The sequence below is a fragment of the Peromyscus californicus genome, unplaced genomic scaffold (assembly GCF_007827085.1).
Source record: "Peromyscus californicus insignis strain IS unplaced genomic scaffold, ASM782708v3 Scaffold_2__1_contigs__length_46816999, whole genome shotgun sequence".
NCBI classification, from domain to species: Eukaryota; Metazoa; Chordata; class Mammalia; order Rodentia; family Cricetidae; genus Peromyscus; species Peromyscus californicus.
The window spans coordinates 3,282,377-3,424,627 of record NW_026294540.1 but is presented as its reverse complement, the minus strand read 5'-3'; the positions used below and the strand labels follow the sequence as shown (position 1 = coordinate 3,424,627).

The window sequence follows — 142,251 nt, the reverse complement described above, 5'->3', positions numbered from 1 at the left end:
CCTCCACTCTAGCCCGCTCTTGGTCCCCATGGCCACCTCATCAACACGACTTCTCCTGAAACTCAGAAGATCACTTGGCAACGGTGAAGACTCAGAAAGGACCTGTCTGGGTGTCACCTTCCTCGGCCCTACCTGTCATCATCTTAAGACAGTCGTTCCCACATCTAGTCCCTTCCATGTTCCTCTTTCTCACATTGATGACTCTCATCATGAAGGATCTGGTGCATCCCGACACTTGACATCCTAGGAATGCAGTGAGTTCAATGCCACCGCAGAGTCCCTCAGATGCCTGCTAAGCGACACCCTGGTTTCTGAAGTCAGGCTACAACCTGGAGTAGGAGCAACCCTTCAGGGCCAGGCGGGGGTTCTTTGTGGGGGACAGGGGCAGGACCATTTCTGTAAAGGTTCTGGAGAAGGCCTGGGGCACTGGGTGCTCTGGATATGAGCAAGTGTGTTCTGCCTCCCAGAGGTAGGAAGTTACTTCCATAATGTGCTTCTCAGCGGCCTCTGACACTGAACACACAATCAGGAATGGATGAAGCACAGGAGGAGGGAACGGCAGAGTCTGCAGAGGTGGAGTAAGCAGAGGCAAAGGAATCCCACGCGCCCCTCTGCTTCCTTGGCTTTCCATTTTAGGAAACCAGGATCAAGGAAAGAGCCACGGGTGTGGCTGCTTTGTGTGTGGCCAGGCGAGAAAGCTAAGATCATGGGGAAATTCATGAAATGTATGCATGTCCTGAGAAATCCTCCTCCAGCATAGGGACTTGCTTCTAGTTAAAGGCCCAAGCGAGCTGGGTGGGGCTATCAGAAATAAAATAATTCGAGAACCATGAAGGGCTAGCCCATATGAAATGGAGGCTTCAACATGGCCCCTATAGAGGGTAGGCGTGGAGGGGCACGGCATGGCTGTGCCCAGTTATCATCAGGCCTCAGACTCTGCCAGTCCACATGGACTTGAGACTCGGCTTCTCCACCCCAGGGTCCTAGAGATGCCCTTTCCTCTACTTCAGGTCCCTGTCAGAGCCGCCCCTGAAGCCTGCCCACTGAGAGCCCAGGCAACCTCACTGTTGGAGGACGGTCCTACTCTTCCCATACACGACATCCTTAGCTAATGTCCCAAGAGAGGACTCGGTGGCTGCTGGATGTGAGTAACAGGATATGTGAGGAGCCTTCTGGAACTACACAGCAGCCTCCCGGCCAGCCTCCTCCTCCCTGGTCACTGAATCTCCCCTGGGACATTGCACACCTTTCCGTGCTGCTGCTAATTCCCAGGAGATAACGACACCTGGGAGGTCAATGACCTGCATCCCTGGCTCACGGCCACCTGGCTGCATGTCCTCTCCTCTCTGTAAAGCGGGGCTTGGATTGGTTAGATTGCCTGGACAGTTTAGGGTATTAATGTTGGGTTTGATTCTTCCATTTTGAATGTTGCTCATGTGTCTCTTTTATATCGAGTGTAAATTTCTAGGAGGCTGACCTCAGGCCCAGGGAGCCTCCTCTGGGTTCTACCAAACATCCAGGAAGAAACTGTGCCAACCTCGTAACATTCCTTCTGAGTGTAGATCTGAAGGGAAGCCCGCTCATTTTTTTCCCCCTGGGACAGGACACTCTTGATGCCCCCTCAGCAACCAACACCACAGGAAAGCTGAATTAGAGCCCTCCCACAGCTCAAGAAACTTGTCAAAACCTGACATCACTAAGAGCAGTTTAGACTCCGATACGTTCAGACAGGAGAGACTGGGATTTCAGAGTGGGGCACCCATGGGGCGGGTGAGGACAGAATCCCTGCTTTGGGGTGCTGCCGGACTACACTAAAGGGACATTGCCATCAAGTTAGTAGGGGGCATTTGATGGCAGAGGGATGTGGCAATAGCAGGGCCTGGATGGTTCAGAAGAAACCTAGAGTGAGGGAACCCATGGTTATGGAGGGACCTTCCCAGAGGAGGTGGTACTCTACCCCTGGCTGTGCAGGCTGGAGGCAGGATAAGTTCCCAAGTGAACTCAGGTGTGCAGGAGGAAGCAGGAAGAAACATCCCCCAAGCAGGTGCAGATGCTGCCTGGTCTCAGCCAGGCCTTCTTCTCATACTAGGTGAAGTGTCCAGTCAGTAGAGACCACACAGATACATGACAGCTTCATCTACTACCACGGAACCACCAGCCACAGAGCTACTTTGTCCCCAGTAATCAACATTAACAGATCTTCCAAGCAGAGTCACCGTGGTGGGGCCATGGACTGTTTTAGAAAGTTTGAGCCACACAGGAGCCAAGGAGACCAATGATCCTCAAGAGGCTCACCCTTGCCTCTGATGAGGGAACTTCTTAGGAAGTGGAACCTGGTATAGACAAAACTTCTCTCCTTCAAGTGGCTCCCTTTGGGGAGCACGCCCTGACTTTTGGGGCAGGACTGCAATGCAAAGGGAGGAGTCTGGGTCAGCTACACGCCATTCTCTTGGTCAAGCACTTCTTCGGGGTGCCTGCTCTCTCTCCACAGCCTCTATAGGGTGAGACACTCTGGGAAAAGGAGTGAGGGAAGCCCTTGGGAGGGAGTCCACAGCATCATCATGGACTCTGGTTGATGCTCTATGTCTCCAAGGAGCCAAGTACATTTCTTCTATCTGGTCTACGAGACCTGTGTGACTCTGGGCAAGTCACTTCATGGACTGTCAAATACATAACGTTCCCCTCACTCCACAGGGCTTATGGGACCACAGGGATGACAACAGCTCCTCCTGGGGAACTTCGCAATACCCTGCTCACAATACCATGCTGAACCTAACCAACGGCCACCCGAGTTTTCTGGCTAGAGGCAGCAGCCTCACACATCAGGCTCTCTCCAGACCGGTAGTACTGGCTGCTTAGGCATAGCCAGGAAGCCCTAGTCCTTTTCCCTCAGGCTTCATATGCATTCAATATATTAAACTTTATACCCTGAGACTAGTAGATAACCAAAGGGACGTTCCAGTAAATAAGCAGGGAACCATCTGAGAAGAGAACATGAAGTCCCTTTCCCATGCCCCGTGGCTTCTAATTGAGACCTGAACACAGCCCAGGAGGCACCTGCCTGGACTTTGGGCCACTATATTGCCTTTTCTCTCTAAAATAATCCCGGAGTCTGACCCTTGAGCAATTTAAGTTTGTGCCACACTGTAAGACCCTCTCCCCAATCTGGCTGTGGTTCAGCTGGCCCCCGAGGGCAGCTGGGGGACAACAGAAGAAAAGAGCACCTGGACACCTGGAGAAGCACGGTGATGCTTTCCCTGGGCACCAGTGTTCCTCATTTGAATATGCTTTCTAAGCTTGTGGCTGAAGGGCACATGAGACGAAGATGCTAAGACATTCAAACAGGATAACCCAGAAAGACTGCAGTGCCTGCAAGAGATCCTTGTCATGGGGATCCGAGACAGGCGGGGAGGCAGCCACCAAGGGCATCCTGCTATCTACCCCAGTGCAGGGTCGGCTGGGCTCCTCTCGGCAACGCCACCGTGGTGGCACAGTAGCGGCTGAGTGCCAGTGAGCCAGGATGTGAGCAGGAGGGTGCACGCTCACAGTGCTGCAGCTGCAGCCATTTCTCAGCCTCACGCGTGTCCAGGCTGCTTCAGTGGTTTGGTCAGATCTAGTCCACATGACCCTGGGAGCCCGTAGGCGTCCCTGAACCATCCAGCCCCAACCCAGCAGCTCCTCCCAGCCCCTTCAGCGTAACTCTCCTCCAGGTTTGGCTGGTTCAGACAGATCTAATTATTTATGCAACTGTCACACAGGCAGTTGGTCGGAATGCCCTGAGTTCCGAGCCAGTTGGGCATCAAACAGACTACTGGTCTTTGGGGGTGGCCAGTTGCAGGAGAGAGAAGGAAGGGACTTGGGTCCCTACCTTCTGCAGGGCTTCATTTGAGGGTAAGGCATTGCCTGTCAAGTTTGAGGTGGAAATGGAGAGCCCCAAGAGTGAGCAGTTTTTTGTTCATTCACTAGAGATGGCCTCTTCCTCTGGGAAAGCAACCATTCCCTGCCACCACGATGGGGCAGGAGATTTGGGGAAGGGGCATGAACACTTCTTGGGTTTTCCATCCAGGCAATGGCGTGTAGGTGCCAGGGGTTGGGGGGAATCTCTATCCTGAGGGAATCCACCATGTTCTCAGCTTTAGAGACTTTTCAGGACTGCTCAGGGAAGTAATTCTGGACAAGTCGCTTTATCTGCATTTCATGTCCAGCCCCACCCTAAGTCACAAGAGGAAGCAGGTATCCAGGAGCTGGTGACAGATACGTGTGGCTAAGAGAACCAAAAGCTGAGGTCTTGGAGAATCAGACCACACCTCCCTACAGCCCATCCCTCCCCAAGCGAAGAGCTGCACACCTGCCGAGTAATCGTACTCTTTTATTTAGCGCCTTCCTCCCTCATACCTGGCACATGGTCTGGTGCGTGTGAAACCTCCCCCTCCACCCCTAGAAACATTTAAGGCCAAGAAATTATCTTTGTTTCCAGCACTGAAGGTTCTCTCTCTCTCTCTCTCTCTCTCTCTCTCTCTCTCTCTCTCTCTCTCTCTCTCTCTCTCTCTCTCTCCCTCCCTCTCCCTCCCTCTCCAGGACCCTTAAGCACACTGGCTATAGCAGGGTGCTCTATCCCTCCTCTGATGAAGCTCTTTGTGGGGTTAGCTCACCCTAGCCCCTGTGCATCAAGCCTGTGTTTTCTTCCTTAGCTTTGCTCAAACAATCCTCATACAGGGTTAGAAAAACAGAGCCCTAACCTGAGCTATGGCCCTCTCTGGAGGCCACCATCACAACAGGTCCTCCTAATTCTTCCAGATACAAACACTGACCCCTCTAGGCAGTGCTTATGACGTGCTTGGGGCTGTGTAAGGAACGAGCAGGCCCTGTGAACACATCTCCATCACAGACTAGGGAATAGACTGAGCTTTTCCAGATACAGGTAGCTTTTGATTTCAGGCCATTGGAGACCAGAAATCACGTTCTCCTCCCCCTCACTACGTCATGCTCGCCCTCTGCAGCTACCCCAAGGAAATGGGATGACTTTCTGCACAGCTCTCCGAACACTTCAAAGGCCCCAAGATATAAGGTCAACGTAGGGCTTTGATTCAGGTGGCTTCCACAGGAAGCGTGACCCAATGTTTCACCTTGGAATTAACAACTGTGTAGCTATTTCCTCTGAATTCAAACCTTCTCTCCTGGAGGGAGGAGAAAGGAAGGTTGATAAGATTCAAGAAGTTAATGAATCTTAGAGACTCGAGTAACTCAGGAAAGTTGGGGGATTCATAAGGGGCCTCCCACCCCTGCAGTTATATTAGCAGTCGCTGGAGAGAGGAGGCCCCAGGGACCCATGGCAGCCACACCAGCTGTGCGGCAGCTGAGTTCCAGAGCTTTCCTGACTTGTGACCCATACTGGCGTGCGCTTTTCAGTGAGGTGTGGCATCCTTTGGGACACCCCTGCTCCTTTACATGACCACGACAAGCCCATTGGTTCACAAAGCTACACTTGGGTGGAATCCTCTTTGAGCCTCCATCCGTGTCCTGCTTAAGACGAACAGAGTCCGCCCACATCTCCCCAGGAAAAGTCAGGCAACAGTTATCTCCACTTTTACAAGGAAGACATCAACGGCTCACCCCCAACCATCCCTCTCTTCCCCAAGTCTCTGAACTGCAGCTTTCAGTGCCTTGCTGGTGGGGGGGTGGGGGTGGGGGAAGCAAAGGATAGTGAGATCCAAACCATGGGGTTCACATGAGGTGACCCTTGGTGACCAAATACACTGACTGTCCAGGAATTGTTCAGCAGTGTCAAAATGCGCAAGCCGGGACAGCTCAGTCAGCAAAGACACCGACCTCCATACCTGCCTCCCTGAGTTTGATTCCCAGGACCCACAGGGCGAAAGGGGAGAGAGCCAACTCCTGCAAGCTGTTCTCCTGTCTCTATACCACACACACACACACACACACACACACACACACACACACACACACACACACGCGCGCGCGCGCGCGCACACACACGCACGCACACACACGCGCACACACACGCACGCACGCACACACACAGTACCTAAAATGTTACACCATTTTAAAAGCAAGTTTCAGTTAACAGGCAGTAGCTCCAACACCACCCCACACAAATGGCTCCATCATGGTCTCTGTAGAATCCGGTTGTCCCCCCATTAAAAACTGCTAGGGAAATGGCTCAGTGGTTAGGAGTACGTCCTGCTCTCCCTATGATTTCTTCCTTGGCAAAGCCTTGCCCTGCCCTAAGTTGTTGCCTCCTCTGGTTCCCAGCACCCATATATAGGACAGCTCACAACTGCCTGTAACTCCAGCTGGCCTCTGAGGGTATCTATGCACACATGGCCTACAATTTTTTTTAAAAAAGGAAAAAGGGTAATAGAGTCTCTCATGTGGGGCGGGGGTGCACGTGTTATACCCATTCTCTTACATAAAACTCACATTCCATAAACTTCCTATCTCAAAGGTTCGCGGTTGGGTGGATTTTCAAACACACACACAGCTTCTACAGCTAACAATCTTTCACCAGCCTGAGACACCAGTTTACCCCTGCCACCTCCCACCCCTGGGCTTAGGAACCTACCCCGTCCTGTTATATAATTTTCCTAATATAACACTATATAAATAGGATTATAAGGTTTGGGGGGGATGTGTGAGTGTGGGTGTGTGCATGCCACGGCAAGTATGTGGAGGTCAAGGGATGACTTTGAGGGAGCTGCTCCTCTCCCTTCTGTCTTTATGTTGGAGGCAGGGTCTCTGTCTCTGCCTCACAGTGTGCTCCAGCCTCGGCTAGCTTAAGAGCTTGCTGCTGATTCCTCGGCCTCTGCATCTCACCACGAAGTCTGTGTGACACCTGAGCGTCACCCCAGCTGGTTTTATGGGTGGCTTCTGGGGAGAGTTCAGGTTGTCCGTGTTACCAGCAATTGTTTTCTGCTGTGGGATGGTCTGTATGTCAAATGTGTTGCTGATTGGTCAATGAATAAATCACTGATTGGCAGTGGCCAGGCAGGAAGTATAGGCCGGACTAACAGAGAGGAAAATTGAGAGAACAGGAAGCTGGGGGGAGAGACACTGCCAGCCGCGATCAGGACAAGGAAGATGTAAAGTACCGGTAAGCCACAAGCCACGTGGCAAGGTATAGATTAATAGAAATGGATTAATTTAAGCTGTAAGAACAGTTAGCAAGAAGCCTGCCACGGCCATACAGTTTGTAACCAAAATAAGTCTCTGTGTTTACTTGATCGGGTTTGAGCGGCTTGGGACTGGCGGGTGAGAGAGATTTGCCCTGACTGTGGGCCAGGCAGAAAAACTCAAGCTACAGTTTTCCATGAGCTGAGCCGCATTCCCAGCCCTGGCTTCTTTAAATATGAGAGGCACTTCCAAGCCTCACCCACATTGAGAAGGTATTATCCACAGCTGAAGAGCATCCAGTACACGATACATTCTTCCACTTACTGCCTGGTAAACAGTTGGAGGGGTTGTTGCTCCCCTCCAACATGACGTTGGGGATGCGTCCGCCATGAAGATCCACGTGTCAACCCTTGTATGAACACCTAATGAATTTCTCCCGGGGAACAGACTGGGCAGTGGGATTCCTGGGTCAATTGTCTAGCTTTCTGAGGAACTTTTCAAACTTGTGTCTCGTTTTCTTTTGCATATAGCCCAGTCTGGCTTCAAGCTCCCAATCCCCCTGCCTCAGCCTCCTGAGTATGACACTCTTTGATCCCTATTAACTCATTCTCAGAACTGAGGACTGGACCCGGGGTCTCATGCTTACTAGGTGTTTTCTTACCGAACTAAATCTCCAACTCCTGACTCTGGAGGAGGGGGGTCATCAACTTCAGTGTTTGGTGTGAGGTAGAGGTCCAGCTTCATCCTTTGTACACAGGTATTCCATTGCCATGACAACCTATGATGGTTAAATCTTGGCAGTCAACTTGCCTGGCTTAGAATTATTGCAGAAGTCCATCTTGGGCCACATCTGTGAGGGATTACCTAGATCAGGCCACCTGTGGTATCCACGGGCTGGGGTCCCAGACTGAACCCACAGGAGAAACGTCAGCTGAGCACAAGCAATCATCTGCTCCCTGATTGTGGATGTGATGTGGTCCAGCACTGTGCCTTCCCACCATGATGGACTGTACCCCTCAGAACTGTGATGCTGGGGATATCGCTCTGTATAAATAAAATGCTGAGGCAGAGTAAACCAGCTTAAATTGCATTGGTGTCACAGCAACAAGACACTAAAGCAACACCATCTCTCAAAAAGGCTATGAGATGACTTTGTTTGCCTTGCTGAGGTCTTAGACCTCTCAGACATACTCCGTTACCTATGCAAGTCTATCTATCCTAAGGCTAACATTTAAAACTGGGAAGGGCGAGTCTCCGAACTTGTTAATTTTTTTTTTCCCCTACATTTGATGCATGAGTTTCTGCAACCGAGACGTTGCCCACCTGCTGGCAGGGGTCCCTTTGTTTGATCTGGATGGAAACTGTGGGTAGGCTGGAGAGCAAGGAGCAGCAACAGGGGGTGGGGGTGGGGGGTTGTTGTGCCCTGTAAGTGTTCCTAAGCTCTTTCAAGCCGTGGGTATTGAAGCAAGCTTCCCCACACTGGCTAGTTCTATCAACCTGGCTTAGCCTAGTCTTGCCGGGGAAGCAATAATCTACATCAGGCTGGCCTGTGGGCATGTCTGTGCAGTATTGTCTTGTTAATAAATAATCCTTGATATGAGAAGATCAAGTGCCCTGTGAGTGGCACTATTCCCTAGGCAGGGGCCCCTGGACTATATAAGACAGAAGAATGCTAAACAGGCAGGCAGGCAGGCAGGCAGGCAGCATGGCGCACGCAGCCCTCTCCTCTTAAATTGCAGTGGGCGCCATGCTTTAAGTTGATTGCTTTACTTCTCCCTCGGCGATGGACTAAATAAACCCCTTTTCTCTCCTCCGTTGCTCTTGGCCAGGCTGTTTTATCACGGAAACAGAAGGGAAACCAGGACCCCTCATAAGACAGGATTACCCAGTTCTTGGGAGCAGCCTGAGTTACAGCTCCCAGCGACAGAACCTTGGGACTCTTTCTTGGTACTTGACGCTTGACGGCTTTCTCTGGGCCTTTTCCGGTGACCTGGGGCTGTGGTTTCTCCTTAAGTGGCTCTCAAGGCCTCCTGCCCTTTTTCGGGTTTCAGTTGTCTGACCCTCGGGTGCGTCCCGTCCATCCCGTACAGCTTTTTTTCCTGCCCTCGTAGGAAACTGCCAAAGCATTCGGCTACCCCCTTGCGGCTGGGGCGGGGGGGGGCGCTCACCGACAGGGCCACGGTCTCTTTTCCAGAGGTGCCACGCCACTGAGTTCATCCCATGGGATGGAGAACTGTGCATCCTGGGAAGAAAGACCCTACTCAGAGAATGCAAAGGCGACAGACAGCCCGTCCTGGGGACAATGGAAGTGCCACACTGGAGACTTTGAAAAGCCTCCGGATGCGGGGGGTGGGGGTGGGGGTGGGGTTTGGGGGGGTGGGTGTTAGGGAAGCAGATGAGGGGACGGGGATGGAGGGGGGTGGGGGTGCGGATGGAGGGGGATGCGTGAAAGCGAAGCAGACAGAGAAAGTGAAAGCTGCAGCCACGGAGAAGGAAGTTCAGACACAGAGAGAGGGAAAAATGAAAACCACAGCCTCTATTAGAAAAGACCAACAGCTCCTGGGTGGCGCGGGAGGTGACCCTGAGCTGGGAGTCTGCCCAGAGACTCTGGGTCAGATGTTTTCTGGCCCCCTGGGTCCTTCCCTTTCTGGACTCCTTCCTCTTCTCCCTCGTTGGTTGCTCCGAGGGCGGCGGCCTCCCTTGGGCAGACACTTTGCTTCCTTAAGTGTTTTTTTTTTTTTTTCTTTCAGCCTGTTAGAACTTTGCAGTGGTTACAAAGTTGGGGTGGGAGGCAACCGGGGAGCAGGAAGCCCCTCCTCCGAAGGGCCTATTCCTGCTTTTCGAATCTGGCTAAGTTCCCTCTGACCACCACTGCAGTGGCACTCTCAACCCGCCTCCGCGGCCAGCTTCCCTCTCAACTGAGGCAGCACGGCCTCTCTGTCGGAGACCCCTCCTGTTCCGACTCAGCCGCTTCTGCTGTCATGTTATCAGCTCAACCCAAGGACCGCCCTCAAAAATAAGCAAGGGGCCAGGAAACGGATGGGTCAGCCGGTAATGTCCATGGGGACCTGAGTTCGATCCCCAGGATCCACATTTAAAAAAAAAAAAAGTGGGCATGGTGGCAGGTGCTTGTAACCCCAGCACTGGGGGAACGGGGCAGGCAAATGCTTGGGCTTACCAGCCCACGTCTGCTGAGTGAGTCCCAGGCCAACCAGAAACGCTATCTCAAAACACAAAGTGAATGGCACCCGGGGAACCACACCCCCAGGGCTGTCGTCAGGCCTCCACACGCACAGAGCACATATGTGCACCATTGCACACAAATGTACACAGAGGAAAAGGGTCACTGGGCTTCCACCGTGGGTGGATCCAACGCATGTCCACCAGTGGTGTGCCAGGACCCCCTTTCTCCTCCTCCTTCCTAGCATTAAAAGTAAAAATAGGACTACTGCGTGGCATAGCTTTACCTGACAAGAATACCCCAGAGTGGGCAGGCCCTGCACATCCCTGCTTGCCGTTCACTATTCATGACCAGGCTCACAGAATTGGCCTGGGGGATCTCGTCAACACATGGGCAGACATAAGAATGTGACACAGAGCTGCAGAATATGCACAGGGCCCTGGGTTCTCCCCTCAGGACCACGTGCACATAAACCAGGTGTGGTGATGGCTGCCCATCATCACAGCTTCCAGGAAGTGGAGGCAGGAGGATCAGAAATTCAAGGTCATCCTCAAGCATGTAGGGAGTTCGAGACCAGCCTGGGCTGGGCGAGACCTTGCCTCGCAAAGGAAAGAAACGTGGTGCACACACGCGATTGTGTTTCAATCAGCATCCAAGCAATATTTAATGATGATGGGATTGGATGGGTGTGACTCACCGTGTTATGTGAAATTAGCCAGACTTGGAAATACAAACGGCGACCGTTTGTTTGTGAGTCCTACACTTCTTTATAGACGCGCATACTTATACTATGACAGCAGAAGAGAGGTGGGGATTCCAGGGAGTGGACGGAAGTGTGAATGGGGGTGGGAGGGGGAGGGTGACTCCGAGGAGCAGGTGGGGAGGGAGTGAATGCTGTCAAGGTACAGGACGACTTGAAAGTTATTTTCTTGTATGAGACCCAGAACTGTGCACAGTGCACATACACTAATAAAGGGAAAAAAGACCCCTGAGGAGAGAGGCCTTTTATTGGGCTCAGCAAGGCGAGGTGGGTGGGCACAGTACGGAACTGTTTCTCCCCACCTGCTCACTGTGAGCCCAACTTCTTGTTCGGGGTGGGAAGGGGGGTGGGGTCGAAGTTCACTGAGACTTGATGGGAAAAAGTCAGGTGCAGCACACACAGCTGGAGGGAGGTCTGAACTGCGCCCGCCCGCCCACCACCGCCGCCGTCAGGAGCCAGGGTTGCAGCTCAGCAGCAGCCCGGGTACCACTTTGCACTTTACCGAGAGGTCTGCAGGCACTCCAGCAGCAGTACAGGCAGGAAAGGCGTCTGGCCGCCTGCTCGCCCGACAGTCCTTTGCTCCAGGTTGCTGGGGCACCAGAGAAAAGTCTAGAAGCTATCAACTGGGGAGTCGGATTACCCCATCTCTCTCACTTCTGTTTACTGTGGGTGAACGGACAGCAGGGGTTGCTCACAGGACTCTCCGCATGGTGCTTTGGGCATTGGCTTGGTGTCCAGTCCAACGGGGAGCGGTGGCTGCCTGGTGAGTCTCCAGGGGCCGATGGGAGATTTACAGAAATCTGTTGAAACTGTGGATCAATTTAGGTCTAAACAAATGTATTTAAAAAAACAAACAAACAAACAAACAAAAAAAAACCCGGGGCTGGAGAGATGACTCAGAGGTTAAGAGCACCAGCTGCTCTTCCAGAGGCCCTGAGTTCAATTCCCAGCAACCACATGGTGGCTCACAACCATCTGTAATGAGATCTGGTGCCCTCTTCTGGCCTGCAGGCATACTGTATACATAATAAATAAATAAATCTAAAAAAAAAACAACCCAAACATTTCATCTGTGACTCTAAGCATTCATACACAGAAAACTGCACACACTTAATGTGTACGTATTGCTGAGTTTGGACATATGGATATCCTGTCACACTGTTACCACAGCTGGGATAACTCACCACATCTACTGTCTTTTGGTCACTGTTATTGCTGTCAAGAGACAACATGACCAAGGCAACTCTTAGAAAAGAAAGCATTGAATTGGGGGCTTACAGTTTCAGAGGGTTAATCTGTGATGGTCATGGCTGCATGCAGACAGGCGTGGCGCTAAAGCGGTAGATGAGAACTTTGCATTCTGATCTACAGGTGCCAGGCAGAGAGAGACTGGAGCTGGCATGAGTTTTTGAAACCTCAAAGCCCACCCCCAGTGACGTACTGACTCCAACAAAGCCACACCTCCCAATCCTTCCCAAACAGTTCCACTAACTTGGGACCAACCATTCAAACATATGAGCCTGTGGGGGCCGTTATTCAAGCCACCACACCCAACAAACCAAACTTCCCTGTTTTCTTAAAGTTGACAGGCAATCTACCCCCTATCTCTGTGTGTGTAACTAGACTTTAAACCTGGGGCCTTGTGGGTACTAAGCAATCACCTCCCGATGAGCTCCATGCCTGCCCCTCCCCTCGTTATTTTGAGGCAGGCGCTAAGTTGCTCAAGCTGGCTTGAACTTACCATACAACCCTGGGCAAACCTTGATCTTCGTGTAGCTATCACCATACACCATATATAACTGAGTGAGAAGACTCTGCCCAGTGGGCCCACTCGTCACTGTCCTGGGAATGGCACTGATGGGTTGACAGATTACAGGCCTACAATGGCTATTTCTTCAGGACTTCAGGGTTTTTTTTTTTTTCTTTTTAAGTACTTCACCCATCCATATGAACAGTTCAGGGGAAGAGTTCAGTCTGACAGTAAGACAAAAACCCAAAGATGTGTGTCTGTTTGGGCCAGCATCTACTAGCTGTTCACGGAGTATTTTCACACACATGTGCACACTCATAAAAGTCGAAGGGAGAATATGGGGGGGGGCATCTAGGACGGCCATGGGGGAATAAATGAGGGCCATTGGGGAAAAGAAAGACAAATGCTGTGTTCTCTCACATGGGGTCCGGATCAGAGCGTATTCATGAACAGAAGCAGAGCTCTGGACGGAAGGGGCAGGACCAGAGGGAGAGGGTGACAGGAGGAGACTGGGGTAAATATGCACAACCACAAGGAGGGTATATATAGTATGGAAATACCATCATTAAACTCATGATCTTGCATGCTAACTGCAAAAAAAATTAACATAAAAAAGCGTTTTCCTTACATATTTATGTGTGTGTGTGGGGGGGGGTTGGCATTCCACAGCACAAGCGTGGAGGTCAGAGGTAACTTGCAGGAATCGGTTCTGTCCTTCCACCAAGAGGGATCCCAGGAATGAACTCGGGTTTTCAGGTTTAGTCACAAATACCTTAACTGCTGAACCATCTTGCCAGCCCACAGAAAGCATTTTTGAATGAAAAATGAATGAAGAAGAATGTGTAAATGAACAGCAGGCCTACCTATGAGAAAAAATGTGTCTGGAAATCTGATTGCAGTGTCATGGTTGGGTTTTCTGAACCCTGGTCATCCATCCGTGTTCTCAGTCATTAAATAAGGAGGGTGATCCTAGAAATCCCAGCACGCCTCACCAGAAATGCACAGGAAATCTCACCGTCCCCGTATCCCCATTTCCAATGGTCTTCCCAGACCGTGTACCCAGGCACTGACAGAAATAACCCAAGGCAGGGTTGTAGTGATGAAGCTGTCTATATTTTTGTTTTACCAAGAAATTTATTGCTGGGGCTAGAGGGATGGCTGCTCTTGAGGGGTTCAATGCCCAGCACCCACCTGTGACTCCAGTTCCAATTGATCTAATGACCTCTACTGGCCTCTGTAGGTACTGCACTCACATGGCGCACAGACACAAGCAAAGTACTCGTACACGTAAGACTTAAAGATATTTTATATTTGATACTTATTTTTACCCAAGTTCCTCTCGTCTTGTCTCTTGTTTTGTTTTCAGATATTTTGAATTTATTTTTGCTCAGAATTGAGATGACATTGTCAATAAATTATAATTAAGTACAAATTCAATTCCAGAGGAACTTAACCAATTAGGCTCTGTGGTGAGATTTCTCTGTTTAAAAATTATCAGACATAGTCGAGGTATAGATTTTTTAAAAAAAACATACACAGAAAAGTAATTACTATGGAAAATAATCCACATACCCACCATTTCCACCTTCCTCTCTCTTCAAACGACCAGCATGCTTTATGTAAAATGTGTAGATTTTTTTCCTATGATGCCATACTTAATAAACGGCAAAATTAGGGCTACAAAAAATATCTACCTGTGCTTCCTTCTGAGAGTTTCCTAATTTTCAGGATTATATTTAAATCTTCAATCTTTCTAATTCCATTTTTATCTATGGTGTGAAGTATAGGTTCCACTCAATTCTATTATGTGTGTGAATCTCCATGGAGCCTAGCGTTACCTGTTGGAAACTATTGCTTCTCCTAATGAATAGTCAAAATCTCTCTCTCTCTCTCTCTCTCTCTCTCTCTCTCTCTCTCTCTCTCTCTCTCACACACACACACACACACACACACACACACACAGACACAGAGCAAATTGATTGTGGGTAGGTAAGTTTACTGCTGGGCTCTCTGATACCCCAACTGGTCTGTGTACCCACGTGCAACACACCTGCTGGTGCCTGTTGATGTGGCTCTGTGCAGCATTTAAACTGGCTCGTCTACCGCCTGCCTTCTGTCTCTGTAACGAAGTACCTGGGAAAGAGGGAAGATCGATTTTGGCTCTTCGTTTTGGAGCTGTCAGCCAGCTGGCCCACTTGTTTGGGGGTTGCCTGAAAGCATGGTCACGTGATGGTTGGGTGAAAGAGGAGAAGACACTGGGGTATCACAATTGACTGTGAGAGCGTATTTTTTAACGCCCCCGCCCCCGGCCTCACCCAAATACAGACTTCCTCCACAGTCCGCCCCTCGAGATGTGGGCCAAACCTTTAACACTTGGGTGCGTCATCAGATCCAGATGATACCTCCCCGCAACTTGGATTGCTTTGCGTGCGTGCGTGCACACGTTTGCAAGTCCTGCTTGCACTTACTGTGTGCGCACACGTGGAGGCAACACGTTGGCGTGAGGGGGTCTTCCTCGGTGGCTCTCTCCACCACGGTTTTGAGGCAGGGGCTCACCACTCCCTCACTGGATTGGCTGGCAGCGAGTTCCAGGGCCCCCTCCTGCCTCTGCCTCCTCGGTGTTGGGATTTGAGGTGCCGACCACCGAGCCCCGCTTTGAAGCTGGGTCCCCACACTTGCACGGCAAGCTCTTCGCAGACTAGGCTGCCTCTGCAGATGTCCCTCCCCAACTTGATTTTTTGTCAGATTCCTTTTATTGTTTTGGTTTGCCATGACAGGATTTCTTTATCAAGACTGAATAGCATTCTGCTGTGTACATGTGGCATGGCATCTGTTTGGTTCGTCTATTGGCAAACGGTCCATTGTTTAGAATCCAGAGCCTCGCGCACACTAGGCAGATGTTCTACTAATAAACTATTCAGCATCCCCGTCACAGAGGAAGATGAAACATTGTATTTGGTCTTTAGAGCAGTAGGGAAAGTTTCTAGCCCATGACTACTCAGTACCTTCCCATTTACTCAGAACTTTTAACTTCAGCAAAAGTTGGTAGCGTGTTAGACCTCCTTGGCTGGGGTCCTTCTTAAGTCCTTTGCTGTTTGGGACGCTACTGGGGAATGGAACTTGCTTTTTTGAATCGCCCATTGCCAACATAGACACACAGCCAAGTGTCACTTAAGGATGGGGGCACGTTCTAGGGAACACATTGCTAGGTGAGTGCATCAGTGAGTGGGTGAATCACACACACACACACTCACACCAAGAAGGCCATAGCATCCCTGGGTAATGTGATCTTGGGGAGGGGGGAGGGGCATCACTGTCGACACAGCAGGCTGTGACCAGAGTATCACATGACCAGGGTGGCATGCCGCCATGCTTGCTGTCGTCGGTCAGGTCTGAGCGAGCGTAGACGGGGTCCATAGCAAGGATCCAAGAAAACACGTGTTCACTCGGCAGCTGATGTCAGAGACAATGTGGGCCCACAAGTGTCACCCCAGAGGAGCTGACCCTGGGCTCGGCTGCCTAGAGCAGATCGCTCTCGAGGGTTCCGGGCCTCCAGGAGCTGACTGCCATGATACTTCAGCTACCTGTGCACAAGCACATCCCCTCCATTCTCATTGTCACGGACCCTGGAAAGACTCACTCCCAACATGCACTATCTGTCTTCACAGAGATGGCCAGGAGAGAGCACGATGTTCATGATGACTGAGCCTAGAGACCTTTCTGTAGAAGTTTACAGATTGGAAAACTCCCAAGATCCTCAGTGACAATGGCAGAAGAGAGTCAGGGCAGGGCAATGGTAGACGGGACATTGGTGCCCGTGTGGAGAGACCTTGCTGATGTCCCATGAGAAGCAGTCACAGGCAGGCAATGGCCCTGGGTACTCAGAGGCCCTGCTGACAGATCAGGCTAGAATACTGATGTACTTCAAGAGCAGACGCCACCCACCATAATGGTTTTGTGTGTTCTTGTTGAAGGATGCCATTTCCAGGCGACACAATAACACTCCCCATGGGAGCTGCCACTGAAAGTTACTTACAGTAGAACGCCCTGGGAAGCATGATTGGCTAACTCACCCCATGCCAGGGCAGCAGAGGAGCAAAGGGTGGTCATGAAGGCCTTTGAGTCTATTTTCCATTATTCAAGGCTAGGTAACTTTACAGAGAAAAAAAGTTTTAGCCCACAGATCTGGAGGCTGAAGGGCCCACATCTGTTGGTCCTTTCTTGCTGGCAGAATCCTGAACTGACATGGGGTATCACAACGCAAAGGGGCAAGGATCACACATCTGTGCCTTCAGATGCCACTCCCTTTTCTTAAAAGTCCCCAGGACCGAAATGATGACTGCGCCATCCTGACGAGCCATATCTACTCCTAATCTGACCTCAAAGGCCCTGGCCTACCCACCATTCTCAGGTGGGTTTCCACTCTCTTAAGGCCTTGTAGTGAGAGTTAAATGTTGAGATAGTAGCCCCAGAAGGCACACTCCTAGTACCCTGTACACAGACAGAGTCTCTTCAGGCCTTCGCCAGCCACATGCTACCTTAGAAAACAACGGTCAAGATTGGCTGGCACTCGGCACAGTACAGTGGCCCCTGCAATGACCCCCTCCAGGTACCAGAGCAGATCATTTAGGTCAGTCTTTGCAGCCAGGCCTTGACAAGGATTCCCTCGGGAGGGGAAGCAGGAGAAGACTGGAATCAGCTACTGCTGGAAGGGTTCCCTGCCCAGGCTGACACTGGGCAACAGGACACCTGACTTTAGAGAATCTTGGGTGTGAAAACTGCTGGATCGCAATGAACCTGCCTGCCCACTACTCTGGAGTGCTCGATGGCTCCCCGGCTGGCCTACCTGATCTTTGGGGGTCCTCTCACAACTAATTCCATGGCACCTCTGGTGGACCCAGGACCACACCAGTCGCTCTGATGAGTCTCCAAGGTGTCCTTCTCCCCTAGAGTCACCCTGAGAACCAAAGCCCCGTTGGAGGCCACCGTTCACTGTACTCTATATGAAAACGCCACAAGCTGATTGGAGAGAAGTAGGCAAATACTAGTGTCTCAGGGGGATCTGAGCTCACTGATTCTGCACAAATACTTGAAAATGTTGTGAAGTGCTGATAACTCAAAACTACCAAACAAAGCTGTGCTACACATTGCGCACAATTAACCACCGTGCAGAGGTCCCTTCCCCTCATATCCACTGGCAGCAAGGGGGCTCTACTGTAGAGCACTTGTCCAGTCCAGCATGCACAGGGTCCTGGGACTGATGCCCAGCACCGGAAAAAAAGAGACAAAAAACAACACTTTTATATAGTTTGACTGTGGGGTGTCCCATACTTGTGTATCCCCAGCTGGTGACACTTGTTTTTGTTTTTGTTTTGTTTTGTTTTGTTTTTTGTTTGTTTTTGGAGGTTGTGAAAACTTTGGGATGAGGCCCTCACTGGAAGGCCTAAGACATCAGGAGTGGGAACCCTTGAAGGCTTTAGCCCCGCTCTGCTTCCAGTCCAGTCCCTGGTTCCAGATCAGCCACGGTGTGAGAAGTATCGCCTGTAAGCGCCTGCTTCCGGGGACCAATCCACTTAGCCTTGCCTCCCCGAGACACAGTAAACCCCTCCTCCCATTGGCTTGTCAGGGCCAAGCAGCAGGCAGCCCGGTGGCCCGGTGGCCCGGTGGCCCGGTGGCCCTGTGGGAGAGGTGTTCCTGAGCTGTGATGCCATGCAGCTCTAGACTCATACAGGCTGAGCACCCCCAGGAGCCTGTGCAGGAGAGGGTCACGCTACTCAAGGGATTCTGGAGGCAATGGCAGAACCAGAAGGACGGTGGGAATCTATATAAAAACAAGTCTCTACCTGACACTTTCAAATAAGGAAGAAATGACAGAGACGTTTTCATTAGGGAGCCCAGAAGGGGAACTCCGGGGGTGGGGAGACGGCTCGGTGGGAAAGGGCTTGGTGCACAAGTGCAGGCACCAGAGTTTGAGGCCCGGCACCCACATACACTGCACACATCTGCAGTCCCTGGTAGCCAGGTCAGACTCTTATCTCAGAAGATGAGGTACATAGCAACTGAGAAAAACACCTACCATCGTCTGACCACTTCACGTATGTGCACAGCCTGAGGGGACAAACACCTAGCATTGTCTGAGGGGTGAGGTGAATTGTTTCGTTTTGACGATGGTCAGGAAGCAGAGAGCGATGAATGCAGGTACTGAGCTTGCTTCCCCACCCCCTTTTAAAATTATTGTTTTATGTGTATGGGTCTTTTGTCTGCATGCATATCTGTGCATCACAGGCATGCAGTGCCCATAGGGGCCAGAAAGGGAGTTGGATCTCCTAGGACTGGAGTTACAGATGGTTGTGAGCTGCCACGTGGGTGCTGGGGATCAAGCTCAGGTCTTCTGGAAGATCAGCCAATGCTCTTAACTGCTGAGTCATCTCGACAGCCCCGCTCCCGCCTCTTCCTCATTTTATTCATCCTGGGACCTGCTACACTAGCCCATGAGGCCCACAGGGAAACTTATCCAGAAACACCCTCACAGACCCAACCAAAGGTGTGTCTCCCAGGTGATTCCAACTCCCAGCGAGCTAACGATGATTAGCCATCACAGAACACAGTACAGATCAACCCAGAAGAGTGGTCATCAACACATGCAGCAACATGAGATTCCTCCAACAGGTGTTTTCTGAATGTTTACAGGGCTAAAGGAATACAGAACTCCTACAGAGGTGCATTCTCAAGCGAGAAACGCTAAGGTGGACCATGATGACCACCAACCTGGCCAGAATGGAAATTTAAGTGATGCTGGGACTTGACCTAGGTCAGAGTTCAACCTGGGCAGCCACCGAAGCAATCCATGGACAGAGCTTCAGGGCACTGGTTCTGACGATCCTGCCCAGGACACCAAATCCAGCAGCTTCAACAGACTATCTTTCCTCCCCACAAGGCAGCTGTGGTGAGGAGGTGGAGCAGGGAAATTACAGGTTTTCTAGAATGTGCAACCATGTCGCCCCTCCCCAGTCTGCCTGGCCTGACCCTTTGTGTATTACCCAGTAGGGACAGCAACAGCTTCCCGCTGTACCACCCAGGCGTCAGCCAACAGGCATCTTCCAGGTACCCTCATGGCTTCCCAGGCCTGTGACCTTGGCTAGCCTTCTCCACAAAGGAGTCTTGGACACAAAGGTTCTAGAGAAGCCATTGGCCGACCTTCCGCTCTGCTCCGGGCCCCTCAGTGGGCTAGCTTCGTCACAGCTTCTATAGGCTAGCCCCTCCCTAGTTCTCCCACCGCCATGTATTGCTTCTTCATTACCCTAGGGCTGTGTGCACCCGCAGCTTCCCCTTGGAGACACAGGTCTCTTAGTATCACCCAGAGAGCATCTCAGCTCCAGCCAGTAATCACTCTCCCTACCCCAACTCTATCTCCAAAGTGACCAAGAGCTGCCTCAAGTAGCTCATCACCCTTGCAATAGGCCAGGATGGCTTACAAAGTGCCACCAACATCCATCAGCACCGCCAAACAAGGCCTGCTGAGTCATCAGAACAGCTGCATGGTGGCTGGGCAGAGGGGCAGGTGCCAGGCATGGTATCCAGTGCCCCTTCAAGTGCCAAGGGGGTGATGACTTGGAACCTCCACTCACTGCCTTTGCAGCAGCCTGGCCTGGTCCCTGCAGCCGGCCTGTGCCATGAGGTCTCTCGGTGTGGTGCTCTAGATCACTGGCCCAGCTGAGGGGTCCCAAGTCCTCCTGTGAGGGTTCCGAAGCCTCCTGACCTGAGCAGCACCAGATGCCACAGCCATCTCCTTCAAATCCAGCTGCTTGGGAGTGTCACCTTCTGTAGCAGGTGTGGTGGAGATGTAGCTTCGTGTCTCCAGTGGGCCATAACCTTCCCGTAATCCAATCCCCAGCCCACTGGGATCCCAGCATCGAACAGTGGGGCCAAAAGACAAACTCAACTGGTGCAGCACCAATGTCTTGTCAGCCACAAGTATCAGCAGGACGCAGCCTTCTCCTGTCCCCTGACCTGTGTGTGTGTGTGTGTGTGTGTGAAGCAAACTCTCCCAAATCAAAAGCTCCAGTCATGGTATCCATGGTAGTAGTTATATATTCAAAAACCAAAACCCAGCATAATTATGACCGCAGGCTAATGCTACCATAAAGATATCCAGGACCACATCCTAATCCTTGAAACTTGCCAGAATGTCACATTATATGGGCAAGGAAGATCAGCGGCCACGGCGAGACTATCTTTATGATGAACTGTCCTGGATTATTTAAGTAGCTCTAGTGTTTGAGTCATAGAAAGGGAAAGTGGGGGGCTGGAGAGGTGGCTCAGCTCTTAAGAGCATCTGTAAGTCTGGCTCTAGGGGATCTGATGCCCTCTTCGGGCCTCCACAGGCATCAGGTGTGCATGTGCTGCACAGACATACAGGCAGGCAAATGCCACCCATAAAAAAGAAAAATGATAAAAGGGGGGGGTGGGAAGCCGGGGAAGAGGCCATGAGGAGTGATAACGTGTGAGACTGGCCTGTTCATAGGTCACCCCTTGCTTGAGAGAGGAAAGAGGGGCTTGAGGCAAAGAATACAGCCGCCACGTGAAGCCAGAGAGAACAAGGAGGAGGGCGTTCTATTAGAACCTCTGTGAAGAAACATTACCTTCTGTAGGCTAGAGGTCAGGCATGGGCCCCCAAAAAAGGCAAACAGTCTGTGGTAATGGGAAGCCAACAGCCATCCTACCAATGGGCTATGGAAGTAACACCACCGTCATTTCAACAGATGCAGAAAAAAGCATTTGATGAAATTCAACAACTACTCATGAATTAAAAAAAAAAATCCCTCCATAGTAGCAGCATGTGGTGGGACATTCCCCAGCTGCTCGGGAAGCTGAGGCCTTCCTGCGCTACAGAACAAGTTCAGCCAAGTCCACTAGAGGAACTTAGTGACATCCTGCCTCAAAATTTTAAAAGGTCTTGGGTTGTAGCTCAGTGGTAGACTGTTTGCATAGCAAGGTCCTTAAGAAAGGACCTAGATTTGACCTCCAGGGATGGAAAAAAAAAATTAGGCATGGATGCTGTCTTGGAGAGTGGGTCTCAGATCTAATCAGGGAACAGCTGGCTACCCCCATAAATGGTGGTGCTGCTATTACACAGATGGGCATATCGTTCGTGCCTGGAGATTGGCATTATGACTCATTCACAGATGGGCAGGACCAGCGATGCCTTTGCTTCCTGTACCCAGTGGCCTGTGTAGCAGCACCCGGTGCTTAAAGAGGTAGCCAGTGGAAAGGAAGCTCCTGGATCAGTTCCAGCTTGATTTCTTTATATCTTGCACCCAAGTTGTATGGTGACTTCAGCAACAGAGTCTTATCGATGAGTTCTGATGAGTATCAAGAGAAATGGCAAGAGCCTGTAAAGTTTTGGGGGCCTCCCTCACCTGGCCTCAGGTGTTTTGTTAGTGACTCGTTGCCTCTAGGTCTGTCATTGTCCAGTCTCATATTTTTTTTTCAATTGGTTTAGCAGATAGTAAGTGTGCTGGCTGCCTTTATGTCAACTCAACACAAACTGGAATCATTTGGGAGGAGGAAAGCCCAACTGAGAAAATGCCTGTAAGATCAGGCTGTAGGCAAGCTTGAAGGGATGGATCCGGGCACCGTGGGGTGCTCCCTCCCTGGGTTGGAAAGGATGTAAGTGCCAAAAAACAGAGAGAGGAGCTGTGAAATGTCTTCTAAGCATATGACTGTGGCAATCAGGAGCTCACAGTGTGCTAGGAGCCTTTAGAGTCGAGGAGTCAAGGTGGCGGGGGGGGGTGGGGGGGGGGGAGCAGGAAATAGCTGTACAGGTTGGTCCGTTAGTGTCCCTGGGTATCTGCGCCACATCTCTCCTGCAGACTCCCCCATCCCCAATCCCATTCCAGCCATTTAAAAATTAATGCCCAGTAGTTTAAAGCATCCAATCAAAACTACATGTAAATGTATATGGGAAACAAGCTAAAATGTATGAAAGCCTTAACCTCCATAGCCTTTGAAAGTCTAGGAGCTGGCACCGTAAACTTCCTGGACGCTAAGCCTCGAGGTGTCCTGTCCCTCTGTCCAAGTGACCCACGACAACAGCAGCTCTACCCACACATTGTCCCCCTGAAAACCTACTGTGGGTGGGGCAGGGCTTCCTAGGGCCCTACCGCACAGAACTGATCCTTCGGGTAACAGACTCTAGAAGAGAAGAGGGCCACAGCATCTGGTCGTATGACTGCTGGGGAGCTTCTCGGGGTTTGATGGTTATTTCCAAATCCAGGATCACCCAGATGGCCCTAGAAAAACTCTATGGCACACTAACAAACAGCTAGCAAATAGAGAAAAGAGGTAAGGAAGCATGGAGGGCAAGTAACCAGAATGCATTATGTATATATAAAATAAAATTATATATATATATGAAAATCATCAGAGAAAAATTAAGAAACTCAAAAAGGACTTTGTCAACCCAATGAAGGGTACTTAAAAAAAGCCTATAGTTAACACTATTTTTAACACCATATTTGATGAAAAACTCTTTTAATTCAGCATTGAGCAGAGGAGTGGGTAACCACCACCAATGTGTGGGGCAAGAATGGTCTGCGGTAGAGTTGGTGTAGAAAAGTGAACCATCTCTTCCCACGGTTGTTCATTCATCAAAGGGAAATGCTAATCATTCAAAGGAGACTTGAATTTGTCGGGATCAGAGCAGCTGAAACCGTGAGTCTAACATAACGAAGTCAGCATGGCTCCCGTCCCAAACACAGAGCATGAGTTTAATCATGTGATACCAGCTCTACAATTCCTTTCATTTTGAGGTTTTTTGTTTGTTTGTTTGTTTGTTTTGTTTTTTTAAGACAGGGGCTCACTATATGGCCCTTGCTGTCCTGGAACTCACTCTGTTGACCAGGCTGGCCTCAAACTCACAGATCCACCTGGCTCTGCCTCCCAAGTGCTGGGATTAAAGGTGTGCGCCATGATGCCCAGCTTTATGATTTCTTCTGAAAATGTCAGTTTCAGCCAGTTCTTTACACCCACTGTTTCAGTGGGAGCAACTGTCTCTAGTGACTTCATAGGCACAAAAAGAAGAACCCCATCTCCTAGTCTCTGCTTTGGCCTAGCTCTTCCCTTGCATTTTCCCTTTCTCTGGTTCTCTCTTTTGCTGTGTCAATGCATCTAACTCCCCCACCCCCCACCCCGAAATACGGCTTTCCAGTTGGCATTCCCACGTCAATGGCTGGAGAGGCGGCGCGGAAGAGGGCTTGCTCCGTGGCAGGAGGACTGAAGCCCGAAGGCCAGCGTCCATATGACAGGGTGGACGTGGCCTCACACAGTCCCGGGACTCCAGGATCCTGAGGCTTGATGGCCACAAGCCTAAGTGAAAGAAGGGAGCTCCACCTTCAGCAAGAGACATAGCCTCAAAAAGGATGAGTAGACAGAGTGATGGAGGAAGAGATTCAATGCTACCCTCTGGCTTCCACATGCGTACACACACACACACGCACCCACACCACAAAAATAAGATGAACATAGAATTCCAAAGTTAGTCCTTTTCTTCCATTTTCCCTTGCAATTCTTTTGAACTTTGCCCTTGCTAACTCACAGTTTTAGCCCGCCTCCCTCTGCCCTGTCTGCTGTCCCGCTCCTATCTGGTTGGTTTGGGTTAAGTACTGGGTAGTGTTTTTGACAGATGTAGAGGGGATCGCTGTCACAGATGGCATTACCTTGCAGGGACACTTGGGCTGGCAACAGGGGTATTAATCTGGCCACTCCGGTCTACCTTACACTCCTTACAAGATGCGATTCAAGGGCTCCACCTAGAGGGTAAGTCACCCTCGCCCCAGTAGAGACAATGGGCCCCAGATTTCCTTGATGTAGATTGTTCCCATAGGTGCATGGGCCCAATTTCTCAGTTATTCAATTGCCTCCTGAGGCATTTGCAGCCTCCAAAAGCAAGCCCAAGCACCAAGGTCATTTTCCTGGAACTCTTTTTCCACCACATATGGGTCCGGTCATCTCCAACTGTGCTTCTCACACTCAGTGTTATTTTGTTGTATCTTGTCTAGCATGTGAAGCTACACTCGATAGGAGAGTTACGAAAAAGGTATCATATTCAAGGCCTCATCATCATCTATGAACCTCCCCCTCCGCCTTACGGCTTAACGTAACACCCACTGCCACATAAAATAGGTGTTATCCTGACTGCTCAGGGAGTGGTGAGTTTGTATTCGTTCAGGACATACACAACCCTTTTTAACAGTTGTGTGCACATGCGTGTGTGTGTGCCACAGTGCGTGTGTGGAGGCTGAAGGACAGCTTGAGGAGTCGGTTCTGTCCTTCTACCAAACTCAGGTTGTCGGTCTTGGCGGCAAGTCCCTTCACCCACAGAGCCACTGTGCTGGGCTTAGACACAGACATGTTTACATTTCCGATCTGAGGTGGGGTGAGCCACTGATACAGACCCCACAGGTCTGGTGAGCCAACCAAATGTATCCAGAACCGTGTCCAGACCCAGAGAACCCACGTTGCTCAAGTTACTGTCGGATCATGTTATAGTACAAATAGACTCCTGACAGACCTAGAAATGGCACCCTGGGTACCTGCTCCATAAACCCAGGGAGTGAAGCCAAGGTGCCACAGAGGGCTGTGTCCATAAGCCCTGGGGACCGTGAAGCTGTCTTGGGAAAACTGAATGCTAGTCATCACCCATGAAGACAAATGTGCCAATGCTGAGAGGCAGCCCCTTCCGTACGACGGTATCCTCTCTCATCCCGGAAAGGCAAGGGTTCCTCTCATCGGGTCCACAGAGCTGACAATCAACTATGTTAATTTTTGCATTTTTGCATGCAAGGATTTGCTGGGTACATCAGTTGGAGGGTTAGGAACAAACGACATGGGTACATTTGTGTTTGTGGGAAACAGGAAGTTCTAAACATGACTTTCTGTCCTCCAAGCAATTTTTCTCTAGAAAGATATTGAACCAAAATCAGTCTTGAGAAAGCAAACTTTGTCCCGAGTCTATTTTAGCCTAAGTCCCTCTTCTCTGGAGACAGTGTCACATGTATGTGTGTATGTATGTGTGTATACATATAGATATAAAGGTTCTGGAACCAAGGGTCACCAGCTGCCCGTGTACCCAAAAGTCTCTGGTTCTGATTCTATATACAGAGCAATCTCGTGTGCCACTTGGGACAGAAAAGCCCCTCTCTCACAATATAATTTTGCAAATGATTAATTAGCTTTATTTCATACAAGACAGGTTTCAGATTGAAAAGCTACACCCAGAACCCCGAGATTTCCAATCCACCCTTTTCTGGTATATTCAAAGTTAACCCCTGCTCCCGAACTGCCCCAAACAAACAAAAACAAAAACTCTGCAAAAAACCAAAAGTTGACACAGAGAAACATTTGAAGCCACTTGGAGACAGTGTGACTGGGAAGACTGCCTCCAGGAGACACACCATTGCACCACAGCCTCACACAGGCAATACGTCCTGGTCTCTCATGGCCTCAGAGCAGGGACCGAGAACTGAACAGAAAGGCTAAGAGTGTTCTCGACTTTCCTTATGGGAAAAGTGGGGAAATGCTTACGTGTCCCCAAGCTGCTGGCTTTTGAATCAGTCAGAATCTTTTTATGACTCCCCCCCCCCCCCACGCCAAATGCTCTTCGGTCCTCAAAGTGCTAGAAACAAAATCTTCCATACCTGACTCACAAGGTTATTTCTATCCAATTACCAAATGTCACATGCCAACACATCCCTACACTAATTTTGCTATCTTATGCCTCTCCTTCCAGTCAGGGACACCCAGCTTGGAAAGGAGAAATATAAGGAAAAATGAGTCAGTTGTGGGTCTCGATGTCACCGCTTCCTGTATAGAGAGATTCTGACAGAGATGACGCTGGCTTTGGTGGATGCTCTTCCCCACGAAGTAAGCCAGCTTGTGTACATAGTGGCATGGAGCAGGGGACTCGGATGACACCCTTTGGGAGGAAGGAAGCAGAAAAGACTTTGGCTAAACCTTCCTACAACTCACACGTAGCAGGGGCTTTCCCAAGTTTACATTTCCATAGGTGTCAATCTGGAGGTTCAAAATTGCTCAGTTGTAAAGAACAATTTTTAAACACACGCACACACGCACACACACACACACACACACATACACACACACACACACACACACATACACACACAGGGCTTACCGGCAAATTGTAGTCCATGTGTTCGAGTCTGTAGGTTAAGCAGTGGACCTGGTTTGGAGTCAGGCCCTTCGTTTCATAGATGACATTATAATGAGTGGGCGTGACGGTCCCACTGTTTGAAGACTGACTCACAATATAAAAGTCATAACCTGAGAGGACAGAGTGCGTGGAAGTGAGCTTACTTTAGAAGTAAAGGAGAAGTCTGGAATCGGAAACCCAAGCATTCAGCAGGAGTCCACTTATGGGTGAGCTGCCTATAAGCTTAGAAACCAAAGTATCTAGTGAAACACAATTTGATAAAGAAAATTCATAAGGAGGATGGGCAAGCTGTTGCTCATGGGATTAAGTCTCAAATCAGTTGATAAAATGCTTGCTTTGAAAGGATTTGGACTAAGTGCAGGTCCATGACACACACATTGAAAGAACACACACACACACACACACACACACACACACACACACACACACACATACATGTTGGAGACCGACTCCGGACAGCTGTGTCTTGAATTTTGTGTGACCTTCCTTACTTTATCAAACCTTGCAAAAACAGGTTCCTGGCCTAACCGCGGGCTGTACAACTTCCTGGAGTAGGTGCTAATCAGCCAGCTGCAGGGGCCTGGGACCAAAGCGACCTCACCCTTCCTTAGGAATTTTCCATTCTTCTCTCCTTTTGCTTCCCCTGCTCCCCCTCCCTGCCTGAAGCCCTGCTTATAAGCCTCAATACCCAGTCAATAAATGAGACCTTGATGCGACTCAGACTGACTCTGTCTTCCCTTATGCGCCTGGTCTCCTTTCTCTCTCGCCCCCATTGATCTTTCAGGAGGTGCTTCCTCGGGTCTCCCCAATAACCTGGCCCGCGGGACGGGTCACATACACACACATACACACATACACACACACACACACACACACACACTAGGTGTCACAGTATGCATCTGTAACCCTGGCACTGAGGAAATGGAGACAGGAGGATCCCTGGGGGCTTTCTGGCCAGCCAGGTTCAGTGAGGGACTCTGTCTCCAATAATCAGGTGGAAATTGATGGAGGAAGATTGGGGAAGACACCTGAGCTGGCAAGACTTTATGTCAGTCTAACCATTTGGGAAGAGAGACTATCAATTGAGAAAATTTCTTCACCAAATTATGGCCTCTGCATCAGCTCCTGCCCCCAGATTCCTGGTGTGCTTGGACACAGACACACACACACACTTAGAGAGACATATAGACAGATAGACACACACACACAGATGCACCACCTGCCGGTGCCTCAAAACAAAACTAGCACATTTTAAATGGTCATGAGTCTTATGAAACACAGGTTCCATTTCATCTGTAATTTGGTGCAGATCTGGAGACCAAGGATTTGCACCTTTCCCTAAGACTGTTCAGAACACCCTTAAACTCTCCAAATGACAGACACAGATGGCTACTTTGAGTAGAATTATAATTTATAATTATTGTAATATTTATGAATATTAGTTTATTTGCACATGCCATGGCCAACTTGTGAGGCCATATTCTCCTACCACTTGGATCCTGGGACCAAACTCAGATCACCAGGCTTGGTGGCCCTTACCCATTGAGCCGCCTGTCTGGCCCTCAATGCCACTATCGCTTTGGTGGCACATCCTTTATCCATGACTCTGAACTGCCCATACATACACAATTGTTATTTCTGCATTCACAATTAAAAGGACTCTGGGTTAGCATTAAAAACTAACCATATTTGGTAACAGACACAAAAATTTGATTAAGAAACTTGAGCAGCCCCAGACCAAACATGATTTCTCAGTCCAAAGGAAGATTCCCCTGGCAAAGACTCCTGAAAAGACTGTGTATGTCCTGGCTGGTTTTGTGTTAATTTGACACACGCTAGAGTCATCAGGAGGGAGCCTCAATTGAGAGCCTCCACAAGATGGGGCTGTATACAGCCTGTAAGGCATTTTCTTAATTAGTACTCAATGAGGGAGGTCCCAGTCCACTGTGGGTGGGGCCATCCCTGGGCTGGGTGGTCCTGGGTTCTGTAAGAAAGCAGGCTGAGCAAGCCATGAGGAACAAGCCAGTGAGCAGCACCCCTCCATGGCCTCTGCATCAGCTCCTGCCTCCAGGTTCCTGCCCTGTTTGAGTTCCTGTCCTAACTTCCCTGGATGATGGACTACAGGCTATAAGGTGAGATAAAGGCTTTGCTCCCACATTGCGTTTGGTCCTGGTGTTTAATCACAGCAATAGAAATCTAACTAAGATATGGTAGGATCCAGGCCCTCATCCATGCTGGACAAGCCCTCCACTAAGTCTACACAGCATGAGTTAATAAACAATAGCTTCTGGGCCAGCAAGATGGCTCAGCAGAGAAAGGAGCTTGCTGCCAAGCTAAAGGACCTTAAGTTTGATCCCAGGGACCCACACAGTAGGAGAGAACCTTAGGTCGTCCTCTGCCCTCTTTAAACACACATTTAAATAATGTGATAAAAATTAAAAAATAGCCTCTTCTATGGACAATATTAAGTCTCTGACTTGTGAACACAGAGAGCAAACCTTTATTCACCGGGTGTGTGCTGTGTGACTCCAAGCAGGTTACCATACCTCTCTGAGACTTGGCTTTCTCCTGTGCGTCATGAGACCGCTATCACCAGGACCTCCGGGGTTACAGGAGCTCGTCTAGGGGCAGAGCCGGGTACACACTGAGGCCTTGGCTGCGGCTGCCCATGGACATGCTGCTATAGTTACAGTAACGACAGAACCCTGGCAAACTCTCCAGGCTTCCTGCGGTACCTGGCTGGGAAACTTGACATCCCTGTTTCCTCAGGAAATGCGCAGTGGTGCTGTCCATGAACACAGGGCACCATCTAGTGGCAGAGAAGGAGAACTGACTCGGGGCCACAGTGGCATCTGGAAGAGACTGTCTAAGGGCTGGGACAAAGGTCGGCTGGGAGGCAGGAGCGAGGCTGGCCCATGCTTGCTGTCCCAGCAGCAAGGATCGGTGGGGGCGGAACCTGTCGACCCAGCTCCCCATCTAACGAGGAGGAGCCCCTCCTTTCCCTCCAGCCCCCCTGGGTTCAGGGCCTCAGGGTCAGCCACAGTTGAAGGTGAACACATGGTGGATGGGTGGAGCCAGGTTCCTCACTCCTGAGTGAGGAAGGGCAGGACAGAAAGGTCATGTGATAAAGGGTGGGTGACACCGGCATTGGTCCCCTTCCCGTGGGTCACCATGGTGACCCCTCTCATTTTTGTAGAAATGGAGAAATGGAGCCTAAAGTGCATAGGGGACACTAAGGAATCTCCACAAGACAAAATAATCTTGAAAAAGAAGACAAAGACTGGGTATCACAGTTTCACAGTTTCCAAGTAAAGTTGAGGCCTGGGGAGATGGCTGGGGGGCTAAAGTGACTGCGTGCAAAGCCTGACATGGGAGTGAGTGTACATCGATCCCAGCACACCTAGAAGACAGAGGCCAGAGATGGGTCAGTTAGGATGGTGCACAGGCATCGAACAAGAGAGGCCTTGTCCAACAGGACGGAAGGCCAAGATTGACATCTGAAGCTGTCCCCAGACCTCCACGTGCCTTCTGTGACATGTACACACACACCCCACACAAACACACACATCACTCACACACACACACACACACACACACACACACACACACACACACACACACTAAAAAGAATGAAAACAACCAAAACAGTGCTGCCCCAGCATAAAGATGGTCCCATGAGTGGTGACGCTGACCTGAGAGTCCAGAAACAAACCATCTGGGTCCTGTGAGTGGAGAGACGGGGCCAAGATGCTCAGCGGGAGCCAATGGGCTCCACAGCAACCACCGAAGATCAACACGAAAATGCACCCAGACTCCTCATGTCGCCCCAGATGTAAAATTAGCTCAAAACTGATTGGATAAATGCAAAAACTATAAAACCCGAGCAAGAAAATAGAGGACCAAATAGTAGCCATGGTTTGGAGATGGTTTTCTTAGTTGTCAGTAAAAGTGAAGAAAGAGAAAAAAAATGAGTAAATCAGACTCCCCCAAAACTTAAGATATGTGCATTTTAACGGGCTAGTGTGAAATAGAGGAAATAATCCACGGTGGGAGGATAGCCCGGAGCACCCTATGTATGGTAACAGCGGTGTCCAGTACACATAAAGAGTTCATGCAACTGAAGAAAAAGACCAACAATCCAATTTTAAGGAATGGCCAAAAGCAGGGGGTGGGAGAGATGGCTCAGTGGTTAGGAGCACTGGCTGCTCTTTCAGAGGACCTGAGTTCAATTCCCACACGATGGCTCACAAGCATCTGTCATGAGATCTGGCGCCCTCTTCTGACCTGCAGGCAGACATGCGAGCAGAACACTGTATACATACATACCAGATAAATCTTTTTTAAAAAAGGAAAAGAAGAAATGGCCAACAACAGCATGGATAGACAGGGACAGACAGACAGCATCTGAAGCAGCGTTCAGTCTCCTGAGTCACCGGGAAATGAAAACCGGAAGCTGTGCCTTTCTGTTTCATTCCCACTGGGATAACTGAAAGATAAAAACAAGCTTGGGGGCGGCCGAGCTCGACTCAGTGGATAGGAGGACTTGCTGCACAGCCGTAGGGACCCGAGTTCAAATCCCCAGGACACGGCCCCACACTTGCCTGTGTGTCCAGCACCATGGAGGGTGGAGACAGTAGGATCTTCAAGAGAGCTTGCTACCTGTCAGCCTAGCTCCATTGTCTGTTTTAAGGAACAAGACAAAGAGCACAGGAGCAGGAGACCCAATGTCCTTCTTTGGCCTCTGCCTGTCCAGTTGGGTGTGCATCCCATGCATACATCATATGTGCACACAGATGCACACTCACAGTAAGTTTGGGCAAAGATGTAGAGAAGTGGAATCTCGGTGAACAGCTAGCCGGAGTGCAGCTAGACACAGACCCTGGTCTGCACCGGAGAGCTGTGCCAGGTGAGCCAACGTGACATCATCTGCTCAGCAGCGCCTCCTGCAGCCTGAACTTGGCACTGACTTTTCCAGTCTGCCATGGGAACGCTTGTGGAATTGATACACACTAGCAATTTCTGTAACCATTCTAAATTTTTTTCAGGATGCAAAACAGGTTAAGTATTTCATTCTAGAACATGGCAGATATGTCAGTAAGCATCCAGGACATAGTACACAGCACAGCATCCTTTTGCAAGAATGAGCTTACGTGCTCTACAGTGCTGTGGGATGGTCTGTATGTCAAATGTGTTGCTGATTGGTCAATAAGTAAATCACTGATTGGCCCGTGGCCAGGCAGGAAGTATAGGCAGGACAAGGAGGAGAATAGAGCTGGGAAGTGGAAGGCTGAGTGAGGGAGACACTGCCAGCCACCATGATGAGAAACAGCATGTGAAGATGCCGGTAAGCCACGAGCCATGTGGCAAGGTATAGATTAATGGAAATGGATTAATTTAAGCTGTAAGAACAGTTAGCAAGAAGCCTGCCACGGCCATACAGTTTGTAAGCAATATAAGTCTCTGTGTTTACTTGGTCGGGTCTGAGCTGCTGTGGGACTGGCGGGTGAGAGAGATTTGTCCTGACTGTGGGCCAGGCAGGAAAACTTTAGCTACACTACAGCGATCAGCATTTATCGACCTAGAGGTTGAGCTTTAGCAGAGCAAAGCAAGTCTGTTGGGGAATATTATTTTCACGTGTGTTACTTTTGTGTATGTTGCATTTGTTCAACTCTGTGAAGCTGTGTTACTGTGCCTGTCTAGAACACCTGGTGGTCTAATAAAGATGTGAATGGTCAATAGCCAGGCAGGAGAAAGGATAGGCAGGGCTGGCAGGCAGAGGGAATATATAGAAGGAGAACTCTGGGAAGAGAAGAGATCAAGGAAAAAGTAGCAGCCAGAGGAAGAGGAAGACCCAGGGGCCAGCCACCCAGCTACACAGCCAGCTAGGGAGAAAAAAAGTAAGATTTACAGAAGTAAGAGAACAGGAAAAAGCCCAGAGGAAAAAGTTAGACAGGCTAATTTAAAGTTAAGGAAAGCTGGCTAGAAACAAGTCAAGATAAAGCCGGGTGTTTATAAGCAATAAGTCTCTCCATGTGCGATTTATTTGGGAGCTGGGTGGTGGGCCCCCAAAAGAGCCAACATACAAACAACAACAGAAGTCGAACTGTTGTTTGTGAAAACAGAGGGGTCTCCCATGGCTCGTTTGTATCGCTGGGATTATTTCAACTGCTAGTAAGAGAAAGCCGGACTCTATGACTTCACCAGAAGGTGGTGTGTTTTCTAAAACATCAGCAAATCCAGAGGTGGATGCTGCAGCATCTCTGATATTCCTGGAACGTGGGGCCAGATGTGCCCTCTGACTGCCAGAGAACCAGTGGACAGAAGGGACCAGCACCCTGAAGCAGGGATATGTGATCTGCAGGGCCTCTCTGCAAGAACAAGGAGGCACCCCCAGAAGGCACACAAAGGGAGAGGGGGCGGGGTGACTTCCCCTGAATCTCATTGGACAGAACTGTGTCACATGCTCTTGTTTAAACCAATCAATGGGGGCTGGGCAGGTGGCTTCTTATCAAGATAAGGCCCTCAGCATTCACCTAAAAGTCAGGTGAGGCCCCGGGAGCCTTTGATCTGGGTGCTGGCCAGGAGGAGACAGAAGGATCCCTGGGGCTTGCTGGCCAGTCAGTGAGAGACCCTGCCTCAAAAATGAGGGAAGGGACCTGGAAAGATGGTTCAATGGTTAAGAGCACTGGCTGCTTTTCCATCGGACCGGGGTTTGATTCTGAGCACACACATGGCAGCTCATGGCTGGCTGTCACTCCAGCTCCTGGGGACCTGACACCCTCCCCTGGCCTCCAGGGTCACTTCATATGGACACACATAGAGGCCCATATACATAAACTAAAAATAAATATATCTTTTTAATTAAAAATAAGGTAAATAAGATATATATATATATATATATATATATATATATATATATATATATATATATAAGTTGAGAACATCTAACATCAATCTCTGGCTTTTTCAGGCAGTCATACACATGAAAACACAAACAATGAATAGATAGGTAAATTAATGAAGAGACTAATTACTAACAGAGGAAACAGGACGTGGTGGTGATTGACTTAGGCCGATCAGGACCTGCCTGGGGTGGGAAGTGGTACCTCTGAAGCAGGTGTCCAAGACAGAGGACACCACCAGGACAAATGGCTTTTTTTTTTTTTTTTTTTTTAGAATGAGGGAGAAGGGAATTAATATTGAGTGACAACTGTATTAATCTGTCTTCTCTAGAGAAACAGAATAGATGAGGTGCACACAGCTCCATGTATGTATGTGCAATGTATACATGTAATATATACTCGTACAGATAGACAGCCATCCTTCGGGATCCGTAGCGAATGGGTTCCAGGTGTGTTTACAAATACCAAATCCTCGGCGCTCCTGTCCCTTGTATGGCTGGCATCATACCTGTGTAGGTTCTGTGCACACACTCTCTTGTCATCTCTATATGATCTAGAACACTTAAAGCAGTGTAAATGGCATGTGGTAGACGCTGGACAGTACCAGGTAAGACATACTAATGAGAAAACAGCTCGTGCGTGTTCCGCACAGAAGCGGCCGTGGTCAGTTCTCTCCTATCCATAGTTGGTTAAATTCACAGGTGGGGCGACCTGCAGAGGCAGAGGCAGACCTCACATACATGGACATGACGAGAGACTGGTAAACATCAGTTCACACCCCAGTGGAAGCTGAGGTGTCCAAGCTCTGTGCCTAGCGACCTGGAGTTCCGGGAAGGCTGGTGGTGGCTCAGCTCCACTCCGTGTTTGTTTGACAAGCTGGCACCCATGAAGGCCCAAAATTCTGATTCAAATCCAATGACAAAAAAAAAAATTCAATTGTCCTTGTCCGCGTCATCGCAGAGAGGCAGCCCCCTTCCTCTGCCATGTTCTCCCCTCCAGGTCTCCAGCTGCTTGCACAAGGCTCGCCCACACGATGGAAGGCGGTCAGCTGCCCTGCCCTGTGGAGTCTAGTATCCATCCATCTTACGCAGCACGCTCCGAGGAATGCCCGACCTGCTCCTGTCTGGGTGCACCTTTAGAGTACCCACCCCGGCAGCGAGGCAAGCTAACTGGGGTTCCTCAGCACCGAGAACTCCTGCCTCGCCCCGCAGTCGGCCTCCCGTGCTCTCTGCCATGTGTCTTACAGGCTTTCTCTGGAGGACCCCGCGTGGAGCTGATTGGCAGTTTGTATGAGACAACGTGCGTGGCATTCGCGGCACGGCGTTGGTCTCATCAGCAAGTCGCAGCTGTTGTGAATTGTGAGCACATGCTCTCTGCGACCGGACCCAGACAGCAAAGGAGCTCCTTCCTGTTCGGTTGAAGCGCCTCTCGTTAGTGCAGAACGCAATGCCCATGTTCCTCTCTAGAGGGCGCTGCGGACGTGGACTCCTGACGCCAACTGCTCCGTGGGAGCCTGGGAGAAGTCTCTAGGCTTCCTAAAGGTTCTCCAGCTTCGGGGAAGGTGTGAGCTGCGTACTGTTATGTCAACGATGCAAGCCACAGTCATCAGAGAGGAGGGAGCCTCAATTAAGAAAACGCCTTTTATCCCAGCACTTGGGAGGCAGAGCCAGGTGGATCTCTGTGAGTTCGAGGCCAGCCTGGGCTACCAAGCGAGTCCCAGGAAAGGCGCAAAGCTACAGAGAAACCCTGTCTCAAAAAATGGAAAAAAAAAAAAAAAAAACCAAAAAAAAAAAAAAAAGAAAAAGAAAACGCCTCCATAAGATCACGCCATAGGGCATTTTCTTAATTGGTCAATGGGGGAGGGCCCAGCCCATGGTGGGTGGTGCCATCCCTCGGCTGTTGGTCCTGGGTTCTGTAAGAAAGCAAGCTGAGCAAGCCATGAGGAACAAGACAGTAAGCAGCACTCCTCCATGGCCTCTGCATCAGCTCCTGCCTCCAGGTTCCTGCCCTGCCTGAGTTCCTGTCCTGACTCATTTCCATGAAGAACAGCAATATGGAAGTGTAAGCCAAATAAGCCCTTTCCTCCCCAGATTGTGTTGGTCATGGTGTTTATCGCAGCAGAAACTAAAACAGTTAGTACCAGCATAGTGGGTATTACTGCGACAGACTTGACCATGTTTGTGGGGGATTGTGGAAGGACTTTGGAACTCTGGGCTAGAAAAGCCATTGATTGTTGAGAACTCAGTGAGTTGTTCTGAGGAGCTCGGAAGATAAGAATGTTGAGAGCAGTGGGGATGATGGAGGCCTGGCTCGTGAAGTTTCAGAGGGAAGTAAAGACTCTGTCAGGGCCAGCTGTTATTTTGAATTAAGATCCTGTGGTTCTGGTCAGAGGGGCTGAAGAATCAGCTGTGATTGAGACCAGTATCACCGAGATGAAGTCTTTTCCAGGGAGGGTTTCCTCAGGATCAGCACACAGAATCTGTGTTCAGAGGCAACCAAGATTGCATCTCATGCTGGCAGCTGAACTTGGTAGTGTAAGAGTCACCCAGGTGTTCCTGGTTTTGAAGGCATGAAGGGGTCATGGAGAGCAGCTGAGGTTTGGCACTGTGTGTGTCCAAGCTGGAGTCCCTGAAGAGAGCCCAGGAGAGGCTATTGGTGAAAGTGCAGCCCAGTTGCAGCAGAGACCCCCAGCATTTTGGAGATGCCAGTACCAAGGGATGACCACCAAGGACAGCAGCAGCTGTGGAGTGGAGCCAGCCAGAGCCTAGAAGACAAGCTGTGTGTGCTGCAGAGGGTGGAGCCGGAGAAGTGACCCAGGCCCTTGGGAGGAGCCCAGAAGATGGTGAGTGAATCCCAGACACTAGACAGTGAATTATTGGCACAGTTAGAGTTTGGTTCTACTTTGTTCGGGTTGTGACTGTGCCCTGGCTCTTCCCTCTTGAAGTGAGAAACTTTATTTTTGATTTTATAGGAGCCTACAGTTGAAAGCCTGAATTTTAAAAGAGATTTTAGGTTCTAAAAGAGGCTGTGGGTTCTTAAATAGACTGAATTTTAAATGCTTGCATTTGTAAAGACTGTGGGACTTGGGAGACTTGTAATATTTAACACTGTGATGTTCATGTTAATGTGTGCTCTTGGGGATGAACAAGAAAGGAAAGGTTGTGGCCTCACAGTGATGTGTTTGTGTGTCACGTTGACAAGGGGTCAGTTGTGCTGGCTAATTTTATGTCAGTTTGACACAAGGTATAAACACCAGAGACGGGGAGACTCAATTGAGAAAATGTCTCCGTAAGATGGAGCTGCACACAGCCTGTAGGGCATTTTCTTAATTAGTGATTGATGGGGGAGGGTCCAGCCCACTATAGGTGAGGCCACCCCTGGGCTGGTGGTCCTGGGTTCTATCAGAAACCAGGCCGAGCAAGCCATGAGGAGCAAGCCAGTAAGCAGCACCCCTCCATGGCCTCTGCATCAGCTCCTGCCTCCAGGTTCCTGCCCTGACTTCTTTCAGTGATTGAACAGTGATGTGGAAGCGTAAGCCAAATAAATCCTTTCCTCCCCAATTTGCTTTTGGTCATGGTGTTTCATCACAGTGATAGTAACCCTAAGTAGGACAGGAGGTAAGTCTCCAGATTCAGACCCAAGGCCATGCTCAGTTTCCTCCATGCCTATGCTATGGAGCTAGATAACCGTTTATACTAGAAAATTCTACATCCTCAAGGGTCAGCCCAAGAAGCTTTGCAGGGCTTGGTAAAGAAAAGAGAAACATCTGATTTGATGTTTTTAGATTGAGGGTTAAGCACCCACTTCTCACTCACCCTGGTCTTCTTAGCATGCCCTAGTGAGGAGAACCACCTGGTCCATGACTTTCCGCTGTTGCTTGCTTGCCGTATGGACCTAAAGAAAGCTCTCCCAAGGTTTGGGCTTGACTTTCTGGGTGTAAGGATCTTGGAGAGTGGGGGCAGGGAATCAGTGAGCTTATGCAATCAGAGCTCGGCACATAGTAAGTCCTCAGTTAAACTTATTTTTTTTGTCAGGGTCTTTTTTCCCATTCTCTGGCATCCTGGAGGCACCAAGCACACCTCACTGGAGAGGGTGAGGGGAGCCTTGTGACTGAAACCTTACCACCACACATAAGAGGAGCTCTTGGGGCCATTACTACAAGCCCTGGGCTTTCCCCTGGTTCTTCTGGGTGAAGGGCTGGGGGTGGAGACATTTCTGATTCAGTACATGGCCTCCAAGAGCCTACAGGGTCTTGGCCCATTTTTACCACGGTCCATCTTGCTTTGCCACCCCGTGCCACTGACCTCCTTCTGGGCTGTCATCCAGGCAGGCACACCCCAACTTAAGGGCCTGTAATCTTGCTGTTCCTTCACCTCAAGGGCTCTTCTTCACCCAGCCTCCCCAGCCTCCTCCTTTTCCTCTTTGCTCAGTGAGAAAGCACAGCTTCCCTGCTTCATGTGGCAGCCCCCCTCACTGGCACCTCTCCTGTGTCTACTCCACTCCTCTCCAGAACCTTCCGGCTCACTGTCGCTCACTCAGATATTTGACTGTCTACCGCCTGAGTGCCACAGCAATGTGTCCGGCTCCTTTGCTTCAAACTCCCCAACCGTGTGACCTGGCGCGTTGTAGGTGCTCGGTGAATATTTGTGGACCTGATTGGCATTCTGGAGGCCGCCGTCGGGGATTTAGGAGGTAGCTGGTGAAGGTCTGGTGTGGAACAAACCTTTGTCCTACCCAGAGCTAGAGATCCTGGCTGACAGGAGCTTTGTGCAGGAGTGGAAATCTAAAGGACTGAACCCTAGTTCCCGGTACAGGGGAGGGGGCCACTCAAGAGGCCTGCCTCTTCCAGTGGAGAGCCAGTGTATCTCAGCAGAGTCTAAAAAAAGAAGGGGGCGAAGGAGCCTATGAAGCCGCAGCAGTAGCTACCCTTTATGGCCGCCACACTTTTTTCTCCGGTCTGTGTTGAAAACTACATATCAAATATCTTGCTTGATTATCAGATCACTCTAGAGCGTATACCCACTTTATACAGGATGAATTATCATGGAGGCAGGACCATGTAGCCCAGGCTGAGCCCCCTGCCTCAGTCTCCCCATTGACGAGATGATAGGTGCGGGCCCCCACGTCTGGCTTTGCCCCGTTTTAAATATGCATGGATGGAGACACAGGGTGTGGACCACGGCGCCACATCTTAGGTTACCCTTGGCAGCTTGGCACGGGATGATGCCGATGCCCCGGAGGAGGCCTGTGAGGATGGTGTGTGTCTTGGAGGAGGCTGGGGGATGGTGCGGATGCTGTCCTGGAGGAGACCTGCAAGGAAGCTATCTGCTGTAGTTTGTCCAGGAGGCGGCGCTGAGCTCTCGCGCGGGCGGGGCGGACGGGTGGGAGGGTTCTGACGTCCACGTCCTGGGCTGTCATTCATCTCCCGCCGGCCCCGCCCCTCGCGGTTGCAGCAGGGCGCGGAGCCAGGACGCACCGGCCACCGACCAGCACGAGCCATGGCTTCTGTCCCTGCGGGTAAGCACGGGCGGGCGGCGGGAGGGCGGCCAGGCCCCATGGCCTCGGCGCCGCTCACCGCGCTTCCCTGCTTGTCCCGCAGAGGCCGAGACCCGCCAGAGGCTGCTGCGCACCGTGAAGAAGGAGGTAAGGGCAGCCACCCCAGGGTGACAGGGCCATCGCGGGCCCCCGGCTGGCTGGCGGTAGCTGTGCATGGCTGGTCAGGGGAAGGGGGGTGGGGGCCCGGGAGGGCTGGGGTGTTTCAAGGTGTGAGGCTCTCCAGGTGTGGGGAACTAAGGAGTCTAGGTGGGACCTTCCCTTGTGGAGGAGCAGGTGGGTGGTTCTCACGCCTGGGGTGGGGTAGGTGATGTGGGGCTCCTCGTTAGTGATGCAGATTCTTCCCAGGTTTGGGGCAGGGGAGAGGTTCAATTTTGGACCGTGAAGCTGTCGCTGTACCTCACCCCAGATGCTCAGTCCTTGGAGCCACCTCTAGGTACCAGGGCCTCTGTCTGGGAGAACCTGTGGGGGTCACAGGGCAGGTGCCCTCCACTTGAATGACTACCATGCCCACACAGGAGTGGCTGTCTGCCTCCCCTAGGGGAGCTGGGAGCCCAGGCGTGACCTCCCAGGGCCCTGGGACTAGAAGAGTTTGGAAGGCTGCGGTGGCATTTTAGATGTCTACGGGCCTGTAGGTGTAGATGAGTGAGTGTGGCCCAGGACACGACGTGGCTGTGCATATGTGTATGGGAAACACATGTGCATTTACCTGGAGAGACCAAGGAGGGTCTTTATATTGTGTTTGTGTGAGTCTACATATGTGTGTGTGTGAGAGCGGGTAAGATTGAATGTGTGTGCGTGTGGTGTGGTGTCGCCCTCCTCATTTTGTCTCCGCCCTATCCTTCGGCCCCCCCACCACCACACACACACAGCCTCATCTTCATCTTGGGGTTCTTCTCCCAAGACATTGCTTGGCTGAGAATCTAAGAGCCAGGCTGGAGTCTGTCCCTTGCTTCCTGAGCATGGGTGTGTGTGTGTGTGTGTGTGTGTGTGTGTGTGTGTGTGTACGAACGATAGGGGTGCCACCCAGGAGGCCCTCCCTTCCTGGTGGCAGCCACCTGGGCAGCTGGAGGCTGGGACCTGTTGCTGGAGCCTTCTTCCTCTTGGGGATCGTGGGTGTGTCTCTGTGTGTGGCATATTCCTTTTTTTTTTTTTTTTTAAAGAACCAGCTCCAGGGCTGGTTGCAGATTCTAGAATTATCAGATGAGGTGATGTGTTAGATAGATGGTGGGGGAGGTCCCTCAGAAAGACTTGGAGGTTTTTAGCTCAGTCTTTGTAAAGACCTGTTTGAAGATGTGAGGCGCGTACTATCCAGACCCCAACCCCACAAACTCACACTCCTGCCCTTCAGAGGAAAGGTCTTAGAGCCCTTAGGTTGAATGTGGGAAGACGGTAGCTCATTTTAACTCAGACCTGATAGAAAGCATGCTCCTTGGCTGTTACAGCCTGGCGTGACCCTCTTTGTTAGTCAAACGGTTGACCAAAGAGGATGCCACTGTAGAAGAGAGGGTGAGCCAGGCCTCTGGGGAAATTAGGAGACACCCTAGTCCAGCTGTGCCACCAGCTCTCCCAAAGTCATTCATAACTCACCCCTTCCCTCACTCAGATTCCGTTTCCCCCCCCCTCTGCAGAAGAACACGCGGGCGCCCCACATCCCAGGTCTGCCCTCATCAGTCCAGCGCATGCTCCTAGAAAGTCTCTGGGGATGTTGCCCCCTGTCCTGTGACCACAAGTCTGCTTGATTTCCTCGATTCTGGGGACCCCTGGGTTTGGAGTGAGTCACCTTCTTGACTTGAGCCTGAGTGGAGTGGGGCCCTTTTTGCCCCGAGACAGGCAAGGACAGTCCATTGCCGGATGCAGCATATTATTGAACAGGATTCACAGTCGTAAACTGCTCAGTTTCTAAATCTTACTTATGGAGGACGGCCACTCTGGGGACGGTCACTCGGCGGATCTGATCTTCCGTCGGGGGCTTTTACGTGCCGTGCCCTGCAGACAGAGCAACCCTGTGAAAATGGCAGCTGCAGAACTGGGGCTCACAGTAGGGACGTGGCTTCTTCAGCACCCAGTCAAGAAGGGCCAGAATTAGGTTACTCTCCCCGCTCCCACCCCGGTCATCCAAGCTCTTTACATGGGTGACATGATTCCCATTACTCTGCTGGGTATAGCGTGGCCGGAAGCAGGAGGCCGTGTTTGAAGGATGCAGACCCAGTGCAGGGGAACAGGAGGAAGGCTGCCACCTTCGGGCTCTCCACTTAGCCCCCTACGTTTATCCCTCTGTCCACAGCTTCCTTTGCCCAGCTCCCAGCTCTAGAGGGATAGGGAGAAGTTTACCTAAGAATCTGATCATCAGGTCTTCTCTGCCCCTACTCTCCCGGGTTCCGATGAGCCACACCCCTATGTGCCACAGCCTCCCTCTTCCTCCTGGAAGAGGTGACAGAGGACTTTCCTAGACAGCCAAGCAGCTGTACAAGACTGCCCGAGCTGTGCCCCACCTTCCAGCCGCCCACAGAGCCTGTGTGGCTCGGAGTTCTGTCCAGAGCCAGCCTTGGGAGCTGTCAGGACTCAACACCCATCACGTGGGCCAGGAAGGAGCCCCGAGTTCAACCAGAGCTGGAGTCCAGTCCTGGGTTCATTCACTACAGAGGGGCTATAGGCACTGCAGTGACCAGGACAAAGGTCCTCTGGCCTCCTGGGGAGACATTCTTCTGGAGGAGACAGACCCTGGCAGACCCAGCAGGGAGGCGCGTGAGGTCTTGGCATAGCAAGACCATAGCACAGGCCCCCGCATCAAACAAAACCATCTGCCAGCTTGCAGGATATGTCACTGCGATGGCTTGTCAATCACACGGTCTCCCAGAAGCATCTGTCTTTATCTTTGCCAGTGTCTAGGTGACCATTTTGTCGTAATAGGGATGAAAATGGCCCAGTGGGCAGAATAAACTATGTGTGAGCATCCACCATGTTCACCTGCTCTCCTCCAGGGGCTGAGTCAATGTCAAAGGGATGCTGCTTTCTCCAGTGAAGGCCCACCAGCTCTGAGCTGACTCCTTCCCGGCTTGCCTTCCCCTCCCTGCCGCCACCCCTTAATTTTGTTTTGGTTCCCAGAGCAAGCAGGGACTGGCTTCCCGTTGTCATGACAACAGCCATTAAAAGAGCCAGCCATGTGATCCAGGTTGATAACGGAAGCTAAGTGACTAACTGCCTTGTTTTCCTGCCTCTGGCTGCTGCCAGGAGGCCTCTTAATTGGAGAGGAGAAAGCAGGGGCTTGTGGGCGGCAGATGAGACCCCTGGAAAGACACGGGTCCTTCGGGGGAAGCTGCAGCTAGCTGTGGTGGGGCCTGGGGGGCTGTCCTGTTGAGCCATCCTCACAGCTGCTCAGCTGTGTCTAGGGGAGCACACCCCACCCCCAGCTCTGAAGTGGAAGATGGGATGAAAGAAAACGGGGATGTGCTAAAGGAAAATGAGGGACCGGAGTGACGTTGCCATGGAGACGCCTGGGTTTCATTCTAACCTGGCAGTTCTGATGAAGGATCGAGGACAGCTTGGCCACCTCAAAACAGTTGCCAGATAGCGCGCGTGCGTGCGTGCGGGTCACCGTGCAAGCCTTGAAGGTCACCGTACAATCCTTGAACCAAACCCAGGAGTTAATATGTTTTAGTGTCAGTGCGCAGCTCTGCCCCAGGGGACATCCGGCAGTGTCTGGAAATGTTTTGGTTGTAACAGCTGTGGGAGCTCCCGGCATCTGCAGGAAGAGGCTACGGGTGATGCTAACATCCTGCGGTACACGAGACACCCCTGTGTGCCAGCATCATCATCATCATCATCATCATCACCACTATGATCATCTCCATCACTCCACCCCCACCATCTACACTAACCTACCACCACCATCATCACCTCCACCCCCAACATCACCATGATCATCTCCATCACTCCACCACCCCCACCATCATCTACACCGTCATCTACACCACCCCACCACCGTCAGCAGCAGCAGCACCATCTCCATCCACCTACCATCATCAATCACTGTGATCATCTCCACCACCCATCCCCACCATCACCCCATCACCATATCACCACCAATAAATACCACCGCCCATGCCGCCATCCTCACTACCACCATCTACACCACCCCATCACTATCATTACCCGCATCACCACAGCCCTCTACCATCTCCACCCCCACTGTCATCGTCACTGTCACTGTCCTCTCCACCAAGCCCTTACCATGGCCGCCATCATCTCCACCAAGCCCTTACCATGGCCGCCATCATCTCCATCAAGCCCTTACCATGGCCGCCATCATCTCCATCAAGCCCTTACCATGGCTGCCATCATCTCCATCAAGCCCTTACCATGGCCGCCATCATCTCCATCAAGCCCTTACCATGGCCGCCATCAACACCACCCACACCCCACTTAACCACCACGTCTATCACCTCTCACTGTCACTCCCACACCACCATCATCACCATCACTACCACTTCCACCCCCACGCCTCCACCACCACCCAACACCACCATTACCACCGGAAGACTCCTGCTTAGAACAGATGGCAGTGGTTATAGCTATGATCTTCAGTCTCTGGAAGCATGGCTCAGGGGTAGATGTGTGTGAAGGAAGGAGATGATGGGGAAAAGTGCATTTGTCTCGACTTGTACTGGGCTGGGGTTGCCAGTGTGCCGGCTACCAGGCAGGTAACCGGGAGCTACCAGGAATGTAAGAGCAGGGGAGGGCTGGCTCCAAGAAAGTTGCATCTAATAACGATCAAGATGGACGCCTCCCGGGCTCCTAGAAAGGACGACGTCTTCTCCTTTCTCTTTTCCATGTTTCCTTTCACAATCCACAAATGTTTGTTGAGCATCCCTGGACCATAACCTTGTTCAGGAAGGTGCAGCTTGGGAAATGAGGGAAAAAAACCGGAGCCGCTGCACGCCGATCAGATGAGAACATGGATGGCGGGGCTGGGGAGACGGCTCTGTGGTAAACTGCCTGCTGTGCAAGCCTGGGGGCCTGGGTTTGAATCCTCAGCACCCATGTCAGATTTGCTGGGCACAGCAGAACGAAGGTGTAACCCCAGCACTGTCCCCAGAGCTCACTGGCAAGACACTCTAGCCAATCGGTGAGCTCTAGGTCCTGTGAAAGATCCTGTTTCAGAGAAAGATGGAAAATGACTGAGGAGGACTCCAGACCTCCACTTCTGGCCTCTCCATGTGCATGTGAACCTGAACACACACACACACACACACACACACACACACACACACACACACACACACACACACACACACACACACACTGGGTGGTGCCAAGTGCTATGAGGAAAATAAGGCAGGGGAGAGATGGAAGGAAGGACTAGCCAGAGTGGTCAAGGATGGCCTCTGTGATGGGATGATCTTTGGGTGGAGGGGGGAAAGAAGGGAGGGGGGAAGGAGGAGCGAGGAAGGGAGGGAGGGGCATTGATGGCTACAGGTCAAGCAACCAGCATGTTCAGAGTCCTTGAGCTGGAAGCAAAGGATAGTGAAGGGGTCAATAGAGCTGAAGCAGTGAACAAGAGTGGGAACAAGGTCCAGACAGACTCTGGGGGCTTGCCACGCCTGTGGACAAGTGAGGCTTGATATTTAACCTGATTTACGTGAGAGCCGTGGTGGAGTTTTGAGCCAGAGAAAAACATGAAGGTATTGCAGGAGACCCTTGTGGGGGAGGCAGCAAGGACGCCATACCTCTGGCTTTTCTTTCTTTCAACAGGGTCTCACTGTGCAGCCCTGGCAATTCTGGATCTCGGTCTGTAGACCAGGCTGGCCTCAAACTCACAGAACTCCACCTGCCTCTGCCTCCTGAGTGCTGGGATTAAAGGAGTGCATCTCTGTGTCCAGCTTTCTGGCTTGTTCTTTGTGAGCTATGGTTCATGAGTGAGAAGCCGCTGTCAGTCATCCTTCCTGCTCCTGCTACATGAAGTAGAGACTCTGAAACTGTTTGCCATTGTGCGTGTGTGTGCATGCATGTGCGTGCATATGTGTGTATGTGTGTGTGTGTGTGTGTGTGTGAGAGAGAGAGAGAGAGAGAGAGAGAGCATGCACATGAATGTATGTGTGTGTGCAGGTGTGTGCATGCACGTGAGTGTGTATGCCCTCTTTGGGCTTCAGAGGGCAAAACTCCTCTTGGACAATGCCGTCTTATCGGCCCACCTGTCATGTCTGATGGGCTTTCAAAGTTCTGACGAAGTGGCTTCTGGGAGCTGTGAATAGCATTGGGCACCTGCGTCAGCCTCTGGTACCTGTGGTCCCTTCAGGGAGGTGGCAGGAGGGATGGCTTCGGCACCTCCTGGGCTGTCCCCCCAGGGTTCCCCCTGCAGCCACTCAGGAAGGGCTCCAGGAGCTGCCTAGAGTGTTTTGACACAGACTAGCAGATACGGCAGGGACATTTCGTCACCAGTGCCAGCAGCACTTGCTGGCTACAGAACCCGGTAAAAGGAGTGGGGGGAGGCTAAAAATGAATTTCTTGGTTCAAGGGTTTGGGAAGTTTGAGGTGATCAGGTTCAGGTACAGTTGTAGTTTGGGGTCAAAAATGTCATCGGGACCCTGTGTCTTCCTGGGGAGGCGTGAGGAAGCCCGAGTCCTTGTCCCGCCTCTGTAGCTGGCATTCCGTGAAGAGCTGGCTGGTCCACTCCCATCACCTCTTCCAGCTTTCCAGGCGAGTGAGGTTGGCCAGCCGGAGACCTCAGAGCATCCATTTGGCTGGCACCCCACTCAGAAAGCCCACTCGTCCTTGTTTATGCTCCTCTGAATTTGCCAAGTCTGTGTTTAAGATGTAATACGAGCTGCAGATTAGACGTTGTGGGAACAAGCCGCTCAGGCGGGGCTCAGCTGAGGCCATCCCCCAGGTCCCCTGAGGTTGATGAAATGACACAGGCATGGCAGGACACTCCCCTTCTTCGGTCATAGAAATGTCCATGCTGCAGCCTGGGGCCTGGCTTCAAACCCCTTTTTCTGAAGCTGTAACTGACAATTCACGAGTCCTTACGAAGTGTGCTCTGCCCTCGGGTAGTGTGTGACCCCCTCCAATGACAGACCACCCTGACAGCCTTGTTCCCATATAGTGACATTGCCGTCTCTGCTGTCCCAAAGCCCGCTGCCCTCTCTTAGGAGTTGAGTTGGAATAGCTGAGTCTTTGGCTGGCTGTGTCCCTGGCCTGGGGTGGACATCATGGGGGTCTCCCCTCCACTCTGTTTTCTTATCAGCCCACAGGAGATGGTGTTCAGCCTGAGGAAGCCAAGCTCCCTGGGCGTCACCCTGTCGCTATTATGTGTTCCTGGGCCATAGTGCCCTGAGAGTTCTGAGTGCTGACAGTGGTATCTCTTTCTTTCAATAGTTGAGAAGCTCAGAGAATAAATCTGGTTCCTCCTTCTCAGGGACAGACTGTGGGCATTTATAGAAGGGCCAGAGAAAGACCACAGTAAAAACACCAGATGGGGCTGGGTGTTGTGGCACACACCTTTAATCCCAGCATACTCAGAAGCAGAAGCAGGCGAATTTCTGTGAGTTCAAGGCCAGCCTGGTCTGCATAGTGAGTTCCATGGCAGCCAGAGCTATGCAGAGAGACCCTGTCTCAAAAACAAAACACAACAAAAATAAAACAGATGGGGACCCAGGCATGGATGCTGGTGATTCCAGCACTGGGGAGGTAGAGGCAGGAGGATCAGGAGTTCAAGGTCATCTGCAGCTGCCTAGTGAATTTGAGGCCAGCCTGGGCTACATGACTTGTCTGAAAAAATAATGAAACAAAATAAAAAACAGATCCTTGGAGCCGTGGTAATTTAGAGACCCAGTGATACTGAAGCATAGAACGTATTCCCTTCTGATTATCACTGTTGAGTAATTTATGCTTAATTAGGATCCATGCTCAGCAAATGGAAACTGCTAGAATTTTACTAAGTGTTTTCCTTCTTTAATCACAAAGCTGTCGTCCTGTGGACTAAGCAGCTGCTCCCCATCACGGACAAGACAACTGAAGCCCAGAGAGGTTAATAAACACAGACAAGGTCACACAGCCAAAATGCAGTGGAGCAAGGTCCGTCTTCCGTCCATTTCAGCTTCAGTAAACCCCCATAAAACTAGCTAGAAAACCAAGTCTACAAAGCAAAGGGGCTAAAAGCAGATGTTTTGAGTCAAGCGTTTGGGAAGTTTGGGGTGAGCAGGTTCAGGGACAGCTGTATCGGGGTTTCCAGAGCTGTCATCCAAACCTTGTGCTTCCATCTCTGTGTGTTGCTGTCAAGGTGTTTTTTGGTTCTTCCAGGAGGCATCCCCAGGGGCCCTGTCTGCCCACAACATTGACATCACAGCGGGAAAGAGATCTTCCTTGCCTTTCTTTGAGTCTGGTCCAGCCTGGGTCCCATGATGCTTTTGTGCCCTCCACAGTGGGGCATGTTGCTGTGATTGGTCAAGCCTGCAGGGGCAGAGCAGAGGAGCGTGGGTAGGAAATGGTAGGCAGGGAGCCGGGCACAGGGCCGGAACCACAGCTGCCCACAGCCAGAAGGGAGCTTGGTCCCTGGGTAGAGGAACATCCTGCCTACACCTGCTTCATCTGGACAGCAGGACTCTGGAGGTCAGGGCAGCCCAGCTCTCGTGAGGCCGACTGACATCCACTTCCTTCGGGTGAGCACGGTGATGGGAGGGAAAGGGCTCTGCTCCGCCTTCAGAAGATGCAAACCCCATCACACACCCCAGCCAGACGGCATAACACACATGAACACCCTAATAGTACCAATTCCTCCCGGTGCTCCAGGCCCTGCCTGGATAGTGCACAGTTAGGCCAGGATCCCTAATGGAATTTTCCCAAGGGCCTGCCCTGAGAAAATCCCTCCCAGGGTCCTGGGGAAGACACTTCATCCAGCTCAGTGTGTGTGTGTGTGTGGGGGGCTGTTATCTGAGAGAAAAAAATCTATGTACACCATGCTCTTTCCTCCATTACTTTATTTCTCTTAAGACAAAACTCTATCTATGCAACTTCAGTTCCGTCCTCACATACAGCTCCTCTCTGTACCTACTGGGCCTGCCTGTCATAGTCCTAACTAAGCTCCTGTGCTTTTGATCTCATCTCCGTCCTCTGTTTCTTCATCCTCCATCTTTCCTTCCTTGCTCCTTACCCCTGGTTCTGAGAAACTCTGCTCCTTCTCTTCTCCCTGGCCACACAGCTCTGCCTGGGCCAGGAGTTCCACTCCAGTCTTTACTGCACCTGGTTCTGCAAAAAGCCCTGTTGTCCTCAGTCAGTAGCTCTGCAATGCTACTAGGCCTGAAGGAAGGGGATGGTCTGAGCTTCATCTGCACAAAAAACAAAGCTATGCATCTACAGCCTGCCTGTTTCCTAGGCTCTGCAGGCGTGTTAGTTACCTAGTGGATCAGCAACAGGTCTGAGAAGCATAACTGTTTGCCATATGGCCTAGCAGTATATGGGCACACAAGAATTTCATAGCAGAAGGCAGCTGATACATATCAAAAACTGAACAACACCAAATATTCCTTGATAAATGGCTTCCTCTAGAAACATTCCTTGACTTTTCTAGGTATAGCTTTGGTATACAGCTGAATCTCTATAATATGTTCTTGCGGCCCGTTGCAGATCCCCACGTCCTGGTCCACTGTTAAGTTTAAAATACGGCTCCTGGACTGAAGAGAGGGCTCACTAACGTACTGAGTGTGAATTCCCTTTAAAATGCATCTCCTGGACTGAGGAGAGGGCTCACTGCTGGCCTGAGTGTGAATTCCCAGAACCCGCGTGAGTGCCTCAGGGGCTGTAATCCCAGCGCACCTGCAGGAGGTGGGAGGTGGATGACAGGCAGATCTTCAAACTCGCAGCACAGCTGACCTGCCCAAGAAACCGGAAAAACAGCCAGGGGATTGTCCCGGTGAAAGGTGAGAGCTGACAACTGAGGTTGTCCTCTGACCCCAACACGTGCACAGTGGTGCACCACAGACACACATGCACACAAATGTGCTTGTGCAAACATCACACACACACACACACACACACACACACACGGAAATAAGACACAATTCTTCCTAGCTCCTTTGCAAATGCCAAACTGATCCACAGAGCTAGTACGACCTTACGGGACCACGGGCATACAGAGTGTTTCTAGAAACTTCTATCACATTCTAGTTATCACATCAAGTGCTCGGCATATATTCACACGTGTGAATATATCTCCGCCATCTGAGGGGCCGGCCTGTGCATTATCCCATTTTGAGGAGGTTTGGGTGGAGGTACCTTAAGTGAAGTGATTTGGCCAGGGGCCCACAGCAGGTGACATCCAGATCTGAAGCCGTCCCTTAAAAACAACATTCCAACTGCTTTTCCTTTTAGGGTCAGGGAGGGTGAAGTCGGTTTCTGCTTTATCTGAGTGTTTTAAGCAACCCTCCCGCCCCACCACCCCCCCCGCCCCCCCGAAACTTGTATTTTTTTTCACACCCTCCCAAGTTTAGGCCTTCTTTGGGAGAGGGAGCCTTGTTTGGAATCTGTGTGTCTTGCTCATCTCCAGGGCTGTGCGTCTGGAGATGGGGTGTTGCCAGGGACCTCGGCCATGTGCGTGCAGTGGGCAGCACACCTAGGGGAAGGCAGGCCGCCCTCGAGGTATGGGCGGGATGTGAGGCACGAGCGAGGGAGCGAGGGAGCGAGCGTGCGAGCGTGCCTCATTTCTCTGGGCGGGGAGGAGGCTGGGGCTGCTGCTCCTCCCAACATCCTCGTCTCGTGGGAGGGGTGGGTTCCAGGGGACCCAGGGCACTGGTACAGGAGGTAAAGGGGGCTGCCTGGTAGAAACCTCATCCCCTGCCTAGAACACCTTTCTCGGAGATTGTGGGGGGAATTGGCCAGTCCTCGAGTCCGCAGTCAGGGAACCATGCCCAGTGCCTATTTATATCAAGCGGGTAAACCATTAACTGTGGCTCAGGCGACTGAGCCACAGACCTCCATCCTGCAGTCCCAACACCTAGTTAGAGCCGGGTGGGTTGGGAGTGGGCAGGGGAAGGATTGCCCAACACTCTGCAGCCTCTGGAGTCCACTGCTCTCCAGCTGGCATCCCTTACCTGTGCATGAGGAGGGACAGGAAAGACTGGAGGAGAGGGTGACAGGTCTGACCTGGAGTCCCATCCCCCAAATACCCTCATCCCACCATGTGCAGACCCACCCCACAATCATGCTTCTCCAGGGCAGGGTGCTGCACACCCACACTAAGGAATCCTCAAAGACCTGTCATGGTCTCCTTGGAGGCCTGTGGCTCACACTGAGGTTCCTCTTGGCACAGGACCTTCTGTCACTTGGACAAGTGTGTGCAACAGAATTCCACCACTGCCCTGCACACCCTTTGAGTCCCCAGTCCCCCTCTCCTTTAGCCCTGGCAACCTGCCATCTCTTTGCCGCACCTGTTCCAGAATGGCGGCGGCGGCGGCGGCATCCTGCAGGGCACAGCCTTTGAGCACGGCCTTCTTCAGCCTGGTTAATTGGCAAATGAAGGTGCCTGTTCCTCTGCCAACACGGTTCTCCCAGGGAACCAGTTCGGACCAGATGGGCTGGGAGAAGCGGCCTGTAGAAACTGAGTCAAGGCTAGGGAGCCAGGAATTGCCCATGACCCTGATGCAGATGTTCAGTTGCAGGAGGTCAAGTGAGCAGCTGCCTGGCTGCCCTGCTGCTGGGGTCCCCACCTGAGACAGCCTCACCCTCCCTAGCCTTGATTCAAATCCTGACCTCGGCAGGCTCAGGCTCACTGGGAACACCCACGAGCTCCATTACTTATCCACCCTAGGCTTTTATGGCCCCAAGCAGGTGCCAACAGGAGCTGGGGGGGACTTCACTGGGCCCAGTGGAGTTTGCAGACCTCAGAGAAGTGGTATCTCTGGGAACTTCTACTCAAGCCTGTGTGCTGGGTGCCTCCAACTGGGAGAGGGGGAAGGGCAGGGTTCCCACGGGCCAAGTCCAGTAGGTTGTGTCCACCCTCAAGGCAAGACATTTGTTTTAACACTTTTAAAGATTTGTAAACACCAAATTAAAAGAGAGCACGTGACCTAGACTTTGGCCCGCCAACTAGTCTCCCAGGTTTAGCAAATAAAAAAAATCAGAATGCACACCAGGCGGTGGTGGCGCATGCCTTTAACCCTAGCACTCCGGAGGCAGACCCAGGTGGATCTCTGTGAGTTCGAGGCCAGCCTGGTCTACAGAGCAAAATTCAGGACAGGCACCAAAACTACACAGAGAAACCCTGTCTCAAAAAGCCAAAAAAAACCCCCAAAAACCCCACATTCAGAATGCCCAGTTGAACCTGAACTTCAGAGAAGCAGACAAAAGAGATCCATGCAATACTTCCTATGATATCTGAAACGTGCTTTCACATAACCTGATGCCCCTGCATCTGATATCTGGATGGATGGGGCCCTTCTTCCAATACCCAGAAAGTTTTTTTTTTCCTAGCCCTTTATGGAAAAACCTTTGCTGACCTTGGCCTTTGACGTACAAAGCCCATCAGGAAGGACAGGAGCTGGGGACAGTTCTGGGAACAGAGCTACCAAAGCAGTAGCGACTGGCATTAGTGGTGGTAACAGCCTCAGAGTGGTCACCGTCATGTATGAGCACCGGCTGTGTGCCCATGGGCTCAAGGTCACCAAGAGTCATCCAACACACTCGGAGTGTGTGAGTCAGAGCACGGTGGGGTATACCAAGGACAGAGCATGCTGGGAGGGAGGAGACAGCATTATGGGCTAGGTTTTAGCAAGGGAGTTGGAGGATCCTTGCAAGGAGCCATGTGAGTGGAGCCCTGAATGAGGGGATCAGGGCAGAGCTGTCTGGTGCTCCCACCTTCACCATGGGAAACCCAGGCTGGGTGGGGATCACCCTATGAATGACAGGGTTTGACCTGGACCTAGTGGCTCCCAAGGGCTCCTTCCTGCTCTATCCCTGTCCCTAGAAGGCCTCTGTTGATTTGGTGCAGCTCCGTGCAGGGTCCTGGGGGAGGCATTCTTCTTGCAGATTCTGGAATTCTTAGCCTAGCTCTGGGAGCCGGGTTAACGGGTCCCTCCAGGTCAAAGGCTTCAACGTAACCTGGGACACGGGGCAGGAGACAGCAACGTGGGAGTCAATTTGGAACCTGGCAGAGCTCCGGGTGGGCTGTGGGAGGGCGTGGACACGTCGTGGGCACCAGTCGGGGTAATAGTAGGCCCAAGAACACTCCTCCAGCTTGGGAGACCTGCCTGGCTTCCCAGCCTGCCCTGACTCTCTCTGGAGATCTGTTCTCCTGTGCTGTTTAAATATTTACAAGTGGAAGGAGGGAGGGAGGGAGGGAGGGAGGAAGGGCTGGTGTCTGAATGGAGGCAGGTGTGGAGGCCTACGTGGAGGGGCAGGGCTGTCACTGCCCCAGGACCAGCTGTGTCCCTGGGCAGCCCTGACTGGAAACTCATTGGCCATTCGCAGAAGGCCCGTGAGCGCCCCCTTTGGAGAGCCTGGGTCTTCTCACCGGCACAGTCCCTTGCAGATCTTAGCTGGCTTGAGGCTTCAGATCCGTTCGCTTCCAAGAGAGCAAGACCCAGCTGGGCAGTTCTACATCCTGGCTGACTGGTTTGTTTTGAGGTAGGGTCTCTGGTCTTCCTGCCCCTTTTCCTGGGTGACTGAATTTCAGGACTGTGTCATCATGCCTAGTTCAGGGCGGGCTATTAGACCCTTTGCCTGCCTGCCTTCCTGCCTTCCTTCCTTCCTTCCTTCCTTCCTTCCTTCCTTCCTTCCTTCCTTCCTTCCTTTCTCTCTTTCTTTCTTCACACTGGTTCTTAAAGGGCTAAGCAGGTTTCTGTCCACATTTAGAGTAAAGACATTGATGCCTGAATGAGCGTTGAGGAAGGCGTTGTCCACAAGCAGCGAGGCCATAGTACATGCTCAGTAAAACCTCTCTCTTCCTTAAAACTGAAATGTGGTCAGTGGCTTATTGTGAGACAAGGACCCTGGGTTGGATTCCTCAGACCTTGGGTGAGTTATCTAAAATAGAAAAAAAACAAAAAAACAAAAAAACAAAAAAAAAAAAAAAAAAAAAAACAGGGCTGGAGAGGTTAAGAGCACTGACTGCTCTTCCAGAGGTCCTGAATTCAATTCCCAGCAACCACATGGTGGCTCACAACCATCCATAATGAGATCTGGTGCCTCTTCTGGCCTGCAGTCATACATGCTGTATACATAATAAATAAATTTTAAAAAAAAAGAAGAATCCAATTCTCGGAGAACTAATGGTAATAGAAGGAATTATTTTTGGAGTGTATGAGAGAAAATACATTTGCCAGGGTGGGGCATGATGGACAAATCTCTGAGTTCAAGGCCAGCCTGGTCTACAGAGTGAGTTCCAGGACAGCCAGGGCTACACGGAGAACCCCTGTCTCAAAAAAATAAAAAATAAATAAAAATAAAAAAAAAATGAAAAATGCCTCAGTTTCCCCACCATAAAGGAAACTGAACCTCACTAGGGTGGTTGTACTTGCACACACAGTCTCTGGAGCGTGCTCAGGTCTCTGTGTGTGTATGTGTGTGTGTGTGTGTGTGTGATGAGTCATGACCCCGATCATCGTAAATTGCCTGCTGTGTGGCTGGGGATGTAGCTCGGTTGGTAGAGTTGGTGAGCTGGAGGCCCTGATTCCATCCATAACACCACGTACAACCAGGAGTGGGGATTCAGGCCTGTAATCCTAGAACTTGGGAGGCGGAGGCAGGGGAATCTGGAGTTCAAGATCACCCTCAGCGTCTTAGAAAGTTTGAGGCCAGCCTGGGCTACATGAGACTCTTCCTCAAAAATAAGTGCCTACTGTGTGCTGTGATGCCCCGACGGCCCTTTCATCCATGTTCCCATGGCAGCAGTGACGAGTCCCGCTTCACAGATGACAGCAGATTGGACCCAGCTGAGAGGGACCAGCAAGCTCACACAAGGTCTGTGTGGCTCTGGGGTGGCATCTCCATCACCCTGTGTGCTCTAGACCAAAGCTTAGAAAACCCCACAGCCCCTAAGGATAGGGATGTCACCCCAGGGTCACCGCCCCCAACAATCCTGGGCTTCATGAGCCTAAGTATTTTTGGGCTTTACAGTCCAAGCCACTCCTGAGAGCCTGCCAGGGTAAGAGGGCTTTGGCCTCCAACCCTCCTCCTCAGACTTCTCTGGCCCTGGTCTGTCCAGAGGGCCCCTCTCCCTTAGAGTAGGCACAGCCTTGTGCCTCCTCCACAGGCTTCGGTGACCTTCTGTGGGAGGGAGACTTCACCCTGCTGCTGTTCACCAGCCTTTTTAATTTCCTTTGCTGGCCTCGGGCTGAGCCTGCCATTAACTTCTGTGAAGTCATTTATTTAGCTAGGCATGGGGTCCAGCACAGGTGGGAGGTTCTCAGTTGCATCCACCCCTGCTGCTACATCCCCTCTGCCATCCCTCACCCCACCCCACGCGACAGCCCCGGGCTCTGTGCTGTGTAACCTGAGGAAAGGGATTCAACTCTCTGAGTTTCCCTTCATGGCCATCAACAGACGGCTTTGGACTTGAGACGGTGTGTATGTGTACAGTCCGGTCAGGGTGCCGACAGGAAACAGATGGTTCCCCCAAACTGCTCTTAGGAAAACAAGTTTAATAAAGAGGTTGTCGACTGGAGGGTAGGATGCCGCGATGTGTCAGGAAGGTGATCGACAGTGGGGACCAGGAACCGCACCGCCCTCCCTTCGTGATGACCTGGATGGGGAGCAGGAGAGGGCTAAGGGCGCAACCGTGCAGGGATGGACTTGGACAAGGCTCCTTCCTTTCTGGGGGAGCTTGGACGCTGCCTTCTCTCAGAGCCCCTGCGCCTCTTCCCTCTGGAAAAAGGGTGTGGAAACCCATCCCTCACGGTCTCCCCATTCTTTCTGATATTCCAGTGCAGTTTGAGCGTGGGTGAGAACTGCCCCGGGCTGGTGAACATTTCTAACCTGCGTCATGTGAAGTGAATCTGAGGGAGGGGCCGAGAATTGAGCTGAGCGTCTGTGGTTCCCAGGGTCTCTTACCTGGCCCAGATCTTTGTCCCCAAAGACCCCAGGATGGCCCCATCTGGCCCCATCCCCACAGCTCCATCTCTCCATGCCTTGCACTCGGATCAGACTGATGAGGCAGAGAGGCTCTTCCCGCCTGGCAGTGATTTCAGGGCGGTCTTCTGGTCCCTGTCGTTTCCCAGGATGCTCTAGTCTATGCTATGCTGAGTAGCTCAGCTCAGCAGTTCTGGATGGATGGATGAGTTCAGCTCCAAGGAAGAGGCGTGAGCAGAGGTGGACGGCAGGGAGCGGTCCCTCTGTGGATGCCTCGGGGAAGCTGGGAAAGCCCAAGTGGGACAACGGTGTCAGATCTTACGCCCCACAGACATCAGTACTGGCCTACCCTGGGGAGGAGTGGGGCCTGGAAAGAGGAGGCTGCTCAGGGGCTGAGTGGCTCATTGGTTTGGGCCAAGGTACAGAGAAGGACATGGATCCTGATGCTGCTGAGGGCGGTGCTTTCATTTGCTTGAGCTACGGTAACAAAATGCCACAGACAGATTGACTTACAAAGCAGAAATGTGCTGTCTGGAAGTTCTGGAGGCTGTGAAGGAAGGACAGAGTCTGGGCCTCTCTTCTTGGCTTCTAGATGCCGTCTTCTCTCCGAACCATCCATCCTCTGTCCCTGTTCCCCTCTTCATAGGTGGCCGCTGCTCATATTAGATTGGAGGCCACCCCAATGACCTAATTGTGAAGACTTTCTTTTCAAGTATCATATTCTGAGTTAGTAGGGGGCAATGTTTTAAAATAACCAGGCTGGGGGAAAGGGGACACAACCCAGCACAAAGCCAGCCGGGGAGGTGACCTGTCCCAGCAAGAGAGTTTTGGGGTGCCAGAGAAATATCGGGGGAAGGGGCGGAAGGAGATGAGCATTCTAGGAAACGGAGTGGGGGCAGGTCTGAGGGCGCCCACTACAGAACTTAACCAAGGCAGGTCCTTTGCCTGCCCCCCTTCCTCCACCCCAGCCCCGAGAGAAAGCTGGGGACCTGCCACACGTCCTGAGGAGGCTCATGGCTTCCTTTGGGGACACAGAGCAGATGGGGCCTGGTGTCTCCACACACAGGCAGGCAGCAGAGCTACTGCGTCAGAGCAGGCCTGGGCATGGGGGGGGGGTTGAGGGGGACGGGAACGGGGGGGGGGGGGGAGAGCGAGGCAGATGGCCGCCTCCGAAAAGCAGGAGGACATTGGCAGCAGAACCCGCTCAAGACAGAGCAGCCACTGCCGAGGACTGGAGCCCCACACTGGGGAGTGTCAGCCAGTTAGCAGAGTCCCTCCGCTGTCCCAGGCTAGATCAGCTGGACAGGACTCAGAAGACATCAGCCTAGTAGAACCACACTCAACGCAGGGTCAGCAAGCTACTGCCCAGCCGCCAAACCCAGCCCTCTGCTGGCTTTCATATCTTATTCATTTACTCTTCTTACATTATTTATCGTGTTTATGCACGCAGAGGTCAGAGGACAACTCGTGAAAGTCCATCCTCTCCTTCCACCATGTGGGACCCCTGGGATCGAACTCAGATGGCCAGGCTTGGCAGCAAGCACCTTTCCCCGCTCAGCCATCTCGCTGGCCCAGTATTTCATTTTATCTCTGCTTCAGTCTTTATTATTTCCTTCCCTCTGTTGCCTTGGGTTTATTTCTTCCTGTTTGCTGATTCCTAAGGAGTGAAGGTAAGATGCGGTTGAGGCCTTCCTCCTTCCAACATCGCGGTTTCCCGCGCTACTTTCCCTCAGTGCTATTCTCCCGCGCGCGTCTAGTAGGCCTCACATCCAGTGGGCCTCACATCTAGTAGGTCTCATGACTAGTAGGCCTCACATCTCAGGGGCCTCAGCACATCCGGTTTGTTCGAATTTATCTCGAGATGTCTTCTAATGTCTCCTGGGACTTCTTTGGCAGACGGGCTGTTTCATGTCTGCACACTTGTGGACTGCCCTGTCTGCCCCTCTGCTTTTGACTTCCCGTTTCCTTCCACAGGGCTCACAAGAGATTTGGCTGGAGGTGTATACTCAGTGGGAGAGTGCTTGCCTAGCCTGTGGGGAGGCCCTGGGTTCAAACTGCAATGTCACATCTGTAAAGCGGGGTGATTCCATGGGCCTTGCAGAGAGAGGGGTTCAGGCTGAGAACAGCTCCTGGGGAAGCCCAGCTGCTGGAGCTGGTCATAGAGCTGGTCATCGTTCACAGGGCCGGCCCTGACCCCGGTGGATGGGCTGTGGCTGCCACGCTGCCCCTGAGCACTTAGTGATGTGTGGCAATGCTCTGTCCTGTGTGCAGCTCCAGGAAGCAGGCGACAGGAAGAGGCAGGGCTGCAGAGGCTGCAGGTACCTCAGGCTGGTGTGTGATGAGCGGAAAGAAGACAGAATGGAGACTCACTGGGTTGGGGCGTCCAGGATTTGGCTTCCTTCGTGTGTGTGTGTGTGTGTGTGTGTGTGTGTGTGTGTGTGTGTGTGTGTGTGTGTATGTATGTGTGTGTGTGTTGTATATATATATATATATTAGAGGTCTTGTGATGAATTTCTGGGATAGGCCTTTGAATCACCTTTTGACCTCACACTCAAGGTGGGGAGCAAGTCCAGGGAAGTCTGAGGGCAGCGTTCAAGCCCCAGAGGTCACTACTGTTCCTGAGGTCAGCTGTTCACTCCCGAAATGACCTTGCATGTGTCCTGGAGTCACTCAACAGTGCATGGCAGGGATCGAGTGCAGTGAGGACAGGCCACAGCCTGTGACGGGGACCCAAACTGGGATTCCATCTTCATCTGTTCCCTCCCTCCCTGACCCGTAGACTCTCCGGAGCCTCTCTTTCCCAAAGCTCACTCACCAATCTGCTGGATCCCGTGCAAGGATTTGAACCCAGGTTTCCAGGATCCCATAATTGACTGTCCCCATGCCACCCCCACCCCCCAATTCCTTTATCTTCGAACTCACTCACCATGCAGCCAAGGGACCTTTTATTGAACACCTAATATACAATGTGGGTAAGGCAAAGGGCAAGGCAGAGGGACTTGTATTCTGGAGAGGAGATGCAGCTAGGACACCACAGGAATCAGAGCAGGAACGGCGGTGAGTCCTTTGAAGGATCCGTCTTGGAGGTGGGACAAGAACAGTTGGGGGAACTGTGGGCAGGGGAGGCCATTCTGTGTGATGAAGAGGTGATAAACCTCCCTGCCAATGAAGTGAAATGGGCAGCGTGTAGCTGTCAGTCACAGATCTGCCTGAGACCAAGAGGCCGTGGAAGGAAAAGGGGCAGGGGGCTACCCACACACCCCAGACAGCCTGCGGACACGCTGGGGGTACAGCACGAGCCCTGGGGTGCAGCACCCCGTCCGATCAGTCTCTCCCACCCCTGTGTGTCCTGCAGGTGAAGCAGATCATGGAGGAGGCCGTTACCCGAAAGTTTGTCCACGAGGACAGCAGCCACATCATCTCCTTCTGTGGTGAGTGGTGGCCTCCGTGGCGGAGGCAGTGGGGAGCAGCTTCCTGGCTGGGCTGCGGCGGGGGAGGCTCACCTGTGAGCCAGCTCTTGCCTGCGTCATGTTGAGCTTTGTGACTCTGAAGTTATTTTGGGATCCCAAAGACACTCTGCAGGAGGAAGTGGATTTGGAAATGCAGAATTGTGGGAGAAAGGGTAGAGGACGCCTCCTGTGTCCCTGTGGCGGGGCCCAGCGGGGCTTGCTCTGCACTGACTCATCCCCTTAGAGGCACAAGGGATGGCCTCAGTCATCTCTGCCTCTGCCCTGCAGTGTGGCTGGGTCAAGGATGGAGCAAATGGGGACTGTTTCAAAGGGGTGATGCGGGCTGGGGATGCAGTTCAGTTTGTAGAGTACTTGGGCCAAATGCACAAAGCCCTGGGTACCATCCCCAGCAACACATAATGCCAGCATAGTGGCACACACCTCTCACCCCAGCACTCCAGTGGTAGACAAAGGAGCATCAGAAGTTTAAGGGCATCCTCAGCTACATATTGGTTCTGGGCCAGCCTGGGCTACAGAAGACCCTGTAATAAATAATCAGGTGTGGGGGGTAAGCAGCCACGGAGGTGTCTTGAGACCCACATTTTAGCAGACTGAGCCTATAATATGGCTTGGGGTCTGAAGTGTGACTCAGACCCCTCTGTAAGCCATCCCCCGCACAGGAGGAGCCAGGTTCCCTGTGCCTGAGGTCACCTCCAGCTCACGGTGGGGTGGCTGTTTGGAAGCGAGAACTCCTGTCTTTCTCCTTGGAACGTTAGTAAGTGGGATGTCTCACCGGAAGCACACAGTGGGTTTCCCTCCTATGATCGTGGCCTTGTGAAGATACCTGAGCAAAGATATGTAGCCAGCCTGTCCACTTCCATCCGTATGGCTTGGGGGGCACCACCCGTGGGACTGACTACATGTGGTGCACGCTGGCATCCAGAACCTTACCACTTTGTAGCAGGCAGAAGACCTGAGTTCAAATCCCACCTCTGCCACTTCCTATTGAATGCCATGTCCTGGTTTGCTTCATATTGCTGTGATAAACACCAGGATCAAAAGCAACTTGGGGAGGGTGTATTTTAGCTTACACTTCTAGGTCACAATGCATCACAGAGGGAAGTCAGGACAGGAACCTGGAGGCAGGAGCTGATGCAGAGGCCATGGAGGGGTGCTGCTTACTGGCTTGTTCCTCATGGCTTGCTCAGCCTGCTTTCTTATAGACCACCAGCCCAGGCAGAACCAACTCATAGTAGGCTGAGCCCTCCCACACCTATAATTAATCAAGAAAATACTCTATGGACTTCCCTACAGACCAATCTGATGGGGGCATTTTCTCAATTGAGCTTATTCTTCCAAGAGGACTCTAGCCTGTGTCAAGTTGACAGCCATCAACCCAAAGAGTGACCTTGAGCAAGATCTCCTATTTATTTATCTTCCTTGGAGTGTGTGTGTGGTGTAGGCACGTGTTCACATGTGTTCATGTGTGTGAGCCAGAGATCAACATGGGGGACGTCATCCTTAGCTGCTCTCCACCTGATGGCTTTTGAGATAGAGTCTCTGGCTGAGCCCAAACCTCATCGTTTGGGATCAACGGTCAGGCTAGCAAGGACCTCATGTGGAAAGTAGAGTGTGTCGATTTAAACACATGCACACACTTGTCTATGTGTAGATTGGAAAACTTTATTTACATAAAAGTATTTTGTAATTTATATGCTTATGACAGCTTTTAATTTTTTTATTCTGGATGTTTCTATCTGAGGATAAAATGACACGTTAAGACTTGAGACCCAGCTGTCAGTTAAGCTACAGAGGAAGAGAAATGCGGTTAAAGAATCTCGTGGCCAGCCAGGCCTGGTGGTACAGGTCTGTCGTCTCAGCACTCAGGAGGCAGCGATGAGAAGGTCCAAAAGTTCAGGGCCAGTCTGGGCAACTTAGACCCTGTGTCTTGCTTTTCTTTTGATGTGATAAAATACCATGACCAAGGCAACTCAGAGAAGAAATCGCTTAACAGGGACTTAGCATTTCAGAGGGTGAGTCTGTAACCATCGTGGTGGGGAGCATGGCAGCGGGTAGGCATGGCTCTGGATCAGCAGCTGAAAGCTCACGTCTGTCTGACCCACAAATACTAGGTAGAGAGAGAGCTGACAGGGAATGCCGTGGGCTTTTGAAACCTCGAAGCTTGCCCGGAATGGCACACCTCCTCCCACAAGGCCACACCTCCCAATCCTTCCCAAATTGTTCCACCAACTGGGGACCAAACATTCAAACATATGAGCCTATAAGGGCCGTTCTCACTCAAACTACCCGCTCTGTCTCAAAACAGAATTGGAAAGGGCTGGAGCTACAGCCCTCTAGTAGGGCACTTGCCTGGCATGCAGCAGGCCCTGGCTCCATCCCCAGTCCCTTGCACCCAGTCTTAGCACTCAGGAGACAGGGACAGAAACAGCGGATCACTGTGAGATTAAGCACCAGCCTGGTCTACATAAAGAGTTTCCAGCCAGCTATAGCTACATAGAGAGACCTTGACTTCAAAATAATAATAATTATCTATCAGACCCAAGTTTTTTTTGGGGGGTGGGAGAAATTGAAAGGCATTAAATATGGTGTAAAGGACTCTAGGAGTATTTTTAAATTCTCTATCCCTTGGGGACCATTGTCAGAAAGACATGAGCAGGCACATGCAAAGCCTGGGAGCTGATCAGCCAATCCGGGAGGACCACATGGGTCAGCTAAAAGCCAGATTTTACGGAAGCCCCGGGGGAGCCCTGCCCAGAATGCCCCTCTGCATGGGCAGATCATGCTCTGTCAGGTATTCCTTCCAAATGAAGTAAGTGCCTGCGACATGAAATGAAGGAGTCCGTGACAAAAACAAGCGCCTGGTGTCTCTGCGTATGCTCATGCTTTGCCGAGCGCCAGCTGGCTCACTGTTTCAGGGTGTGCTCACCAGAGTTCTCACCACACACTTTTGTTACAAGTCCAGGGCAAGGTCAGTCCTAACAGTTGTGCACCAGCTGGCAGACCCTTAATAAGGGGGCGGTCTTACTGTATACTCACTTTCCAGTGAGCATTGAGTATGTACCTAATGCATACCAGTGGGAAATAGAAAGAGGGTTGAAGGTTCCCAGAAATGCCAGGAGTAGGTCATGGGTCACCGGAATGGCCGGCACAGAGCCATATTCCAGAAGAGCTCACCTAAGTCCAGAGCGGGGCAGCCATTGGCCTGAGCTCCCACAGCAAGTTAGCAGCAGAGTCCAGAGTACAGTCCAGGTGTCCTGTCCTGAAGGAGAGCCAGGCAGAGTGCCCAGGGGAAACGGAAGTGGGAGGCCAAGGCCAGCGCTGCTCCTTTTCAGCTGCCTTTGTGCAGTGAGTGACATACACACGCACCTTGACCTCAGGCTTGGGTTCGAATCCTGTCCCTGTACTTTGTCCCTGATTCAGTTTTCCTCTCTGAGCCAGTGTCTGCACTTGAAAAGTGGAAGCAGTTTTCTACTTGGCCATGAGAGAGATTCGACAAGTTGTATGAGTTAACGATGATGTGGTCACAGTGATGACGGTGGTGGGAATGATGGTGGTGGTGGTGGTGGTGATAATGATAGATGATGATAGTGGTGGTGGTGATGATGGTGATAGATGATGTTGGTGATGGGTGATGTTGGTGGTGGTTGATGATGGTGGTGATGATGGTGGTGATGGATGATGATGATGATGGTGGATGATGGTGGTGATGGATGATGGTGGTGATGGATGATGGTGGTGGATGATGATGATGATGGTGGATGATGGTGGTGATGGATGATGATGGTAGTGATGGATGATGGTGGTGGATGATGATAGTGGTGATGGATGATGGTGGTGGATGATGATAGTGGATGATGGTGGTGGTGATGGATGATGATGGTGGTGGTGGATGATGATGATGGATGATGGTGGTGGTGATGGATGATGGTGGTGGATGATGATGATGATGGATGATGATGATGGTGATAGATGATGGTGGTAGATGATGATGGTGGTGATGGATGATGATGGTGGATGATGGTGGTGATGGATGGATGATGGTGATGGATGATAGTGGTGATGGATGATGATGGTGGTGGATGATGATGGTGGTGGATGATGATGGTGGTGGATGATGATGTTGGTGGATGATGATGGTGGTGGATGATGATGGTGGTGGATGATGATGGTGGATGATGATGGTGGATGATGGTGGTGGATAATGATGGTGGATGATGATGGTGGTGGATGATGATGATGGTGGATGATGATGGTGGATGATGATGGTGGTGGATGATGATGATGGTGGATGATGATGATGGTAGTGGTGATGGATGATGGTGGTGGATGATAGTGGTAGTGGTGATGATGGCAATGAGGATGGTGATGGTAATTATTGTCTTGGGATTAAACACCATAACCAAAAGCAACTTTGGAAGTTTTGCTTATACTTCCAGGTCACACTCCATCACAGAGGTTAGTCAGGGTAGAACATCAAGTAAGACAGGAATCCCGAGGCAGGAGCTGATGCAGAGGCCATGGAGAGGTGCTGCTTATTGGCTTGTTCCTCATGGCTTGCTCAGCCTGCTTTCTTATAGAACCCAGGACCACCAGCCCAGGGATGGCATTATCCACAGTGGTCTGGGCCCTCCCCCACCAATCACTAATTAAGAAAATGCCCTACAGCCGGATCTTATGGAGACATGTTCTCAGTTGAGGTTCCCTCTTGTCAGATGACTCTAGCTTGTGCCAAGCTGACATAAAATCTAGCCAGGACAATGGTGATAAATAACGATGATGACAATAGTGAGGATGGTGATGGTGGTGATGATGATGGTGGTGATGGTGGTGATGGTGGTGGTGGTGGTGAGGATGAAGACAATAATGACAATGGCCACAGCTGATGGACATGATGATGGTGAGGATGACTATGATGTCAATGACGGTGATGTGTTTCTTTAACTCATGTGAGGTTCGTTGGTGCCTCCCTTCTCGGCAGCAATGGCAGCTAGACTCATAACAGAGCTCTCCGTGTGGGCTCTAAGAATGTCCTGTGCACTGTGTCAGACGTCCTGACAGCATCCTGATAGACCACTGCTCCTCACACCCTCCCTTTAAGGGGAGGCAAAGGCAGAAAGAGAGGAAGTCATTCCCCACAGTCACACAGCAGGCTGCTGGCTGACAGAGGATGTGAGCAGAGATGGCCGGCCGACCTTGGTCCTAGCGTGCGTTAACCACGAACCTCTCTTGACTTCTTCGGTGTGCCTGGCAAGTGGGCATGGATGCATTTCCTCTGTGGTGTTAAGTCGTTCATGGTGCTGGGGAGTGTGGACCAGAGACAAGACAGAGCTCCCGACCACGGTGTCCCCTACAGCTGCAGTGGAGGCCTGTGTGCTGCACGGGCTGAGGCGGAGGGCTGCCGGCTTCCTGCGGAGCAACAAGATCGCGGCGCTCTTCATGAAGGTGGGCAAAGGCTTCCCTCCAGCCGAGGAGCTGAGCCGCAAGGTGCAGGATCTGGAGCAACTCATCGAGAGCGCGTGAGTGTGGCGTTGGGGGGCGTCCGCGGGGACAGCCCTGGAGGGCAGTGAGCATTGCCCCTTAGCTTGGTGAGAGCCCACACTTCCTGTCTGTCCATCTGTCTGTCTGTCTGTCTGTCTCTCTCTCTCTGCTTTCTTTTCTGATCTTCAGACCCACCAGTCTTTCACACCCCAGGGCCTTGGCACATGCTCAACCTCTTCAGTCTGAGCTGAGCTGATCCTGTGACCGGTTCTTGTCATCGGTTCCCCCCCAGCTCTGGAAACCCCGCCCACTTTCATCTTCTCTGTCCCATTGCCCTGTTTATTCCGCTCACGATTGTCTTTCTGTCTGTAATTACTCACTGTTCACTGTTGTCTAGTGACCTGAGGATACGAGAACAGGCCACCACATCTACCTACATCCCCAGCCCCTAGGCTGTGTCTAGCTCCTGGCCCATCCCACAAGATGACTGTTGAGAGATTCAGTGCCAACTGGGAACCATGCCCTGTTTTGTGTGTGTGTGTGTGTGTGTGTGTGTGTGTGTGTGTGTGTGTGTGTGATGTGTAGGACCATGGACATGTTCTCATGAATGTGGGGGTGTGTGTGTCATGGGTGGAGACCAGAGGATGACATAAATGTTCTTCCTAACCACTCTTCACCTTGTCCACTGAGGTTCTCACACTTGAACTCAGAGCCAGATGTGCTGGACCATGGAGCAGTGGGATGGTGGTGGGGTGAGGCCATGGGACCCTCAGGGCCATAGTACACAGCTACCTTCCCAAGGGCAGCGGGGTGTCTTTGAAGGAGCCATAGATCTAAGCCTCCATGGCCAGCATTTCTTTCTAGGAGGGGGCGGGAGAGGAAAGAGAGGGAAGGAGAAGAGGAGACTGCAGGAGAGGAGGGAGGACAGAGAGGCTGGCATCTGATGGCAGAGCTGGCAGTGTTCCACTCAACCTTGGCCACTCTCTGCCTGATGTTTTCACTCTCCTCCACCCCTACCCTCACCCTACATCTCTACCCTCACCCCCCACCCTTACCCTCACCCCCACCCTCTACCCCCCACCCCCACACTCACCCCCCCCCCCACCCTCTACCTGTGATGATATATTGTGTACCCTAATAAACTTGCCTGAGGATCCGAGGACAGAGCCAGGCATTTGGTGGCACACACCTTTAATCTCAGCACTTGGGATCCTTTGCTTGGGAAGCACACACACCTTTAATCCCAGGAAGTAATACGGCAGGGCAGAGAAAGGTATAGAAGGCATGAGAAAACAGGAACTCACTCTCTATATAGGCTGAGGATTTCATAGAGGTAAGAACTAGTGGCTGGCTGTTCTGGTTCTGATCCTCAGACAAGTTCATTAGGGTACACAATGTATCACCACATCTACCCCCACCCACCCCCACTTACCCGGAGTGAGGAGATTCTGTGGATTCCCTCTCTCCTGAGTGTGTTCTCTCCTCCTGCTGGTCTCAAAGGCGAAACCAGATCCAGGGCCTGCAGGAGAATGTGCGGAAGCTGCCGAAGCTGCCCAACCTGTCCCCGCTGGCAATCAAACACCTGTGGATCCGCACCGCCCTTTTTGAGAGGGTCCTGGACAAAATAGTCCACTATCTGGTGGAAAACAGCAGGTGAGAGCCGCCCGCCTTGCTCTGTCGCCACCTGATGGCCATTCTGGGAACTGTGTCCTCGAGAATAAACATGGCTTTTCTGAAGTTTGAAAAAAAACGCTTGCCGGGCCGTGGTGGCGCACGCCTTTAATCCCAGCACTCAGGAGGCAGAGCCAGGCGGATCTCTGTGAGTTTGAGGCCAGCCTGGACTACCAAGTGAGATCCAGGAAAGGAGCAAAGCTACACAGAGAAACCCTGTCTCGAAAAACCAAAAAAAAAAAAAGATAAAAGAAAAGAAAAAAATGCTTAACTGGATGTTTGACCCTGAAGTAGCGTAGCTTGAAAGCTGGGGAGGATTCAGGTGTTGAATAGCCACGTGTAAACAGGGGCTTTGCATTTAGGGCGAGATGGAGGGGTCGTGGATTCCATCCTTTTGTGGTTTCCTCCACTTGGTTGCTGACGGCAGGACACTCTACGTCTCTGTGCCTTAATGGTCTCTCCAGCTAAGAAGCATGGAGTGGTTCACAGAGAAGATGCAGAAAAGAACTTAGTGGGCCACAGTATGTCAAAAATACACAGTGACTCTAGACACTTCCTCCCCTGGCTCAGATTAATGTGGTGGAAAGGTTTTACGGTGTGGGACGTCTTCCTCAGCACCCATCCTGAGATAACTGTAGTTACTGATTGTTGTGAGCCACCATGTGGGTGCTGGTAATCGAACCCAGGGCCTCTACAAGAGAGTACTGAATGGTGGAGCCATCCCTCCAGCCCCATCTAAGTTTTGCAGCTCCTTATTAATATTTATGTGTCAGGTGAGTTTTCAAGGAACCGGAAGTCATTCCACTGTTCTCTCTCACAGAGAGGTGCATCCCCTTCAGCAAAGAGACTGTATTGATGACATCACACATTTATCAGGGTCAGATTTCAGAGCTTTGGGCCTTGGTGTTGACATTTGTTTTGACTATCAGGGTAGGACAGCCTGTTAGCACAGCCTTTGAGTCGACACCAGCTAGGCTGTGTTGTGTTGCCTTGGTAACAAAGGGACAGCATCACCTGGGAGCCTGACTCCTTTGTTCTCCTTAAGTCCTTGGGGCTGTGTAGTGAGCAGGAGCCCATGAGCTCCAGGCCAGATGCCTTTCAATTGTTTTGCTCAACCTATGAGATACAGTTGCTATCCCCTTTGCAGCTAAGGCTCTGAGCTGGGCTCCTAGGGTGTGGAACCTAGTCCACCCACGTGCGCCCTCTCCTGGTCCCCATGCAGACCCGCATGTCCTTCCCTCCCCCTAGTAAATACTATGAGAAGGAGGCTCTCTTGATGGACCCTGTGGATGGCCCCATCCTTGCCTCTCTGTTGGGTAAGTCGGCTCTCTGCTGCATCTGGTCCTTTGCTCTTGGGCCTCAGGGGTCTGTCTCTTGCTCCGATGTCTTCGTACTGGACTCTGGGGCATGCTCACTGCCTGGGAGGAAAGGGAATGGGCCGAGGCAGTTGGGTGGGAGCACTTTTGGGGACTCCAGGTTCCCAGCCCTGTGTGCTCCACAGTGGGGCCCTGTGCCCTGGAGTATACCAAGATGAAGACTGCTGACCACTTCTGGACCGACCCCTCGGCCGATGAACTGGTCCAGAGACACCGAATCCACAGCTCACATCTGAGACAGGACTCACCCACCAAGCGGCCCGCACTCTGTGTGAGATGAGTGGGCAGTGGGAGGGCCTTGGACAGGGTCTGGACGTGGCCTGGGGACAGGGAACAAGGTGGGAGTCCTGAAGGTCCCACTCACAGACTCATGCCTCTCCCTCCTCTCCTGACACCAGATCCAGAAGAGGCATTCCAGTGGCAGCATGGACGACCGACCATCCATCTCTGCCCGGGACTACGTAGAGTCCCTGCATCAGAACTCTAGGGCCACCCTGCTCTACGGCAAGAACAATGTTCTGGTTCAGCCAGTGAGTTTGGGGTGGGCCTAGATCATGCTCTGAGGGTTTGGCTACAGGTTATAGGGGCAGGGGAGGTCCCTCTAACTCCAGGTTGCTTATCCATTTACCTATTAATTTATCTACCCACCTACCCATCTGTTCATTCATATATTTACCAACAACTCCATCTATACATCCATTCAACTACCAATATAACAATCCACTAATCCATCCTCCATGTGTGTGTGTTGTTTCATCTACCCAGCAATATCTTCATCCACCCACCCACCCACCCACCCACTCAAAAATCTCTATTCCTCCATTTGCCAATACCCACCTACCTACGTAATGTATACATAAATTTGCTTGTCCACCCATCTGTCCATGCATCGTTCAGCCTCTTGCTGGTTCATTCATCCATTTGTCAATTCGTCTGCCAATAAAAAAAAAAAATTCCTCCATTCTCTCCCCTGTATATCGGTTCCTACATCCATCTGGCTGTGTGTCCATCCATAGTCATCTATCTACACACACACACACACACACACACACACACACACACACACACACACACACCTATGCATCCATACATCTATATGTAAGCGTGAATGGCAATACCTCTAGCTAGCTGCCCTTCCAGTCAGCTCTTCCATTCTCTACACCTCCCCCCAACCATTTGTTAATCTTTCTCCCCATCCACCGGGTTGTCCACGTCTTCTCCCGTCTACCCTCACATCCCTGTCCACCAGGCCGTCTGCCTGGCTGCTCACTCTTGCTGTCGCTCAGGAAACAGCATGGTACTGAGAAGGTGGTCCAGTGCTCGCTGTGAAGTGCCCCGAGCTGCACTAACTGTAGGGATGGATTGAAGCCCGCACAAGGAGCCGGATTATGATTTGCTCTCACACCACATGCTACAATGAGTTGGTTACCTTCTTCTCTCCAACAGCTGCCTGGGCACAAGGGCAGAGCATGAAGCACGAGCAGCAGGCCCTACCCTGAGGGCTGTGTCCTTTGCCGTCCTGTCCTCAGGGTCATTGGGTCACAGTCAGTGTGGTGGTTGGGCTCTGCTGGAAGAAAGCAGGGAGAGGCCCCCAGGTCTGTGATCGCAGCCTCAACCACTGGGTGACCCTGAGCAGGTCATTCTGTCATGTCTGTATCATGGCGGGTGCAAGGCCCATGTTTCTCAGGTTTAGGAAGTCAGGAGTTTAAGATGCAGCTGCTTTTCAAATGACCAACAAGAAGCTTTGAATGTTAAGGACTGGGGTGCCGTTCAGGGGTAGAGGGCTAAGAGTGCCCCAGGTGCCATCCACAGCAGAGAGAGAGAGAGAGAGAGAGAGAGAGAGAGAGAGAGAGAGAGAGAGAGAGAATATGAGTCATCAAGATATTGAAACACAGCCGTGCTAGGCTCTGGTGGCAGAGACAAGTGGTTGCCATGAACCATACACGGCTCACAAAATCCAAAGCATTTCCTATCAGTCTCCCTTGACGCAGAAAGGTTGGTGACTTCTGACCCATCGGTTCCAGTAAGCACAGAGTGTCCATTGCATCTCCGATGACGGTCTGAAAGCCCACGGAGCATGGCATCCCTGCTTTCCAAGGGGACCTGGGACTGGGTGACCTGGGGAGATGACTGTCACTCTGTTCTTAAACCCACATCACAATAGCTTTGCCATTCAAAGCTGAATCACCGGCTCCTCTGTCGGGAGACATTTCAAACGTACTCACATGTCCTCCCTACAAAATAACAGCCCTGCCAGGCTCAACCGTGGGGATGATTGGCAGTGATCACAGCCTGCGTGTGACTATGTAGCGATAGCCACTTCACAGCTGTGAGATGCTGCGGGCGGTCAGACGTGCCCCGATTCAGGGATGGATAGGACTGCAACTCGGGAGTGAGCAGGGTCTTCTTCCCAGAGGAGAGATGGGAGCATTTTCTTGCCCACCCACTAACTTAGAATGATGAGAAGTGGGTGAGAGGTCCCATAGCAGATTCTGGGCAGGGTAGAAGCACAGTGGGGGTGCTTGGAGAGAGGTTTTCTGGGTAATATCTATGGGATGGGGTGCACGGGCACATGCCCTCTCTTTACCCCCTAAGATTGGCCTAGATACAGGCCTCATTTTGAAAGGGGTGATGTTAGGGTGGCAGGCTGGGTCCAAAGAAACGTTGGGATAGAGACAGCCTCCGGAGGGAGAGAGAGGGGGGGTACTGGTGCTGGGGTGAGCAGCGTTCGCAGCTGGACTCTGCCAAGTTCACCCTGGACGGTAGGCTGCAGGTGGCTTTGCTCAACATGGCACCGGGAGGGATGCTGAGGGGCTCTTCCAAGTGGTTGCAGCAAACAGCCCAGCCCTTTGGTTCTGCATCTGCGTCCCTGAGTCAGGCAGGCCTCAGGCCCCTGTCCACTGGAGTCCAGCAACATGGCCAGGCCTGAGTTCTCCTCTCTCTGCAGAGGGATGATATGGAGGCTGTGCCCGGGTACCTGTCTCTGCACCAGACAGCTGATGTCATGACTTTGAAGTGGACACCCAACCAGCTGATGAACGGGTCTGTTGGAGACCTGGACTACGAGAAGAGGTAAGAGAACTTCAACTGAGTCCCCCCTGCTCTCCTAGACACGAGGATGCCCTCTTCTCAGGGGCGGATGGTCCCGCCGGCCAGTCTACCTGGTTGTCATGGTTCCCTAGCCCAGCCTCCCCGCTGCTGAGGCCTCAGAAGGAACAGCAGCCTTGGGACCACCTGGAGACAGTGGCAGAGCCTCAGGGGTAGGCCATGGCTGGCCGCTCACATCCATAAGTCTACTCTCCAGGGCCAGCGAGAGGGCTTGGCAGCCAGCAAAGGCGCCTTCCACCAAGCCTGACAACTTGAGTTCCATCCCTGGGACCCACCTGGTGGAAGAAGAGAAGTGACCTCTGACCTTCACTCATTCATCATGGCGTGCACTCCCCCACATTGATTGATTGATTGATTGATTTTCAAAGATGCAATTCATAAATGTGCTCCCCAGACCTATCCAAGTGTAAGGCGAGCAAATGTAGACACCGCAAATGACACCTCAACCAAGCTGTGAAGACACATCAGACTGCATCAGGAACTGCCCACCGTGCCCCTCCCCACCCCAAGCCAGGTGACCTTGAGCAGCCACCTCCACACCCCCCAGCCTCAGTCTCCTCATCTGTACTGAAGAGCGTGCACACACGCGCACACACACACACACACACACACACACGGTGAGGACCGATACACAGAAAGGGCACTGTGGTTGTTGACCACCGTCAAGGATGTCCACTACCCTGACCCACTGGTGGCCCAGGGCAGGAAGGCATGTAATGATACTCTGCCCTGACTCCAGTTGAGAGGAACAGAAAGAGTGGAGAGAGACGGTCCACGGGCGGCGTCAGCCACCGGCTTGTCACCTGTGCTAGTCTGGGTCCTCCCAAGACCAGGGGCTGTGAGAGGATCTATGAAAAAGAGATTTCTCTGGGGGAAGGACCTGGGGTGGGGGTGGGGAGCTGAGAGAAGAAGCAGGAGTTGGAACAAAAAGACTCAGGCGCCTGTGCATGGTGACAAAGGAGAGGAAAAGGTCACATGGGAGGCGTGTCCACCAGACCATCTGGGGATCCTGGGCTAGAGGGGGCCGTCGGGGGGCCTCTTTCTTCCCAGGGATGAGTCTGGGCCATTCCCGGGTGCCCAGTTCTGGCCAGCAGCATGGCAGCATGGTAGAACCGTGATGGATCTGGCAGTGGCTTGCACTACCACTGAACTCTGCCCCCTGGTACGGAGTTCCTGAGTGGCTGCATTCCTAGGCTACCACAAAGCCCACTCTCCCAGGTGCCCCCTCCCATGGTGTTCTGATGGGGAAAATAATTGGTTTTAGAACGGTGGTGGGTTCTGAGCCAGAAGTACGTTAAGTCAGTACCCAGAGGGACCATGCCCCAAGCACTGTGTTCTGAGCTGACTGTGTGAGGGCCTCTGGGTTGGGTCCTTCAAATGAAGATTCTCAGAGAAACACTACAATGGGGATCTTATTAGAGCTTCCATTTTATAGATGGGGAAACTGAGGCTCAGATAAACCCTCAAGTCACACTACTGGCCCGTGTAAGGTCAGAGCTGGGAGTGGCTGTTCTAACTTCTGCCCCTGGTCACATGGTGGCCCGGAGGGAAGGTTCTGGGCCAGTATAGTTGCTTAACTTCCAGGCACGAAAACATCAACTCCAAGCTAACTGGAGCATTTGGTACAATGCTCCAGAGAACCCAGGGGCAGGAGTCCTCAGGCTGGACCCAGGGACTTGAACGGCCATGCCTGAATTCATCTTATCTCTGGCCTTTGCCTCCTGTCTACAGACCCTGTGCTCAGACAGACCTTCCTTGCACGGTTCTGAGTGTCCCTGGGCATCAAGGGGCTCTTCCTGGACTGTCTAAGCATAAATGTGACCATCCCCTCACACTGATCATGCTTGAGTAATAGTGCCAATCATGCATTAATCACTGTGACTTCTCAGTGCTGATTGGCCGGCCTGGGTCGGGTGACCATCCCAGAGTCCTGGGGTGGAGACTTGGCAGAGTTGGGTTCTGATAACCATGTAAATAGGGAGAAGGTTGGGAGGGGGGTGTCATTCTTCAGAAAGTTGAGGTGCTGAGACCAAAAGGAGGGGAGGATGGCTGGGTGGGCTGGGCTGGGGCCACGTGGATCTTGGTGAGAAGGCAGAGGTGCTCCTGGGCTGGACTTCTGGCTTCCTGCAGTCTGCCCGCCTTCCCCTTTCCAGCGTCTACTGGGACTACGCTGTGACCATCCGCTTAGAGGAAATTGTTTACCTGCACTGTCACCAGCAAGGTAGGGACCACGGGGACATCAGGCGGCTGGGCGTCCATTGTGGATCCCCGTCCCTACTCACCACCTCACCCGTTCATTCATTTAGCATCGCAAGACACTCCCGGATGCCTCCTCAAGCAAATGGCATTACCCCTGAGTGTGGTTGCTCTGAATCATTGTAACCAGTTAGCAACAGGGTGGCGTCCTGATACAAAGTAACACAGACTGTTGGCGCTAGAGACAGGGCTTAAACCTATATCTTTGTGAATCCAAAATCAGTAGTGTGCAGACCTGAGATTGTAACTACTATATTCCATTAAAGCCAGAAGAGGATGCATTTAGAATAAACAGGGTATGCTGCGCCTCATCTAGGTATGGATCTCTGGTTTAATCCTCTTTACTAAGGCAGACCTTGGTTCTGATCCAGGCTTTGCAACTTACCAGCTGTGTGACTTTGGGGATGATACAAAACCTTTCTTTGGTTTTGTCCCTTGTAAAATAGACAATAATAGCTAAGCCTCACAGGGATGTTCTGGGGGTTACAGTAAGACAACTTTTAACACAGTGTTGGTATGCATCAGGCGTCTAATACATGCTCTTAGGAGTCACCTACCACCCAGAGCCTCAGAGCGGCTCCCCTGGGTCTGCCTGGTCCTGGGGGTGGAGGCATGTGTTTGCAGAGTGGGGACTGCGTCATGCTTTGCAGTGACACCTTCCATTCTCTCTTGTCCTGTGGTGGTGGCAGTGGACAGTGGTGGGACTGTCGTGCTGGTGAGCCAGGACGGGATCCAGAGGCCGCCCTTCCGCTTCCCCAAGGGTGGGCACCTGTTACAATTCCTCTCCTGCCTGGAGAATGGGCTGCTTCCGCACGGGCAGCTGGACCCACCGCTTTGGTCACAGCGAGGAAAGGTGAGGGGCCTCGAGGAGGCTGGGGTGATGCCAGCTGTGGGCTATCACTGGGCCCTACTGTGACTTGGTGGGCCCTGCATTCCCCTCTGAGACCCTCAGCGTTGCCAGGCTTGGGGACAGATGGCTCTCTGAAGTCTGCCCTGGGATATGTTCCTGCAGGGGAAGGTATTTCCTAAGCTGCGCAAGCGGAGCCCACAAGGATCCTCAGAGTCCACATCTTCAGATAAAGAGGACGACGAAGCCACAGATTACGTGTTCCGCATCATCTACCCTGGCATGCAGTCTGAATTCGGTGAGCAGCCCTGGGCCCTGCACTCACCGGCTCCCCACCGAGAACTACTCCAGAAGTTACATTAGGTCTGTGGCCAGCAAAGGGGCCTCAGAACCACAAGTGTCCCAGTGCCTTCCACCTCCTCCACAATGAGAACCAACAGCCACCTCTTATTCAGATAGTAAAGATGCCACGGGGCAGGAGGTGGCACTAACAGTGACAGTGGTGTGGGCTCTGGAACCCTGGCTCGACCTGGGCAGACTTCCTCTCACCCCCTCCCTGGCATTCCTTTCCCTCATCTGTGAAGTGGACTGTCCGCTGCAGGCCTTCAGCACACACAGAACAGGCACACACTAGCTACTGCGTGATCCCTCCTGTCAGCATCTCACTTTGAGTTATGAGGAGTCAATGCAAGCACGAAGATCTGAATTTAAAAAAATCTAATAAAAAGCCAAGCTTGATTGTACATGCCCATGACCCCAGCCCTGGGGGACAGAGATAGGCAAACCCCACACTTTCCCTGGCTAATCAGCACAGTCAGCATGGCGAGCCTTGGGTCTGTAAGAGACCCTCAAGGGAACAAAGTGATCAGGGACAAAAGAAAACACCCCAGACCTTGCTCTGGCTTCTGCATGCACGCATACTTGTGCTTGCAATGCTTACGAGCACACAGCAGTGCACACGTGCGCGCACACCCACATACACACACACACACACATGCGCGCGCGCGCGCGCGCGCGACTGGATTGAGCCAGGTGTGATGGAGCACACTGTGATCCAACACTCAGGAGGTTGAAGCAGGAAGAATGTGAGTTCAAGGCTAGCCAGGGCAAGTTTGTGTCTTAAAGAGAAACAGGCCCCAGCTCTCCCCATTACTGCTATTATTGCCACTGTTATGAGTCTCTGTTATTTCTGCAAAATGAGGAAAAACTGCCTTTTTACAGGTCACCAAAGATAAATAGCAAACCTGACCTAGTAGCTGGCAGAGTGGGCAATTTATAAATGCCCAGGCTTTTTTCCTCTAATCAACACCATACATGTGGGAGCTATGTGGAGCGGGGTGGGTTAGAACCCTGGGGGAACTGGTCTCTCTGGTGGTCTCTGTCCCACCCCCCCTTAGCCCTCCCTCCTCACCAATTCTTTTTGTTTTCTGTCTCAAGCTGCCCTTGACCTCTTGGGCAGCCCTCGACCCGTATCCGTTGGCCCTGCCTGGATGATGCTTGCTGCTGGCCAGTCCGTTCTGGTGGTGGCCAGGGGGATCCATTGGGCACAAACCAGAGGGTACCTCACCATCCCCACACGGAGTGTGAAGGAGCAGTCCCCCAGTAATGTCTGGTTCCCCTTCCCCGGGGGCTGGGTACCACTTCAGCCATGTCATCATTTGAGTCTCGTTCCCAAGGAAAATGGACAAAGGAAACAAATGAACAGTCTCGTGCCCCTCAGTCCCCACCCCGCAGAAGATAGCCATTAGGTTCTAGTGACTCACTGGTGCTGTCTGTATGGTACAAGTGCTGGAGGTATGATTGTCACCCCGTGCCTCCCTGAGCCAGGCTGAGGGCTGGGCTACTTTCTGGCCGGCTCAGTGGTGGGTCTGTAAGAGCAGGGGGAGTGGAGCCAGACCCTGTGGGTGGTACAAGAGCCCCATGCCAGCGTGCTTCTCTGTGTCGTGGGTCAGGATGACCCAGTCAGCCGCTGGGCTCTGACGACAAGGAGAGGGGACAAGAGTGTTAGTCTCTCTCCCTCTCGGGGTTCAGGAGAAAAGCCTAGGTGAGAGCGATTGTCTCTGGGTGGTGGTGGCACATGCATCCAATCCCAGCACATGGGAGGCAGATACAGAGGGATCTCTGAGTCTGAGGCCTGCCTGGTCTACAGAGTGAGTTCCAGGACAGCCAGGGTTACATAGAGAAACCCTGTCTTGAAAAACCAAGAGACAGAGAGAGAGAGACAGAGACAGAGACAGAGAGACAGAGACAGAGACAGAGAGACAGAGGGAGACAAAGACAGGAAGACAGAGAGACACAGAGACAGAGAGACAGAGACAGAGACAGGAAGACAGAGACAGACAGAGACACAGAGACAGAGAGAGCAAGCAATTGTCCTAAGAGGCCATAGCAGGTGACAGGATAAGCGCCCGTCTCACGTCCTAGAACAGCAAATCCCTGCCCAGGGACCAAATCCAGCCCCGTTCTGTACAGCCCAGGAGCTGGGCATGGTTTTATGTCCTTGACTACAGAACAGCAAAAGAAAGCCAGGCCTTGAGCCAGCAAGACAGGCACCCCAGCGAGTAAAGGCGCTTGCGGCCACGCCTGACAGCCCGAGTCCAATCCCCGGAATCTACGTCATGGAAGGAGAGAACCTAAAATCACAAATTGGGCGCATCTGAGGGCTTTGTCTCCAGGACATCAGGGGCACTAGATGGGCATATATATGGCTTTCTAAGGAGCCCCCCACCTGAGTCACCTGTTGAAGGTGATTTCTAGTTCAGGAGTGTGAGCAGCATTCATGCCCCCCAACACACTCAGGCCCTGGGGACTCCGCCTGGGTGTTGAGATGGGTTCCTTTCCTTCTTACCACGCAAGCTCCTGTAGAGGCGCAGGAGCTCAGGTGCCCCCAGCCTTTCCCCAGAAGTGCCCGGTAGGTTCCCCTTCCCTAACATCACCTTCCTGTGAGCAGAACTGAATGAGGGCATGGCGAGGTGAGGCTGTCTGCGGCTCCGCGCTGCTTCCTCTCTTCTTCGCCCTTCGGCTGGGCTGCCCTCCACCCCGCTCCGCGCGGCCAGAGCCTCTGAATCTTGGTGGTGGTTTTCACTGGATCAGGCGGGCTCGGGGACTCTGTCAAGATTGTGGTTGGGCACATTTGGGACTGTCACCCTCAGATCCTCCCTGTCCCTGAGCTAGCTTTGAGGGAGCTGCTTGCTTTGGGGTCAGGCTTCTGTAATCCACACTGGTTTAACCAGGGTTATTGCTGGGCCCCTTTCCCACCCACTACCCACCACAGTGCCCCAGGAACTGATGGATGTCTCCGTGAACAACCTTCCATCCCTATGGCAGCCCAGTCCTCGGAAGTCCTCCTGTTCCTCCTGTTCACAGAGCGGCTCAGCTGAGGGCGGCCCGACCAATGGCTGCAACCATGAGAGGTAGGTGGGGCGTAGGCTATACCTGGAGGAGGATCTTGCAGCACTGGCCAAAGACCTGTGACCTTGTCCTAAGTTTTGGGAGGTGTGAACATGGCCTGTGGATCCCCAAGAGCTAGGTTTAAATCATAGCCTCGTGTGGTCTTAGCCCCTGGAATTCCCTTCCATGTGTCAGTCAGGGTAAGGTTCTGCTGCAGTAACAAACAGTCCTGAAAACACTAATGGCTTTTTACAGTGAATGCCAAAGTGTCCTGGATGCTATGAGTCCGCCATGGCTCCGCTTTCTAACGAACGTCGACTCGGGTATCACTAGTCACGGTATCAGAGACCATGATATTCCTGCTTTCAACTCAGTAGCCCCACTCACAGGGAGGCCAAGAAATACCTGCCCAGCATGTACTAGGAGCCAGAAATATTATTTAACCACCACCACGTGCTCTGTGTGCTCCTTCCGGAAGCATTCACTTGGTAGGGCTCTGAGAAGGGACCATTGAGAAAGGATACTTTGCCCAGTGCGTGCTCTCGGAGCCTAGACTTACATACCTGTATCAGGGAGGAGCTCCCCTCCTTGCAGAGTGCCAAACCCCCTGAGGAACAGCACCTGGAGCAGGACCGAGCCTCCCATCCCGAGGGCACAAAGAGGGACTCCCTCCATGTGCATACCCAGGACTGCAGCCATGCTCCCTTGACAGCAGGCTTCCTGGGTTTGTCTGGTTTCCCTGGGATATCCTCAGGATTGATGCACAAAGGTTCTTCCATTCTGTCCTCTGTAAGAGCACACAGCCCTCCTCGGTCCCCTTCTCCCCAGGCATGCTAGGAATTGCTCTTCTCTTCACTCAAAGCAGCCCCAGGAGCACTCTGCAGGGAGCAGAGGCTCTGAGCTCTGCCTACTGTGCAGTCCGCTGGGCCAAATCCATGGGCCGCTTTACAGCAGATCACTTCAAACTGGTTCAAGAAAGAGAAAAAAAAAATGAGTGTGCGTGTCGGGATAAGCCTACAATCCCAGCACCCAGAAGGCTGAGGCAGGAGGATTGTGGGTCCCAGGCCAGCCTAGGTTAGATCATGAGACCTGTCTCAAAAAAAAAAATCAATAAAAGAAAATAGGAAAAGAAAGAAAATGTGCTAGAATGATTGAGAGGTTCAGGGGCACAGAGGCTTCAGGCCTGGCTGCATCCAGATGCTCAGGATGGGAATGACTCTGTGGGTCTTCAGATATGGGAAGGGTGTGCCTTTATGGTGGCCTGTTCTTGGGTTGGCCCTCCCTGGCGATGGTCAAGAAGGCTTCCAGCAGCCACTGCTGTGTATCCCCCCGGCTCAGAACCTCAGGCAAAAGAAAGAGGTAGATGGAGCAAAAATCCCAGGGCTGATTCTCATTGGCCCAGACCAATGACCACTTCTCAGCCAGGTTCATGTACTGGGTGATCATCCACCTGCATCCAAGCCACAGAGGCACAATGGAGGGACAATTCCCCCTAGGGAAACCTGGGGTGTGACAGAGAAGGGGCACATGGGTGGGAGCCACAGCGGCCTCCCTCCGCCCCGACAGCTGACTTTGATCTCCTGTGTGCAGCATGGTTGGTTCCTCTGCCGAGCAGCTAAGCAGTGTGTGGCCCTCTGCTCCCCCTCTCCCTCCTCCTTCTCCTCCTCCTCCTCCCTTCTTCCTTCCCCTCCCCCTCCTGCAGGGCTCCACTGAAACTGCTCTGTGATAACATGAAGTACCAGATCCTCTCCAGAGCCTTCTATGGATGTGAGTACAGGTTTCTCTCACGGCTGAGATCTTCAAGAGGCATTTCCTGACCACCTCATGTGCCAGGCATGTTCCTGGTGCCCAAGGCAGAGTGGATGAGGGTGCCCTGGCAGGTATTCATGGCAGGCAGGATGGACCTGAGGGGACAGGACCATCTTGGAAAGCAGGCAGAGCACTTGGCATCTCCCAGGCCCTCCCTTCTCCATCCAGCAGTGATTCTGTTCCTATCTGGCCTTTGTTCTTTCTATACGAATGCGAGGCAGGTCCAGAGTGAGACCAGAAGTCCTTGGTTTCCCTACCTTCCTATCCCTTCCCTGCCCACTGCACATCTGTTCAATTCTTTGGCTTCCAGCAGAAGAGGGTGGTGTCCAACTAAAGACAAAAGGGTTTAGTAGTCAAGCCACCCAGTGAGAGCATCCTCAACTTGCTTTTTTTTGTTGTTGTTGAGAAAAGGCACAGTGAGAATTTTCTGGGTTGAGGGCCCCTGAAGATGGGGATGGGTAACAGGACAGCCCCGTGGAGCACCCAGAAGAGACTGGGTGAAGTGTGTGGGGTAGAAGATGATGTCTGCCTTCCCTCCTGGTCCAGGGCTCGCGTACTGTAGACACCTGTCCACCGTGAGGACCCACCTGTCAGCCCTGGTCAATCACATGATCGTGTCTCCAGACCTGCCCTGTGACGCTGGGCAAGGGTTGACGGCCAGCATCTGGGAGCGGTACATCCGGGACAGCACGGTGAGCTGGGCAGGGCTTGCACACCACAGGGCAGAGTGGAGGGAGGCCACCCTGTCAGGTCAGACTCACAGGGACCCAGGTCGACATGCCTATCTGAACAGGGACCATCAAGTCTCAAGACCCACCGCTAACGTGAGCCCCATCCATATGAAACTGTGAGGGGGTCAGAAAACGTTCATAGGTACAGCATCCCAATCCCAAACCACAAATCCAAAATGTTCTGAAATGGAAGCTCTGAGTACTGCCAGGAAACCCCATAGAAAATCCCACACCTGACCTCACATGACAGGTCACAGACGTGCCACACACTAAAAATACTGTGAAAACAATCCACAGGTCATGTGTATAGGGGTATGTTAATCATAGGGGTTTTGTGTTTAAACCTGACCATCCCTATAAATATGTATTTGTGTGTGTGTGTGTGTGTGTGTGTGTGTGTGTGTGTGTGTGTGTACACATATGTATGGCAAATATTCAAACATCCAGGAAAATCTGAAATGTGAAACCCTTCAGGTCTCAAACATTAGGGACAAGGGCTGTTCAACCTGGCAGAGAAAGGAACCGTTGGGCTGGGTGGGGTGGTGCATGACTGTCACCACAGGACTTACAAAACTGAGGCAGAGGGATTGTGAATTTGAGACCAGCCTAAGACACTTTGTGAGTTCCGGGTTTGCCTGAGTTACATAGCATAACGTTCTGAGTAAGTTTGCGGTTATGTATTGGGCTGAATTCATACCTACTTTGGGGCACATGTGGGCCTTGGGATGTGACCTAGGCACCTGCTCCAACGCTGTCCACCTGGCTCAGGCTGCAGCCTGGGCACCTGCTCCAACGCTGTCCACCTGGCTCAGGCTGCAGCCTGGGCACCTGCTCCAACGCTGTCCACCTGGCTCAGGCTACAGCCTGGGCACCTGCTCCAACGCTGTCCACCTGTCTCAGGCTACAGCCTGGGCACCTGCTCCAACGCTGTCTGTCTGTACCCTTGTCTTTGTTTCTGTCCCGACAGTTACAAAGCTATGTGGACACGTAGCAGCTATCTGGGTTTCTCTTCCCGTTGCTGTTGTAAAATACCCTGGCACAAGCAACTTAAAGGCGTAATAAATTCTCGATCACAGTTCCACATGCGTCCCACCGTAGTGGGGAGGTCGAGGCCACAGGGTCATGAGGCAGCTGGTCCCATCTCCTCCACGGTCAAGAAACAGAGGAGGATGGCTGCAAGATGCTGCTCACCTCACCTGCTCCATTTGCACCATCCAGGATCCCCAGCCTAGGGAATGGCACTGCCCACCACTAAAATAGGTCTCCCCACACTAATTAACGTGATTGAGCTAATCCCCCAGAGGCGTGACCAGAGCCCGGAGGGGCTTCTCCCCTAGACTCTGTCAAGTTGGCCATCAAAACCAGCCACAGCACCACACGGAGATCCTAGCGCTTACCCAAAATAGAACCTGTATGTACACACAGATCTGACCCACAGAACACTTTAACAAGTCAAAGCCGGGCGGTGGTGGTGGCGCACACCTTTAACCCCAGCACTCGAGAGGCAGAAGCAGGCAGATCTCTGTGAGTTCAAGTCCAGCCTGGTCTACAGAGCGAACTCCGGCACAGCCAGGGCTACATAATGAGACCCTGTCTCAAACAAACAAAGACATATAAGTCATCAAGACTTTTTAATCTACACATCTACTGATATATAAAGATACATTTATGCCTAACTGCATATTATATAGGTCTTATATATTTATGTATCACTATATCTTTGATCTTATCTATAGCTATAGAGTAATAGGAATATATATTATATATGATATTGTAATATTCAGATAGCCCTAGCTTAGTATTTGTACTTACCTTATCTATATATTTTTAATTTTTAAAATATTTATTTTTTATGTGTGTTGGGGGTCTGCAAATGCTACAGTGTTCACGTGGGGGTCAGAAGACAACAGCTTGCAGATGTCAGTTCTCTCCTTCTGCCGTGAGGAAACCAGCCTGCCAGGCTTGGCAGCAGGCGCCTTTACCGGCTGAGCCGTCTCTCAGCCTCTAGGTTGATTTCTTCTCTACTGCGCTAACATCCTGTTTGCACTTTCAATGAGCAGCTTTATTTCCTGACCCGTCTTTCAGATCTCAAAGAAATAGTCAGAACTCAGCACGTTGTGAGTGGCCCACAGTTGATTTAAATTCCCACTGACAGGAATTGCGCTCTCTCTCTCTCTCTCTCTCTCTCTCTCTCTCTCTCTCTCTCTCTCTCTCTCTCTCTCTCTCTCCTCTCTTCCTCTCTCTCTCTCTCTCTCTCTTTCTCTCTCTCTCTCCTGCTAATTTGTTGTTGCCTGAGATGGGGGGGAACGAATCTCACTAGATAGCAGGCTGGCCTTGAACTCACAACCCCCCTACGTCAGCTTCCATAGTGTCGGGGTTGGGTTTGCAGACCCGCACCAGGCCTGGCTTCCCTGTCGATCTTTTTAGACCCATTTCCAGTGGTACAGGAACAGCGGCACCCTGGTGCACGCATGCCCTCCCATACTGCTGGCACTTTGATTTTGTGAGAATGGGTTCCTAGAAGCTGATTGCTGTGTATTAAAACTTGAAATAGATAAGCCAGAGTACTCTCGAAACCTCCCACGGCCACAGCGTGAGCCTGCTGGTTCCTGGGGAGCTGCGGGACTGACTGGCTTCTCGGCCCAGCTCCAGCTCTGCAGGGCCTGCATCTCCTGGAGAGGAGCCCACGCCTACGTTCCTAAAGTCCCTAAAGTCCCGGGAGTGCTTCCGTGATCCAATCTGGGAGACATCCGTTTAAGGTCAAATTGGGTGAAACAATTGATGAGCCAAAGAGACTTCGGTGAACAACCCTCCTACGGTCTGGCCCCTTTCTCAGGGCTTAGCCACCTTCCTGTGCTGGGTACACTGAGTCCCAGGAACAAACAGTCCCCGCGACCTTGTTGCCAGGCAACACTGGGCTCATTTCTCACGGAACAGTCCTGGGAGCCCTGTCAGTGGGTGTGCATCTCCCTTCACCTGAAGGACTTGTGAACCTGCCATTGCCTGGCATCCAGAGTCTCCAGAGAAGCCTGTGGGGATCCACCGACTTCCTCCCCTGCCCTGCCAATATTTCCATTAGTTCCTTTCACATCCATTTTGTCACATGACCACACCTAACTGCAAAGGGGCCTGGGAAATGGAGTCTAGTGGATCCAGGAGCCCAGGAACCAGATTTCCTGTTTTCATTATCATCTCCTCTCTTCCTATGGCAGCAAATAATTGCTGTTGTGGCGTTTGCAGGCGACAGGAGCCGAGACCGTAGATCAAACGATGAATGTTAACGTGTAGCATAGCATCGTATTACAGAGGTCCAGGGGCTGGAGAGAGGGCTCTGTGGTTAAGAGAGCTTGCTGTTGTTGGAGAGGGACTGAGTTTGGTTCCCAGCACCCACAGCAGACAGCTCACAGTGGCCTGTGGCTCCAGTCGTTTGGTCTCTGAGGGCACCAGGCATGCTTATGATGCCCATAAACTCATGCAGGTACTCACACGTATACATAAAATACCTACATACATAGGACCAGGGTTTTGGTGGTTTTTTTTTTTTTTTAACCTATAAAGTAAAATGAAGAAAGATGTCAAATCAATAAGTTAACCTTCCGTCTTAAGGTTCCAGGGGAAGGGGGAAGGGGGAGGGGAGAGGGGCAGCAAACTGAACCCAAATAAACAGAAGACAGGAGAAAGGGTGAAGAGGGGTCAAGGCAGAATTAGACCAGACAGAGAAGCACAGAGTTAAAAAAAAAAAAATGGAAATAAAGCTGGCTCCCAGGAAAGACCAGGGAAGCTGGGAAATGCCTTCCTAATCAGAACCACAAGTGTGTGTGTGTGGAGGGCACGTTAGGTGACCGCAGTCGGAAGTCAAAGAGGAGACATCACCACAGACCCCGCAGGCAGAGGCGTGGAAGATAACGTGCAATCACTATGAAAACGTTGGTCTACCAACCAACGAGCAGCGGAACTCACACACTCCTGGGGAGTTCCAACTACTGCAATTTCCTCAACAAGAAATGAGAAGCCTGGGGATGAGTCGTTTTCTAACTCTTATAAAGAAAAGCCACAGGGACGGAGAGATGACTTAGCTATTGAAAGCACCAGGTGCTCTTCCAGAGGACCTGGGTTCGATTCACAGCATGGCAGCTCACAACTGTCTATAACTCCAGCTCCAGGGATCCCACACCCTCTTCTGGCCTCTGCAGGCACTGCATGCACACTGTGCACTTACATTCAGGCAAAACACCCAGGCACATAAAATAAAAACGAAGGAAATAAAGAAGTCAAGGCACAGATGGCTCTCCTGGGAGCCCCCCACTCCCCCCTTAAAGAAAGGAAGTAATTTCTGATGAAGACTTTGCACTCTTGCCGCAACCCATTTTCTGAATTCTAACTGCCCTGGCAGTATCTACCTGGGTGGTCAGAGTTCCCAGGGCAGCCCAAGGCTGCACTGTATCTGCAAAGCTGGCATCGGTGATTTTTCTTGGAAGTAACAAAGCCAAGCCCCTCCTGTGCAGAGAGCTGTTGGTGTGAGAAGAGGCGGCTGGAGATGTTCACTTTGCATTATTTCCCTTTAGAGTAATTTTCTTCAAGCTGACTCGAGATGAGATTGCGTTTGAGCATCAAATGGAAATGCTAGTTCATTAGGCGCCGCCTTGGGCACATGCCGCCTCCTCCTGCCCGCTTTCTTCCTTCTCTCCCTCCCTCCTCCTCCTCTTGTTGGTTTATGGGTTCTTTATTTTAATTGATTTTAGACGAGGTCTCATATTGGTTGGTCTAAACCCTCTATGTAGCTGGAGACGACCTTGACCTTCTGACTTGACCTTCTGCTCTGAGTGCTGGGGTCCCAGTGCACACCTTCACCTGTCATCCCATAAAAACAGGCTCAGCCTGGACACAGCCACATCTTTATTTCCCACTGCACCTCACACTCTGGCCTCCCCTCCCCTCAGTCCTGTACCAGCTGTCCTGACAAATCCCCATGTGGGTCCCCCACACAGCAATGTGCATCTCCCCCACACCCACACCCCCATGGGTGGGTAATTTGGGTGGTCCAGCTTAGCTCCCCCTGTGAGAGTCAGGGCTAATTACACAGTCCTGTGCCATGTCATTTCTGTTACTGTAGCAAGTTCCCAGACTGGGCAGCTCATAAAGAAAAGCGGTTTATCTCGGCTCACAGTTGTGGAGATTTAAGTCTGATGGGCCCTGCTGCCGTGGGCCCCAGTCAGCACAGGACAGTGTGTCAGAACAGGACATGTGTCAGCACAGGACACATGTACACATGTTAGCACAGGACACATGTCAGGAGCAGACGAGAAAGGCTTACTGTGGGACCCAGTCACCGTTCCTCCGCCATGACCTAAGACCTACACCAGGCTCCAGCTCTTCAAGACCACACCAGCTTCCACCAGCTAGGGACCAAGTCATTAGCACAGGCATTTTGCGGGCTGTTCCAGACACAGAAGACCTGGCTTTGCTCACTCACCCAGCATCTCACCCCAGAAACAAGTCTGCAGGGCCGCGGGCCACCCTGGCTTCTCCGTTGACCAGACCTTCTGCCCTCTAACCCTCCCCAACAGACTTACCCGGAGCAGGAGCTGCTGCGGCTCATCTACTTCGGGGGTGTCCAGCCCGAGATCCGCAGGGCGGTCTGGCCCTTCCTCCTCGGTCACTACCAGTTCGGGATGACGGAGATGGAGAGGAAGGAGGTCAGTCTCCCAAGGGCAATGAAAGGATCGGGGTGCTGTGGAGCTGGGTGCTGTGGGCTAGGTACTGTGGCGTTGGGTGCTGTGGAGCTGGGTACTGTGGAGCTGGGTGCTGTGGAACTGGGTACTGTGGAGTTGGGTGCTGTGGAACTGGGTACTGTGGAGTTGGGTGCTGTGGAGCTGGGTACTGTGGAGTTGGGTGCTGTGGAACTGGGTACTGTGGAGTTGGGCACTCTGTGCCTGGGTACTCTGCAGTTGGGTACTGCACCTGGGCACTGCAGAGCCCTGGTTGCCTGTTGCAGTGTTGGTGAGAGACACAGGGAAGAGACAGGACCACTGAGGAAAGAGCTGTGTGGTGGAAACACAAGGGAATCTTCAAATAAGTCAGCTCCTGTTTTGAGGCCATATAGACTCCTGTGCATATTTGGAGGAAGCACTGCAGGGACCTATGTGACCTTGACTCAGTTTCTCCCTTGGTGACCCCAGCATGATGCCCTGTGATGTCACAGAACACTGATGCTGGTATAGCACCTACCTCCCTCAGGCCTTGCCATCCTCCTGTAATTGCCTGTGCGTGTGTGCGTGCGTGCGTGTGCATGTGTGTGTGTGTGTGTGTGTGCGTGCGCGCGCGCCCGCGCGCATATGTGCACTTATTTCCCTGTGTGTGCACTTATTTCCCTGTGTGTGCAGGCGTGTACATTTCTGGTGCCCTAAGAATCCTCACCTTGTCCTTCTATACCCATACCTACCTCCATCCTACCTTAATCCCTGGCTCCTGCTCACCGGTCTTCCATTTCCAGAATTTTCTCTCATCCAGGTTGTTGTATAAATGGAATCATGTAGTATGGAAATTTTGAGGAACTGACTTTATCATTCAGTACACATCTCTAGATCCATGTTCTATTATTACCCGTTTCCTTTTTGTGGCTGAATTTGCCTGTGTACATATGCCACAGCTTCACTCTGAACTGGCTGATTGGTAGCTGGGCAATGCCACGAATCTTTATTTACATTTTTTTTTTTTTTTGGCTAATAATAACTAACTACAACTGACATCAAGTGCAGGCTTTGTGTGTTGGGGAAATGCTTGGTCGTGAAATTGCTGTGATGGAAGCATGTTCAGTCTTGAAGAAAATGAGAAATGCCAGCAGTGGCTGTCCCATCCGGTATTGCCACCAGCTGTCTATGAGTGGCCCTCACCTGATGGATGGGTGGGTGGATGGATGGGAGAGAGTGGATGAGATGGACCCATGGATGGATGGGTGGATGGATGGGAGGGAGTGGATGAGATGGACCCATGGATGGGTAGGTGGAGGGACGGGAGAGAGTCGATGAGATGGACCCATGGATGGGTGGGTGGATGGACAGGAGAGAGTGCATGAGATGGATCCATGGATGGGTGGGAGAGAGTGGATGAGATGGACCCATGGATGGACGGGTGGATGGACTGGAGAGAGTGGATGAGATGGACCCATGGATGGACGGGTGGATGGATGGGAGAGAGTGGATGAGATGGACCCATGGATGGACGGGTGGATGGACAGGAAAGAGTGGATGAGATGGATCTGTGGATGGGTGGGTGGATGGGTACATGGGTCTGTGGATGAATTTGTGGTTGAGAGGATGGTGGGTGGATGGATAGCAGAATCTTGCTCATCTTGTAATCTATAGGCCTGACTTGGTACCTGGCACACGGTGGGTACTGATCAAAGAAACTAATGAGCAAATGGATTAAGTAATTAATAAATGAGGAAAGAGAGACAGCATGCAAACATTTGAATGGTTGTGTGAGTGGATGCGTTAGTAAAGGGAGAGCGGAGATGAGGTAGGCTGCTCTATAATATTCCTCAGCACAGACATCACCTAGCTCTATCTGTTGGGCGCTGACCACGCAAATGTAGACAGGTCAGAGCCCGGGGAACTCAGCCCCTCGTGTGGCCGTGCGCATGTGCTGACAGGTGGACGAGCAGATCCACGCCTGCTACGCACAAACCATGTCGGAGTGGCTGGGCTGCGAGGCTATCGTGAGGCAGAGGGAGCGGGAGTCCCACGCTGCTGCCCTGGCCAAGTGCTCTTCAGGGGCTAGCCTGGACAGCCACCTTCACCGGATGCTGCACCGGGACTCTACCATCAGCAACGAGGTAATGGACAGCTGGCCTGGGAGACTGCCGGTGGGCGGGGGGCGGAGCCTTGGGACAGCCTTGCCCTTAGCTTTTTGGGGGGGCATAGGGGGAACTTCAGAATCAGATCTAGGTTCAAAACCCGCCCAGAGTTTCTTGCCAGCACATTTCCTTGGGGCTCGGTTCCTGCGTACGTACAGTGGGAATGGTGGAGGTGTGGGTACGGTCCTAAGAAGACAGTGCGTATCAAGATTCCAGTGCAGCGTCTGCCCTCCGTATATTCAACTAATGTTTTCTGAACACCTACTATGTGCAAGTACTTTCAAGAATGCTCAGAATGTTCTGGTAGCTAAGGCCGACCTCTGCTCTCGCACAGGCTTTAGCTGAACAGCCTAACTGGCTGAAGCGGGCTGCATGACAGAGCCTAGCATCAGAGTAGGGGAGGGGCAGGGAGGTTACCGAAAAACCGAGCCACGAATCCCACCTGCTACTCTGGAAGGACGTAAATCCTAGCCAGAGCTCTCAAGTGCAACAGACACGTGAGAGGTGGGGAGCTCTGATGTGGAGGCTGGAGGGCGGGACCCAGAGGCCGGGGTCACCCCAGGCTCCGGGGAACAGGTAGGGAGCTGAGGCTCTGGGAGGGGACTTGTCCCAGCCAGGAGAAAGGATGGAAACAGGCTTCCTGGCTCCCAACCCAGCGGCGCCCGCCGCCCCCGCCGCCCCTCCCCACCCCCCACCCCCCACTCCCGCGCCGTGCGACCTTCTATCTTGGTTTCTCTGGTTCTTGTCCCTCCCAGTCCTCCCACAGCTGCAGCTCAGGCCGCCAGAACCTCCGACTGCAGAGCGACTCCAGCAGCAGCACCCAGGTGACTTTCAGAGGCCCCGCCCCTCATGCCCCGCCCCTTCACACAAGCCCCGCCCTCCCACCCGGGGTCGAAGGTATTGGATGTCCATCATTTTCCCGGCCACTTTGACGTAGTGGGCTTTTTTATGGCTAGTCTTGGACGTGGACTCCCTTAAGTAGCACAAGCAGTCGCAGCCTCCTTGAAATCCACAGTGATAGGATGCAGCCTCGGCAGACATCAGCGTGCCAGGATCCACGTTCGTTGTGTAAAATGACAAACGTGTGCACATGACACTGCATCCTTCAGGTCGTTCACAAGATCAGTGCAAAGTGCATGGAAATAGCCATCAGGCTGTGCCATTAGGAAGGACGGACGAGTGCCTGAGCCCAGTCTGGGCAGGTGCAGTGGCTTGGGAGGGGTTTTCCCTCAGCATTGGTTGAATCTTGGACCCAGCCTCTGTGAATTCGGAGGCTGAACACGAGGCTGCTCTCCTATATAACATCACACCCCACACCTGCACTTTGCTTCCGCCTCCTTCAACTCTGTTCTCCCTTGAAGCAGTGCTATAAATCCGTCCGTCTCCTACGTGGCCTTCCAGAACCTTCTGGATGTCTTTACATACACAGAAATACCTAATGTACAGGAAGACTTTGTAGTTCTCAAAATCCCACATAAACGCCAGCGGATGTATTGTTCAACAGCTTTTGGTGTCGCTCATAGAGGTGGCTCCATCTGGAGCCTCGTTAAACAAAAAGAAAAGCACAAAGCAGGCTGGAGAGACAGCTCAGTGGTGAAGAGCGTGAACTGCTCTTGCAGAGGACCCAGGTTCAGTTCCCAGCACCTATGTGAGGTGCCTCACAACCAGGTGTAACCCCAGGAGATCTGGCGCCCTCTTCTGGACTCCAAGGGCACCTGCACTCAAGTGGACATATACACATAGACACATAAATAAAAAAAAGTAGCTATGTTCAAGTGAAAAGTATAAAAACATGCACAAAATGTCACCTTTTGAGTAAAAAAATCTGTGTGTGTGTATGTGTGTGTGTGTGTGTGTGTGTGTGTGTGTGTGTGTGCGCGCATGCGTGCCTGCCTGTGTTTATACCTAGCCTATGAGAGGTCCCAGCACTGCACACAAAAAAGCAGAACTGGAACCAGTGAACTGAAGCTGACGGTGGCCACACAGAGAAACAGTGTGAGGCTTTGGAACCTGATCTGTACTGTGACCTTGAGGGCTATAGCTAAAGGACACAGAGAACCACAAATAAATAATAAATCTCAGTGTTAGAAATCTTTATGGTGAAAAACCACTTTCTCCCCAAACTTCATGTCCCTCATCGCCCTCCTCAGAGGCAGCTGTGGCCAGCCTTGGACTCTAATTGTCATCAAGAAGAACAGACTGCCTTTGTCCTGACTGTGTGCTATTCCACTGCATGCAAACTCCATACTGAAATATGCCCTGCTGCTGGGTATCAAGTTGCTGCTGTAAACTGTGCTGCTGTGCACACCCTGACCTGTGTGTCCCTTTCCTCAGGTATTTGAGTCTGTGGATGAGGTGGAACAGACGGAGGTGGAAGGAAGGTCGGAGGAGAAACAACCCAAAGTCCCCAACGGGAACCCTGCAAATGGCACTTGCTCCCCAGACTCTGGACACCCTTCTTCCCACAACTTCTCCTCCGGCCTCTCGGAGCACTCGGAGCCCAGTCTCAGCACCGAAGACAGTGTTCTGGATGCCCAGCGCAGCCTCCCCGCCGCGTTCCGACCTGGGGACAGCAGTGTGGAAGACGGACAGAGCAGCGAAGCCACCACGTCCCGGGACGAGGCCCCTCGGGAGGAGCTGGCCGTGCAAGACAGTCTCGAGAGTGACCTCCTCGCCAATGAGAGCATGGAGGAGTTCATGTCCATCCCTGGCAGCCTGGACGTGGCCCTGCCTGAGAAGGATGGGGCCGTGATGGAGGGCTGGCCCAGCGAGACGGACAAGCACGGCCGGGCTGACAGTGAGGACAACCTCTCTGAGGAGCCTGAGATGGAGAGCCTCTTCCCGGCCCTGGCTTCTCTGGCCGTGACCTCCTCTGCCAACAACGAGGCGTCACCCGTGTCTTCCAGCGGCGTCACCTACTCTGTAAGTCACAGGGGGTCTTTCCCCCGAGGTGGGTGAGACTGGCCACGGTTTGTTTCCTTCTCCCCATCGTAGAGAGTCCGTGTGGAAACAGGAAGGGCTGCTGAGCTGGGAGCCAGGAAGTCTGGTTCCATCCCTTCTCCTGGCTGTGGGACAAGTCCCCTCCCAGAGCCTCAGCTCCCCAGCTGCTCCCTGCAGCCTCCTGAGATGACCTTGGCCAAGGCCGACCTCTGCCCTCACAGACTTTAGCTCAGAAGCAAACCCACTTCCACCATGATGTATCAGTCATCAGCTTCCACATCCATGCTGTGTAACAAACAACCAGTTACCCGAAGCCAGCGACTTTTGCCAACCAACGCTGGGCCCTACTGCCTTTGCCTCCAAGTCTGTGGGTCAGCTGAGAAGCTCTGCCCCAAGCTGGGCAGGGTGTGGCTCGTTAGGATGTTGGCTGTCAGGGGCTGGTCTGTTTTTCATCCTTTGGCAGGCTAACCTGGGCCAGCCTGGGCTAGCACTCATGGCCAAGGCAGATGCTAAGCAGAGGGCCAACAGGCCGACGTCTGTTTTTCAGCCTCTGCTCTGTCTGGCTCACTGACATCACTGGCTGAAACCAACTGTGTGGCAGAGCCTAGCATCAAGTGGGCAGAGTGGGCAAGGGCAGGGAGGTCACAGGACAGAGTGAGTGTGGGGAGAAGGAATACTGAGCCATGAGTCCCACCTGTTTCTCTGGATGGACACACATCTCTGGTGTGGAAGCTGGGAGATGGGTGGGACCCTTTGGGTGCCTTCTCTCCTATGGGTCTTTTCTTCTTCCTTCGTTTACAACCTTGTTTTGTCGGAGTGCACGCTACAGTGACTTCCACGTGTTTTACTTTTCATTCCATCTGATGTCACGGGTTGCAGGGCTGGGACCTTGCCTGTTCTGCGAAGTTCCTCCTTTGTTTGTGTTTTTGGTATCAAGTGTGGGGACCTTGGCGTGTGTATGAGGGTGTGTGTGGACACCAGGGATACCCTTGGGTGCAGTTCCTCAGGAACCATCCTTTTATGTTGAGTGTGTCTCTCCCTGGGCTGTAGTTCACCAGTTTGGCCAGGCTGGCCAGCCAGCAAGCCCCAGGGATCCTCCTGGCTCCTCTTCCTCAGCTCTGGGATAGTAAGTATAAGCCCCAGGCCTGGCTTTTTTTTTTTTCCTTTGAGACAAGTTTTCTCTGTGTAGTTTTGGTGCCTGTCCTGGATCTCGCTCTGTAGCCCAGGCTGGCCTCGAACTCACAGAGATCCGCCCGGCTCTGCTTCCCGAGTGCTGGGATTAAAGGCGTGCACCACCCCAGCTCTGGCCTGGCTTTCTTCATGGGTGCTGGGGGTCTGAACTTGGGTTCTCACGCTTGCCAGACAAGCCCTTTAGAGCCATCTCACTAGCCGCTGAAGAATCTTTTAGGAAGATTCCCCCATGCATGTTCGTCCTGAGTGACTTTCCTTCCCTCATTCTGATGTATTTCCCTTTCCTGAGTCCAGGGCCACACGGCTGCCATGTTTGCTCAGTACATACAGTCCCTGGTATATGATGGTTCAACTCATGGTTTTCAACTTCACAATGGTGCGAATGGTTTGTGTAGGAAGCAGACTTTAAACTTGACATTCAGATCTGTATGTATGCATGCATGCTAGCGTATGCAGTATGATCTCTGCCTGCAGTGTGGGGCGGTGGCTGTAGCTCCCCTGGGGGGCTTCTGACTCTGTGGTGCACTCTGCCCTCAGCTGGGATGCTCATAGGTTAGGTGCCGTCCACATGTATTTTAACTCACTGTATTTCAACTTCGGTTGAGTTTACCCACTCTAACCCCATTCCAAGGTGAGGAGTACCTGCCCTCGAAGACTCTGCCCCACTTCTGCCAAGTCCATCCTTGATGTCGAGAAGCTTGTCTAACAGTCACCCATTTAAAGATGGTTTTTTTTTCTTTCAGCAGTTTCTAAGATTCTCTTTTAGGGGCCGAGGACATAGCCCAGCCAGTAAATTCTGTAGGCAAGGGACTGAGATTCCACTCTAAGGACTCACCATCATCACCACCAAAACCATCATCCTCATCACCATCATCACCATCATCATCACCACCACCATCATCATTAATCATCATCATCACCATTACCATTATCACCATTATATCATCATCATCACCATCATCATCACCATCATTGTCACAATCATTATCAAAGCTATATGGACCAGGCACAGTGGCATACACCTTTAATCCCAGGATTGGGAGGCAGAGGCAGGTGAATCTGTGAGTTCAAGACCAGCCTTGTCTACAGAGTGATTCCAGGACAGCCAGGCCTACACAGACCCCATCTTAGAACAAACATTAACAAAATCAACAAACAAGTAAAAACCAGGATGGAGGATGTAGCTCAGTGACAGAGCACTCGTCTACTACGCACAAGGCCCTGGGTTAGATTCCCAGTAACACACACTCATACCTCATGCACACAGACACACACACACTCATACCACACACACACACAGACAAACACACTCATACCACACATATGACACTCATACACACACAGACATAGACACACACATACACGTACACACTCACACTACACACACAGACACACACACATGCACACACATACAGGCACACACCAACACAGAGACACAAGCACACACACACAGGCACAATCACACAAAGACACATATATAGACACACACAGGCACATAACACATACAGACACACGCACAGATACACAGACACACACACGTGCCTGTGAGTGTAAGGGTCTCTCTTTGTCATTGTGAGCCCCTGTTTCTGGTGGAAGTCTCTCTCTATTTATTTTGTTGGGCCTTGTGACCATAAAAGTTGTGTCCTCAGTCAGTTCTGGAAGATCCCACCTACTCCTCACGCTGCAGTTGCTGCTTCTCCATTTCTGCTCTCCACCTCGGGCTGGATCGTTGTCAGGGATACCTCACACGCTCCTCACTTTCGTCTTAGCGGCTGGCCTTCCTCTGGGTCTCCTGTTGGAGCTGGGAATGGAGCTCATGACCTGCCTGGCGTGTGCGGGATCTGGGGTTTGATCTTCAGTGCAACCAAAAATGTCTAATTTTGATCTGTGTGCCTGATGTGAGCTGAATGCATTTTTAATGTCACTTACTTTTTTTCCAAATGGGCTGTGAGGTCACCGCTGGACTCTGAGAACTCTGGCTCCTGTCTCTAGTCTCTGTGTTTTCGTTTTATTTCATTTCTTAGACAGAGGCTCATGATACAGCCCAGGCTGGGCTTGAGTTCACTCTGTAACTCAGCTTCTAACTTAGAGCCATCCTCCTGCCTCAGCCTCCTGAGCACCGAGGTGACAGCTTTGTGTCACTTTTAAATGTAGGAAAAATATTTAATATTCTGTCTCTGCTGCAGCTGTGTGTGAACTCGCATGCAAGTGTGCATGTGCTCACAAGGGCACATATGTCTGCTTGCAATCCCAGCACTCTAGGCCCTGAGGCAGGAGGATTATGAATTCAAGGCCAGCCTGGGCTACATCACGAGACCCGGTCTTACAAGAGCACTTCTTCATCATGCAAAGTGAAAATAGCTTTCCCAGAAAACAAAGAAAGAAATCAAACTCTGGAGTGAGCTGTGGGAGGTGGGGCTGGGGGCAGTGCTTGGGGTCAGCGTCCCCTTCTTCCCCCTCCCGCCCACAGCCGGAGCTACTGGACCTGTACACGGTGAACCTGCACCGCATTGAGAAAGACGTGCAGAGGTGTGACCGCAGTTACTGGTACTTCACAGCCACCAACCTGGAGAAGCTGAGGAACATCATGTGCAGGTGGCTGTGGGGGGGGGGGGAGAGGGGAGGGGAAGGGAGGGGATAGGGAGGAGGGAGAGAGAGAGGAGAGGGAGAGGAGGAGGGAGGTCAGGCCAGGAATGGAGATGAGATTGGGAGATAGGCGAGGCAGGATATAGGGAAAGGGAAGGAGGGCTGATGGAGGGGATGGGGGGAGAGGGGATGAGGAGGGATGGGAGGATGAAAGAGATGTGTGAGAGATGGGGTGATGGGCGTGATGGAGGATGGGGGGATGGGAAGACAGAAGAGAAGGGGGATAAGGATGGGACGATGTGGGGGAAGTGGGGGCTGTAGAAATAATCCAGCTGAAGCTTTGGTTCCTGTGGCTGATACTGATCTGGAGTTTTATTTTATTCATAGTAGCAGTAACAATGTAGGACAAATCCAAAGTCAGGATCAGAGAGGGAACAGAGGCACTCATGCTTCTTGGTGCCCAGCTCCCTCTACACTTGCACGGTCCAGGATCCCCTGCCTGAGGAATGACGCCACCCACAGTGGGCTGGGTCTTCCTGTATCGATTAATGTATAACCAAGACAGTTGCCTGCCCTCCGCTAGACAGGTCCACGGCCACCATGATGTAGACCACCCTCTACTGAGACTCCCTTCCCAACGTGACAGAACTATCGCACTGACTTTGGACTTGTTCTTTGACACTCTGTGCCTCGGTCCCCTCACCTGAGATTCACTTCACGTGGTCATTTTAAGATTTAAAGGTTCAAGGTGCACACAGGGCTGAGGAGGTTGTCCAGGCCCAACCGGTCAAAGCTATTATTCGCAGGGACTGATCCAAATTCCTGGCACCAGAGGGAACCGGTAGGGCAAATCCCTAGAGACTTTAATGAGTCACTTATTTGTGCAAAGTGAATACCTCCATGTAGCCAGAGAAGAGGCACTTGAAGGGGATGTGTGAGGCTGGAGGAGGAACTGAAGATACTGATCTCATGCACCCATGCAGCACCCTGGGGTGGCAGGGCACTTGCAGAGCCCTGTGCTCCAAGATGCCCTCGTGGACAGGGTTACCCTGTGGGCTGCACCTAGGATGTGTGGTGAAACTGAGGGTGGGCATCAGGCTGAGGGATGGAGGACCAGATGGGAGAAAGGAGCAGGGAGTTTGGAAAAACAGGCTGGGAGGGGGCAGGCTGCGTGGGGATGCAGGCTGTTTGGGGATGCATGCTGAGTGGGGATATGCATGCTGTGTGGGGATATGCAGGTTGCGTGGGGATGCAGGCTGAGTGGTGATGCAGGCTGTGGTGACCTCCTTGTGCCCTGTTTCTCCTGCAGCTACATCTGGCAACACATTGAGATTGGCTATGTCCAGGGCATGTGTGACCTTCTGGCCCCACTGCTGGTCATTCTGGATGATGGTGAGTGTGTCCTTCCTGCCCTACGGGAGAGGAAGGGTCAGCATCCCTTGTGTCTCCGTGGACTGGGTCAGGACAGGTGCACAGCCTGGTGAACGTATCCTAAACCCAGTAGTAGCACGAGACATCCTTGTGTCCCACAGTGCACCGCACTGAGGCCCAGCTGGCTGTGGTCAGCCACTGCTTGACCATGAATAGGCACAAAGAAAAGCCTGGTCCAGTTGGCTATGGTCCCTGGTATGAGTTCTACCAAACAGTGTAAGATCAAAGAGTAACTCTTCACAAGCTTGAAGGAGGAGGAGGAGGAGGAGGAGGAGGAGGAGGAGAATCAACAAACAAACTCAGATCAACAAGATACAAAGATTTATACAGCATGCCCAAGCAGGGTTTATCCCAGAACCACAAGGACAGTTCAGTGTCTAAGCATCCATCAATATAAGCTAGCACCTGAACATAAAAGCCGGGCAGGGTGTGGTAGCCATGCCTGTGTTCCCAGCACTCGGGAGGTAGAGGCAAGAGGATGAGAGGCTCAAACTCATCCTTGACCAAGGTGAATTTAAGACAAGCATGGGCTACATGAGGCCTTGTCTCAAAATTTAGAAGGAAAAAAAAAAAGGAAGAAGAACTGGAAAGTAATTAAAATTATCTATGATGTGTCCTGGTCCTGGATGATTTAGGATGAAAATCCAAAGAATAAGAAAACAGAACACATGGGTCCGTTGGGGCTGTAGAACGTAAGCAGGAATCTTGTTTCTACACAGCTGAGCTGAACAATCCCAAGGTCAAGTTAAGATGAGTCTGTGTGTAACGTCTCCTGAAGAAGTGTTTTCAATACCTCTGAAGGGCGCGGCTTATTATCTTATAATATCGAACACCACAAAACATTGTTGGTCAAAGGGGGCGAGGAAACATAAGGGGTGGAGGACATCTCTCATCACAGCTGGAAGGCTTGGTGTTGGCGAGGAGCATTATCCTCTGTACCGTGTACGGACTCTGGAAAGCCCTGTGCGGTGGCAGGATGGCTCAGTGGGTAAAGGCATTGTCACCAAGCCTGATGACCTGAGTTTGATCCCTGGGAACTCACATGGTGAAAGGAGAGAACCGAGTGACACACACACACACACACACACACACACACACACACACACACACACACACACACACACACAGAGACAGACAGACAGACAGACAGAGCTTTGGTGCCTCCACCAGGGCCTGCAAACAGGTTCTGGACTGCAGCTCAGAGTCCAGAAAGGAACGTTCGCAGTCGACACAGCTGACTGAGCAGATTTCAGAGTCAGTTCAACTCCACGAGCTCGGTCCTTTCAAGGTACCAGTCGCTGCCATGACAGGAAACACGTGCAAAAGACACAAGACCCCTGCCTCATGCGCCACACACGAGAAACACTTGAACTTGATCCCAGAAAGAACCAAAGTGGTAAAACTCCTAGAAGAAAACTTCCAGGTAAATGCTTGTGACTTTGCTGGGATGGTCGAAGCCAAGAAATGAGACATGAGTCCAGCATCATTGATGTGAAATCTTCTCGAGACCGTTTACTTGTGGTTAGTAAGCAAAAGCTGGTTCTTGGGGGGGCCAAGGCTGGCAGCCAAACTTGTTAAGCGTAAGAGTCTCCCAGGTGGTCCTGGTGTTGAAGGTATAAAGGAGTCAGAGCAGTGGAGGCGTGGCACTGTGAGAGATGGTAGTCAGCAACACGTCAGGGTGACCGTAATCCTGACAGGTGGACCAGGCGATGTGCTGGCACCAGGGGTGATGGGCTGCCGGACTATAAAGACGTCTACTGCTCACAGTTTCTGTAATCTATCCTGACCCTTTTTAAACCTGAGTGGGACCCATTGTCCATTGCCCTCAAGGAACTTCCCAATAACACCATTCTCCCCAGAGTTAGTAAGAGAAACTAGAAAAACTACCAGGTTTTTCAAGTGCAGCCTAGTATGACTCAAGTTTCTATACTGCAGGACTTCTCAGGGCCTTTGGTGTCTGAGGTTCTGTTTATTTTTATTTTGCTGTGTGAGTGGTTTGTCTGCATATGTGTCTGTGAACCACATGCCTCCAGAGGAGGCCAGAAGAGGGTGACTGAGCCCTCGGGACTGGAGTTACAGATGATTGTGAGCTGCCATGTGGGTGCTGGGAATCAAACCCGAGTCCTCTGGAGGAGCAGCCAGTGCTCTTAACCACTGAGCCATCTCTCGGGCCCCTACTTTCTTAATAAATGTAAATAGATATTCTAAGCAGCATCTGCCAAAGGAGTTTATTCTTCTTTACCTAGCATCAACCAAAGCCCTTGCTATGTCCATTGTTGTTGTTGTTGTTGTTTTTTAAGTATTTATTTTTATTGTATGTGCATTGGTGTTTTCCCTGCATGTATGTCTGTGTGAGGGTGTTGGGTTCCCTGGAACTAGAGTTACAGACAGTTGTGAGCCACCATGTGGGTGCTGGGAATTGAACCTGGGTCCTCAGAATTGAACCTGGGTCCTCTGGGAAGAGCAGTCAGTGCCCTTAACCCCTGAGCCATCTCTTCAGCCCCCCCCCCCCCCCCCCCGCAACAGTTGCTTTTGAGCACAGTGACTTCCAGACTTGAGAATTCCATGAACTGGTAGAGTTTCCGAAGGAAAGAATTATGGAGGCCAACAAGGCAGTGTGGGCTTCATGTCACAACCAGTGGGGACCTATCAGAGGGGTGTCTGTGTCTGATAGGGGCTGTGCCTCCCAGCGCCTCTGAGGCGAGATCTGTGACGCACTGAGGGCGGTTGAGCACCCGAGGGAGTGGCCTCCGCTGCGTCCTCCCTGCCCACCTGCTCCTCACGTGGCCGTGGACTCTGCTCTACGCGGTCTCCACTGCCTGAGGCCATAGCCCCGCTAACCCTCTGTCTTGCGCTGTCCCCAGAGGCCCTGGCCTTCAGCTGCTTCACGGAGCTCATGAAGAGGATGAACCAAAACTTCCCCCATGGAGGTGCCATGGACACGCACTTTGCCAACATGAGGTCCCTGATCCAGGTAGGACCCGGAGGCTTCCTGCTCTGACTTTAGGGGAGACAGAGCATGCAGCCGAATAATTAAAGATTGAGCAGTGTGCAGGCTGAGGGTGTGGTGCAGGGGGTAGAGTGCTTGCACGCCCAAACTCCTAGCTAATAGTGTGATTCCTCATGACTTTTTCAGACATTCTTACTTTGATTTTATCCTCCTTCTGTGTTTATCTCCCACCCCCGTCCTTCCCGAATTGGAGGCCTCCATCTTCCCCACCCCCCTTCAGATCACGTGTACCCCCCTATTCCCCTCTCTGTCGCTCCCTGACCCCCACCCCCACCCCGACAGTGGTCCCCTTTTTACCTTCCCTGTTCTGCAATGACTCGAAGCTATGGACTCGCATCTGAAGATTTGGACCTAAGAGAGTCAGATGAGAGAGAGAACACACCACGTTTGTCTTTCTGAGTCTGGGTTACCTCACTCAATACGATCTTTTAAAGGTCCATCCACTTAACCTTCAAAACTCATGGTTCCCTTTTTCTTTAGAGCCGAATCCTATTCCCCTGTGTGGGTTAGCACTTTTTCATCCTCCGTTTGTCCGTTGAAGGACACTAGGTTGCTTCTATCTCCTGGCCATTGTGAATAGAGGAGCAGTGAACTCTGGAGTAGACGCTGAGGGCTTCACGTGTATGCCGAGGAGTGCTAGAGCTGGGTCATACAGTTAGATTTGTTTTTCTCTGTTTGAGAGCTCTCCACACTGATTCCCACAGTGGCTGCACCCGTTGGCATCTCAAACCCATCAACAGTGAGTGTGCCCCTCTCCACCCCGGCCAGCATTGGTTGTGGGTTGTTCTGTCAATCTTGGCCATTCTGACTGGGTTAAGGTGAAATCTCAAAGTTGTTTTGATTTGCATGGACCTAGCTGCCAATCAGAATCTACAAGTGGCAGGCCCAGCGGCCAGCTTCGGGGCCGAGCTCTGCAGGTGAATCCATGCAGGCTGGTACTCTTACGTGCCGTAGGGAGAGCTCAAGTCCAAGGTGGCTCTTGCTGCTGCTTTGGTGGGATTCAGAAAAGCCACCAAATATTTTGGATACAAAAGGTTGAAGAAACAAGATGACTTAGACTCTAGCTGGGCTATAGTCTGATCAATTGAGCCCACGAGGTACAAGGAGAGAGTTTGACACATTGTCCTCTGACCTACACACACACACACACACACACACACACACACACACACACACACACACACACGAGAGAGAGAGAGAGAGAGAGAGATATGTGGCTCAGCACAAGGAAAAGGACCAGAGTTCAGATCCCCAGCACCTTGTAAAAGCTGAGCATGGTGGTGTGCTTTGTCGGCCCGGTGCTGGGGAAGCGGAGGCAGCAGCTGTACAATTCTGCATTCCCAGCAGCCCTGCGTGAGGGTGCTGTTTACTCTGAATCCTTGCCGACACTTGTTACTGTCTGTCCCTTTGATCTTAGCCGTCCCAGTGTGTGAGCCTGTGGAGTTGTTCTAACTAGCTTCCCCAGATCGTGAGCCAGCCCCATGCTGGCCTCTGTCAATCCTCTGTGGAGAGGAGTCTGTGTGCGCTGTTCTGCTCACTGTTGACCCGACCTGAGAGCTGACTGGTGTGCAGAGTGGGCGTGCAGCACAGTGGATCTCTGCTGTGTCCTCTGGCCCAGCCCTTTCCCAGGGGGCTGACGGCCTGCTCTCCCTCCATCAGATCCTGGACTCGGAGCTCTTCGAGCTGATGCATCAGAACGGGGACTACACCCACTTCTACTTCTGCTACCGCTGGTTCCTGCTGGATTTCAAACGAGGTACAGACCGCCACCTGCGGGCTTGTCCCCGGAGTCCTTACAGTAGAATTTCTGGGGTGGTTATAATAGGGAAGTAGAGGCTGAAGAGGACACGGGAGTGAAAGGCATGCGGCAAAGGTGGCAGAAGAGAGAACATTTACTCAGATCTGTCCATCTTGGCACATGCCTTATCGCAAAATGGCTATGCAGTAGGAGCCATAAAATCCCTGTTTCGGGGGCTTGGGAGATATCTCAGTCAATAAAGCGCCTGAACAAGCATAAGGTCCTGAGTTCAGACCCCAGCACCCACATAAAAAGCCAGGCATGGAGGCTGGCAAGATGGTAAAGGCACCGAGATGGATGACCTGAGTTTGATCTTTGGAACCCATTTGGTTAAAAGAGAGAACGTACTCCTGCAAGTTGTCCTCTGACCTTGATACATGTGCTGTGCTGCGTGTCGTCTCCCAATTTAATAATTTAAAAATTTTAGAAAGCCAAGTGCAGCCATGCATGTGGCATGTCTGTGGTTCAGTGCTGGGGAGGCAGATGCAAGTTGGCCACAAGAGCTTGCTGGCCAGCCAGCCCAGCCAAATCGGTGAGCTCTGGGCTCCATGAGGCCATCCAGACCAGCCAAATCGGTGAGCTCTGGGCTCTGTGAGGTGGAAGTCAATAGAGGAGGACATTGACATCAACATCTCACCTCCACAGACATGCACATACAGTTGCACATGAACACACCCACACACACACTCATAATTGAGGAAACTTAAGAAGTCAAATATGGAGCTAGGAATAGGGGAGCCAGGGCCCAAGCTTGGTTCCGCCCCTCTCTGCAGGTGAGTCCCTCCCACCTGCCTTCCTGCTCAGCAGAGACCAAGAACTCTTCAGTTGAGGGGACTTCAAGCATATTTCACGATGGACATAGGAGGGATGTCACCTCTGAATGCATGCCATCATGCAAACCTGGGGTGGGGCTGGGAACACTTGACCTGTGTGGTGGCGTTAACCACCTGCCCCACGCTGTGCAGTACCACTGACCACGGCATCTCTGGTCCTTTACTGTGACCAGCAGGTCCCATGCAAAGTTGAGGTGTGGAGAGGCTGGAAAGGGACAGCACCAGCCTGCAGCCCCTGGCTGGTTAGTGAAGGGTTGGGACCCAATGCCAGCCTACTGGATTTGGTAGTCTTGCTCTTAAGGCAGAGGTTCTCGACATGTGGGTTGTGACCCCTGTGGGGTTGACTGACCCTTTTACAGGGCTTGCCTAAGACATCTGAAAACCTATTTCCAATGGTTTTAGAAACTGAAGAAGCAATCTCAATCTTGGCACTGATGTTGATTTTTTGCGCATACTGTTGCAAAATGTAGCCATGTAGCTTTACTGTTGTTACATTAAGACGGCTACCCATGCTACACCGTGCTTCAAGATAAAATTTCATCTATTTGTAGTTAGAAATAAATATTTCACGAAATATAATTACATAGTTTTGTGATTAATCACTATGCTTTAATTATGTTCAATTTGCATGTTCAATATACATCCTGTATATCGGGTATTTACATCACGACTTATAACAGTAGCAAAATTACAGTTACGAAGTAGCAACGAAAATAATGGATAGGTGTCACCCCGCCATGAGGGACTGTATTAGAGGGTTGCAGCATTAGGAAGGTGGAGAACCGCTGTCTTCAAGGCTCTTCCATTGCCTTGCTAGGCTGAGGTAGCAGCCAGCCTGCCTATGTACTCGGCCACTGAGAGCCACCCGTGAACACTGCTGGAGAGAGAGGAAAGACAGAAGTAGTGGGCAGATCAGAGACAGGTCCATGCCAATCAAACCCACACATGCTCAGATTCCTCACACAGGCACCTTAGACCAAGTCCATAAATGGGGAAACTCGGGCTTTGAGGGTCGGATGGCAGGGTCTGGGTGTCTTGCGTCCCAGCCTGAGGTCTGCCTGCTGCAGCAGGGTATAAGCACAGGGCTGGTCTGGGACTGTCACCTAGGGAAGTGGGACGTTTGCAGGGAGGACTGACCTTGCACCCTGTCCTGGACCAGATCCTATGCTCATGTGTGTCGTGTCCCGCAGAGCTGGTCTATGATGACGTTTTCTCCGTGTGGGAGACGATCTGGGCAGCTAAGCACGTGTCCTCTGCCCACTATGTGCTGTTCATCGCGCTGGCCCTGGTGGAGGTCTACCGAGACATCATCCTGGAGAACAACATGGACTTCACAGACATCATCAAGTTCTTCAACGGTACCAAGGGGCAGGACTGGGGGCGGGACTGGGAGGTGGGGCTCCCCAGGTACGGGACTCCAGATGCCAGCAGCTTGACAGGCCCCAATCATTCCCCTGCCTCCACCCTGCTGCCTCCACAGCTCACCAGGGCATGCACATAACACTTCAGTGCTGGGACCTGAACCTATGTTCTCCGCTTGCACAGCAAGTGCCCTTACCCACTGAGCCTCTCCCCAGTCCTCTGTGGCCCCTTAGTGCCATATCAAGGGACCCGCTGGGATCTCAACATGTTCCAGATGTTTTTTTCCATGCTGAGGTTTCAGGGACAGCGCCTGGCTCTGCCACTGGTTAGCTGTGCCCAGTGACAAGGTACTACCCTACCTTTGAATATCTACCTCATCCATGAACTATCAAGGTCTGCCCCACAGGAGATCATGGGTAGGGAAAGCGGGCAAAGGGATGCTCTTGGAGTGGCAAGGAATAGGTGCTTAGTGTTTGTTCCCAGAGGGCCACGAAGTGTGGCCTTGTCTAAATGGCGTCATGTTCTGGGCCTCAGTTCTTCAGGGGAAAAATGCTGCAAACACCTCTTCCCTCAAGGGAAGTCCCGAGAATTAATGACAAGATATGGAAAAGCCCTTCCTGGGTACCTATCCCCGTGAGGGGTCCAATAAGGAAGGCAATTGCTGGTGTTATTGCCACTTAAAGGGTAATTAAATGCTAAAAATGAGGGCTGATTTGCAGCTCCATCACAGAGCACGGGCAAATACTAGACTCTGGGCTTCATCCCTGGCATCTCACCCCAAAACGTAAAGACTAAAGGAGGTTCTAGAAGGAGAAGAAAACCACCCGCGACCCACCTCAGAGACATTGCTAGATCTCTTTCAAGTCAGCTTTTTCTTTCGGAGTAAGTTTGGATTTTAGTCATCTACTAAAATTTTAAATTTAGGACTTTTTTTATTTTATTTACTAGGAAAGTTACAGATATGGAACCAAGTGGTGTCATTTCTTAGTTTCCTTCATTTCTGTTGCTGATTTACATGTTTCTGGAATGTTCGACACCAAAACTAAGAAATTAACACTGGCAGACTTTGTGAGTTTCACCAGCACCAGAAACTGACCAGGAAGCCACAAGAGATTCAGTGCAGTTGTTAAACAAACAAAAGCAGTCCCTGGGCTGGGGATGTGACTCAGTTGACTGTTTGCAGTGTGCGAGAAGCCTAGCATCCACCACACCCAAACAAACCGGGTGTGGCAGTGCACACCTGCAATTCCCGGCCCTGGAAATAAAGGCCAGAAGATCAGAAGTATCATATTTTCATTATCTGTCACCAGACGCAGAAGGTTTTTGTTGTTTCTATTTTCTGGCTATTGTGAGGAGAGCAGCAAAGGACCGTGGCTAAGCATGTGTCTGCGGAACGTGATGGCCGGTCCTTTGGGCATATGCCAAGGAGGGATATAACTGAGTCAGAGAGCAGATTTATTTTCAGGCTTTTGAGAATTCTCTACACTGGTTTCCAGAGTGGCTGGGCCAGTCTGCATTCCCACCAACAGTGAATGAGCCCCCCTCCCCCACATCCTCTCCAGCATTTGTGGTCTGCTGTTCCATTGATCTTTGCTGTTCTGACTGGGGCAAAATGAAATCTAAGCTGTTTTGATTTGCGTTTTCCTAATTGCTAGGGATGATGAACTTTGTCTTAGATACTTCTTAGGCTTTTTTGTTGTTGTTGTTTTGTTTTGTTTTTTTCGAGACAGGGTTTCTCTGTGTAGCTTTGCGCCTTTCCTGGAACTCACTTGGTAGCCCAGGCTGGCCTCGAACTCACAGAGATCCGCCTGGCTCTGCCTCCCGAGTGCTGGGATTAAAGGCGTGCGCCACCGCCTGGCAAGCCATTTTTATTTCTCCTCTCAAGAACTCTCTCTGTGCAGGTCTCGGCCCCGTTTTTTAATTAATCAGATGAATTAGTGACGAAGACTCCCTTCCACTCTGCAGGCTGCTTCTTCACTCAAGTGGTGTTTTCTTGGCTGTGCAGAAGCTTTTCAGTTTCATGAGGTCCCACTTGCCAATCGTTGGCCTTAATTCTTAAGCAAATGGAGTCCTGTTCAGGAAGTCCTTTCCTACACCTATATTCTGCCTACGTTTTCTTCTAGCAGTTTTGCTATTTCAAACTTCGCACTGAGGTCTGTCTTAGTTCAGGTTTCTTTGGCTGTGATGAAACACCATGACCAAAGCAATTTGGGGAGGAAGGGGTTTGTTTGGCTTACACTTCCATATCACTGTTCATCACTGAAGGAAGTCAGGACAGGAACTCAAGCAGGGCAGGAACCTGGAGGCGGGAGCTGATGCAGAGGCCATGGAGGGGTGCTGCTCACTGGCTTGCTCCCCACGGCTTGCTCAGCATGCTTTCTCATAGAACCCAGGACCTGGCATCACCCACAATGGGCTGGGCCCGCCCCCATTGTGGTGGTTTGAAAGAAAATGGCCCCCAAAGGGAGTGGCACTATTAGGAGGTGTGGCTTTGTTGGAGTGGGTGTGGCCTTGTTGGGGGAAGTGTGTGGGGGTAGGGATGGGCTTTGAGGTCTCCTATGCTCAAGCTACTTCCAGTGTCACAATCCACTTCCAGTTGCCTTCTGATCAAGATGCAGCCAGCACCATGTCTGCCTTCACGCCACCACGCTCCCTACCATGATAATGGACTGAACCTCTGAACTGTAAGCTGCCACCCCAATTAAGTGTTTTCCTTCATAAGAATTGCCATGGCCATGGTGTGTCTTCACAGCAATAGAAACCCTAAGACACCCGTCCATCACTAATTAAGAAAATGCCCTACAGGCTTGCCTACAGCCTGATCTTATGGAGGCACTTTCTCAGACGAGGAAGACTGTAGCTTGTATCAAGTTGACATGAAAGTATCCAGCACAAGGTCTTTGGTCCATTTGAAGTTAGTTTTGTGCAGGGTGGTTGATACGGGTCTAATTTCATTCTTCTGCATATGGACACCCAGTTCTCCCAGGGATGTGGATTGAAGACACTCTTTTCTCCGATGTATGCTTTCGAGTCTTTGTCAATTATTACATGGCTGGAATTATTTGCAGTCATGCCTGGGTCTTCTGTTTTGTTCCATTAGTTTCATGTCTTTTTTTAAAAAACAGGATCAAGCTGTTTTTATTACTGTGGCTCTGTAATATATTCTAAAACCTGAATGTTAATCACCCCCCCCCCAGCATTGTTTGTTCTGATCTGGGTCACTTTAGCTATCCAGGGATTTTGTGGTTCCTTGTGGGTTTTAGAATGTTTCTTTCCATTTTTGTGAAGAACGAGATGGGGGTTTGGATTGGGGTTGCACCAAATCTGTAAACTGCTCTTGATCAAGGTGTCCTTTTCACAGTGTCGATTCTACTAATCCAAGAGCATGGGGGAGGGGGTCTTTCTGTTTTCTGGGGTCTTTCTCAGTCTTTCTTCAGAAGTTTAAAGAGTTTTGTTGTAGAGGTCCTTCACCTGTTTGGTTAGGTTTATTCCTGGATATTTGACTTTCTTGGAGGCTGTTGTCAGGGGGAGTGTGTCCATGATCTCTTTCAGTGTATTTGCTGTTGTTGTGTAGGAAGGCTACTGATGCTGCAAGTTCATTAGGTATCCTGCCACATTGCTGGAAGTGTTGATCATCTCGCGAAGTTTTGTGGTAGGATGTTTAGCATCTCTTATATACAGTACCGCGTCATCTGCACATAGGAATAGTTTGACTTCTTTTTTTGTTTGTTTGTTTTTTGAGACAGGGTTTCTCTGTGTAGCCCTGGCTGTCCTGGATCTCACTCTGTAGACCAGGCTGGCCTCAAACTCACAGAGATCCACCTGCCTCTGCGTTCTGAGTTCTGGGATTCCAGGCATGCTTAGTTTGGCCTCTTTAGTTTGTGTCCATTTACTTTCCTTCTTTCCTTCTCTGGACTCTTGCCCCAGCTAGTGCTTAAAGTACACATCAAAAAAGAGTGGGGAAGCCAGGCGATGGATGGTAGTGGCACACCTTTAATCCCAGCACTCGGGAGGCAGAGGCAGGTGGATCTCTGTGAGTTTGAGGCCAGGCTGGTCTGCAGAGTGAGTTCTAGAACAGCCAGGGCTACACGGAGAAACCCTGTCTCGAAAAATCAAGAAAAGAAAAAGGGAGAAGGAGGAGGAGGAGGAGGAGGAGGAGGAGGAGAGAAGAAGAAGAAGAAGAAGAAGAAGAAGAAGAAGAAGAAGAAGAAGAAGAAGAAGAAGAAGAAGAAGAAGAAGAAGAAGGGAGTAGGAACAGTGGACAGTGCTCTCCTTCCTGATTTCAATGGGGTGGCTTTGAGTTTTTCTCCACTTAGGAAGATGTTGGCTGTGGGTCTCTCCTGTATAGCCTTTATTATGGAGAGACGTGTCCCCTGAGTCCTATTCTCTCTAGGGCTTTTATCATGAAGACATTTTGGGTTCTGTGAAAGGCTGTTTCTGAGGACCAGAATGTCTGCTGCGAGATTGTGTCTTCTGTATGCGATAGGGGAGCTGCACCCCTGAAATCTAAAAGGATTGGTCACCTACACAAGACCAGAGGAGTGACAGCACCTGTTGACAAGCCAGCAAGGACCGGTGAAAACTCACAAGGCCGCCACCTCTAGATGAAGAGCTACGGGCAATCAACGGTGGCTAGGAGAGAATCCACCTTCCCCAGGGATGAGCCCCCCTGTTAGGTTACCCAGTCTCAAATGATCAGCCCTAAACATATATGCATATAAATGGACTCAGCAGGAAGCACTTATATGCACACACATAGGCACACACATATGTAACAATAATAATTATTCTTGGCCAGGAGTTTGAAAGGAATTGGGGGGGCATAGGAGGAATTGTGGGGGGAGAGCAAGAGGTAGAAATTATGTAAATATAGTACTCATGTATGAAATCCTCAAAAAACTCAATTAAATTTGAAAAGAGAACCTCAACTGATCAGAAGTTCAAGGTCCTCGTCAGCTGCACAGTGGATTCAAGGCCAGCCTGGGTCACGTAGGACTGTCCTAACCCTCCACTTACCGATCCGTTCTTTCCCATGGCTGTTTATTTTCTGTTGTTACCATCACAGACCCCAGTTGTATCTACTTTTTCAAAAATTACCGCACGTGATTCTTTTCCAGGGCTGCAGTATGCACCCCGCATGACGATCCTGTAATTTACTAAGCATCCTTTCTTGTTGCACATCTTTCTTGTTTCAGTTTGAAAGTGTGATCAAGAACCCAAAACATTCCACACCTCAGCCCAATCCTCCTGCCTCAACACCCCGAAGTTCCCAAACTTCCTCAGTCCGGGGCACCCGTAACTTTTCTGCAATATGCACCCCATGCAAGCCAAAGTTCCCAGTGGTAAGGAGTGAGGTCCAAACCGTGTGACACCTTTGTCCTGTGCTCAACACTCAGAAACTATTTGCCACACACCACCTGAAGGAAACCCCATTTCCCATCGTCCCTCACTTCGTGAAATCACTGGTTGTAGAATAGACACACCTGTCAGGCCATGCACGGCTTTGCACACCTCATGATGAGGTTACACACCACCACCCCCTCATTTCCTGCTCCCTTGAGACTTTCACATGGTCCTTGCTTTTTCATCCCAGCAATGCGTGTGGAGCTGACAGCTGCCGAGGTCCCTCCAAATGCTCCACAGCCCGCAGTATCCCCGAGTTGACTAGGAACCCTAGGGGTACCTCAGCAGCTGCTTTAGGAACTGTGGTCTTAGCTAGCTTTCTCTTTTTGAAATGGTTTCTCTGTGATAAAGTCAAGCTTCCAATTATCCCGCTGTGTGCAAAGCTTTGATGATCTCAGCATTTTGTGTGGCTCTTGATGTTTCTTCCCCTCTCTTTTCCACCGTTCATGGCTTTCTTCATCCCCACAGCATCTTGAAGAATCTGCCACAGGCTTTATACTACCTTTTATTTTTTGAGACAAAGTCTTGCTCTGTATCCCAGGCTGGCCTCCAACTCCCAATCCTCCTGCCTCAGCTGCCCCAGTGCTGGGATTACAGGTGTGCCCTGCTGTGCCTGGCCTGACACGGACTTTGTGAAGTATTCACAGACATTCTACCTTTGGGGAAGGGTGGAAGACACAGCCTTCTCCTAGCACACACTCTGATCCAGCATCACTTCTTTATGTTTCCATGGTAATGTTGTGCAGCGGCTTCTTGTTGTGACCCTCTTTTTTTTTTGTTTTGTTTTTTGGTTTTTCGAGACAGGGTTTCTCTGTGTAGCTTTGCGCCTTTACTGGAACTCACTTGGTAGCCCAGGCTGGCCTCCAACTCACGGAGATCCGCCTGGCTCTGCCTCCCGAGTGCTGGGATTAAAGGCGTGCGCTACCACCGCCCGGCGCGACCCTCATTTTTTACAGCAGAGGAAGCTAAGGTCTGGAGGTGCATGCCTCTTCTCAGAGTCACTCTGTGGGGTGGGAACACCCTAGAGTTCACACCAGGCGCCGCAGGAATCTCCCGGGGCTGACCCACAAGGCCGCTCACGAGTGCTGTCTTCTCTTGCAGAAATGGCTGAGCGGCACAATGCGAAGCAGATCCTGCAGCTGGCGCGGGACCTGGTGCACAAAGTGCAGATTCTGATCGAGAACAAGTGAGGGGCCGCAGCAGCCAGGCATCCCTGCTGTCGTCCACCCCCTTCCCCCCTGCAGCCCAGCACGAGGTCCTGCGTCTGTGGACCAGTGCGGACTTCTGTCCAGAGAGCCAGACTCTTGACCTTGGCCGCTGGGTGGTGGGGTAGAGAAGAGCCCAGCTCAGCCTTACAGTTTTCCTGTTTGACCAAAGATTGCCCAAGACTGGGATTTCCCCCTCTTGGGAGTTGGGGTTGTGAGTAAGTAGAGGTGGCCTCTGGGCCTGTTGTCCCTCTTCCGTCCCCTGTTCCTTCCTCATCTGTACAGGAGGCCTCCGGGGCTTCCTCTGCACCTGGCAAGGAAGGGCCTCTGAGGGTGTTCCAGAATGTTCCTGCCAGGCTGGCTTGGAGCAGGGTCTCCCTTAGGCGTTACTCACATTTGAAGTCCCTGATGTCTTTGAGCATCATCCCTGACTTCGAACCACCGGATGTCACCCATACCATCTCCCAAAGTGACCCAAATGTCCCTGCACAGCAGAGGTGTGCCCCACCAGAGAACCACTGGCTTGGGGGAGGGGCTACCAGCTATCCCCATCCGTTCTCTTCATGCTGAGGTCTGTTCCATGGCCCTGTCAGAAGCCCACAGCTTCCTACAGCCCTGCTGGAGTCAGATCTCACTCTCTGCGTTTTCTGACTTTTCTCTGCCTGCTGCCAGGAGACTCTTTTTTAGGAAGGCATCCTGTGAGTGCCCTGGGGATCCAAGCAGTGTTTGTAGGCGGGAGGTAGGAACTCCTGAGAGCCCGACCCTTACTCCCCTCCCCTAAGGGAGACCTCACAGCCATCACCTGTGGGCCTGGGCTCAGAAGCCTGCAGATGTGTGTGTTTGTGGAAGCCCTGCTCAGGGACACTAGGTCTTCTCTAAGCACTTTGTCCTCTCGGGACAGAGGAGGGATGAGCCAGGGGTTGGCCCGTGGTGGGATTGGTCTGTGTTCCATGATGGTGAGCTGGGACCAGGGGTGGGTCTGAGAATGGTTCCTCTACACCTTCACACCAAGACCCGCTGATCCGCACACTGACCCCGAATGAGCTTTTGGACCCGCCCACTGTCCCTCAGTAGAGCGGTCTGGGTGGGGTGCAGCAGAAATCAAGAGTCCCACCGGAATCTCATCCCCAGGACCTACATACAGCCTCTGGGGCAATCAAGGAATAGCAAGCAGGAGTTCATAGAGAGGAGACATGAGTGGTTTGAAACATCTCCAGGGGATGCCTTGAGCCCCACTCTGCAGGCTTGTGATGTCCTCTCTCGTTAGCCCTCCTGAGTCAAAACCTTTGCCCTCCACCCAGCGGGTAGGGTGGACAGAGAGAGCCCTGAATGGATCTCCATGGACAGCCCCACTTGTGCCCAGGGCAGCAGGAAGGGAGGCCACCCGGTGACCACAGTCGCCTCCCAACCAGACCCCCAGCTTCCCACCATGGGAGGAGAAAGGGGCGTCCGATAAACGTTGATTTTGCCACAGGGCCGCTGGCACAAAGGGGGGTATTTTAGCACAGCCGGGTCCCGACCCCCTGACCCTTATTTATTTTTGTAACTGGCCAGTGTGGAGTATAGCACAAGATCTCCCTCCGACCCCTGTCGTGCCTCCCGAGCGCGTGTGCTTGTGGTTCTGAGTGCCTCGTATTTATTCCACTTACCAGCTGATGTCTGTGTGTCGTGTTTTCTCCTGTCCTGGATGCTGGGCCTTGGGGGAGTGTCCCCCCTGCCCAGGGAGTTCTCTTCTTAGTGTTGCCCAAGTGTCTTGTAAGTGTTTACTGAAGAGGTGGCTCTATTCAGAGCAAATATAGCCGAGTGGAAAACCTAAGTGTGGGTCTAGTTATTTTGCTGTTTCTTTGGTTTGTTTTTGTTTTTGTTTTGACAAGGTCTCACTGTGTAGCCCTAGCTGGCCTAGAACTTACTATCTAGAGCAAACTGACCTTGAACACAAGAGATTCCTTTGCCTTTGCTTCCCAGGTGCTGGGATTAACGGTGTGTGCCACCACGTCCAGCATTTGTGGGGTGTGTGTGTGGGGGGGGGGTGGACAGGGTTTCATGTAGCCCAGGCTAGTCTTGGCCTTCCTTTCCAGCAGAGGCTGGCTGAGGCTGGGTTTGAACTTCCGATTCCCCCTAAGTGCTGTGATTATAGGCAGGCACTCTCTCATCTGGGAGGCCCTCACCTTCTCATGTCAGCATGGTGGGACCAGTCACCTTCCCTCCCCCTCCGCCTCCTCTCCCAGGGGAGGCCCCAGTAAAAGGAGGGATGGCCAAAGCAGGGCAGCGGGAGGGGGTGCTGTCCATTTCTGACCTTGGCAGACACTCTTTTCTCCAGTCCGATGACCAAGGAGGTTCTCCCCGACCCCGAACCTACGTCGTCATGCCTCATGTCCAAGTCCCTCACTGGGCGTGATTCTGCTCACCTCCCGAGGCACAGTGTCCTTACACCAACTCACTTTTAAAACCACAGAGAGGAAGCCAGAACTTTTGGCACAGGCAGCAGAAAACTGTGAGAATGATTATTGGAAATACTCTCTCTCAGCAGAGGCTTTGAGCCCAGAGCCCTCTGCCCCTTCCTTCGTAAAGCAAAGCCACAGGACTGGCTCCCACAGTTACCCTCAAGGACACGCCCCCCCCCCCCACGCAGTGATCTAAATACCTCCCTCTCAGCCCTATCTCTTTAAGGGTCCATCACCTCCTCCTCACACTAAGCTGGCAGCACTTAAGATTCAAACTAGGACATTGAGGAAGAGAGTCCAGTGTGGGAGGCTTAGTGGGCAAAATGCTTAATAACCGAAGGACCTGAGTTTGGTCTCCAGGACCCACATAAAAAAGCTAGGTGTGGCTCTACACATCTGGAATGCCAGTGCCGGAGAAATGGGAGATGGAGGAATCCAGTGGCTCCCTGGCCAACCAGTCCTGCCATTGAGATTCACTGTCTCAAAACAGGTGGATGGTGTGTAAACGGACTACGCGACCACTCCATGGTATGGGATCAGTCGGAGGCATCAGGAAGGGTCCAGAGCAGAGGAAGAAGTAGCCTGAACATAGCCAACCGACTGGACATGGCTGGGGCTGTCTGCAAGAGACGGGGACATAGCAGGGGATAGAGGACAGAGAAAATACAGTGAGATTAGCAGGAACATAGTGGGTAGTTAGAATAGCTATGCTACAAGAAGGGTGAGTTGCTAGGGGAGGGGAGGGCCAGGAGACGGTTGTCGGAGCTTTGAGATATATAACAAGTGCTTGTGAGTGTGGACTGAGGGAGCCTGGAGGCTGGCACAGACCTTGATTATGCTGATAGGCGCCATGGTTAGTAATACACTAACTGGAGAGCCATACGTCCTTTTTGTCAGAGGTAAGAGAAATGACTTATTTTGGTAAAGCTGAACCAGCTTCACAGGTCCCTGAGGAATTCTGGCTTTGATCTAAACACCAGGAAGCCTCCTGCAGCCCCGGGTGAGCTCATCTCTGGATATTTGGACTGCCCTTTGGAGTTCAGGGACTTGGAGTTTCCTTCGGACCTGACAGATGGTACCCAAGGAACAGCACTCCAGGCTGACCTCTGGCCTCACACGTTTGTGCTCCACACTAGAACACACACACACACACACACACACACACACACACACACACACACACAGAGAGAGAGAGAGAGAGAGAGAGAGAGAGAGAGAGAGAGAGAGAGAGAGAGAGATGTGAGAAGCACTGAAGATACACCACAGCCCAATGAGGATCGTGTTCCAAGCTGTGAAGGAGGAATGGAAATAGGGGTGACTTTCTCACAATGTCAACTGAACTGGGATCGTCTGTCCGTCTACCCTCTGGAGACTTCGGATCCCAGCTCTACGGCTGTGGAACAGGATGACCCTCCAAGCCATCCGCCCCCATCTTTGTCAGGCCAGCTGTGTCCATCTGCAAAGATCATCCCAGCAGGGCTTGTGGACGGCTGACCTGAAAACTAAGGCTCACAGCATATCCCCAGTGAAGAAAAGAGAGCAAAGAGTGCTGGTGCTCGGTCCCTCTCTCCTTTTTATACACTCCAGGATCCCAACCCAGGGAGTGGTGCCAACCAGTGTGGGCAGCTGGTCCCTCCTCATTTCCTGCAGACAAGGCAGTCCCCCACAGGCCTGTCCAGATGTCTGTCTTCCAGGTGATTCTAGAGCCTGTCAAGTGGATGACAGATTAGTGGTCTCAGGGGGTTTAGTTGTTGATTGGTTTTGCTCTTTGAGGGGGGGCATCACCCAGCTCCCAAATAAATATACACATGGAGGTTTAGTCTTAACTATAAATGTCTGGTCTTAGCTTGGCTTATTTCTTGCCAGCTTTTCTTAACTTTAAATTAATCCCATCTAGCTTTTGCCTTTGGGCTTTTACCTTTCTTTATTTCTGTATACCTTTTGTTATTTCTTCCTCTGTGGCTTGCTGTACAGCTGGGTGGCTGGCCTCTGATGTCCTCCTCCTTCTCTGGCTACTTCTTTTTTTTTCCCCCAGATTTCTCCTTCTATGTATTCTCTCTGCCTGCCAGCCCCACTTATCCTTTCTCCTGCCTTGCTATTGGCTGTTCAGCTCTTTATTAGACCATCAGGTGTTTTAGACAGGCACAGTAACACAGCTTCACAGAGCTAAACAAATGCAACATAAACAAAATAACACATCTTAAAATAATATTCTACAACAGGTTTATTCTAGTCCACGATTCCCATCATGGCAGGGGAGGTATGGCGGCCAGAGTGAGAGGCAGCTGGTCACTCTGCACGCACAGTCAGGAAGTGGAGGGAGATGAATGCTGGTGCTCAATTCACCTTCTCACTTTTGTGCAGTTCGGGAGCCCAGCCCCCGGGATGGTGCTGCACGTTCAAGTGCATCTTCCCAGCCCAGTCAACCTCATTATGAAAGTCTCTCCCTGGCATGCCCGAGGTTGCTTCCTGAGGTGATTCCTGGTCCTGTCAACTGGACAATCAACATAAAACATCACAGACAAGAAGTCTAGAGACAGGGCTGGAGAGATAGCTCAGAGGTTAGGAGCACTGGCTGTTCTTCCAGAGGTCCCGAGTTCAATTCCCAGCAACCACATGGTGGCTCACAACCATCTGTAATGAGATCTGGCGCCCTCTTCTGGCCTGCAGGGACACATGCAGGCAGAACACTGTATACATAATAAATAAATAAATCATTTTTTAAAAAAAGTCTAGAGACAGACAGGCAGGCAGACATCAGAAACAAATGGAAGGCCTCTGAGCCCCCAGAAACAGTAGGGTTTCCTCATCAGTGTTCTACTTATGTGGAAGGTGGGATGGGTTCTGAGCCGCACCCAGCAGGAGTCAGCACCTTGCACACAACAGATTCACTAAACAGCTCCTGGGAAATAAAGATGCTCAAGCTCCGCAAGAGAGGAGGGATTATAAGGGACGAGAGAAAACAAGAATTCGCCCACGAAGAGGTGATTTACCTGTGGCAAATCAAAGTCCTTCATAACAACTCCACTAAGTAGGCCAACCTCCAATTTACCAAAGAATAAATGAGTCCAGAAAGGGAAAGCGATTTGCCTGAGGTCACACAGCATAGAAGCAGAGGAGGTGGGATTTGAACCTGAGTATGGAGCAATTTCATACAACTATAGAGTAGATTGTTCTTGTTTGTCTTTTGCTTTTCCTGAGTGATGCTCCTTTGCTTATTCTGACATGAGAGTGATTCCCCGAGTGTCACTAGAGGAGGGGTTGGTTGTCCTCTGGATCGCAGTCGTTTGAGGCCATCTGATGACAACAAGCAGGCTGGTCAGGACCGCGTTAAAGATGGCAGTGGCGTAGCCCCAGCTCAGCTGGCATGTTCCGCTGTAGTATGTGCAGGAGCCTTCACAGACTTCTTTGGCTAACGGGGAAGCCAGAGTGGCTGGAAAAACCAGCAGACCTACAAGGGTGGAGGCCGCTGGGGGCAGCAGAAAAGGAAAGTCAGTGTTTGGGCAAAGGCTTCTGGGATGACCTATCATTCCAGGACTCAACCACCACCCTGCCACCCCCTACCACCACTACATATCCATCCATCTGTCCACCAATCCATCCAACTATCAATTCATCCATCCTTCCATGCACCTACCCACCCACTCACCCACCCACCCATCCGCTCATCCATCCATCCACCCATCCATCCACCCACCCACCCACCCATCCACCCATCCATCCATCCCCCCACCCACCCACACATTCATCCACCCACTCATCCATCCATCCATCAAATCCATCCAACTATCAATTCATCCATCCTTCCAACCGCCTACCCACCCATCTACCCATCTATTCATCTACCCATCTTCCTGCTCACCTACCCATCTCTCTGTGCATGCACCCACCCATCCATCCATCGACCCATCTCTCCATCCACCCACTCTAGAGACTGAGGCACACATACATGCCCAAGGTCCTAGGTTCCCTCCCTAGCACCATGCCCATAGGAAATTGTGTTTCAGAGTTTCCGTGTTGTGCTTTGTGAATGTTTAAGTGAAAATCGACCCCCAGGAAAGAGCTCTGTCAGAGAGTGATACTTTGTTTCTGCTCAGTTTGTCACCCCCACTCCCTATCGCCACCCCCCACCCCCAGTGCATCAGGGTAGATCCTGGGGTGTCAAATTGCAGATTCCTGGGGAGCTTCCATACTATGTATCTAGGTGTATTCTTCCCACAGACTCGAAAGATCAAGAATCCGTTACAAAATACAGGCAAAAGAAACTCCCGTGGGGACAGTAAGGCTAGAAATAAAATGAACAGACAGACAGCTGGAGGTGGGGGGAGGTCCTCCCACTGAGAAGGAGAAAGCAGCTCCCTGCTCGGAAGTAAGGTCCAAGCAGATTCCTGCAGAGGGGAGGAGACTGTGGCATGAGTGTGGGATTACAGCACCAGAGAGGAGCCGGCAGCTGGAAAGGTGAGGCCAGGACGGGGAGGGCTGAGGCAGGAGAGAGAGACTTGGGTTTCCCTCTGCCTGCCATGGGAAGCCCTTGGAAGGTGGATAAGCCAGTCGGCTGGTTGGGTCTGGTTTCCCTCAGCTGGGCCTGTCTGTGAGGCAGGAGGGCAGGAGGAGATCACGTACGCCAGTGCAGGAGAGGAAGCCTGAGCTGGAGCCTGTGGGGCCTTGTTATTCTGGCTTGGGTGGGAGGGGTAGTGTGTGAATTAGATGAGAGCCACCGTGGGGCTCAGGCCACCAGAGGCTCCCAGTGAACTAGAGAAGAGCGACCCCTTCTCCACTGAAGCAGAAGGGAAGCGAGGACTAGACCCCAGCACCTTCTCAGCTCTTGATTGGGCATCCTTGGGCGGTGCACAGCCTATCCAGCCGTGCAGTGGTAGCTCTGGTAAACAAGGTACAGAATGGATGGACCACAGAGAGACATAGGAGTAGACACTAGGTCAGCTAAGGCCAGGTGTGGGTGGCTTCAACATCGTGTGTCCTCCTGTCCCCAAGTCCTGAATGGCTGAAGGACAGGGGTAGTTCACAATCTCGGGGTTCGCCTCCAAGATCTCAGCACTGTGTGCGGGAGTCTACCTGCTGCTGCCTGCACCATGGGTGTTGGACCAGGGCCCCTCCCGGGATACAACCTTCTCGGGGCCAGTGCCCAGGCCAGAAGGAGAAGAGCGCTAATGGCCAGCAGGACCCAGCCTCCCAGGAGCATTGCAGCCGAGACCTTCGGGAGAGAGGAGAGGGAGGTGGGATGGGGCACATGGCAATCACTCTGCCTGTTGCCCAGTGAGTCCCTGAAATGATCCCAACAGCTATGTGTTATTATAACCCCATTTTCCCTATAAATAAACAGAGATTGTAAGCCCTTTGCCTTAAGACACACAGCTAGTCAAATAAACAGAAGCAGAATCCGGGTCAGTGAACCACTACCTCCTGCCCTTAGTAAGCACTTGCCAGGATCGCCAGGAGGAGGCCCTAATCTGCAATGTCAGCTTTGTGATCCGTTTTTGAAGGCTGTATAATATTCCTCCTAGGTGCTGGATTAAGTACCTGCTCATCACCCTCCCCACTGTTGATCGCTATGACATGTGTAACCATAATGACCTGAACACCTCATCTTTCATTTGTTAAACTCCACAGTGCTTAGAGTGGAGTCATGTCGGGGTGTGCAGGTTGTATATTGCAGAGCTGCCACAGATTTGCTTGTGGATGGCAGCGATTTCCTAGCAGGTGTCAGTATGGTGTCTTGAAGAAGGTGATTTTTTTCCTGGCTTGCACAAGGGTTCTCGAGGGCTAAGAGCTGCCTCTAGACAGAGTCACACCCTACCCGATGCCTGCAGAGCCCAGAGCTCAGAGGTGTAGCCCAGAACCCTATGCAAAGTTCTTTGGGTGTTTCTGACAGTTTCTGGGCTTAAGAGCCTGTGGGCTCATACACTGGGACAGCCGGTGGTAAGCTAAGGACCCTTGGAGCCTACTCCTCGGGAGCCAGCAGCCCTGGGAGAGCTGTATCTCACCTTCCAGGCCAAGCCAGGCATGTCCTTCGGGGACCCAAAGGTCACACAGCTCTGGTTCCAGCGGTCACCCTGTGGCCAGGAGCAGTACGTAAAGACACCATAGGAGAAGGAAGGGCTCTGGAACCAGGCAGGGGAGACCAGGCTGAGGCCAGACATGCCTGTGAGGGAGAGTCCTAGGGCAGCCCACACGCCGACCTCCATCAGGAACGTGGCTGGTCTAGGGGTCAAGACAAGGCGAGAGGTGAAGAGGGCACAATGAGGTGACCCGGCCGGGGACACACCAGTCCCCATTCATTTGCACACACACACACACACACACACACACACACACACACACACACACACACACACATTCATGCCTTTTTCTGTCTCCTGCGACGGTTAATGGTTAATCTCGACTGTCAGTTTGACAAGATCTTCAACCAGCAAGCCTCCGTGAGAGGTCATCTAGATTAGGAAGGCCCATCCTGAACGTGGATGACGTGAAGCTGGGGGCCTAGGCTGAATAAAAAGGAGAGAGTGAAGCTGGGCAGTGGTGGTGCACACACACCTTCAACCCTGGCACTTGGGAGGCAGAAGCAGGTAGATCTCTGAGTTGGAGGCCAGCTGGATCTATAGAGCAAGTTCGAGGACAACCACGCTACACAGAGAAAACCTGTCTCAAAAAACAAACAGAAAGAGAGAGAGAGAGAGAGAGAGAGAGAGAGAGAGAGAGAGGAGGAAAGAAAGAAAGAAAGAAAGAAAGAAAGAAAGAAAGAAAGAAAGAAAGAAAGAAAGAAAGAAAGAAAGAAAGAAAAGAAAAAGAAAGAAAGGAAAAAGAGAAAGTGATCTAAGTAGCATCCTTCGCGCTGTCTACTTCCTACTGCAGATGTCGCGGCTGCCCCTCCCTCCTGCCCCTCCTGCCCCTCCTGCCCCTCCTGCCCCTCCCTCCTGCCCCTCCTGCCTCCTCTTCCACTGTGGACACTGCACCCTCAGACTGTGAACCAGAATAAACCTGTTCTTCAAGTTGCCTCTAGTCAGGTAGTTGACCACAACAAGAAAATTCATGTCTTCCTTGTCCAAAAGGACAGCCAGCAGCGTGGCATCCCTGAAGCCCCACACCCCCCCCCCCTCCCCAGGCTGGGTTTCTGTCCCACCCACCAGCTAACTCCTCTCCGTGGAGGGCCTGGGACTTGTCCATTGTCAGGGTAGACTAGGATCTGGTGGGGGTTTGGGCAGCTGGTGCAGCTGACATTTTTGGGAGTCTGTGGACTCCGTCTGCTCCTGTCCCCTGGGATGTCATTGTTCCCGGGTTCATTCTTATTGCCACCAAGAGCCGTCTCCTCACACCTGCCTAGTTCCATGCTAGGAACCATGGGGGAATAACATAGATGTTCAGTCTCCTGCAGGATTGCTGTGAGCATTTGGGAATGTGGACCCATGATCCCTGGAATCCTGATAGACTTTGGTATTGTCTCAGTTCACTTTCTGTTGTTATAACACAATATTGTAGACTGCATCATTTATTTTAAAAAAATCATTTGATTAATGATGTTGGGAAGACCAAGAGTACTGTGTGGCATCTACTCAGAGTCTGACAAAATGTCCAGTCTATCTCCCTTCTCCTCCCCTTCCCCTCTCCTCCTCCTCCTCCTTCTTGTTCATTGTTTTATGGTGTACATGCATGCCCATATATGTATGTGTGGGCATGCATGCACATGTAGTCACATGTATACAGAGGCCAGAGGTGTGATTCCTCAGGAGTATTCACTGTTTTTGTTTTAGATTGATTTATTTATTATGTACACAGAAGAGGGCACCAGATCTCATTACAGATGGTTGTGAGCCACCATGTGGTTGCTGGGAATTGAACTCAGGACCTCTGGAAGAGCAGTCGGTGCTCTTAACCTCTGGGCCATCTCTCCAGCCCCACTGTTTTCGTTTTTTGAGGCAGGGTCTCTCCCTGGGACCTGGAGCTTGCTCATTAGGCTGGCAGACCATCGAGCCCCAGGGTCCACCGACTCCAGGGTCCACCCATCCCAGGGTCCACCCACTCCAGGGTCCACCCACTTCTCCCTAGTGCTGGGATTGCAAGCATGCACTCACTACACCCGGCTTTTGTCTGCTTTTTGAGAAAGGGTCTGGTTGTCCTGGACTCCATATGCAAATGGGGCTGTCCTCAACTCAGTGATGGGGCTGCCTCTGCCTCTCCTGGGATCGAAGGCACGTGCCCACACTCAGCAACACCTGGGTGTTTTACATGGTTATTTTATTTATTTTTTGGAGCGGTGGCTTGCACACAAGCACTTACTGCCTGAGCAGCTCCCCCCTCTTCCTCCTCTTACGGAGCCACTAACTAACCATCCTGGGGCCCCACCCTCCTGACCTCACTAGCCCATTTTGACCTCCCCATGGCCTCACCCCCAGACACCATCGACACAGGAATTCGAAGTTTTCAGCAGGGGCTGCTTTGAGGGGTACCCCCCAATCAAGACCTGTTTTCTAAAGAAAAGTAAAATTAAATTAAAAACAACAACAACAACAATAAAAAAGCAAGGGGGCTTAAAGTAGAGCCGTGGGGCTGGAGAGATGGCTCAGAGGTTAAGAGCCCTGGCAGCTCTTCCCGAGGTCCTTGAGTTCAATTCCCAGCAACCACATGGCGGCTCACAACTGCTGTGGGATGGTCGGTATGTCAAATGTGTTGCTGATTGGTCAATAAATAAATCACTGATTGGCCCGTGGCCAGGCAGGAAGTATAGGCGGGACTAACAGAGAAGAGAATTGAGAGAACAGGAAGCTGGGTGAGAGAGACACTGCCAGCCGCCACGATGACAAGCCGCATGTGAAGATGCCGGTAAGCCACGAGCCACGTGGCAAGGTATAGATTAATGGAAATGGATTAATTTAAGCTGTAAGAACAGTTAGCAAGAAGCCTGCCAGGGCCATACAGTTTGTAACCAATATAAGTCTCTGTTTACTTGGTCGGGTCTGACGGCTGTGGGACTGGCAGGTGAGAGAGATTTGTCCTGACTGTGGGCCAGGCAGGAAAACTCAAGCTACACACAACCATCTGTAATTTGATCTGGTGCCCTCTTCTGGTATGTAGGCAGAATACTGTGTACATAATAAATAAATCTTTAAAAAAAAGATTTTAAAAAAATAAAATAAATAAAGTAGAGCCTTACCTAAGTAACGACGGAAGTCTTCTGGTCCAGGCTGGAAGGAGTCTTGCCCCGGTGGTGGTGGTGGAGCCTGTTCAAGCTCTCTCAGGCGTAAGTCAGAAAGTGGGTCCCCACCAACGGCAAATGGCCTGGGATGCAGCTGTAGAACTTGGGGGTTCTCAGAGCCCAGTAGTGCTTAAACGTGACAGGGAATCCTAGCCTCTAGCCTGAGATCTGGGCCAAGATGGCCACAGCTACAGGCCACAGTTCCTTCCTGTGTCTAAGAAGCACACAGATCCCAGCGTGTGTGGTACAGAGGAGCTGGCTGTCTGGGCTTGGGAGTGTGTCTCAATCTTGGTAAGTGGAAGGGGAGACTTCTGTGGGGATGGGGAGAGACCGGCCTGGGCAGAAGGGCACGGTCAGGTTGTGAGAGCTTTTCGCCCTGGGATTAGGAATCTCTCTGGGGCTGCTAGCCAGCACATGAGGAGTCATCCCTTGGGTGACAAAGGACTTATTTCCCCCTTTCACCCACACCTCCCATGGGTCAGCTGATCCCAGGGGTGTAATTTCAGGCCAAGAGACTGGGGAGTGGAGCCCCGCAGCCCCGTCCTCCACCGTGCCAGGGTGCTCTGGTGCTTCTGGGTCCTTGAAAAGACTCGATAGGCCTCAGTGTCACCTTGGAAAATCACAGCCACTGAACAAGGTGCCCAGAAAGCTAAGTGAGGCCCTACAACCCCAAAGCACATTCCACCAGGCTCCAGTTACCGCTGTCCACCTACCGGGAGCCCGAACGAGACCGAGTGGACGCTTTCTCCTTTGTCTAGACCTGACTTTTCAATTTCATTAAAAAAAAAAAAAAAAAGATTACGCATGTGGGGAGCGGGTGTCAGCGCGCGTGGAGGTCCAAGAACAACTTCAGGGAGGTCTTTTCCTCCTCACACTGTGTGAGTCCCTGCGATCAAGCTCAGGTTAACAGCTTTGGCCGGTAAGCACCTTTACACGCTGAGTCATCCTGCTGGCCCCTAGAGCTGAAGGAATCCCGGGCTAGCAACCGTGAGTGATGCTATTCCACCCACAGGTGATGGTAAAGTTGAGGCTCAGACTCAAACTCAGAGAGCAGGGCTTCTGCCTTTCATCTCCAAGTTCTTGGAGACACTCAGGATTTAAATCAGAGGCGGGCATTCCAGTGGCCTCCAGATTTTTTTGCCACAGTTAGGGCATCGGCCACTGTCCCACCAGCTCCAGCCAGGTCACAAAGATGATTCAAGAGACAAGACCTGTCCCCAACAGTCTCAGGAGAGAAGAGGGGCAGAGAGGTGGCAGCCGGGGACTTCCTTTGTGAAGCTAAGTCATATTCTTTTCTGGACTTGGATGTCCTTGTCTGTAGACTGAAGGCATTTGGAACCCGGTCCTTCAACTGTTAAGTCCTGAGCCCACAGTGACCCCACCCCCACCCCGCAACCAACCTCAATACAACACAGTGGGGAACATGACATTCTGTTTCTTCAAGGAGCTTAGGGTCATGTAAGCAAGATAGGGCCATAAGACATAATACTATGGCCTCTATATCCATCCATCCATCCATCCATCCATCCATCCATCCATCCATCCATCCATCTATCCATCCATCCATCCATCCAACTATCCATCCATCCATCCAACTATCCATCCACCCATCCATCCATCCATCCATCCATCCATACATCCATCCACTCATGTACCTATCCAATGCAGCAAACCACCCACTCATGCATGCAGCTATCCTTCCATCCATCCCATTAATTACTAAGTGTCTAGTACATCCCAGAGTCTGTTCTAGGTGCTAGGAACTGAACATCGAACAAGTTAGCCACAGTCTCTCTCCCATGGATTCTGCCCCTGACTAGGGAAGAGAGGAAATAGGTCCAAATATAAAGCAGATGCTTGGACTCGGAGTATGAGAGGAAGCGGTGGGGGCGGTGGTGGTGGTGGGGACCTGGGATGGTTGTGTGGCATTAGGGGAGTCTGAACCCAGCCTCAGATGGGGAATGGCTGCATCAGAGGAAGCAGTGACTGAACAGGAGGCTGGGGCAGTTGAACCGTATTCACGGCAGAGCTGCTGCATGGGACAAGGCACTGAGGAAGGGCACCAGGCTGCCAGGTGAGACCCGAGGACGGGGTCCTTCAAGACATGGACACTTTCAGTCACATCAGTCTTAGTGTTCGGAGGTATGGGTTCCTTTGAAAATATGATTTAAACCTGTGGCTGTGTTCCACATTCAGGCTCCAGACCCCATAGAGAATCAAGCACACAAGAGTGTACTAGTTCAGGGCTCCTCTTACAGCCCCCTGAAAACCTGCTGGGGCCCCTAAGCGATGCCTGGGGTCAGCCCAGCTCCTTCCCCTCTCCTCACCTCAGATGGCCCTTCTGTCCAGGGTCCCCACACCTCCTTGGGTCAGGCCTCTCCAAGGTTACCTTCTCCACGTGACCTCCCCTGTTCCAGCTCTGTCCTTAAACACAATCTGCAAGCTTTTAAAAGGTCCCTTTTCTTTTAAGGGTCACATTCAGGTTGGTAAGCGGAGCAGGGTCACGTGAGGAACTGGTCTGAGAAGGGTGTGTACACACAGGCGTGTGTTTTCCTTCCTGGTTCCTGAAATCAATACTTTTCACTCTGTGCGCGACTGAGGGGCGGCTGAGAGTGGAACTCCAGCCCCAAATAGCATGGGGGGAGGGGGACGGCTTTCCTGGGTAGGAGAAGGCACAGACAGGGGCTACCTGAGCAATTGCTAAATAAAGGGGGCTTACTCCTTCTCTTTGTTCTAAATGATGAAAACGCAACCAAAAAAATATGGAATACACCTCCAAGAGTATCAGGTAGAAATGAGAAATGGACAGATGCACACAACTGAGAATTCTATGGTGCAGCTTTGGGCACAGTTCAATCCAGGTAAATAAACAATCTCAATCACTCAGTCTCTCACAAGGTGCCACACTCATGCTCAGGAAAAGCTCATATAGCGGGCCCTGGGTGCGGGGGTGCCCACCAGTTGACATCATCAAAAACGGTGTTTCTCCCCCCAAATTAAGGACAGAAGACCTCAGCGCGATCCAGTGTGCAGCCTTGACCAGGCTCCTCCTGTGGCGGCGGTGGGATCTGGGGCTACTGAGGTGACTCCCTCATTTCCTCATTCATGCATCCACTTCCTTTCTTTAAATCGGTGTTTGCTAGAGGGCCCTGGAAACTTGTGGTCCCAGATCTGCCATTACCAGCTGTAACTGGCCTGACTGGGCTTTGTCCTGCCAGAGGCACCCAGCAGTCCTGCCCAGCCTCTGCTGGCCTCTCCTTGCAGGCATCCTGGGTACATGCCCTGGCACTCCAACCTGGCTGGCTCAGTCAGCAGTGACATGGCCTGATGGTGACCCTGTCTCTAAAAAAACCCAAATGAATAATAGCAATAACAACAACAACAATAATAAATAATGATAGAGAGATTCCAGCAGTTCTAACAACTTACAGGATGAGACTGAAGCCCACACACGGATGGGTCAATGGTAAGTGTGGGTGGGCATGACAGGGACTGCTTAGATGTGCATATCTGTAGTCACTATTTAAAGTTAATTTGCAGGGCTGGAGAGTTGGCTCAGAGGTTAAGAGCACGGGCTGTTCTTCCAGAGGTCCTGAGTTCAGTTCCCAGCAACCAACCACATGGTGGCTCACAAACTATCTGTAATGAGATCTGGAGTCCTCTTCTGGCCTGCAGGCATACATGCAGACAGAACACTGTATCCATAATAAATAAATAAATCTTAAACAAACAAAAAACAAAGTTAATTTGCACTCTAGCACCCCCAAAGAATGGTGTTAATTCCTGGGAAAATTTCTTCCCAGGGGAAGACATAAACAGCATCTACCTTCCTCCTGGGGTCCCAATGACAAACCAAGGAGCAATTGATTCTACCAAAGTTCACTCCGGGAAACCAGCGAGTTTATTGGACTTCCTCACAGAACATACTTGATTAGGTACCTACAGGGGTGTGGAATCACCTATTTTTTTTTTTTTGTTTGTTTGTTTGTTTTTGTTTTTTTGAGACAGGGTTTCTCTGTGTAGCTTTGCACCTTTCCTGGAACTTGCTTTGGAGACCAGGCTGGCCTCGAACTCACAGAGATCCGCCTGCCTCTGCCTCCTGAGTGCTGGGATGAAAGGCGTGCGCCACCACCGCCGGGCTTCAACTATCTCCTTATAGAACCTAGTTGATTAGGTACCTACAGGGGTGTGAGTGCTCCCCTAAAAGGTTGCATCCCCAGCATCCCCACCAGGGATGAAGGCTTCCTTGCAGCTGTGTAGATGGAGCCTGTCTCCTCCCAGAATCCATGTGCAGTTAGGGCAGGGTTGGAGCCGCAGGATACTCAGATGAGGGTCCTATGACCCACCCCCCACCCCCGCAACCTCCATGAAAGGGCGTAACAGTCAACAAGCCCAGCTGGGTTAGTCATTTTGCAAGGGGGATGGACTTGGGTAGGTCGCGCCTCTTTTTATTCCTTTTCCTAATGAGGCCACTGAATAAATCTCTTGGTTTGGGGTTTTGTTTTGTTTTTTTCTTTCTATTGAGTTGGCTCTTCTAATTGGCTAACTGAAGATGGGTGGCCAGACCTAGCTTGGGGCCCAGGCTGTGACCCCCAAATTGGGTACCAAAGCCTCCACTCCCCGACTTCGCCTGGCTCCACCGGAAGCCAGTGGCTGCGGGCGCCAGCAGAGGGCGCCCTCGCCCCACCTCCCTGCCAGGGGCTGATTCCCGGGGCTTCTCTGGACTCCGGCCAGTGCTCGGAGCTTCCTAGCTGAGGTTTGGCCAACCTCGCGCGGCATTTCCTGTGTTTGTTCCCATCCCTGCGGTCTCTCCAAGTCTCCCTTGTCGGGCTGGCATCAAATCCCCAGTAAATCCCGAGCATGTCCACAAGTTTGCCTTGGGCTCTGCGCCGGACTGATTCCTGATGATTCCTGCTGTGTTGAGATGCTGTGTGACTTTGAGCCAGGTACTTGCTTTCTCTGTGCTTCAGCTCCCTCGCCTGCCTGCAGCTGCTGAAGATACATCACTTCTTCCAGGGTTGTGGCACTCACGGCAGAATCACCCAGCCTGGTACACGGCTAATTTCATCCTTACCGGGGAACTTGGGGGTCCCCGTTGTCGGTTTTTAGTCCCACAGATGAAAAACAATCCAAAGTGGATTTAGAAGGAAACTTGAAGACAATTTTATAGGAGTTTGGGAGAAAAGAACAGGGCAGGGCTGCCTGTAGGAGAGGGATGGAGAGGGAGAGAGTCGGGGTCGGTCAGTTAGAGCTCAGGAAAGTGGGTAGGGAGAGGGGGGTCTTCAGAGAGACGGGGGATGCCTGGAGCATCGACTTGGGGAGACAGGCTTCCAGGTAGGAAGGCAGACAGTGGACAGGCTCATCGGTAAGGGTCCGTGAGCCTCAGCATGGTGGGTTAGATGAGCGTGTATCTCATTAAAGGCAGCTGTTCTCTGCAGCTTCGTTTAGTTTTATTTTGAGCACAGTCTCACCTAGGCCAGGCTCGCCTTGAGTTCTCTTTGAAGCTGAGGATAGCTTTGAACTTCTGACCCCACTGCCTCCATCCAGAGTTCCACGAATACAGCCCTGAAGCATCCTCCCAGTTTTATGCTGGGGATCAAACCCAGGGCTCGCAACGCTGCCCACAGAGCCACATTCCCACCCCTTCCATCTTTTTTAAAACACATTTTAGGGTTCCAGCTCTGGGGTGGGGTGGGCGTTTTCCTATTCAGGTGATTGACCAAGTGAGATTAATTGTCAAGATTACAATGGTAGCCAGGTGGTGGAGCGGACGCCTTTGATCCCAGCACTCCCACGGCAGCAGAGACAGGTGGATCTCTGAGAGTTCCAGGCCAGGCTGGTCTACAGAGTGAGTTCCAGGACAGCCAGGGCTACACAGAGAAACCCTGTCTCAGAAAATTAAAACAAACAAACAAACAAATAAATAAATAAATAATGAAAAAGAGCAATGTGTCCCTGATGTCTCAGAATCCTGAGTAGTTCAGATGATGTCTCCACACAGGCCAGAAGTATGATTCAGGTCCCTTTTGACCAAAAACTCTGTAAGAATAGATTTAAACAAAGAAGAAGAAAATCCACAGAGTCATCTTATCAGTGAGAAGCTTTCCCTGGGTCTCAGCAGAGAACTTAGGGAAATTAAATCTTAAGGAGGGGCACCTGGGACACTCTTCCCTTTCTGAGGCACCAGTGTGTTACCAGGGAAACGGGAGGCCGCGTCCAAAGATGGGGGGGGGGGGTCTGTGATAAACAGCCCGAGGAAAGAGACTTAAGGGGGGGAAAGTCTTATTCTGGCTCCACCGCTCCCAAGGGACGCAGTCCATCATGGTGGCCGGAGAAGCCGCTGGTCACACTGCACTCAGGAAGCAGGCAGTGAACAGGAAGAGGGGCAGGCTATAGAACCCCAGGGTCCACCTGCAGTGCCCCCTCTCCCCACCTCCTAAAGGTTCCCCAGCCTCCCCAGACAATGTCACCAGCTAGGAGCCAGGTATTCAAACATATGAACCTATGGTGGGGACATTTCACATTTAAACCACAGTAGGACCCCGTCCTTGGCCACCTACGAGCCACAGCCAGTCTGGCTGTCGACTGGGCCCTGGATTGTGTCCTGTGAAAATGCTGGGTGGCCCCGTGTGGAGGGTCAGCTCTGCTTCAGATGCCGTGACAGACTGTGGGCTCCAACCTCACATACTCCTCTGAGTATGGAATCCATCTCTATCCCATAATCTGGAAGGCTTCTGGGTGAATTAGTTTGGAGAGATGGTTGTAAAGCCGAGGATGGACCAGCTGAGAGCAAGGTCCTCTTAGTAGGGCAAATGTTTGACTTCAAAAGAAAACATTTCAAAGAGTGTATTGGCTCTTACCGTCAAAAAACCAAAACCAACCAAACAAAAACCAGGGAGGACTGGGGTGTGGCTCCGTGGGTAGGGTGCTTGCCTAGTGAGCAAGAAGTGCTGGGTCTGATCCTCAGCATCGAAGAAATAGGGCATCACAACACAGGACTGTAATTCTAGCACTTGGGAGGTTGAGGCAGGGGGATTGACACAAGTTCCAGGCCAGCCTGAGCTTTGTAGTAAAACCCTCGAAATAAAAATAAAGCAAAAAAAAAAAAAAAAAAAAAAAAAAAAAAGGATGAAACCTGCCAGGCAGCTGTGGGTTCCAGGGCTACCCAGTCCGTGGGGCAGGAAGAACCACATCACCCCACAGGACACTGTAGTACAGTGTGTGTAGCCCCGTTGACCATCCGGGTGCCCCGGGGTCTTCTGCACGGAGGTTGGACAGTGCCACTGTAGAATCTCCATTGTTACAGCAAGTGCTGTTGTGTTAACATTGGCCAGAGCTATCCCCACAGGCTTCCTGGAGGAGGCAGATGATGTCAGGTAAATGATTCTGGGACAGTCCCTGGGGTGCGCTGCTCTCTGTACCAGAACCGACAAGCCAGGGCCTGGGGTTCTGGCTCTGGGTAGAATGGGGAACCTGACACTCCCTGCTCGGGGTGCAATCTGTGGGCATGTGTGGCTGGCAGTCTCTCATCTGGCCTCAGTACAAGAGATTGTGGAGGAGTCTCCCAGGAAGTCTGGCCCCACGAGGACCCAGGTGCCTCTGGGAGTTGTAGTTTTTTTTTTTCAGTCTTCCCTCTGCTTGGCTGGAGCTGACAGACTGCAGGGTGGGGATGGGGTAGTCACAGGCGACATGTCTGGGTTTGGGGTCTGTGGGGGTGTCGGGAAAGACACCATTGGTTCCCTTCCCTGCTTATATTCTGAGCTAGGCTGGCCATGTCAGGTGGGAGGACTCCCTTGGCACGGGAGCCAAGAACCACAAATGTCCGGCTACTCAGAAGCACTCCGACACGTATCTTGTCACTAGTGATTTGCACATGAGAGACAGGAACTTTCTCGAAGGTTCTGGAACAGACACAGCACATGGTGGAGTAGCACGGACTGGCCATTTGTGGCCCTGCATATCTGTTCATTGTGCTCCCACTGTGTACCCATCCCGAGGTAGGCACTGTGAATCAGGTGGCCGCCCGAGGAGCTTTCTGAAGTATCTCTAGAGAGAAGACTTTTGTTTTAAATTTATTTTATATTTTTTTATCTGTAACATAAATCTTAAAGGGTCTTATTAATAAAAAAACAGGGGAGCCAGATATTGGGGTGAATGCTGAAAGATCAGAGAAACAGAACCAGCCACAGCTAACCTCACCTCACCAATTCTTCAGCTGATCCTGTTTCCTCAGACTGGAAGCCTCTGTGTCCTCATCCAGAATGGGTCTCAGCTGAACTGCTGCTCAAAAGCCTGAAAGCTTAACCAACCCTAGTTCCTGGTCCTCATGCCTTATATACCTTTCTGCTTCCTGCCATCACTTCCTGAGATTAAAGGTGTGTGTGTGTCACCATTTTCTGGCCTCTATGTCTATCTAGTGGCTGTTCTGTTCTCTGGCCTCAGATAAGTTTATTAGGGTGCACAATATATTGGGGGGACACAATATCACCACATTTCCCCTTTATGTCTAAAATAATAAAAGAAGCTTATAACTATATCCAATAAGTATATACAATATACACAGTCAAGAATTACATTAACCATGTCCAGTCCATTAACATTTGACAAATTCAAACAAAAAATTTCATTGTTTATCTTATTTTGATGAGTCCAATACAAAATTTGTATACAATACAGAAAAATCCAATGTAAAATATTTAAAACAAGTAGTACCTTTATAAAAGTAGATTCAATAATCTACCTTTTTACCTTATCCTATCCATTTATCCTTTTTGGTTTTCCAAGACAGAGTTTCTTTGTGTAGTACTGGCTATCCTGGAACTTGTTCTGTAGACTAGGCTAGCTCGAACTCAGGGATCCACCTGCCTCTGCCTCCTGAGTGCTGAGATTAAAGGTGTGCACCACCACACCCAGCACACAAACTATTTTTTTTATAATAACATATAAACTCTATAAAAGGCCTGCTTTTAGGTGGAATTTCATCTTGCAAACCAACCATTCAAACTGCCTCAAAGAACTCCCCCTGGGGGTGGCAGTCATATTTGACACTCACTGAGATGGGTCCAGTTGATAACTGTGCCCATGGCATCCAGATGATCCACACCACTGCTGGGCTCTGTCCCTATGGACAGGCCCCTGGGGAGCCTCAGGTGGATCCTGAGTATCATAGAAGGTGTCAGTCCTTACTTCAAAAGGGTGAAACTCATAGGATTGGGTGAGCTGTACACACACACACACACACACACACACACACACACGCACTCACACACCCCATCAACAATTTGAGGCAAAGAGAAGGGGAGAGCAGCAGACCGCTCTCCTGAAGCCACACTGCTGCTTGGGTCCCTGTCTCTCCTTTCTTGAGGTTGGGCTGGCTTACAATAAAGGCATAAACCACGTCCCATTACTCAGGTTGGGCTGTTTCCCCTGGGAGCACATTTCATAAATAAGATTCAATTTTCTCATGCAATGTTTCTCCCTAATGCTGATGAAGCCCCATGAGAACCTGGATCCTGCCAGCCGCCTTAGAGCTGAGTCTCCAGAGCCCAGCATACAAAAGGTACTTAGAAAAGGCAGTGTTGGCTGGCTGGGGGGGAGGGGGGAGTCCCTGCTCCTTGGGGGAAGGAAGGGAACTGAGGAGAGAGAATGGATGGGACCCAGGAGCTCAGACCTGAGCAACATAGGGATACCCTGAAAAAGGAGAGGAAGGGAGGGAGGGAGGGAGAGAGACAGAGAGAAACAGAGACAGAGACAGAGAAAGAGAGAGCTCTGGCTTGCAGAAAACTAGAGTTCAGTTGCCAACACCCTTCCATGAGCAACTCCAGTTCCCGGGGATCTGTCGCCCTCTCTGGCCTCTGCCGGCACCTGCACTTACATGAGCGTACACACATAATGAATAATAAATCTGTTTGTTTGTTTGTTTGTTTTAAGAGAAAGAAAAAAGCAAACGGGTAGATACGATTAATGAAATGAACAAGGCAGCCGACCAAGGAAGCCTCACTAGCAAGACCTCTCTGGTGGGCCGTGCTCTGCCACCCCCCCCAGGACAGCCAGTAGGGCTCCACGTGGTGGCGCACAGTAGGTTCTCCAGGGAACCCGGGACCCTGGCGCAATGCCGCGTCTGTCCAGCAGGGGGCGCGCCTCGTACAGGCTCGCGGCTCCGGGGGGGGGGGGGGAGGGAGGGGGGGCGCCCTCGCTCCGCCCCTCGCTGCTCCGCGCAGGCGCCGCCGGGCGCGGTTGCCACGGCGACGGGGCGCTTCCCGCCCGAGCCCCGCCCCCAGTGGCCAGGCTGCGCGCGCCGCGGCAGGTGCGGGCCGGGCAGGTGCGGCGCGGCGGGCCCCTTGCGGTAGGTGCGCGGAGGGCGCGCGGGCGGGCGCAGGGTGCGCGCGCGCGCGCGGGCGGGGACGCGCGGGGGGGTGCGCGCGGGCGGGCGGGGACGCCCACTCCTGCCCGCGGGGCCGCGTGGAAAGTTGGCAAAGTTGGCGGAGGGCGAAGCCGGGGAGCGGGGAGGCGCCGCGTGCGGAGTCCCGCTGCGGACTTTTTTTTTGGGGGGGGCGCGGGGGGAGGAGATCCCGTTGCATCTGCGGCCGGGGAATGACGGCGGAGGACGCCTTAGAGCTGGCTCCGCTCTCTCCCCAGCCCCCACGCGCGTCCGCGGCGCGCGCGCGTGGCTCGGAATCGCTCCGTACCGGGGCACCGTGCAGGCCAGGGCTGCTGCCCTTCCTCTCGGGCCGGGAAGCCGTGGCCTTTTGCTTTCGGAGGGAGGGACGCGCGGCGCCTGTTGCAGAGAGCGAGCTGCCCCTGGAGGCCCTGGCGACTGGCGCTGGGCCTGAGCCCTGGTCCCCGGGGTCGCGCCCTCCCGGGCTGGCGCGCGCACTGCCCCGGTCCGCGGTGACAAAGATGGGTGTAACTTGGACTTTTTTCTTCCACCGAGGCGAGTCGCGGTTCCAGGCCGCGCGCGCAGAGAAGCGCTGGGGCTTGGTTAATCAGTAACCGGGACTTAGGTCTGGAGGCTGCGGGCGGCCAACTTTCTCCCTGCTACCCCGCGGGGCGGGCGTGCGGCCAGGCTGGCCTCTGCAGACACCCGTGTCCGGGTGGGTTCCGGGGAGTCCCTTTCAAAGGATGGAGGCTCCGCAGACACCCCGTTTTGGTGGGTCCCGGGGCGGGGAGGAGTCCCTTTAAAGGTTTTAGGACTTAGCAGGAGTGCGCTTAGGCCTGAGAAGTGCAGAGCCTGGACGCACGCACCTCCCCCGCTGTGTGTGTGTGTGTGTGTGTGTGTGTGTGTGTGTGCGTGCGCGCGCGGCCACCGGGGTCCATGCGAGTCCTAGGGAGTCAGTGTGCACCGGCCCAGAGCAGTTCGGAATCTGCCCCTCAGGGATGACTCCCTGGCCACAGTCAGCCTGCCCCGCGTCTTTGTGGATTTGTGATGTTGGGGGTGCAGCCCTCACCCCAGACTCTGAGCTAGACAACCCTCCCCCTACCAGGGACTCCTGGTGGCTGTTAGTACTTATGCTCACCTGAGCGGGTGTGTGTGTGTGTGTGTGTGTGTGTGTGTGTGTGTGTGTGTGTGTGTGTGTGTGTGAGGGGATTGGGGGTTGGGGAGTGCAGGGGCCAGTGGTCCATCCCTGGTCACGTGACCCCTCTTAGCCTCACCACGTTGTACCAACACACAGAATGAGCTCCGGATGTTGCCTACATCCGTTCGTCTGAACTAATTGTCATTCATTCACTGAGCAAATGGTTCGAGACACCCAGTCACAAGGACTGGGTTCGAAGTCACATCCTGAAGGGGTGAATCCTTGGTCTGTCTGGGAAGACAGCGTGGGGAGAGCGGAGGAGGGGGCAATGACCTGGGACAAGAGGGGGATCAGGGTCTGGGGCAGAGAAGGGTGCCAAGGAATCGAACTCAACTCCTCTGGCTTGGTGGCACGTCCCTTTCCCCACTGGGTCATCTCACGCCTGTGGTGCCTTGAGAAGGCAGCGGTTCTTCATGTATATAATGGTCCCTTCGCTCCTTCATGGGGGTGGGGATAAGGCAGGGCGTGGGGAGTGTCTGGGATGGTTCTGATTGTGTGAGCTCAGGTGTGAGCCTAGGAGGATTGTCATGATAGCCTGTCATCAGACATGTTCCAGGTGGATGGTGCCTTGCCGAACCTGGCTCATGTATGTATGTGCCTGTGCCTGTGCATGCCCGAGGGTGTGTGTGTGTGTGTGTGTGTGTGTGTGTGTGTGATGTGGTCAAAGGTGACATTTGGGCTGAGCCTTGAAGGCTGTGTAGGACGTAGGACAGAGGCAAGGGTGGGTGAGGCCTAACTCCTGGTCCTGCCCAGAGTGTAGGGCGTGTTGAATGAATAAAAGACCTTTAGACCCCAGCTCTGCATTGGAAGGCTTGGCACCGAGGGGGCCAGATCCCTGCCTGGAGGTGCACACTCCTGCCCCCACCCACTTCAGATTGCGGGAGGGTGGATTCAGAGCTGCCACTTCTCTCAGAACCTTGGATGGATGTTTGGAGACAGTGAGGTAAAATTGCCGAGAGGGACCGGAGGTCAACCAAGGGGGACGGACTCTTGGGAGATGGTGGGAGAGAGACCAGCCGGGCAACATGGAGGGACGAGAATATAGAAAGAGCCAGAGGTACCGAGGTACCGGTGTATGTCAGGACCTGGGTGGAGTCCTTATGTTCTCTGTCTGTTCTTCATGACGGTCGGTCTCAGGCCGTGCTGGCTTTGGAGACCCCCCCACCCTCACCCCCACCCACGAGCAGTTCGTGAAATGGACGCTTTGACTGATAGACAGCTGGGGGTGGAGGAGCTGAGTTCTGATCGTAGAACTGGCTGCCTGACGCCACGCTCCTCCCAGTTCCGTGTGTCCCCGTGTGGCTAGGTGTGGCTGCCCACTGTCCACACCCTGGCTGCTGGCCTGGGTAAGGGGTCACTGTTTGGGTGGAGCGCTGGACACACGGGTCATTTTTCTCCCACGAGATGAGTATTTTGCGGAGTCTCTCATGGGGAAGAGAGTCCCTGGGCTTGAGAACTCGGAAGTTCTGCCTGTCCCCAGGAATCCTCTAAGCTGTGTGGGAGAAAGGTCACATGACCCAAATCAGGAAGCAGTTACAGGGACTTGACTTTGGGGCCTGAGTTATCATTGCCCTTCTTGGTAATCGCGCAGTTAGGCGACCTTTGAAATGTTTACAGCTGGGTCTCCACTGGGAATAGAAACGTTTCCAGATTGTGGTCGTGGACTGTTTCCACCCGAGTCAACCGCGGTGAATGTGCGTCCGAGCTTAGGATGCCGCGTGCATGGTGAAAATCCTGCATCAGGTGAAAGTGAGTCAGCCACAGATGCCCCGGGGGACGTTTCAGAGAGCCCTCGTGGTCCTCCCAAGGCTTTATGTACACACAGACTCTAATTCCCCTTAGGCCTCTGTCACACCTTGCTGGTCATGAAACCTGCTTTCACATCTGCTCTGGATCCAGAGGAGTAGGATTAAGTCCTGGCTTTGCTGCTCTCTCTGCTGTGTGACCGCAGTTGGGTGTCTTAACCCCTCTGAGCCCATTTCCTCCTTTATAAATGAGGCAAATGATGGGACTTACCTGTGAGGACTGGGAAGGGTTTGGCAGGTGTGTGTTGGTCCTAATTGATGGAGAAGGTGCTCGGTAAATAGCTGGGGGGGAAAACTGATAAAAAAAAAAACCCAGCAACAATGTAAAAGAACCTCACCTAGAAATTAAAAACACATCTGGCGATTTCCCGTTTGGGAACATGTGCTTGGGAGTGTGCTGGTTACCGGCTCCTGCTGTTGGATGCAGAGTTACTACTGGATGTTTGGTGTTCACTCTGCGGCTCCTCCTGTTGGTGCCCCCAGGAGGTGGAAGGAAATATGGGCTGAAGAGAGCTTGGAGTGGTGGTCCCGCCTGCCCAGGTCCCCTGAACACACCTGTGGGAGCGAGTGGTCTGTAGTCACAGAGGTGGAGCTGGTGGCTTTGCCTGGTCGGTGGCCCCACGCTGTGGCCTGCGGCCCACCATAGGGAGCCCAGAGCCTCTGCAGGTTGTGTGGAGTTTGATAGCCCGTGGGTTTGAGTCCAGCCTGCCTGAGACTGTATCTTGGAAGACATCTGCCCGTGAACACTCTAGTCTTTCTGGAAGTGTGTGGCTCCTGTATCGGTTCACTTTTCCTGTGATCGCGCCGTGTAACAAACATCTTCCAAATCACAGTGACTTCTAAACACAGGCCTGTTTTGCACTCGGGTCAGTGAGTGCCTTGGTTGATTTATCTTCAGACAGCTAGATCCCCTGGTTGACAGCAGTAGCCAGTGGGGTGTGTTCTTCCGGGGGGGTGGACTGCAGGTGTGCATGGGGTGGGGCAGCAGATGTGCAGGGGTGGACTGCAGATGTGCAGGGGGTGGACTGCAGGTATGCAGGGGGTGGACTGCAGGTGTGCAGGGGGTGGACTGCAGGTATGCAGGGGGTGGACTGCAGATGTGCAGGGGGTGGACTGCAGGTATGCAGGGGGTGGACTGCAGGTGTGCAGGGGGTGGACTGCAGATTGCAGGGGGTAGACTGCAGGTGTGCAGGACCTCAGGAGGAGGTGAGATGGCCTTACCTCTGTCCTTATTCCGTTAGTCACCACAAGTCACAGGAACTCCCCCCTCCAAATCAGTGGACCCGTTGTGCTCCCTCGAGGAGGCTGAGCAGGTCTTTGCTGAGAGACAGCAGTGCATCCCCCTGCAGTCACGCTTCTGAGGGGCGGGAGGGGGCCTTCCTGGAGCAGAGGGGCTGCAGAGAGGGTAGGAATCAGCCCATGATCTGTGTGGGACCAGTGGACTCAGAACGGGGGCTGTGGGGAAGGCGGGACAGGAATTATAACCCAGAAACAGCCTCAGATTCCTTGTCTGGAAAGCAGGACTGTGGCTCTCTGGCTCTGGCTCTGCTGCTGTGAGCTGGTGGCCCCAGTTATGGCCCGTTTGGTTATTTACCTTCTGAGATGGTTTCTCTAAGTAGTCAAGGCTGGTCCTGAACCCCTAACCCTCTTGCCTCAGCCTCCCAAATGCTGGGATCGCATCCTTGAGTAGCCTGCCTGTCTCTCAGCCTCAGTTTGCGGAGGGACGAGGGACCTGTGTCCGTTTCAGTAAAGACCTGTGGTGTGCTTGGCAGGAAGCAGGTGGCCGTGAGGGTCTTCGGGGTTAGCACAGGAAGGGGGTTTGGAGAGACTGCCCAGGTTCAAATCCCAGCTCTGCCACTTGGTGTCCGTGTGGCTTTGGGCTGGCCACTGAACCTCTCTGGACATCTGTTTCCCCACCTGTGGAACGGTAGCCAGGCAGAGCCTGGCTCAGGAGGTCTGTGAGCATCGTTGTGTTGACAGAGAGCACCTTCAAGGACTTTGCCTGAGCGCTGGCTTGGAGTAGTTTTGTTTTTGGTTTTGCCTGGCAGTGCTGGAGATGGACCGTAGGGTCCATGGTAGACAAACCCTCCACCATGACGCTGCATCTCCAGTCTTTTACTTAAAAAGTTATTTTGCGACAGGGCCTCACTAAATGACTCCCAGGCTGCCCTTGAACTCATCATTCTGGTGTCTCTGCCCCCACCCCACCCCCACCCCAGGTATCTGGAATTACAGGCTGTGACAGCCGGCCAAGCAGGGTGGTTATTGTTGGCTGTGGTACTCTTAGTCTGGGGAGGCCCAGAGAGGTTGCTTGCCTTCCACGAAGCCATCAGCACCTTGAGGACAGAAGTGAAGTGAGAGATGTGGCCCGGGCTCCTGGCCCTGCTGCAGCTGGCCAGCTGCCTGTTTGTGGGTTGCGAGATTTTTCTGTAGCCATTGTCGGACATCTTAGGAGGGACAAAGCCTCATTACCAACCACTCAGCCTCCTGGGGCAACAGTCCTGATCTGTCAGGGAATTGCAATGAGACGTCGCCATGTTGTCCTATCCAGGGAGCATGCAGGTGTCTGGGGACCCCATTGGCCGTGAGTCATGGGGGATGTGCTGAGAGTCTGGGTGAGCGTCCTGGCAGAGCTGGGAGGATGCATCTATCATGGGCTCGCTCTGTGACCCTAGGCAGCTGGCTTCACTCTCTGTGGGTCCTCGCCAGCCTGACTCCAGCTCCTGCCTCCACCTCTGGTCTCCCCTGCTGCCTCCTGGCAGCCAGGCAGGCTGGGCTGAACTGGCTGCCTGGCTCCGCACAGTGCTGTGTGACTTCAGACAAGTACATCAGCCTCTCTGAGCCTCAGCTCGTTGGCTGAAGGACAAAACACAACTGAGCAGTGAAGCCCAGGCTCTGGAGGTGGCTCAGTGGGTAAGGAAGGGCTCTTGAGTTTAGTCCCTGTAGCCCACACGGTGGACGGAGACAACCGACTCCTACAAGTTGTCCTCTGACCTCCACCTGTGTGCTGTGGCCCCATCAATCAATCAATCAATCATCTAATAATAAAAAGAATTTTAAAGACAAATAACCAAAGATTTCCCTCGTGATGGTCTTGTAGGACCATGTGACTTACGTAATAATGACATAAGGCCTTTTTTGTGTGTGTGTATGTGCAGTGAGCACTGAGGTCGGCCTGGAGTTTATTCCTTTAATGTGTGTAACTGATATCGAGCTATAACTTTAAATCTCCCTTGTTTGCATGAGCTGCAGAAACAGGGACAGCGGCAGCAATAAAATAATTAATAATTAACCCAGATTGAGGCGTGGTGGCCCTACGCCCGTAATCCCAGCACACAAGAGGCCAAGGCAGAAGGGTTGTCGAGGAACTTGAGGCCAGCCTGGGGTACACTGTGCGTGGGGTTGCTGCCGCCTCTGTGCCGTGGCTCGGGTGCGGTAACTGATGCGATGCCCACAGGGTCTGTGTCGCTTTCGTTACACAGGTGAAGGTGGCCAGACTCCCAGGGGCACCGGAGGCCCTGCCCAGAGCATCCGGCCAGGGGTGGCAGGCCGGGAGACAGGCTCCTGTTGCCGAAATACTTCTAGAGGTCCCAAGTCAGGGTTACAGCCTCACACTGCCCAGTCTGTTGGCTTTTGTTTGTTTACTTTGTTGTTTATTTTGTCCCTCCTGTGGCTAAAGGCCCTCCTGAGGACTGATCTGTCTGTCCGAAGAGTGGGTGTGAAGGACATCCCAGCAGGAGAGGCCAGTGGCACTGGGTACCCCAGGGTCACCCTGTGAACTACATAGCCTGGCTTGTTGGGACATGAAGCCCAGGCCTTGGCAGGCCCTGCCCTCTGAGACCATTCAGGACACTGGGCGGTCTGGAAAGGGACCGGGGAGGGAACTCCCAGGGACCTTTGGCTTGGGACAACGCCCAGGTTCATCTCCTTTCACTTCAGGCCGGGCACAGCTGATTGTTAGTGTGTCAGGGACCATGCGTGGCACCTGGGAGGGCCTAGGCTGGTGCCGGCGAGGATTAAAGTATATTAGAAAGTTCCCAGCTCGGGCTTCCCCGCACTTGCCTTGGCCAGCCCTTCCCCTGTCTGGTGTAAGCAGAAGTAGATTCGAGTGAGTCTCTCCCGCTACACCTCCAGGAAGCATCTAAGCCAGCCCTTTAAAAGGCCGGGCCTGGAGGAGCACACTGTGCCCAGGATGTGCCCTGTGTGCCAAGTCCCTTGCCTGGGAGGTGTTGTGTTCCGCATCTTCTTGTCATCCTCAGAGTGACTCAGGCAGTTGGCATTGTTAACCTTTTCCTGGATGGGCTCATCGAGGCTCAGCTACAGGAGAGACGTCTGCTCACTGCAGCGTAGTGCGTAGGCATGCGAACTCATCTTTCCAGGGAGGTCCCACGTCCCCACCCAGGGCTCTCTGCCTTCTCCAGGGAGAGTGGGCCCTTTTCATATTTGTTATTTATTGAGTACCTGCTGGGTACTCAGGCCCCGGGCTAGGCCTCTGCCACCACCACGGAGGAGAGAGACATGGAGGCGGAGAGCTGCTTCTCAGGGCTGTGATGGGGGCATCCAGAGTCCAGCCTGGGTCCTGTCCCCCAGTGAGCCTGGAGCCCAGACTGCTTCCTTAGTACCATTAGGCCTCGGTTAGACTGTGCAGGTGACAGGCGACACCTTCCCTCCTGGAGGGGTGAGACGGCTTGGATATTCTCAGATTAAACTTCAGAGTGAGTGACGGTGCCTTGTGAGCCCCGCTCTCCTCCACGGCCCATCTGTCTTTGCCTTCCCTTAGTTCACTCAGAAGTGGGTGGGTGAGTGGATGGGAGGGAGGCGGCCAAAAGCCGGAAGAATTTTCGGAATGCCCAGAATGCTGGCTGACCCAGCCGGCAGGTGTGAGCCGTCTTCCCCCAGCTTTGGTGGGGGTCAGCCGGGCATCGGGCATCGGCAAGGCTTGCTGAGTGTGCTGTTCAGTTCCCAGCCCGAGGCCTGAGTCACCCCTGGGAGGCGGCTCTTCCAGGGATGACCCCACCCGATTTGGAGCCACACAGCCTGGGGTCATGGGTGTGCACAGTTAGGGTTTGTGGAGAATGGATACCTGCTGTGGTTCTGTTACCCTGGGTGGTGATGGGTAAAGCTCCTCCTGTGTGCACAGGGGCTCCTTCACTGTATGGCTCTGTGACCCCCTGAGGGCCTTTCCACCTTGCTTTCTTACCGCCTCTGTCCCTCCATCTGAGGGTGCCACGAGGGTGCCTTCCAGTGTACCAGTGTGCACGATCGGTCTCTCTAGGCTCTTCTGCTCTGAAGTGCAGCCATCCCTTACCTGGGCGAGCAGCGTCCAGAAACAGGTTGAGAGAAAGGAGCGAAGGCCCGTAACCACATGTTCCAAAGATGCGGTACGATAGCATGCGTATTCACTGAGAGGTGTCCGTGCTACAGAATGTGGACATTCTCTGGACCTCCTAGCTGTGTGACTTTGGGCAAGTCACATCACCTCTTTGAGCCTCAGCTTTTCTGTAAGATAAGGTCCCAAGAATCCAGTGTGTTAATGCCCTCTGTTCTGTCATTTTTTTAACGAGTTATTATTTTTATTTTATGTGCAGTGACGATTTGCTTGCGCGTATGTCTGTGTGATGATGTCGGATCCCCTGGAACTGGAGTCATAGAAGTTGTGAGCTGCCATGCGGGTGTTAGAAATCGAACCTGGGTCCTCTGGAAGAGCAGTCTGTGTATTCCCTTAGCTGCTGAGCCATCTCTCCAGCATCCGACACCCTCCATCCTTATGGGTTGTCATTTTATATGGCTGCATACTTTCCCTTATTTTGAGCAGACCAGCTCCTTCTAGAATTCTGTAAACTATAACTAGTAGATGGAGTGAGGGTAGGGTGGGGACCGCAGCACCTCTCCCAGGCACAACTCCGTTGGTGCTGTTTTAGCTCACGGTGTGGGGGCTGTGTTGACTGGGACTGGTCCAAGTGTCTTCATCCCATCCTGGCCGGCACACTAGACTCCTTCATAAGCCCGGCCTGATCTCCATCACTGGGGATGCTTCCTGTCCCTGCTGAGGCCTGGCCAGCATCCAAGTCCTAGCTACTGGCCCGTTGGGAGGTGGCCGGTGTAAGATGAACCCTCTATCTCCTCCCCTGGCTGCAGAGTAGCTTCCGGAAGACCGGCTCGGCTGTTGGGAAGAGGGCTGCACATGCCATGGAGACCTGGAAGGGCAGAGAGAGGAGAGGGTGTGGGGAGCCACAGGGCAGGGCGGGTGATGGAACCAGGTTCCTAGAGGTGAGTTGGGGGCCGGGGTTTCTGCAGGGGAGTGATGCTGCTCTTTTGTGACCTTGGATGGGGGGGACATTGCATAGCCCAGTCTATCCATAGCTCCCTGTGTGGCATGGGGCCGAGGTAGGGTCTCAGCCTTGTTGGGTCACATAGTATGCAGATTCCTGTCCTGCCAGGCATGTTGGACCTGCCCCTCCCTCCCCTCCCCCTCCCCCAGCCTGCCCATCTGTACCAGCTCTGGTGCTGACTCAGCCAGCCCTGCCCAGTGTTTGCTCCTCTCACTGACTCCCTCCAATAAATCTGGGTCACCATCGTCAGTACCAGTGGCCCGCTCCGACTGTAGGTGGCTTAGCCTTATTTATTAGTTCATTCGTTTACTTATATATATTTGGTGTGTGTGTGTGTGTTGGGGTGGTATGTGTATATGTGTGCACATGACTGTGCTGGCCCGAGAGTGAGCATGTGGAGGCCAGAGGTCGACATTGAGTGTCCTCCTCTATCGCGGTCTCTCGCTGAACCTGGAGCTCACCATTTTTGACGAGGCCAGCCGGCCACTGAGCCCCAGGGGTCCTGCTGTCTGACCTCCCAGCAACTGCTGGAGTAAAAGCCACACACTGCCATGCTGGCATTTATGTGGGTGCTGGGATCCCAACTCGGCCTCACGGCTATGTAGCAACATTTCTCCGCAAGCATCTCCCCAGCCCTGCCAGTGGGTCTTGGTATGCTCAGCACATGGACGATGCCCTCTGGTAGCCACAGTGGTCACCGCTGCCTTTGCTGGTGAGGTCTGGGGTTCATGCTGCGGGCCCCTGTACCTCATCTGCCTCTCGGGGGCCCTGTTGCCCGGCTGGCCCTCAACAAGGCCCTGGCTGGTCTTTAGGGACTTGAAGCTGGTTTGGGGCCTCTCTACAAGGAAGCAGGATTTCTGTGCCCTTGAGATCTGAAGTTCAGACTCCAGCCTGTGACCTGTGGTAGTGTAAGGGACCCCCAAAAGCAAAGCAGGGACCTGCTAGGCAACAGAACCTCTGTATGGTTCCGTGGAGGCGCCAGGCACGAAGCCACTGTCTTATACTCTCCTGTTTTTGATCATCAAACACCCCGATTAACATAACTTGAGGGAGAAAGGCTGTAGTCTGGCTTGCAGTTCAAAGGTGGTCGTCCATCAGGGTCCTGAGGCATCAGGAGCTCAGACAGCCCGGCACATCGCATCTGCAGAAACCCGAGAGATGGGTATAGAATGCTCGGGCTCAGCTCCCCATCTCCAGTGTATCCGGCCCGGGATTCCTGCCCAGGCACTGGCCCTGCTCACAGTTAAGATGGGTCTTCATCAGTTCCCACAGTCAAGGGAATCCCTTCGAGCATAGAGGACCATCTCCCAGGTAACAGTAAACACTGCCTCTCACCTCTGAGATCCCACAGGGACACCCAAGGTGAGACCTGTTCTTGTTCCCATTTTTCAGATGAAGGGACTGAGCTCACTGTTAAGTTCATGTAGCCCAGGCTGGCCTTGAACTTGCTGTGTAGCTGAGGATAACCTTGAACTCCCAAGTGCCAACAGGAGAGGCCTGAGCTACCATGCTGGATATTGAACTCAGAGTTTCTCACAACCGAGTCCCGTCTCCAGCTCTTTTCAGG

The 142,251-nt window shown here is 52.1% G+C and overlaps 3 protein-coding genes across 4 annotated transcripts in view; 2 read left to right on the top strand and 1 right to left on the bottom strand.

Annotated features, from left to right (window-relative positions):
* The first annotated feature begins 39,359 nt into the window (after positions 1-39,359).
* Sgsm1 (small G protein signaling modulator 1) lies at positions 39,360-111,135 on the top strand. 2 transcript variants are annotated; one of them, XM_052755013.1, is made up of 26 exons: positions 39,360-39,474; positions 39,557-39,600; positions 58,925-59,000; positions 64,393-64,555; positions 66,018-66,170; positions 67,437-67,504; positions 67,690-67,835; positions 67,963-68,094; positions 70,512-70,636; positions 72,826-72,893; positions 73,618-73,781; positions 73,941-74,073; positions 75,213-75,377; positions 77,050-77,188; positions 78,868-78,932; positions 79,521-79,666; positions 85,273-85,401; positions 87,357-87,539; positions 88,316-88,384; positions 89,895-90,482; positions 94,162-94,286; positions 95,587-95,669; positions 98,573-98,682; positions 100,378-100,474; positions 102,540-102,707; positions 109,216-111,135. In XM_052755013.1, exons 1-26 carry the CDS (start codon positions 39,456-39,458, stop codon positions 109,302-109,304), a joined length of 3,447 nt encoding a protein of 1,148 aa, XP_052610973.1. In that variant the 5' UTR covers positions 39,360-39,455; the 3' UTR covers positions 109,305-111,135. The 2 variants fall into 2 exon arrangements, with proteins under 2 accessions (XP_052610973.1, XP_052610972.1); XM_052755012.1 differs by lacking the exon at positions 75,213-75,377 and having other exon boundaries at positions 39,362-39,474.
* Positions 111,136-111,250: 115 nt separating this feature from the next.
* Lhfpl7 (LHFPL tetraspan subfamily member 7) lies at positions 111,251-118,428 on the bottom strand. Its single transcript, XM_052755014.1, has 3 exons — positions 117,766-118,428; positions 116,837-116,975; positions 111,251-115,232 (listed from the first exon to the last, which is right to left on the bottom strand). Exons 1-3 carry the CDS (start codon positions 118,054-118,056, stop codon positions 114,979-114,981), a joined length of 684 nt encoding a protein of 227 aa, XP_052610974.1. The 5' UTR covers positions 118,057-118,428; the 3' UTR covers positions 111,251-114,978.
* Positions 118,429-131,240: 12,812 nt separating this feature from the next.
* The window catches only part of Kiaa1671 (KIAA1671 ortholog), a 146,555-nt gene continuing 135,544 nt past the window's right edge, over positions 131,241-142,251 (top strand). Inside the window, 1 exon segment of the mRNA XM_052755008.1 lies at positions 131,241-131,316. The gene's annotated coding sequence lies outside the window, so the exon portion shown is untranslated.

Coding starts and splice junctions, on each gene's coding strand:
- Lhfpl7 (XM_052755014.1), bottom strand. CDS start 118,056: ATGGGGACTGGTGTGTCCCCGGCCGGGTCACCTCATTGTGCCCTCTTC. Junction 116,976..117,765: donor TGCCTGGCTTGGCCTGGAAG/GTGAGATACAGC, acceptor TCTCTCCCGAAG/GTCTCGGCTGCAATGCTCCT. Junction 115,233..116,836: donor CATGGTGCAGGCAGCAGCAG/GTAGACTCCCGC, acceptor TGCTGCCCCCAG/CGGCCTCCACCCTTGTAGGT.
- Sgsm1 (XM_052755013.1), top strand. Junction 72,894..73,617: donor CCTGCACTGTCACCAGCAAG/GTAGGGACCACG, acceptor TGGTGGTGGCAG/TGGACAGTGGTGGGACTGTC. Junction 98,683..100,377: donor ACATGAGGTCCCTGATCCAG/GTAGGACCCGGA, acceptor TCCCTCCATCAG/ATCCTGGACTCGGAGCTCTT.